The sequence below is a fragment of the Oncorhynchus nerka genome, linkage group LG14 (assembly GCF_034236695.1).
Source record: "Oncorhynchus nerka isolate Pitt River linkage group LG14, Oner_Uvic_2.0, whole genome shotgun sequence".
NCBI lineage: Eukaryota > Metazoa > Chordata > Actinopteri > Salmoniformes > Salmonidae > Oncorhynchus > Oncorhynchus nerka.
The window spans coordinates 12,912,452-13,019,264 of NC_088409.1; the positions used below are offsets into that span (position 1 = coordinate 12,912,452).

The window sequence follows — 106,813 nt, forward strand, 5'->3', positions numbered from 1 at the left end:
CCACTATGTCTACCCCCAGGCCTTTATGCAGCCAAGCACCATGGTCATCCCTCACAGCATGCAGTCGTCCGCCGCCACGGCCTCCGCCGCCTCCTCCCCGTACCTCGACTACACCGGAGCGGCCTACGCCCAGTACTCGGCCGCAGCCGCCAGCGCCGCGGCCGCCGCTGCCTACGAGCATTACCCGTACGCAGCCTCCCCGGCCCCTGCGGGCTACATGGCTGCAGCAGGGTATGGTTACGCGGTCCAGCAGCCCCTAGCAGCCGCAGCCACCCCGGGAGCAGCCGCAGCAGCTGCAGCCTTCGCTCAGTACCAGCCTCAGCAGCTTCAGGCAGACCGCATGCAGTAACTGACCACAACTACTACTATTACTGAGCCTGGATAACAGAAGAGGGGGAGGAGGTCATACTCACCCCCAGGACACTACAAGGGGAGAGTGTGAGGAGGGGGGAGGGATGAAGAGTGGAGTGGAGTGGTGGTCGTCAATCCTTGTCTTTAGAACATGCAGCGCTGCTACCAAAAGAGCCTGAAGAGAATCATCTCATAACTGAATAGAATCGTCTCATAACTGAATAGAATCGTCTCATAACTGAAGAGAGTCGTCTCATAACTGAAGAGAATCATCTCATAACTGAATAGAATCGTCTCATAACTGAAGAGAATCATCTCATAACTGAAGAGAATCATCTCATAACTGAAGAGAGTCGTCTCATAACTGACGAGAATCATCCCATAACTGAATAGAATCATCCCATAACTGTATAGAATCATTTCATAACTGAATAGAATCATCCCATAACTGAATAGAATCATCTCATAACTGAAGAGAGTCGTCTCATAACTGAAGAGAATCATCTCATAACTGAAGAGAGTCGTCTCATAACTGAAGAGAGTCGTCTCATAACTGAAGAGAGTCGTCTCATAACTGAAGAGAATAGTTACTTCATTATTCAAATATCATCAGTGTTGTCATCACTAAATTATTGTTTTTTGTTGTTGTCATTATATCAGAAATATTTAATATTTATTCATCAGGACAAATATCTAGAATTATTATTTAAGATATGACCTCATAACCAACCTTTAAGTTTAAGTTAATAATTTTAAGCATATTTAATGTGTAGTAAATTAAATGTGTGATTTTGTACAACTTTCACAAGTGCACTGAAGTCTAATCAGGTATTTTTCCCTCAAATTTCTTAAACAATGTAGATGGTCAAACCAAAAACACTTTTGGTCACTTTTCACCTTTTAATATTTTTAAACCTACATTTTGAACTATGCAATTTGAACTTGTAAAATATATTTGGTGAAATATGTCTTCTACAAATATATATATATATATATATATATATACAGTTGAAGTCAGAAGTTTACATACACTTAGGTTGGAGTCATTAAAACTCGTTTTTCAACCACTCCACAAATTTCTTGTTAACAAACTATAGTTTTGGAAGTCGGTTAGGACATCTACTTTCTGCATGACACAAGTAATTGTTCCAACAATTGTTTACAGACAGATTATTTCACTTATAATTCACTGTATCACCATTCCAGTGGGTCAGAAGTTTACATACACTAAGTTGACTGTGCCTGGAAAATTCCAGAAAATGATGTCATGGCTTTAGAAGCTTCTGATAGGCTAATTGACATCATTTGAGTCAATTGAAGGAGTACCTGTGGATGTATTTCAAGGCCTACCTTAAAACTCAGTGCCTATTTGCTTGACATCATGGGAAAATCAAAAGAAATCAGCCAAGCCCTCAGAAAAAAAATTGTAGACCTCCACAAGTCTGGTTCATCCTTGGGAGCAATTTCCAAACACCTGAAGGTACCACGTTCGTCTGTACAAACAATAGTTCGCAAGTATAAACACCATGGGACCACGTAGCATCATACCGCTCAGGAAGGAGACTCGTTCTGTCTCCTAGAGATGAACGTACTTTGGTGCGAAAAGTGAAAATCAATCCCAGAACAACAGCAAAGGACCTTGTGAAGATACTGGAGGAAACAGGTACAAAAGTATCTATATTCACACTAAAACGAGTCCAATATCGACATAACATGAAAGGCCACTCAGCAAGGAAGAAGCCACTGCTCCAAAACTGTCATAAAAAAAGTCAGACTATGTTTGCAACTAAACATGGGGACAAGATTGTACTTTTTGGAGAAATGTCCTCTGGTCTGATGAAAAAAAAATAGAACTGTTTGGCCATAATGACCATCGTTATGTTTGGAGGAAAAAGGGGGAGGATTGCAAGCCGAAGAACACCATCCCAACCGTGGGGGTGCTTTGCTGCAAGAGGGACTGGTGCACTTCACAAAATAGATGGCATCATGAGGTAGGAAAATAATGTGGATATATTGAAGCAACATTTCAAGGCATCAGTCAGGAAATTAAAGCGTGGTCGCAAATGGGTCTTCCAAATGGACAATGACCCCAAGCATACTTCCAAAGTTGTGGCAAAAGGACTTAATGACAACAAAGTCAAGGTATTGGAGTGGCCATCACAAAGCCTTGACCTCAATCCCATAGAAAATTTGTTGGCAGAACTGAAAAAGCGTGTGCGAGCAAGGAGGCCTACAAACCTGATTCAGTTACACCAGCTCTGTCAGGAGGAACGGGCCAAAATTCACCCAACTTAGTGTGGGAAGCTTGTGGAAGGCTACCCAAAACCTTTGACCTAAGTTAAACAATGTTAAAGGCAATGCTACCAAATACTAATTGAGTGTATGTAAACTTCTGACCCACTGGGAATGTGATGAAAGAAATTAAAAGCTGAAATAAATAATTCTCTCTGCTATTTTTCTGACATTTCACATTCTTAAAATAAAGTGGTGATCCTAACTGACCTAAGACAGGGAAATTTTATTTGGATTAAATGTCAGGAATTGTGATAAACTGAGTTTAAATGTATTTGGCTAAGGTGTATGTAAACTTCCGACTTCAACTGTATATAATAATGTTACTATAATGATGTTTGTACCTATGCAAAACAGTGCCGTAGAGGAGTGATGTTAGCTGTCTGTCCTGTGTTCCTATGGGGGTCAGATCAGATCCAGTGAGGGCAGGACAGAAGAGAACAGCTTCCTATGGGGTCAGATCAGATCCAGAGAGGGCAGGACAGAAGAGAACAGCTTCCTATGGGGGTCAGATCAGATCCAGAGAGGGCAGGACAGAAGAGAACAGCTTCCTGTGGGGGTCAGATCAGATCCAGAGAGGGCAGGACAGAAGAGAACAGCTTCCTATGAGGTCAGATCAGATCCAGTGAGGGCAGGACAGAAGAGAACAGCTTCCTGTGGGGGTCAGATCAGATCCAGAGAGGGCAGGACAGAAGAGAACAGCTTCCTTTGGGGGTCAGATCAGATCCAGTGAGGGCAGGACAGAAGAGAACAGCTACTGGCCCAAAGCTGAAGCTTTTCCTGTCTATAGAAGCTGCTCCTCTCTCTATGTTCATTGTTGGAGCACCAGCTACCACACACACACACACACACACACAGCGGAATGTGGAGCTTTTATATTCTAGAATGTTTTTCCTAATGTGCCTTAAAATATTGGTATTTGGAAAGTATTTACGTAGCTTTTAATGAGAAAAGACAGATTTTCCCCCTTTAGTTAGTCAGGGAGTAGGACTGTATTGAACCAATAATGTGTTCATGTTATATTAAAGGTATGTTCTCCTGAGCTGTTCACATTGTTATTGTCAGGAATGTACTACAGCTACAATGATAATTAGGACTTTTATAAAAACTAGACATAACCACATGAAGATAAACCTTTTCTTTATCTATACAACCTATTTTCTTCTTCTTTTGTAGATATATTTCTCTTTCTAATTTGTTCGTACTACGAAAGAGAAATGTTTCAGCGTAAACTATTAGATATACATTATAATACTTTCTATCCTAAAAAAAACGTAGTTTTTACAATTTTATTTCCATAGCTGTGATTTATTATTAACTTTGTGAGATTGACTGTTTTACAATGTTGGGAACTTTTTATACTTGAACTGTTTCATACCAAGGAATATGTTAACACACTTGTTATATATAATATATGCAATATGTTAACACATGTTATATATAATATATGCAATATGTTAACACATGTTATATATAATATATGCAATATGTTAACATATGTTATATATAATATATGCAATATGTTAACACATGTTATATATAATATATGCAATATGTTAACATATGTTATATATAATATATGCAATATGTTAACACATGTTATATATAATATATGCAATATGTTAACACACTCTATATCTTTTTAAGAAGAATACTTTGAATGTCACTGCACATAAAATATCAAGTCTCTCAGAGATTCCAGTACAATATTCTATTTATCTTGCCTTTTCAAATGTGTTGTTCTGCAAATACAATCATTCATTTAATTAGATTAAATAAACAGCCTTTTAGCTGCTTCTATTCGTATTGTAGTTTTTACATAAATACACAACTGTCAGAAAGCAGTTGACTGTAGATCCACCAAGTCTCACCTGCTGGGGCACATCTGTCTGTCAAACACAATCACCTGCTGGGGCACATCTGTCTGTCAAACACAATCACCTGCTGGGGCACATCTGTCTGTCAAACACAATCACCTGCACATCTGTCTGTCAAACACAATCACCTGCTGGGGCACATCTGTCTGTCAAACACAATCACAATCACAAACACAATCACCTGCTGGGGCACATCTGTCTGTCAAACACAATCACCTGCTGGGGCACATCTGTCTGTCAAACACAATCACCTGCTGGGGCACATCTGTCTGTCAAACACAATCACCTGCTGGGGCACATCTGTCTGTCAAACACAATCACCTGCTGGGGCACATCTTTCTGTCAAACACAATCACCTGCTGGGGCACATCTGTCTGTCAAACACAATCACCTGCTGGGGCACATCTTTCTGTCAAACACAATCAACACCTCATCAGTCTGATCTCTTATTTAGAAGAAACCTTGCCTTATCATCGGGAACGTATTGGAGGTACAGGGTAGGCTAGAAGAAACCTTGCCTTATCATGGGGAACGTATTGGAGGTACAGGGTAGGCTAGAAGAAACCTTGCCTTATCATGGGGAACGTATTGGAGGTACAAGGTAGGCTAGAAGAAACCTTGCCTTATCATGGGGAACGTATTGGAGGTACAGGGTAGGCTAGAAGAAACCTTGCCTTATCATAGGGAACGTATTGGAGGTACAGGGTAGGCTTGAAGAAACCTTGCCTTATCATAGGGAACGTATTGGAGGTACAAGGTAGGCTAGAAGAAACCTTGCCTTATCATAGGGAACGTATTGGAGGTACAGGGTAGGCTAGAAGAAACCTTGCCTTATCATAGGGAACGTATTGGAGGTACAGGGTAGGCTAGAAGAAACCTTGCCTTATCATAGGGAACGTATTGGAGGTACAGGGTAGGCTAGAAGAAACCTTGCCTTATCATAGGGAACGTATTGGAATTACAGGGTAGGCTAGAAGAAACCTTGCCTTATCATGGGGAACGTATTGGAGGTTCAGGGTAGGCTAGAAGAAACCTTGCCTTATCATGGGGAAAGTATTGGAGGTTCAGGGTAGGCTAGAAGAAACCTTGCCTTATCATAGGGAACGTATTGGAGGTACAGGGTAGGCTAGAAGAAACCTTGCCTTATCATAGGGAACGTATTGGAGGTACAGGGTAGGCTAGAAGAAACCTTGCCTTATCATAGGGAACGTATTGGAGGTACAGGGTAGGCTAGAAGAAACCTTGCCTTATCATAGGGAACGTATTGGAATTACAGGGTAGGCTAGAAGAAACCTTGCCTTATCATGGGGAACGTATTGGAGGTTCAGGGTAGGCTAGAAGAAACCTTGCCTTATCATGGGGAAAGTATTGGAGGTTCAGGGTAGGCTAGAAGAAACCTTGCCTTATCATGGGGAACGTATTGGAGGTACAGGGTAGGCTAGAAGAAACCTTGCCTTATCATGGGGAATGTATTGGAGGTACAGGGTAGGCTAGAAGAAACCTTGCCTTATCATAGGGAATGTATTGGAGGTACAGGGTAGGCTAGAAGAAACCTTGCCTTATCATGGGGAACGTATTGGAGGTACAGGGTAGGCTAGAAGAAACCTTGCCTTATCATAGGGAATGTATTGGAGGTACAGGGTAGGCTAGAAGAAACCTTGCCTTATCATGGGGAACGTATTGGAGGTTCAGGGTAGGCTAGAAGAAACCTTGCCTTATCATAGGGAACGCATTGGAGGAACAGGGTAGGCTAGAAGAAACCTTGCCTTATCATGGGGAACATATTGGAGGTACAGGGTAGGCTAGAAGAAACCTTGTCTTATCATGGGGAACGTATTGGAGGTACAGGGTAGGCTAGAAGAAACCTTGCCTTATCATGGGGAACGTATTGGAGGTACAGGGTAGGCTAGAAGAAACCTTGCCTTATCATGGGGAACGTATTGGAGGTACAGGCTAGGCTAGAAGAAACCTTGCCTTATCATGGGGAACGTATTGGAGGTACAGGGTAGGTAGGCCATACAATGTACATAGATGGGGTCCAGTGACACGTGAAGGACACAGTCAGGGTGAGAGACTCTTTAGAGGGAAACAGCCGTGCACTGATCCAGTCAGAGCCTTCGTCCTAAATGGCACCCTATTCCCTATATAGGGTACTACTTTAGACCAGAACCCTATGAGCCCTGGTTCAAAGTAGTGCACTGTATAGGGAATAGGGTGCCATTTAGGAAGCAGACAATGTTATAGAGTTTGGACAGCTGAAGATGGGGACAGGTGGGAAAATACATTCACTTCCAAAGAATGTTCCGACTGTAAGAGACACTACTCCACTCCACTCTTAACCGCCAGACCATCTCAGGCTACGTGTGTCAGGTCTGAACAACAGTGGACTGAAGTCTCCTCCAAAATGTTTCTCTTCAAAGATTACTCTAAGACTCAATTCTAAATTTAACTCAAATTAATTCAGGTGATTCCGTGTCTAGTTCATTTCTATGTGGAATTTGAAAGTCTTAGTTTGCCAGTTTGGTTGCTGTCCATGGTGCTACATTCTCATGCTGTTCATGACACTGCTGTTTAGGTGATATATGATTGGCCTGACAAATCAAAACAAACTAAAAAACCAGGAAGAGGAAGCTGAACTAGACAACTTGTATTATTACTTCACTTGATAATCTGAAGAATAAAACATCTTGGTTGGTGTCCTCTAGTCTAAACATTAACTCTCAAACTGGAGAGATTCTGAGGCTTGTTGATTACATTATCCCCCTCTCTTGAGAGATTCTGAATCTTGCTGATTACATTTTCCCCCTCTCTTGAGAGATTGTGAATCTTGCTGATTACATTATCCCCTCTCTTGTTAATAATGTAGATCACCTCTGAAACATGAACCTGCTATGTTCCTAGAATGGTAAGTAGGTGAACTCTATCTCCTGATGTATGCATCCCAAATGGCACCCTACAGTAATCCCTATATTGGTACCTGGTTAAAACTAGTGCACTACATAGGGAATAGGGTGCCACTTGCGATGTAATCTGATCTCTCAACCCTTCCTAGAAGGGTCCTTGGTCTGCCAACTTGCTGCCACAAGTCTCTCTGACAGCTACAACTCTCTACTGAGTATTTCATCAAAACATATCAGTTGACCAATGTAAAATATATACCATATCATCTTTACCAGATCCTGATGATAAACATCCACGCTTCTATTAACACTCATCTGCATAATGAAGTTCACTCTACTGGATACAGAAACCCTTTCTAATGGGGCTTTGACTTCATTCATGGTTTTGAATCCTATGAGATGGTTGAATGGTTCCTACATGGCATTCCCTGCTGTGGTCAGTCAGGAAGAGCAGGTAAAGGTTAGGTGTGTGTGTGTGTGTGTGTGTGTGTGTGTGTGTGTGTGTGGAGAGCAACCAGGCAGGAACAAATGAAGCTGCAAAACCTGCGACTTGACCAATCAGACAGACAGAGAGGATCCTGGGAACTCCTCTTTCCACCTGTTTAGAATCCTTTTGAATTCCGGGCAAATAGGAACTTCAATGTGGGAATAAAGTTAAGGCCACTGATGGCCATGTCAGCTTTACCATTAGTCTGACAGTTTCAGTGGAATAGAGGACATGCTATATAATGTTCTATCTGCATTTAACAGTTACAATACATACATTATTGTTCATTTTCATGGTGTTACATTTTGTGAGGCCGTGAGTTGGTCACGCTTGTCCCCATTTTTACGACAGCTGAACCCTATTAGGCAGCTGCAGAATGTCACCTGTCAGGCCTCAGTGTCTGAGTGTGTGCAGGCACAGGGGGGGACAGGTGGTGGCCTACAGGCCCTCCTCAGTGGAAGGAGTGTGTGCAGGCACAGGGGGACAGGTGGTGGCCTACAGGCCCTCCTCAGTGTCTGAGTGTGTGCAGGCACAGGGGGGACAGGTGGTGGCCTACAGGCCCTCCTCAGTGGAAGGAGCATAAAGATAGATAGAGGTGTCCTCTTTATATCTGTGCCATAGTAGTGTCTTTGACAGCATGGGCAGCGCCATTTAGGCTACAACCCATTAGAATACCCACCTAGTTGACTACTTTACTACTTTAAAATGGTGGAAGCATGCTGGAAGCCCTCAATGGTGCTGCCCATGCTAAAACTGTTTTTTGTCCACTAGAGGCCTCTACCATACTCAATGGGAAGGATGAACAACAAAAGCCCTTAAAAATGTCTTAATTTCTCCATTCTGATCCATGTGAGAAAGAGTTAGACTTGGTCAGTGTCCTTCAATTCAACTAAATGCTGAGCTTGTGGTCAGTTCATTTAATTAGTTGTGTTAATACTGGGCTAAAGCAATTAAGCCTGCACCCTGATGCCAAGACTGGACAGAGTTGTAGATGACTGAAGAACAGAGTTGTAGGGGAGAGAGCTGAGGTCTGTGTGTGTGTGTGTGTGTGTGTGTGTGTTCAGATGTGACATGCTGACATCTAGTGGACTTTTGGCCTAGGCTGACTTTTACTTTAAAATAATAATAATAATAATTAACTGGGCACTAATTTATTCATCCTCATAAATAAACAAAAAAGCTATTATTGAAAGTACTTTTTGTTAAAGGCCCAGTGCAGTCAAAAACATGATTTCCCTGTATTTTATTTCCAGGTTGGAATAATACTGTGAAAATGATGATAATGCTCTTTTAGTGCAAGAGCTGTTTGAAAAGACCGCCTGAAATTTCAGCCTGTTGTTGTGGGATGGAGTTTTGGTCTGGCTGTTGACATCACCACTTGGTACAATTGTTGACGTGATATATTTGTTGACCAATAAGAAAGAGAGTTCCAAACCTCTCTGCCAATAACAGATCGTTTTCAGTTTTCAGTTTTCTCCTACCCACTCAGACCACTCCCAGACAGTCCAAGCTAAAATTGTTGTTTGAGGAATTTCTCTTCACTAAGAAGCAATCTTTGTTTCTTTTTGACAATTTCAATAGAAAACAATCACAGTAAGGTACTTAATTGTTGGGGATAGATGATTTAATATAGAAAAACGGCTGTATTGGACCTTTAACGATCAAATTATAATATTTACTCATCATTGGCCCTATGTTGACATGTGGTCGAGCCCCGCTGCCGCCAGATGTCGCTATTATTCCTCACGTCTTTTGTAATTGCCACGTAAGGAATAATCGCGCCATCTGATGGCAGCAGAGCTGAAACAGCGTGACACAGTTCATTCGAGAAATGACGTGCCTCAAGGGGCGCGCATGACCTATTGGACTGAAATATGTAACGCAGGACTTAGCGGAACAAATATCGCCTACCGAAAAAGAAAGTAAGTTTCTTCTAGCTGTTCAGGTGACTATCTTTCAAACTGGGAGCTACTTGGAAAACGCTTACGGAAAACTTTCAAACTTCATCGACGGAGAATACCGGTAATATGATACTGAGTTGTTTGTTGCAGTGGGATTTTATATATAAATATATATATATTTTCTACAGCCTGTTATAGTTTTCCACTTCCATAAAACAACGTTTGTGTATGGCGCAGTAATAGTTATCCACAGCCGTAGTTTAGTCGACTAAACTGATCCTAGATCTGAGCTCATGAATCTTGTAACAATGAAATCTTGCCAGTGAAAGTTATTATTGGTAGAAGGGTGCAATTGCGGGCCCCAATTAGGGGCGTTCCTGCATTTGCACCTCTCTCTTAATATAATATACAAAAGTATGTGGACACCTCATCAAATTAGTGGATTCGGTTTTTTTCAGTCACAAACATTGCTGACGGGTGTATGCAATCAAGCACACAGCCATGCAATCTTCATAGACAAACATTAGCAGTATATTTTTTAAATGTAACTAGGCAAGTCAGTTAAGAACAAATTCTAATTTACTATGACGGCCTCCCGGGGAACAGTGGGTTAACTGTCTTGTTCAGGAGAAGAACTACAGATTTGTACATTGTCAGCAAACTTTCGATTACTGGCCCACCTCTCTAACCACTAGGCTACCTGCCGCCCCCATAGAAAGGCCTTCCTGAACAGTTCAGTGACTTTCAACATGGCACTGTCATAGGATGCCACCTTTCCAACAAGTTAGTTCATCACATTTCTGCCCTGGTCAACTGTAAATGCTATTATTGTGAAGTGGAAACATCTAGGAGCAACAACGGCTCAGCCGTGAAGTGGTAGGACATAAAGGCCACAGAATGGGGCGCTCCAGTACAGTAGTTAACGGTAACGCACCATAACGTTGGATGCCAAACGTTGATAAACCCCACAAAAGAGGCGGGTAGCTAGGACAACGGTAGACAGTGTCAGTGTCCTTCACCCCCGCCTGACCGGGACTGTTTTCCCGCAGTGCTGTTAACAACGGCGAGGGCAGGCGTTAGCGAAGCCGAAGGACACTGGGTTCTAGCTAGCTACCTAGGACTCCGGTACACATCAGGCAGGATAGGTAGCTTAGCTAACGATAGCTAGGACTCCGGTACACATCAGGCGGGGGCGACACCGGTAGCTAGTGATGATACCGGAGCTCCGAGCCATGCGTTGAAATCGCTAAGCAGCTAACTTCCGAGCAGTGTGCGGAAGCATGTGTCACCATCATCAATGAGGTCAGAAGCTTAGTTTGATCATGTGCTTTTTCACACCATGTGTTGCAAAACGAGAGATTCCACTGATTTTGGCCGTTGTCGCTGCTTTCAAACACTGACCTGGACACAGCACTTACAAATATAGTTAGGATTTTGGACAAAAAGTTTCACCTGACTGGTAGTTTAGCAGGTAGAGTATGGAACATTCAGGGATCTGAAGTCGAAACCAGTTATAGGAACACAATTTAGAAGGGGGAAAAAAGTGAAACCACACTTTCTGCTCAGTTCAAATCAATTGTTTTATTTAGGATAATATCATCTTCTGTATTCAGCAGCATCCTAAATAATGCCACAGATTCTGTTTGTTTTTTAAAATGTATTTTTAACATCTGATGTTACTAATGTGCATTGTGAACAGACAATGAAGCTCCCAGTAATTTACCCTTTTTCGGCACACTTTGGTGAAAACGGCGAAGCCTTCAGAAAGCCTCGATTGCCCAGCTAACTAGGATAACGTTACCTGCACAGTTGGAACCAGGGTTGCCAGATCTAGCTCAAATGTATAGACCAATGACCCATGAAAACCTGCACAGATGGAACCAGGGTTGCCAGATCTATGAAAACCTGCACAGTTGGAACCAGGGTTGCCAGATCTAGCTCAAATGTATCAAAAACCTGCACAGTTGGAACCAGGGTTGCCAGATCTAGCTCAAATGTATAGACCAATGACCCATGAAAACCTGCACAGTTGGAACCAGGGTTGCCAGATCTAGCTCAAATGTATAGACCAATGACCCATGAAAACCTGCACAGATGGAACCAGGGTTGCCAGATCTAGCTCAAATGTATCGACCAATGACCCATGAAAACCTGCACAGATGGAACCAGGGTTGCCAGATCTAGCTCAAATGTATCGACCAATGACCCATGAAAACCTGCACAGATGGAACCAGGGTTGCCAGATCTAGCTCAAATGTATCGACCAATGACCCATGAAAACCTGCACAAAAGGCCTGAACTAGACCCCAATAAATGTTGCAGCAAGAGAGAAGTTGCCACATTTATCCAATAAATATTTTTCCTATAAAGTTATTAAGCAAATTAAGGAATATCATTTTAACTGACAGGCTAAGAAGCAAACTATGGTTTTCCATCAAAATAATAATTATTGCGAGTTTAAGAATATGTCACGAGAGAAGATAAATTGCCCTTATTAAACTCTCCAGATCATTTTCATCAGTGGATGTCAATTGAACTTGTTTAGAGTGCTATGCTTAAGCAATAAGGCACGATGAGGTGTGGTATATGGACTGTACTTAGGACACAGCCTTTAGCCGTGGTATATTGGCCATATACCACAAACCCCCTGAGGTGCCTTATTGCTATTATAAACTGGTTACCAACATAATTAGAACAGTAAAACGTTTTTGTCATTCCCGTGGTACACGTCTGATATACCATGGCTTTCAACCACCCAGTTAATAATTGTAAATATAACCTGGGTGGTTTGAGCCCTGAATACTGATTGACTGACAGCCGTGGTATATCAGACTGTATACCATGGGTATGACAAAACATGTATTTTTACTGCTCTAATTATGTTGGTAACTAGTTTATAATAGTTTATAATAACCCGTTTATAATAGCCTCTGGGTTTTGTGATATATGGCCAATATACCACAGCTACGGGCTGTATCCAGGCACTCTGCGTTGCGTCATGCATAAGAACAGCCCTTAGCCGTGGTATATTGGCTATATACCACACCCCCTTGTGCCTTATTTCTTAAATATATCCTGTTTGCACATGTGGATAACTATATAGATACATCCAACAGGAGAGTTTGAGTGATGAGTATTGGATCTCAATCTCTGTGCTAGAAACACTTGGATTATCTTCTACAAATGAATGTTAGGCAATTTTCTGGCAATTGTGCTGTTATTATGTGCCAGATGTGAAGACTACAAACTGTTATTATAAATGGCCTATTTTTGAGATTGACTTGTTATTTCAAGAACTGAGCAAGAGTAGAAACCCTTCGCTTGATATGGTTATCCATAAGAAAGGTGACATTAGAATGCAGTTTATTTTAAACCACTTCTGAGCAAATGTATCTAAAAGAGCTCTCGTGCGCCTAAAGTCGTTTTCCAATGCTTTGTCGCCGTTATATCAGTTCTAGAGTGTTTAATGATTTATGGGAAAAGGGTGCCTCCATAATGACCAGTCTAAATAGACTTGGTAAAGTTGTCACGACGTGCTTGTGTGCTGCTCTGTCTCCGTGTCTCTGCTGTCGGACTCTCTCAACCAGCGCTCTCCACGTACACACACCCCTCCGGTCCTCTCACTCACTCACTCACTCACTCACTCACTCACTCACTCACTCACTCACTCACTCACTCACTCACAGCCTTCTCACTGCCTAATAGTCTGCGGCAGCAGGTCACAGTGAAATGTATTTGTTTAAGAGATATGCCATGGCGGCCGCAATGCGATTTAGAAGTATCCCAAAAACCCTCCACCCGCGACCAATACATTTTCACCCCTGACATCGTTTTCAAAGTAGCCCAATTTGCAGGAAAATGTCAAACATGGCAACCATGGATGGAACAATAAATCAGATAGTTGACAGGATGTATAGATATGAAGCATCCGGTTGGTGTTTACATTCACTGAGAGGAAACCCAGTGGCTGGAAGTGGCTCTTGGCTCTGCACACCTCCTTGCTTGTTCTGCCCACTATGGTTCATTTGGAAACGACAGGCTCTGATCTGTCTTGGGTTAGTTATCACAATATTTGATACCGGCAGACAGTGCCCTTGGCCCCTGAAAAACTCTGATCATACTTTTATCTCCCTTTTGACCCACATTGGAATCGCATTGACAATCAGGGGAAATCCAGAATATCAAGTGTCACACAAGAATTAAGATGGCTTGCTCAAGGGGGCGTTTATGCAACCAATGGAATGCTCGAGGGGGGCGTTTATGCAGGAACCAATGGAATGCTCGAGGGGGGCGTTTATGCAGGAACCAATGGAATGCTCGGAGGGGGGGGTTTATGCAGGAACCAATGGAATGCTCGAGTGGGGGGCGTTCCTGCAGTTGCAGGAATGCCCCGAATTGCAGGCCGCAATCACACACTGTTGGACAATTCTTGTGAACAGTCTAGATAAGAGCGGGACGGGGAGGGACACCTTAAAGTTGTACCACTGCCCCACTCCCTTCCCGTAACCATGGTTCATGTTTAGTTACTGATCAACAGTCACAGGTTATTTTTGGTTAGATTATTTTGAGCTCTTACATTGTAATGAATAGAATACTGCTGTTTGCTTATCATTGTTCTAATCTAGATAGTTTGCTGAATCATGCCTCCCTCCCTCCCTCCCTCCCTCCCTCCCTCCCTCGTGATACACAGTTATTACAGGGTGGATAGACTGTTCCCTGCTCCAGTATCTGTGCATTAGAGATGCCTCTAAACTGATTCAAACTCCCATTAGACAGCTCTACAAGCGAGTTGACCAAATAGGGAGTTTCACTCAGCAGCTGTGTTCATTTCCTCCCATTACGGCCTGTATGTACTTCCAGAAAAGGTCTAAATTGAAATACAAGCAACCAAAAAAAGGTCATTTTCAGCACCTCCAATGTATTGAGTTGTTGTGTACTTTCTGTTTGTGGCGGTGTGACTGCCCAATATGCATTTATTTTCCTTTGCTTGTACATTTTTATTTCTACCTTTTTTGAAGTACGTACCGGCCATAACGGGAGTAACTTATGATATTTGGTGAGTAAGGAACATATCTTGACATAATGCCTGCAGAGCTGTCTAATGGGAGTTTGAATATGAGCTTCCTGGGCGTCAGAGAGGAGACCCATCATACTCATTGTCGACATCTCTAATGCACAGATACTGGGGCAGGTATCCCCCAGGGATACCAGGATGGACTCTCCTTTTAAAACCCCTTTTTAGATTAGATCATGTACTCTTAAAACCTTTACCATCCTAACCTACTGCGATACCTACTAGGATCCTAACCACCTACCTGACTAGGTGAAAAATCGATGTGCCCTTGAGCAAGGCACTTAACCCTAATTGCTCCTGTAAATTGCTCTGGATAAGAGCTTCTGCTAAATGACTAAAATGTCAAAAGTAACCTTTGTCATTCGTCATCGTGTGTCTCTGTCTCTAGTGCCCTGTTTCTACAGTCCAGACAAGATCAACACTTCTTGAACCCCTGTCCTAGTGAGAGGAACAGACCTAGTGATGTCCCAACCTGACAGGAATATATATTCTTCATTGGAGGGGGGCAACCAGCCCCCAAATGTAGGCTTTGGGCAGCCAAGCCCACCAGGATATGGGATGACCTTACCCAACACACAGGGAATGTCGAACCCATTTGGGGGGCCAGGGCCTGCTCCAGGGGGGATGCCCTTCCCCACGCCTGGGGCGTTTGGTCAGCCCATGTACTCCCAGGGTCAGGAGAACCCAGGATATGGGATGACCTTACCCAACACACAGGGAATGTCGAACCCATTTGGGGGGCCAGGGCCTGCTCCAGGGGGGATGCCCTTGTCCACGCCTGGGGCGTTTGGTCAGCCCATGTACTCCCAGGGTCAGGGGAACCCAGGATATGGCACTGCACCTTACGCTCCCATGCCTGGGGCCTACGGTCAGGGCTTTGACAACCCAAATCATGGTGAGTACTTCAAGTGTTAAAGGGATAGTTCACTCAAACTATCTTTTAGTATTTTGTTCATTAGTCCACAAAACGATGCATGACAGCAGTGAAGTTTTCAAGATGGAGCACTTTTAGTACGGAGCAAAAACGATTCATTGATAGATAGAAAGGGACATTGGTAGTGTTGGTGGTCTGATGTGTGTTATCATTCATTGATAGATGTGTGTTATCATGCATTGATAGATAGAAAGGGACATTGGAAGTGTTGGTGGTATGATGTGTGTTATCATTCATTGATAGATAGAAAGGGGCATTGGAAGTGTTGGTGGTCTGATGTGTGTTATCATTCATTGATAGATAGAAAGGGGCATTGGAAGTGTTGGTGGTCTGATGTGTGTTATCATTCATTGATAGATAGAAAGGGACATTGGAAGTGTTTGTGGTCTGATGTGTGTTATCATTCATTGATAGATAGAAAGGGGCATTGGAAGTGTTTGTGGTCTGATGTGCATTGCATTGAGTCTGTCTTTTCTCCCAGACCCAAACACTGGTTACCACAGCGATGATCAACCCCCAGCCTTTAGTGACAATAGTTCCTTCTCTCTTGGCTCTGGACTGGACGACAAGACCATAAGACGAGCCTTCATCCGGAAAGTAAGGGACAACCTGGACGACGAGAGGCTCCAAATCAGGACCTCAAGCAAACTTGAACTAAAGATAAAATATTAACTTAAGATAAAATGGTTGTACATGCATCTGTATAGCCATCATAATAATCAAGCAAAATGTCTTCAAACCGTTTTTTAAAGAGCAATCCCCAGAGTCTACATAGTTGGAATTCTAGTAGTGTGTGTATCCTGTATATAATAGTCTCTGTCTCCTTGTCCACCTACAGGTCTTCATGGTGTTGACCGTCCAGCTGATGGTAACATTCACCTTTGTGGCTGTCTTCACCTTTGTGGAGGAAATCAAAGTGTTCGTCAGGGCCAACACATGGACCTACTGGGTGTCCTATGGCATCTTCTTCGTCTCTCTCATCACCATCAGCTGCTGTGGGGAGTTTCGCCGCAAACATCCATGGAACCTGATTGCACTCGTAAGTTAATAAGACCTGTCTCATTTCAATGGCCATTATTACCATTATATAATGATGTACTGTATGGGCCTGTTTTCTAAACTCAGATTGAGCCTTTACGTGGACTAAAAAGCATGCTTAATGAAGAATAGTATGCGTCGCTATACTTTATGGGCCTGTTTTCTAAACTCAGATTGAGCCTTTACGTGGACTAAAAAGCATGCTTAATGAAGAATAGTATGCGTCGCTATACTTTATGGGCCTGTTTTCTAAACTCAGATTAAGCCTTTACGTGGACTAAAAAGCATGCTTAATGAAGAATAGTAGTATACTTTATGGGCTTTTCGATTAAGCTAACTTTATGGGCCTGTTTTTCTAAATTAAGCCTTTACTCAGATTAAGCCTTTACGTGGACTAAAAAGCATGCTTAATGAAGAATAGTATGCGTCGCTATACTTTATGGGCCTGTTTTCTAAACTCAGATTAAGCCTTTACGTGGACTAAAAAGCATGCTTAATGAAGAATAGTATGCGTCGCTATACTTTATGGGCCGGTTCTGTACATGTATCTAATTGAAGAAGAAAAATGATGTCTTATTCACTATACGTGTGCGTTGATATGTGCACTTCTACATAGAAAGTTGCATAAGTATTGTTGAAGTTGTAAAAGAGGTTGTATGACTCTCCTTCCCTCTGGTGTTTCCAGTCCATCCTGACCCTGGCTATGTCCTACATGGTGGGGATGATAGCTAGTTTCTACGACACTGACTCAGTCATCATGGCCGTGGGCATCACTGCTGTTGTCTGCTTCACCGTGGTTATCTTCTCTCTCCAGGTCTGTATCCATCTCTCTCTCTGTCTCTCAATTCAATTCAATTCAAGGGCTTTATTGGCATGGGAAACATGTGTTAACATTGCCAAAGCAAGTGAGGTAGACAACATACAAAGTGAATATATAAAGTGAAAAACAACAAAAATTAAATGTAAACATTACACATACAGAAGTTTCAGAACAGAAAAGACATTACAAATGTCATATTATATATATATACAGTGTTTTAACAATGTACAAATGGTTAAAGGACACAAGATAAAATAAATAAGCATAAATATGGGTTGTATTTACAATGGTGTTTGTTCTTTACTGGTTGCCCTTTTCTCGTGGCAACAGGTCACAAATTGGCCAATTCGTTGATATATATGTTGAAGAGGGTGGGGCTTAAGCTGCATCCCTGTCTAACCCCACGACCCTGTGTGAAGAAATGTGTGTGTTTTTTGCCAATTTTAACCGCACACTTGTTGTTTGTGTACATGGATTTTATAATGTCGTATGTTTTACCCCCAACACCACTTTCCATCAGTTTGTATAGCAGACCCTCATGCCAGATTGAGTCGAAGGCTTTTTTGAAATCAACAAAGCATGAGAAGACTTTGCCTTTGTTTTGGTTTGTTTGGTTGTCAATTAGGGTGTGCAGGGTGAATACATGGTCTGTTGTACGGTAATTTGGTAAAAAGCCAATTTGACATTTGCTCAGTACATTGTTTTCATTGAGGAAATGTACGAGTCTGCTGTTAATAATCTCTCTCCCTCTATCTCAATTCAATTCAATTCAAGGGCTTTATTGGCATGGGAAACATGTGTTAACATTGCCAAAGCAAGTGAGGTAGATAATATATGAAGTGAATATATAAAGTGAAATAAACAATAAAAATGAACAGTAAACATTGCACATAGAGAAGTTTCAAAACAATAAAGACATTACAAATGTCATATTATATATATATATATATACAATGTACAAATAGTTAAAGGACACAAGATAAAATAAATAAGCATAAATATGGGTTGTATTTACAATGGTGTTTGTTCTTCACTGGTTGCCCTTTTCTCGTGGCAACAGGTCACAAATCTTGCTGCTGTGATGGCACACTGGAATTTCACCCAAAAGATATGGGAGTTTTTCAAAATTGGATTTGTTTTCGAATTCTTTGTGGATCTGTGTAATCTGGGGAAATATGTCTCTCTAATATGGTCATACATTGGGCAGGAGGTTAGGAAGTGCAGCTCAGTTTCCACCTCATTTTGTGGGCAGTGAGCACATAGCCTGTCTTCTCTTGAGAGCCGTGTCTGCCTACGGCGGCCTTTCTCAATAGCAAGGCTATGCTCACTGAGTCTGTACATAGTCAAAGCTTTCCTTCATTTTGGGTCAGTCACAGTGGTCAGGTATTCTGCCGCTGTGTACTCTCTGTGTAGGGCCAAATAGCATTCTAGTTTGCTCTGTTTTTTTGTTCATTCTTTCCAATCTGTCAAGTAATTATGTTTTTGTTTTCTCTTGATTTGGTTGGGTCTAATTGTGCTGTTGTCCTGGGGCTCTGTAGGATGTGTTTGTGTTTGTGAACAGAGCCCCAGGACCAGCTTGCTTAGGGGACTCTTCTCCAGGTTCTCTCTCCCTCGATCTCTCTCTCTGTCTATCTCTATTGCTCTCTCTCTCCCTCTATCTCTCTCTATCTCACTCTCACTCTCTCTCTCTTCTCTCAGTTCAACGTCTCATAGGGTTATCAGGGTTGGGGGTATATTCCAGTCAGTGGCAGAATTAAAGGTAGACTCAGGAAAATGACATTGCCATGAGCGAGATGCAAGACTTCGCTCCCACAGTCACACACAGTATCTGTGCATGGGTATGGGTTCACCTCACACTGTTAGAGCGTGGTAGGTACGGGACCAAAACAGAGGGGGAGTTGAGCCTCACTCTTCAACGCTCTTAGTTGGGGAAATGTATGAATTATACTGTTTACTTTGTGCACCTACCTCATATCGCTGAGTGTACCTTTAAACAACATTTCTATGGAATCAAATGTAACAGGAATTGAACTGGAATTGACCCTGACCCTGCCATCATAGATTCTGGCCCTGTTCGGTGAGGCTAGGGATGGTACTGACCCTACCCTGTTCAGTGAGGCTCGTGATGGTACTGACCCTGTTCAGTGAGGCTAGTGATGGTACTGACCCTGCCCTGTTCAGTGAGGCTAGTGATGGTAGTGACTCTACCCTGTTCAGTGATGGTACTGACCCTGCCCTGTTCAGTGAGGCTAGTGATGGTACTGACCCTAACCTGTTCAGTGAGGCTAGTGATGGTACTGACCCTACCCTGTTCAGTGATGGTACTGACCCTGCCTTGTTCAGTGATGGTACTGACCCTGCCTTGTTCAGTGAGGCTAGTGATGGTATTGATCCTGCCCTGTTCAGTGAGGCTAGTGATGTTACTGTCCCTGTTTGGTGAGGCTAGTGATGGTACTGTCCCTGTTTAGTGAGTCTAGTGATGGTACTGTCCCTGTTCAGTGAGGCTAGTGATGGTACTGTCCCTCCCTGTTCAGTGAGGCTAGTGATGGTACTGTCCCTCCCTGTTCAGTGAGGCTAGTGATGGTACTGTCCCTCCCTGTTCAGTGAGGCTAGTGATGGTACTGTCCCTGTTTAGTGAGTCTAGTGATGGTACTGTCCCTGTTCAGTGAGGCTAGTGATGGTACTGTCCCTCCCTGTTCAGTGATGGTACTGTCCCTGTTCAGTGAGGCTAGTGATGGTACTGTCCCTCCTGTCCCTGTTCAGTGAGTACTAGTGATGGTACTGTCCCTCCCTGTTCAGTGAGGCTAGTGATGGTACTGTCCCTGTTTAGTGAGGCCCTGTCCCTGTTCAGTGAGGCTAGTGATGGTACTGTCCCTGTTCAGTGAGGCTAGTGATGGTATGTTGTGATGGTACCCCTGTTTAGTGAGGCTAGTGATGGTACTGTCCCTGTTTAGTGAGTCTAGTGATGGTACTGTCCCTCTAGTGATGGTACTGTCCCTTTCAGTGAGGCTAGTGATGGTACTGTCCCTCCCTAGTGATGGTACTGTCCCTGTTCAGTGAGGCTAGTGATGGTACTGTCCCTCCCTGTTCTAGTGAGGCTAGTGATGGTACTGTCCCTGTTTAGTGAGGCTGTTCTGTCCCTGTTCAGTCCTGTTCAGTGAGGCTAGTGATGGTACTGTCCCTCCCTGTTCAGTGAGGCTAGTGATGGTACTGTCCCTGTTCAGTGAGGCTAGTGATGGTACTGTCCCTCCCTGTTCAGTGAGGCTAGTGATGGTACTGTCCCTGTTCCTGTTGGTACAGTGAGGCTAGTGATGGTACTGTCCCTGTTTAGTGAGGCTAGTGATGGTACTGTTCAGTGAGGCTAGTGATGGTACTGTCCCTGTTTAGTGAGGCTCCCTGTTCAGTGAGGCTAGTGATGGTACTGTCCCTAGTGATGGTACTGTCCCTGTTTAGTGAGTTGATGGTACTGTCCCTGTTTAGTGAGGCTAGTGATGGTACTGTCCCTGTCCCTGTTTAGTGAGGCTAGTGATGGTACTGTCCCTGTTCAGTGAGGCTAGTGATGGTACTGTCCCTCCCTGTTCAGTGAGGCTAGTGATGGTACTGTCCCTGAGGCTAGTGATGGTACCCCTTTCAGTGAGGCTAGTGATGGTACTGTCCCTCCCTGTTCAGTGAGGCTAGTGATGGTACTGTCCCCCTGTTTAGTGAGGCTAGTGATGGTACTGTCCCTGTTTAGTGAGTCTAGTGATGGTACTGTCCCTGTTTAGTGAGGCTAGTGATGGTACTGTCCCTGTTTAGTGAGTCTAGTGATGGTACTGTCCCTGTTTAGTGAGTCTAGTGATGGTACTGTCCCTGTTTAGTGAGTCTAGTGATGGTACTGTCCCTCCCTGTTCAGTGAGGCTAGTGATGGTACTGTCCCTGTTTAGTGAGTCTAGTGATGGTACTGTCCCTGTTCAGTGAGGCTAGTGATGGTACTGTCCCTCCCTGTTCAGTGAGGCTAGTGATGGTACTGTCCCTCTAGTGATGGTACTGTCCCTCCCTGTTCAGTGAGGCTAGTGATGGTACTGTCCCTCCCTGTTCAGTGAGGCTAGTGAGGCTAGTGAGGGTACTGTCCCTCCTGTCCCTCAGTGAGGCTAGTGATGGTACTGTCCCTGTTTAGTGAGTCTAGTGATGGTACTGTCCCTGTTTAGTGAGTCTAGTGATGGTACTGTCCCTCCCTGTTCAGTGAGGCTAGTGATGGTACTGTCCCTGTTTCAGTGAGGCTAGTGATGGTACTGTCCCTGTTCAGTGAGGCTAGTGATGGTACTGTCCCTGTTTAGTGAGGCTAGTGATGGTACTGTCCCTGTTCAGTGATGGTACTGTCCCTGTTTAGTGAGGCTAGTGATGGTACTGTCCCTCCCTGTTCAGTGAGGCTAGTGATGGTACTGTCCCTCCCTGTTCAGTGAGGCTAGTGATGGTACTGTCCCTCCCTGTTCAGTGAGGCTAGTGATGGTACTGTCCCTCCCTGTTCAGTGAGGCTAGTGATGGTACTGTCCCTCCCTGTTCAGTGAGGCTAGTGATGGTACTGTCCCTCCCTTTAGTGAGGCTAGTGATGGTACTGTCCCTGTGTTCAGTGAGGCTAGTGATGGTACTGTCCCTGTTTAGTGAGGCTAGTGATGGTACTGTCCCTGTTTAGTGAGTCTAGTGATGGTACTGTCCCTGTTTAGTGAGGCTAGTGATGGTACTGTCCCTGTTCAGTGAGGCTAGTGATGGTACTGTCCCTGTTCAGTGAGGCTAGTGATGGTACTGTCCCTCCCTGTTCAGTTAGTGATGGGCTAGTGTTCAGTGAGGCTAGTGATGGTACTGTCCCTGTTCAGTGAGGCTAGTGATGGTACTGTCCCTGTTTAGTGAGGCTAGTGATGGTACTGTCCCTGTTTAGTGAGGCTAGTGATGGTACTGTCCCTGTTTAGTGAGGCTAGTGATGGTACTGTCCCTGTTCAGTGAGGCTAGTGATGGTACTGTCCCTGTTCAGTGAGGCTAGTGATGGTACTGTCCCTGTTTAGTGAGGCTAGTGATGGTACTGTCCCTGAGGCTAGTGATGGTACTGTTCAGTGAGGCTAGTGATGGTACTGTCCCCCTGTTCAGTGAGGCTAGTGATGGTACTGTCCCTCCCTGTTCAGTGAGTCTCCCTGTTCAGTGAGGCTAGTGATGGTACTGTCCCCTCCCTGTTTAGTGAGGCTAGTGATGGTACTGTCCCTGTTCAGTGAGGCTAGTGATGGTAGTGATGGTCCTGTCCCTGTTCAGTGAGGCTAGTGATGGTACTGTCCCTGTTCAGTGAGGCTAGTGATGGTACTGTCCCTGTTCAGTGAGGCTAGTGATGGTACTGTCCCTGTTCAGTGAGGCTAGTGATGGTACTGTCCCTGTTTAGTGAGGCTAGTGATGGTACTGTCCCTGTTTAGTGAGGCTAGTGATGGTACTGTCCCTGTTTAGTGAGTCTAGTGATGGTACTGTCCCTGTTTAGTGAGGCTAGTGATGGTACTGTCCCTGTTTAGTGAGTCTAGTGATGGTACTGTCCCTGTTTAGTGAGTCTAGTGATGGTACTGTCCCTGTTTAGTGAGTCTAGTGATGGTACTGTCCCTGTTTAGTGAGTCTAGTGATGGTACTGTCCCTCCCTGTTCAGTGAGGCTAGTGGTGGTACTGTCCCTCCCTGTTCAGTGAGGCTAGTGATGGTACTGTCCCTGTTCAGTGAGGCTAGTGATGGTACTGTCCCTGTTCAGTGAGGCTAGTGATGGTACTGTCCCTCCCTGTTTAGTGAGGCTAGTGATGGTACTGTCCCTGTTTAGTGAGGCTAGTGATGGTACTGTCCCTCCCTGTTTAGTGAGGCTAGTGATGGTACTGTCCCCTGTTCAGTGAGGCTAGTGATGGTACTGTCCCTGTTTAGTGAGGCTAGTGATGGTACTGTCCCTGTTCAGTGAGGCTAGTGATGGTACTGTCCCTGTTTAGTGAGGCTAGTGATGGTACTGTCCCTGTTAGTGATGGTACTGTCCCTGTTTAGTGAGGCTAGTGATGGTACTGTCCCTGTTTAGTGAGGCTAGTGATGGTACTGTCCCTGTTTAGTGAGGCTAGTGATGGTACTGTCCCTGTTTAGTGAGGCTAGTGATGGTACTGTCCCTCCCTGTTCAGTGAGGCTAGTGATGGTACTGTCCCTCCCTGTTCAGTGAGGCTAGTGATGGTACTGTCCCTCCCTGTTCAGTGAGGCTAGTGATGGTACTGTCCCTGTTTAGTGAGGCTAGTGATGGTACTGTCCCTGTTTAGTGAGTCTAGTGATGGTACTGTCCCTGTTTAGTGAGGCTGTGATGTGAGTGAGTGTGATGGTACTGTCCCTGTTTAGTGAGTCTAGTGATGGTACTGTCCCTCCCTGTTCAGTGAGGCTAGTATGGTACTGTCCCTGTTTAGTGAGGCTAGTGATGGTACTGTCCCTGTTCAGTGAGGCTAGTGATGGTACTGTCCCTGTTCAGTGAGGCTAGTGATGGTACTGTCCCTGTTTAGTGAGTCTAGTGATGGTACTGTCCCTGTTTAGTGAGTCTAGTGATGGTACTGTCCCTGTTTAGTGAGTCTAGTGATGGTACTGTCCCTGTTTAGTGAGTCTAGTGATGGTACTGTCCCTGTTTGAGTGATGGTACTGTCCCTGTTTAGTGAGTGTGATGGTACTGTCCCTCCTGTCCCTGTTCAGTGAGGCTAGTGATGGTACTGTCCCTGTTCAGTTCAGTGAGGCTGTCCCTCCTGTTCAGTGAGGCTAGTGATGGTACTGTCCCTCCCTGTTCAGTGAGGCTAGTGATGGTACTGTCCCTCCCTGTTCAGTGAGGCTAGTGATGGTACTGTCCCTCCCTGTTCAGTGAGGCTAGTGATGGTACTGTCCCTCCCTGTTCAGTGAGGCTAGTGATGGTACTGTCCCTGTTTAGTGAGGCTAGTGATGGTACTGTCCCTGTTTAGTGAGGCTAGTGATGGTACTGTCCCTGTTTAGTGAGGCTAGTGATGGTACTGTCCCTGTTCAGTGAGGCTAGTGATGGTACTGTCCCTGTTTAGTGAGGCTAGTGATGGTACTGTCCCTGTTTAGTGAGGCTAGTGATGGTACTGTCCCTGTTTAGTGAGGCTAGTGATGGTACTGTCCCTGTTTAGTGAGGCTAGTGATGGTACTGTCCCTGTTTAGTGAGGCTAGTGATGGTACTGTCCCTGTTTAGTGAGGCTAGTGATGGTACTGTCCCTGTTTAGTGAGGCTAGTGATGGTACTGTCCCTGTTTAGTGAGGCTAGTGATGGTACTGTCCCTGTTTAGTGAGGCTAGTGATGGTACTGTCCCTGTTTAGTGAGGCTAGTGATGGTACTGTCCCTGTTTAGTGAGGCTAGTGATGGTACTGTCCCTGTTTAGTGAGGCTAGTGATGGTACTGTCCCTGTTTAGTGAGGCTAGTGATGGTACTGTCCCTGTTTAGTGAGGCTAGTGATGGTACTGTCCCTGTTTAGTGAGTCTAGTGATGGTACTGTCCCTGTTTAGTGAGGCTAGTGATGGTACTGTCCCTGTTTAGTGAGGCTAGTGATGGTACTGTCCCTGTTTAGTGAGGCTAGTGATGTTATTATTGTTTGACAGTACATGAGATTCACCTCATTGGCTAATCACTAATATGTCCCCATACAGACCAAGTATGACTTCACTTCCTGTCATGGTGTGCTGTTGGTCTGTCTGATTGTCCTGTTCCTCTTCGGCTTCCTCTGCATCTTCATCCGCAACAAGATCCTGGAACTGGTCTATGCCTCGCTGGGCGCTCTACTCTTCACATGCGTAAGTTCTTGTCACAAATGCCACCCTATTTTCTTTATAGTGCACTACTTTTGACCATCGTAGTGCACTATTTAGGGAAGGGTGCTATTAGGGATGCATACTAAAATCTCTTTCTTTGGTAATGATCTTGATTATCATAGCTGGTGTCTCTTCCTGTAGAAACTATACTGGCGGTGGTAGTAGGGCAACGATTTAAGTATTGATGCAAGTGCTTTGATTGATGGGCCCTGGCCAAAATAATGCAATGTATAGGGAACAGGGTGCCATTTTGTACACAGACTTAGTCATTATTTTGCATGTGTTGTCAGACCAAATCAATACCTTATCTCACTGCACATGTCTTGCTAAATAGAATGAGTAGAATGCTAATTGTAATTGTGATAATAGAATGATCATTGTTTTGAATGTGATTGATTCCAGTTCTTGGCTGTGGACACTCAGCTGCTGCTTGGCAACAAGGAGAATGCCCTGAGTCCAGAGGACTATGTTTTTGCTGCTCTCTCCCTGTACACTGACATCATCAACATCTTCCTCTACATCCTGGCTATCGTTGGAAGAGCACGGAACTGAGAGCTTCCTCTAAAGGAACCATTGAAGGATGAAGGAGTGTTTTTACAGGAGCGACCTGTTCCCATATCTAGTACAACACCTGCTACACATTGTGTTATGTGCCTATGTCTCAGATAAACACTGCTGTCGCCTGTCGTTCTAAACGTGGTTCCCTCTGTGCTTTTAGAGCAGTGGTTCCCTCTGTGCTTTTAGAGCAGTGGTTCCCAAACTATGGGGCGCCCCCCCCCCACACCCCTAGCGAACTCAGTCCGGTGTTGAACTTACTCTTGAAAGTTGTAAAAGTAGAATGCACAAGGTGACATTTCTAAATTGGGTGGTGCATCATCAGTTCCTCTTGTCAGTCATTACGTACCATGTTTGGGTAACCCTGATCTAGCAGATGCTCTTATCCAATGTATTTTTCTATTGTGTTACTATTTTTCTTTGCTCATTTTTCGTACTATTGAACTCTGCATTGTTGGGAAAAGACTGGTAAATCAGCATTTCACAGTGAAGTCTACACCTGTTGTATTCAGTTACAAAACATTTGATTTTACTTAGTCCGTTCATTCAACTTGGGTAACTAAACAACCACATATCACAGTCATAGCAAGTAACTCTGCTTGATAGTACTCCCTCATGTTCATTGTGCTCATTTTTACCACAATCCAGACTGGTTTAAATTGTGTAGTGTGAATAATTAATCATATTTGAATTCAATTTGTTTTGTGATATTTCTGATGTTTGTGAGTCTTTGCAGCTGTATTTGTTGATATTTATTCAATTAAAACTGAATTGTGATCTCTTCTTCTTTTTTATCAGTGCTGATGGTTACTGGATGCTGCTAAATGGTTTCTATTAGTGTATGAATCATGATTATGCACTTTGTGATATGATTATTTTTTTTTAAGCCAAAAGCATGAATGTCAGTTTGTTAATTATATTTTTTCCAGACATTTGTGCCTAGTTTTCAGCTTTTCAGTCTGGAGAGAAATGGTGTGAGAAATGATTTCCCCTGATGCAATACAAATGTTGAGCGTCAAGAATGACGTATAGCCAATCTGTTTAGGCATCATAAAGGAGATTCTATAATTATGTTCGATGTGTAATTATGACATCGGTGTCAAGTTAAATCGAACGTTCTGACACCCTATTATGATGCTATTTATAACCTTTTTCATTTGAGGATTTGATTTATAAGACAGACGGAAAGGGTCGAAAAACTTGCGGGTTGTGTCTCAATTGTCTGAACGCCTGAAGTAGGCGCTTGGAGTCGGAGAAGTGTATCTGGGTGGATATGGATACAGAGGGGAACGGTGCGTCATTGCGCTTGGAGAATGAGAAACTGCGGTACGAGAATGACCACCTGAAAATAATGCTTGACCTAATGAAGGAAAACTTTCATCTGAAGTCCAAACTGCAAACCTCCGCTCTAACCAGCGATACTCTCAGGGAATCGACAGGTAACTGTTCAAGTATGGTTTACGCATTGCAATCTCCATCTATGTGGGTGATGGTGGTGCGTGTGCCGCTCTTTGTCACTAGAGGACGTCCAAGACGATGTGACACGTCCGGGCCGTTAGAATTAATAAGCAGGGTTGGAAAACAAAAAAATTCAATTTACACTATACGGCGTGAAATGAAATGAATCCCAACCCTGCATATCAGTACTGCCATGCAGGTCCTAGCAAAGCACCAGCTACAATATTGGACATATAATCTTAAGGGTGGCAGATAGCCTAGTGGTTAAGAGCTTTGGGCCACTAACCGAAAGGATGCTGGTTCGAATCCCTGAGCAGACTAGATGAAACATCTGTCTGTGCCCCTGAGAAAGGCACTTAACCCTGTAAGGCGCTCTGGATAAGAACATCTACTAAATGACTAACATTTATATATTAAATGTATATCTCTATTCATTACATAAATAAATCTCATAGTGATGTAAAGCAACAACAAACAACAACAAAAACTATTTAAAAACAACATTAAGTTCATGAGTTGATCTAAGGACAAGAGATTGAAGGTTGAGAACGTTCATGGTGCCATTGTTTAGGCGTTGCCAGATCTTAAAGCGCCTGGATGGATATTTTACCTATCGACTAACCAAATCATATGTTATAGCAATCTGCCAGTCGATGACGTCGCACGCAGCCATTGGTTGATGCATGCGAGGTCTCAGCAACCCGTGGTTTGAGTGAGATCAGCAGAGGGAGGATGTAGTCAAAGAGGAGAGCATCTACATATATTTGCTGATTATTTTTGCCTGGTTTCTTTTTGTCTCAAATTGTCACCCTTTTTGCATTTAGAATTGATTCTGATGAGAATTTCCTACCAACAGGCAGGAACACAACTATTCAGTGGCAAGACATCGTGGATGAGGACAGATTCAAACATGAGCTGCATCAAGCGCCCAGACATCCTCACAGAACGTCTTCCCCGGTTAACCTGGAGTCCTACACCAAGAGCTGCATGTGTACAGACCCACGAGAACATGAAGAGACTGCAAGCTGTTCTTACGTCATGTCTCAGAAGGTGAAAGGTGTGTGAAATGGTCGTTTGCTCATTACAATGTTGTGACATGATCCTTAAGAGAAAAATGTTAGTCAGAAATTGAATCACCATTTTGTATCAACTGAGCTGATTATGACAATATTGCAATAGCAGAAGAGAATAGAAAAATATGTATTCAAAACTATTGTATATTGTATAGGTCCCAAATTGCACCCTATTTCCTATATAGTGCATAACTTTTGAGTAGGGCCTATAGGGCTCTGGTCAATAATAGTGCGCAATATAGGAAACAGGATGCCTTCTGGGATGTTGTTTAGAATAGGAACATTTTGTTAAACTAGCTGTGGATGAATGTTGATGTTGGTGTAATGAGGTCTATTGAAGTAATCCATGCAGATTCAGAGATTGGTGCTGTAATGGTGTTTATTGATTCAGATCCAGAGCGGTTGTTGGGGGAGATAGCCTTCCAGCTGGATCGAAGGATCCTGTCCTATGTGTTCCAGGGCCAGAACAGACTCTATGGGTTCACTGTGCTCAATATACGAGACAAGATCATTCAGGTGTGTGTGTGTGTGTGTGTGTGTGTGTGTGTGTGTGTGTGTGTGTGTGTGTGTGTGTGTTGTCCTTTGTACAAAAGGCAGACATTCCAGTTTTTGAATAATAAGAAAGTTGAACAACATTATTCCTTCCTTCTGTCAGCTAAGGGATAATGGACTAGTTGAACAACATTATTCCTTCTGTCAGCTAAGGGATAATAGACTAGTTGAACAACATTATTCCTTCTGTCAGCTAAGGGATAATGGACTAGTTGAACAACATTATTCCTTCTGTCAGCTAAGGGATAATAGACTAGTTGAACAACATTATTCCTTCTGTCAGCTAAGGGATAATGGACTAGTTGAACAACATTATTCCTTCCTTCTGTCAGCAACATTATTCCTTCTGTCAGCTAAGGGATAATGGACTAGTTGAACAACATTATTCCTTCCTTCTGTCAGCTAAGGGATAATGGACTAGTTGAACAACATTATTCCTTCCTTCTGTCAGCTAAGGGATAATGGACTAGTTGAACAACATTATTCCTTCCTTCTGTCAGCTAAGGGATAATGGACTAGTTGAACAACATTATTCCTTCTGTCAGCTAAGGGATAATAGACTAGTTGAACAACATTATTCCTTCCTTCTGTCAGCTAAGGGATAATGGACTAGTTGAACAACATTATTCCTTCTGTCAGCTAAGGGATAATGGACTAGTTGAACAACATTATTCCTTCTGTCAGCTAAGGGATAATAGACTAGTTGAACAACATTATTCCTTCTTATTCCTTCCTTCTGTCAGCTAAGGGATAATGGACTAGTTGAACAACATTATTCCTTCTGTCAGCTAAGGGATAATGGACTAGTTGAACAACATTATTCCTTCTGTCAGCTAAGGGATAATGGACTAGTTGAACAACATTATTCCTTCTGTCAGCTAAGGGATAATGGACTAGTTGAACAACAGGGTGTGGCTGTGTGCCGTGTAGATATTTCAATCCTTCACACACAGATGGAAATCAAAGCCACCCGAACCGGTTTATTCCCAGGTCAAAATGGTTTTCCATTTCCTAAGAAGTTCATTCCAAATCTGTTCTAAACAAATGTGTAAGAGAGAGTTGGATAATGACATGTACAGTATAACTGGATTAGAAACTCTACAGGCTAATCCCCCACTCCCATGAGACTGTCTGCGTCCCAAATGGAACCCTCTAAACTATATAGTGCACTACTTTTGACTGCGAGTTTGCCCCAAATGGCACCCTATTCCAAATGGAGCCCTATATGGGCTCTGGTCTAAAGTAGTGCAGTCTATTTGAAATAGGGTGCCATATGAGACTCACAATCTGTGTTTCCCTCAAACTAAAGGCTTGACCCTCCCCCTTTTCCTCAGGTGTCCACACACCCTCTGACGGGGAAGGTGGACGAGGGCTACAGGCTCCAGCTGTCCCAGCGCTACACTGAGCTGATGGCCAAGCTGAAGCAGCTGGGCTATAGTATGACTCTCCACCCCCCCTTCACAGAGTTCATCATCAACACCTACGGCATCCTGAAGCAGAGGGCTGACTCATACAGCGCCCGGGAGCTGGGATACAACAGGTGATGATGTAGTCCCTTCAGGGTACCAGCTCGGCTGTGATGTCAGCTCAGCTTCCCTGTCATCAGGTTGGAGGTGTCAGACAATTACTGTAAAGGATGCACTGTATGCTTCAGGAGGAGGTTCATCCCTCCCGGGGGGGGGGGCTTCAGGAGCAGGAGTTTCATCCCTCCCGGGGGGCACTTCAGAAGGATTTTCATCCCTGCGGGGGGGGGGTTTATCACCATGAATCTTTAACAATCATATGAAGCTTCCTTCTATATGTGCAGGTGTGTGTGGGGGGGGGGGGACTGTTTACTGTTGTTTACTTGCTGCCATGTTACAATGTGGTTTATGTAATGTGTGGTTTGTGTATGTAATGTGTGGTTTGTGTATGTAATGTGTGGTTTGTGTATGTAATGTGTGGTTTGTGTATGTAATGTGTGGTTTGTGTATGTAATGTGTGGTTTGTGTATGTAATGTGTGGTTTGTGTATGTAATGTGTGGTTTGTGTATGTAATGTGTGAGCTGTAGTAGGATTTTCCTCTTGTAGGACAATAAACAACAATCTAATCTCAACAGCCCGGACTTCCTCAGGAGAGTAGTTATCAACGCAGCCCCCTCCAAACTGCTGAAGGATCTCCTGCTGCTGTTCAGTTGCCTCTCTTTCATGGCCAGGCAGGACGGCAAGCCCCTCTTCCTCTGGTAGACGGGCTGGGAACAGCTCTGGTCCAGGGTGTTACGTGCAGCTTGCTGATTCTGAGTCTTTTATAAACGCTTAGGACCAGAGCTAGACTGGTACGGCCACTGATACCACCTCCCTCCACAGCAGAGCAGTCGTCTGTGGAGAGTCAAGGTTTTACACTATAAACAAATGACTCAAACCCAACTCTTAACGTGTCTAAGCTTTTATTGCTTTGGAGACAAGCGCTCTCTCATACAAACTTCACACACCCTCCACAGACAGGACAGCTCTGCATCTCTTCACACACCCTCCACAGACAGGACAGCTCTGCATCTCTTCACACACCCTCCACAGACAGGACAGCTCTGCATCTCTTCACACACCCTCCACAGACAGGACAGCTCTGCATCTCTTCACACACCCTCCACAGACAGGACAGCTCTGCATCTCCTGCATTGGACCATTTCCTAGTTTAGCCTTTTTTTTCATTCATATTTTCCGTTCACTTGGTTTGTTGGTTGGTTGCACTGAGGCTTGGCTTTGTGAGTTACCTGACATTATATTTCCATATTTAAATGACAGACATGGTAAAACCTGGACAGAATAAATACTTCCAGGGCTCTTTGGGCCATTTAAAATGCATTTCAACAAAGAAAAAGCAGTCTGTTTAAGTAATGTATACACGACTAATTTTCATTTACACTGAACAAAGTTTTAACAACATGTAAAATATTTGTCCCATGGTTCATGAGCTGAAATAAAAAATCCCAGACATTTTTCATACACACAAAAAGCTTATTTCTCTCAAATTTTGTGCACAAATTTAGTTTACATCCCTGTTAGTGAGCATTTATCCTTTGCCAAGATAATCCAGCCATATCAAGAAGCTGATTAAACCGCATGATCATTACACATGTCCACCTTGTGCTGGGGACAATAAAAGGCCACTTTAAAATGAGCAGTTTTATCACACAACACAATGCCATAGATGTCTCCAGTTTTGAGACATGGTGACCTGCAGGAATGTCCACCAGAGCTGTTGCCAGAGACATTAATGTTAATTTCTCTGCCATAAGCTGCCTCCAATGTCATTTTAGAGAATTTGCCAGTACATCCAACCGGCCTCACAACCACAGACTATGTGTAACCACGCCGGCCCATCCACATCCAGCTGCTTCACCTGCAGGATCGTCTGGGTGGTGGGTGCTGAGGAGTATTTCTGTCTGTCGTAAAGCCATTTTGTGGGGAAAAACTCATTCTGATTGGGGAGCAAAGCCCAGCCAGTGGGTGGGCCTGGCTGCCAAGGGGGTGGGCCTATACCCTCCATGGCCCACCCATAGCTGCACCCTGCTCAGTCATGTGAAATCCATACATTAGGGCCTCATTTATTTATTTCAATTGACTGATTTTCTAATATGAAGAAGTAACTCAGTAAAGTCTTTGAAATAGTTGTCTTTCAATATCGTAACGACCCTGGGTTTATGAGCGCGAATCCGCGCTTAATAACCCCAAATACCTAAAAACCCTTATACTGCTCGTATAAGGAAATATGTTCAGCTCATTTGCCATTTCAGACGAGCACGCACACGGTGGGGAAATAAGCGACATGCACGCGCAAACTGTCTAGACTGGAGTTGGCTGCTCCCCGCGCGGGACAAGTCTTACCCTGGTCGCTGGAATCCTTGTCTTCTGTTTTATACAGGAATATTGAATGACAAATATCCACAGCATGATAAGGCCAACTTAGCAGTAGGCATGCTTACATGTATTTAGACGGATAAATTCACATTTTATGAAGGAAGTGGACTCTTCTATACAGACAGGTAAGAATAAAGGTGCATAGCTCATGTTAAACGTTTGCTAACCAGATAACCTATTTTTAGCTAGCTAGTAGCTAACATTAGTCCACGAACGTGTGGCTATGTAAATGTGTAAGACAAAATTGTCTTGTTCATGAATGATACATTGTGCATGTGAGCACCTGCTACCTAGCCCAAATTAGTGAACATTTTCAAACTGGTTGAATTAGCCAGGTAACGTTAGTACTCCAAGTTAACGTTAGCTGGCTAGCTAGCTAACCACGCCACGTCAGAGAACAGCATTTGGGGCGAGTCGATCATTTCAAAGTAACAAGCACAACGAAAACTTGAGAAACAATCGATATCACATTCATTCATGACCGATGTTGGTTGGCATGACAGTGTCAGCAGAAATGCGGCACTCAGGACGGGCGTCGTTGTCGGAAAGTGTGGGTCTTTTTGGAGCCTTTGTGTTTACTATTTTGAACGTTGCATCGACCACTAGTTTTACACACCACACATCTGTCGCTATAGCGATTAGTGAATTCGTGCAGATGGTGACGTCTGGATTAACAGTAGTTTGGGTAAAATACCCGTATATTCTTCTCCTCTTGCCCTCCTTTCCAACAATGTCTGTCTATCCACCAACCCAGCCCTTCATGTGCGCGCAGCCCAGTAAGCCAATGTAATCTGCCTTTCTACTCCAATTGATCCCGTGTACTATGACGCACCAGCTGTCACCCAGCCCCATTGGGTTGATTCTGGTTTCCCTGACAACCATGCAACTTCAAGCACTATTGATTTACCTCACTAGTCGAACCAGGAAAGGTCTGAAGACACCCTCTACATGTCCTGTCTGTGTGTTGTCTTCTACGTTTACTTCCAGTAGATTGCAGAGTCTCAGTCAGATGGTGAATAACCAGAGTGAGGTGAGCAGCTGGGAGCCCTGATGCCTGATCTCCCTATTTGTGTCCAGAAGTGACTGAAGGAGGGAGGCATGTCTCTGCGGGAGTCCCCATTCCCCAACAGCTTTGTGGAGGGCCTGCATGCAGTGAGCTGGGGTCTTATCCTGCCCTGCTTCTGGTTCCTGGACCGCCTCATTGCCGTCTGCATGTCCACCAGCCTGGAACGCACCCAGCGGCACGAGCAGGAGTGTTACCTCCACCCTCTCAAGGTGTTCTTCGGCTTCATCCTCTTCCTCGCCCTCTTCCTGGTCACGGCTCCCCTGGCCTTCCTGGGGTTCCTGCTTTGGGCTCCCCTCCAGGCCGCCCGAAGGCCCTTCTCCTACCACCACGAGCCCCCGTCGAGGCCAGCACCAGCTGAGGAGGGGGAGAGGAACCTGGGCTTTGAGGCAGGGGCCAACAAGGCCACTTTTGGTTTTGCTACTGCCAACCTGTGCCTATTGCCGGACGGAATTGCGCGCTTCAACAACCTGGGGCACACGCAGCGCCGTGCCATCGCCATCGGCCGGAGCATCGTGCAGGGCGTGAACCGGCCACACATCCGCATCTTCGTGGACTCTCCCAGTAGCTGTGGCACCCTCAGCCCCTCCAGTAGCCTGCTCCCCGGCCCCTCCACCACCAGCCCTGCCTCATACGGCGCTACAGACCCAGCCTGCCAGCCACCACCCCAGGCCCATTCAGACGAGGACCAAGCTGACGGAGCGGTCCCAACAACGACGCCCCCCAAACCCAGTGACTCAAACTATGTGGTGTATGTGCCCTGTGACGACACTGAGGAGTCTTCCCACTCTCCCGCCCCCGTCATCAACACCAACCACAACTCCAACCAGCAGGACCGGAAGGGCCACAGGAACCCTCCGCGGGCCCTACGCACTCAGGGGGTCGCCCAGCGCGGTCAGGCTGGACCAGACGACGTGCCCTGGGAGGTGTCTTCTCTCTTCCCGGCCAACGTGGACATCCTGTGTCTGGAGGAGGTGTTTGATAAGAGGGCAGCTGTGAAGCTGACCAACACCCTGGGGCCCCTGTTCAACCACATACTGTATGATGTAGGGGTGTACGCCTGCCAGCCTCCCGGCAGCTGCTCCTCCTTTAAGTTCTTCAACAGCGGCCTGTTCCTGGCCAGCCGTTACCCAGTGCTGGAGGCCCAGTACCACTGCTTCCCTAACGCCCGGGGGGAGGACGCCCTGGCTGCTAAAGGCCTGCTCTCTGCCAAGGTACCAGTCACCACAGAGATCCTATTACACTACTAGAGAGGATGAAGTCAATAGGCTGATATTGGCAGCCATTTTGATTAGATTAAGGAGAAATACAGTTCTAATTATGCCACTCACTGTCATTATAGCTCTTGTCTTTCTCACCTCTCGCCTGCACTTTGGGTTTTTTCTGCTCAAAATAACTGATATGTGGTTGTTTTTTCTTAACTTTAGTTGAAAGCACTGACTGTAAGTCTCTCTGGAGAAGAGTGTCTGGTCAATGACTAAAATGTAAATGTGGTGTCATCTGGTTGCCATTAACGCTCCTACTGTAGTTACTGTTGTCAGTTATTGTAATGATAACGGCCGCTCCATTTTACCATGGGTTAAACAATAACATCATCAACAAGAACGCAGTTCATACCCAGTAGGTGAAGTAATGGTTTGTGGGTGTTCCCAGGTGCTAGTTGGCCAGAATCAGAAAGAGAAGAAGCTGGTTGGATATTTTAACTGCACACACCTCCATGCACCTGAAGGCAAGTCCTCTTCATTCATTTTTTAACTTAATCCAAAATGGCCTCCTCTTCTCTATTTACAGCACAACTTCTCACATAGCTCATTGTAATTTAGCTACTACTATACATTGCATTGTAGTTACACTGTTTATGCACCCTGAGGAAGGCACAGTGATGCCGAAATACCCATTAAATTGCTGGGAGATTATACATGGAGTGTGTGACTTTCTTTATTTTGATAGTTTATAATTTATTAGTCGTCTTATTCTGGGTGTGCGCCAGCTCATGTTGTTTTATCTGTTTATGTACACCACACATTTATGTACTGGAATCCTGACATAGCTCACTGTAATATACCGTGTCTACTGCTGTACATATCTCTCTTAGTGTATATTTTTGGTGTGGATATATGTACAGATTGCATTTGTTTTATGATAGTGTTGTGTTTAGGTTCTGAACAGACAGAGTAAAAACTCAAACGGACGACTAGAGAAAAGCTCAAGCCACGTTTATTCAACCCACTGGGTGCCTCAGCTGCAAGCACAACATACAAGTACATATCTATACCTTTTGACTAGGAGTCACCTCCTTTTATGACTAAGATAAAAAAACAATCCGTCTCTGTTGCTAGGCAGGAACTAAATCTGTTCCTCTTACTGGTGTTGTCATGGCCCTGCATGAGTCTAGAACCTTCTTTAGAGCGTGGAAGTGTGTGAGAGAGGACTGTAGTTAGCTCGTCTCCAGAGATGTATTTTCTCTTCAACTGTTCACCCTTATTGAGTTGAGTTCCACATCCCTCCTGGTCCTAGTTCCACAGCAACTTCCTTAGAAATATTACTATTCAGCAATAACATGTTTAAACAGACAAACTTTCTGTATTTCCCGTTGTCTCGCTCGGTAACTTTCCATAAACAAAGTTCCTATTCTTCCTTCATTGACCCCTAACATACAGGTCTTTTATACATGTCAAGTAATCAATAAGGTCTAATATGGTGACAGGAAGAAGTATATTTCAAGCCAGAATCTGACAGTTAATAGTTTTTTTTCTTACATTTGTTTTGTTATTTGTGTACTTGTTTGACATTTGACTGCCCTGTTAAAAGCTAGTAGCACAAGCATTTCACTGCACCTGCCGTAACATCTGCTTAACCCTGTACGTGACCAATACACTTTGATTTGGAACGCAGTAATTATCTGTCCAGCACCAGTCTGTCTCTGCTGGTATTGTAGTGGTTGAGAACTGATCCCTGTGATTGGCTGAGCAGGTGAAGGGGAGATTCGCTGTGAGCAGCTCAACATGCTCACCAAGTGGATCCAGGAGTTCCAGGTGACCAATAGCAAGCCTGATGAGGTGGTCGTGTTTGACGTGCTTTCTGGGGATTTCAACTTCGACAACTGCTCACCTGGTACGTCTGCGTCCCAAATTGAATCCTATTCTCTATAAAGTGCACTACTTTTGATGAGAGCCCTATGGGCCTTGGTCAAATGTAGTACACTATATAGGGAATCGAGTGTCATTTTTGGATACCTTTCTGTCTACATACAGAGTACACTGGCTCTGCATGCAGTTTGTCTTCTATAGATGGGTATCTGTGTGGGCTTGATGTCGTGCAACAGGTTTCCACATTGTTCCATGTTTCTGTGTGTTTGTCCTTGGTCAGATGACAGTCTAGAACAGAAGCACAGTCTGTTTGAGGAGTACAGAGACCCCTGCAGGGCCGGGCCGGGCCAGGAGAAGCCCTGGGTCATTGGTGAGTTGGACTGTTGCACTATCTTTATACTGCGTCCCAAATGGCATCCTATTCCCTATACAGTGGTACATTTGTCCAGGGCCCGTAGGTAAGTAGTGTACTATTTTAGAATTAGGGTGCCATTTGGGAAACATAGCCGACATACAGGCCTACAAGTCATTAGGAACAATCAAACATTCCTTGATGTCCTTTTGTGCACATTGATGTGACATGAATCATGTTTTGAACCTCTGGTATAGTCAGTCTCCTGTACAGGCCCCAGCCCATGTTTAACTATATTGTGACATGAATAATGTTTTTAATCTCTGGTATAGTCAGTCTCCTGTACAGGCCCCAGCCCATGTTTAACTATATTGTGACATGAATAATGTTTTGAACCTCTTGTATAATCAGTCTCCTGTACAGGCCCCAGCCCATGTTTAACTATATTGTCAGTTTTATGTCTTGTAAGGAGTTTATTTTATATATTTTTTTAACAAGGCACATCTGTGGAAATTGAGAACTTTTTCTTATGTTATATCGTTCAGGCACTTTGCTGGAACAGCCTACTCTGTATCATGAGGATGTAAGGACCCCAGAGAATCTTCAAAGGTATGCTATCGCTCAGACTGCATTCACTGGATGTAGTCAATGGGCCCTGGTCAAAACAACGTAGTGCACTACAACACATTGAAACCACTGGCCACTTTAATCATTGAAACCACTAGTCACTTTAATAATGTTTTCATATTTTTTATATACTGTATTCTATTCTACTGTATCTTAGTCTGTCGCTCTGACGTTGTATTCTATTCTACTGTATCTTAGTCTGTCGCTCTGACGTTGTATTCTATTCTACTGTATCTTAGTCTGTCGCTCTGACGTTGTATTCTATTCTACTGTATCTTAGTCTGTCGCTCTGACGTTGTATTCTATTCTACTGTATCTTAGTCTGTCGCTCTGACGTTTTATTCTATTCTACTGTATCTTAGTCTGTCGCTCTGACGTTGTATTCTATTCTACTGTATCTTAGTCTGTCGCTCTGACGTTGTATTCTATTCTACTGTATCTTAGTCTGTCGCTCTGACGTTGTATTCTATTCTACTGTATCTTAGTCTGTCGCTCTGACGTTGTATTCTATTCTACTGTATCTTAGTCTGTCGCTCTGACGTTGTATTCTATTCTACTGTATCTTAGTCTGTCGCTCTGACGTTGTATTCTATTCTACTGTATCTTAGTCTGTCGCTCTGACGTTGCTCGCCCAACTATTTATATTTTTAATTCCTTTACTTTGTGTATGTTAGATATTACTGCACTGTTGGAGCTAGAAACACAAGCATTTCACTACACCCGTAATAACATCTGCTAAACGCGTATGCGACCAATAAAATCTGATTTGATATGGAATAAGGTGTCGTTTGGGACATGTCCTACGTTCCCCTGATCCCTTCCCTGTCTCTAGGACCCTGGAGAGAGAGGAGCTGAGGAAGCAGTACATCTCCTCTCCTGTGGCCCTGGAAGGCTGTCCCATGGTCTACCCTGAGTTGGGTCAGCCTTGGGTGGGGCGCCGCATCGACTACATCCTCTACAGAGAGAGCTCCATCTCCAAGCACTGCCGAACTGTAAGTGTTTCCATACTTTTCCCCTCTCTGGTTCGCTAGCTAGGTTAGCTAACATGAGCTAGCTATCAGATACCTGCCATCTCATTCAGCTGTATAGAAGAGTCCACTTCCTTCATGTTCTCCTCTCCACACTCCTGACCTCCACCTGTGTTATTGAAATGATTGCTTGGAACACCACGAGGATGTGTTCTAGGAAAGACAACCGCGTGTGTCTGGCTGGCTGGCTGCAGGCGTCACAACAGCGTGTGTCTGGCTGGCTGGCTGCAGGCGTCCCAACAGCGTGTGTCTGGCTGGCTGGCTGGCTGCAGGCGTCCCAACAGCGTGTGTCTGGCTGGCTGGCTGGCTGCAGGCGTCCCAACAGCGTGTGTCTGGCTGGCTGGCTGGCTGCAGGCGTCCCAACAGCGTGTGTCTGGCTGGCTGGCTGGCTGCAGGCGTCACAACAGCGTGTGTCTGGCTGGCTGGCTGGCTGCAGGCGTCCCAACAGCGTGTGTCTGGCTGGCTGGTTGGCTGCAGGCGTCACAACAGCGTCTGGCTGGCTGGCTTGCTGCAGGCGTCACAACAGCGTGTGTCTGGCTGGCTGGCTGCAGGCGTCACAACAGCGTGTGTCTGGCTGGCTGGCTGGCTGCAGGCGTCACAACAGCGTGTGTCTGGCTGGCTGGCTGCAGGTGTCACAACAGCGTGTGTCTGGCTGGCTGGCTGGCTGCAGGTGTCACAGCAGCGTGTGTCTTGCTGGCTGGCTGGCTGCAGGTGTCACAACAGCGTGTGTCTGGCTGGCTGGCTGCAGGCGTCACAGCAGCGTGTGTCTGGCTGGCTGGCTGCAGGCGTCACAACAGCGTGTGTCTGGCTGGCTGGCTGGCTGCAGGCGTCACAACAGCGTGTGTCTGGCTGGCTGGCTGCAGGCGTCACAGCAGCGTGTGTCTGGCTGGCTGGCTGCAGGCGTCACAACAGCGTGTGTCTGGCTGGCTGGCTGCAGGCGTCACAACAGCGTGTGTGTGTCTGGCTGGCTGGCTGCAGGCGTCAGCAGTGTGTGGCTGGCTGGCTGCAGGCGTCACAACAGCGTGTGTCTGGCTGGGCTGGCTGCAGGCGTCACAACAGCGCTGGCTGGTCTGGCTGGCTGCAGGCTTCACAACAGCGTGTGGCTGGCTGGCTGCAGGCGTCACAGCAGCGTGTGTCTGGCTGGCTGGCTGCAGGCGTCACAACAGCGTGTGTGTGGCTGGCTGCAGGCGTCACAACAGCGTGTGTGTGTCTGGCTGGCTGGCTGCAGGCGTCACAGCAGCGTGTGGCTGGCTGGCTGCAGGCGTCACAACAGCGTGTGTCTGGCTGCAGGCGTCACAGCAGCGTGTGTCTGGCTGGCTGCAGGCGTCACAACAGCGTGTGTCTGGCTGGCTGGCTGCAGGCGTCAGAGTAGCGTGTGTCTGGCTGCAGGCGTCACAACAGCGTGTGTCTGGCTGGCTGCAGGCGTCACAACAGCGTGTGGCTGGCTGGCTGCAGGCATCACAGCAGCGTGTGTCTGGCTGGCTGGCTGCAGGCGTCACAGCAGCGTGTGTCTGGCTGGCTGGCTGCAGGCGTCACAGCAGCGTGTGTCTGGCTGGCTGGCTGCAGGCGTCACAACAGCGTGTGTCTGGCTGGCTGCAGGCGTCACAACAGCGTGTGTCTGGCTGGCTGGCTGGCTGTGTCTGGCTGCAGGCGTCACAACAGCGTGTGTCTGGCTGGCTGCAGGCGTGCGTGTGTCTGGCTGGCTGCTGCAGGCGTCACAGCAGCGGCTGGCTGGCTGTGTCTGGCTGGCTGCAGGCGTGCGTGTGTCTGGCTGGCTGGCTGCAGGCGTCACAGCAGCGTGTGTCTGGCTGGCTGGCTGCAGGCGTCACAACAGCGTGTGTCTGGCTGGCTGGCAGGCTGGCGTGTGTCTGGCTGGCTGCAGGCTCAACAGCGTGTGTCTGGCTGGCTGGGCTTCTGGCTGGCTGGCTGCAGGCGTCACAACAGCGTGTGTCTGGCTGGCTGCAGGCTGCAGGCGTGTGTCTGGCTGGCTGCAGGCGTCAACAGCGTGTGTCTGGCTGGCTGGCTGCAGGCTCACAACAGCGTGTGTCTGGCTGGCTGGCTGCAGGCGTCACAGCAGCGTGTGTCTGGCTGGCTGGCTGCTGGCGTCACAGCAGCGTGTGTCTGGCTGGCTGCAGGCGTCAGAGTAGCGTGTGTCTGGCTGCAGGCGTCACAACAGCGTGTGTCTGGCTGGCTGCAGGCGTCACAACAGCGTGTGTCTGGCTGGCTGGCTGCAGGCGTGGCGTGTGGCTGGCTGCAGGCGTCACAGCAGCGTGTGTGGCTGGCTGGCTGGCTGCAGGCGTCACAGCAGCGTGTGTCTGGCTGGCTGGCTGCAGGCGTCACAGCAGCGTGTGTCTGGCTGGCTGGCTGCAGGCGTCACAACAGCGTGTGTCTGGCTGGCTGGCTGCAGGCGTCACAACAGCGTGTGTCTGGCTGGCTGGCTGCAGGCGTCACAACAGCGTGTGTCTGGCTGGCTGGCTGGCTGCAGGCGTCACAACAGCGTGTGTCTGGCTGGCTGGCTGCGTGTGGCTGGCTGTCGTCACAACAGCGTGTGTCTGGCTGGCTGGCTGGCTGGCTGCAGGCGTCAACAGCGTGTGTCTGGCTGGCTGGCTGGCTGGCTGCAGGCGTCTGGCTGCAGGCAACAGCGTGTGTCTGGCTGGCTGGCTGGCTGGCAGGCGCGTCACAGCAGCGTGTGTCTGGCTGGCTGGCTGGCTGGCTGCAGGCGTCACAACAGCGTGTGTCTGGCTGGCTGGCTGCAGGCTGCAGGCGTCACAACAGCGTGTGTCTGGCTGGCTGGCTGGCAGGCGTCACAACAGCGTGTGTCTGGCTCTGGCTGGCTGGCTGCAGGTGTCACAACAGCGTGTGTCTGGCTGGCTGCAGGTGCCACAACAGCGTGTGTCTGGCTGGCTGGCTGGCTGGCTGCAGGCGTCACAACAGCATGTGTCTGGCTGGCTGGCTGCAGGCGTCACAACAGCGTGTGTCTGGCTGGCTGGCTGGCTGCAGGCGTCACAACAGCGTGTGTCTGGCTGGCTGGCTGGCTGCAGGCGTCACAACAGCGTGTGTCTGGCTGGCTGGCTGCAGGCGTCACAACAGCGTGTGTCTGGCTGGCTGGCTGGCTGCAGGCGTCACAACAGCGTGTGTCTGGCTGGCTGGCTGGCTGCAGGCGTCACAACAGCGTGTGTCTGGCTGGCTGGCTGCAGGCGTCACAACAGCGTGTGTCTGGCTGGCTGGCTGGCTGGCTGCAGGTGCCACAACAGCGTGTGTCTGGCTGGCTGGCTGGCTGCAGGCGTCACAACAGCGTGTGTCTGGCTGGCTGGCTGGCTGCAGGCGTCACAACAGCGTGTGTCTGGCTGGCTGGCTGGCTGGCTGGCTGCAGGCGTCACAGCAGCGTGTGTCTGGCTGGCTGGCTGCAGGCGTCACAACAGCGTGTGTCTGGCTGGCTGGCTGCAGGCGTCACAGCAGCGTGTGTCTGGCTGGCTGGCTGCAGGCGTCACAGCAGCGTGTGTCTGGCTGGCTGGCTGCAGGCGTCACAGCAGCGTGTGTCTGGCTGGCTGGCTGCAGGCGTCACAGCAGCGTGTGTCTGGCTGGCTGGCTGCAGGCGTCACAGCAGCGTGTGTCTGGCTGGCTGCAGGTGTCACAACAGCGTGTGTCTGGCTGGCTGGCTGGCTGGCTGCAGGTGCCACAACAGCGTGTGTCTGGCTGGCTGGCTGGCTGGCTGGCTGCAGCAGCGTGTGTCTGGCTGGCTGGCTGCAGGCGTCACAGCAGCGTGTGTGTGTCTGGCTGGCTGGCTGGCTGCAGGCGTCACAGCAGCGTGTGTGTGTCTGGCTGGCTGGCTGCAGGCGTCACAACAGCGTGTGTGTGTCTGGCTGGCTGGCTGCAGGCGTCACAGCAGCGTGTGTCTGGCTGGCTGGCTGCAGGCGTCACAGCAGCGTGTGTCTGGCTGGCTGGCTGCAGGCGTCACAGCAGCGTGTGTCTGGCTGGCTGGCTGCAGGCGTCACAGCAGCGTGTGTCTGGCTGGCTGGCTGCAGGCGTCACAGCAGCGTGTGTCTGGCTGGCTGGCTGCAGGCGTCACAGCAGCGTGTGTCTGGCTGGCTGGCTGCAGGCGTCACAGCAGCGTGTGTCTGGCTGGCTGGCTGCAGGCGTCACAGCAGCGTGTGTCTGGCTGGCTGGCTGCAGGCGTCACAGCAGCGTGTGTCTGGCTGGCTGGCTGCAGGCGTCACAGCAGCGTGTGTCTGGCTGGCTGGCTGCTGTGTGGCTGGCTGGCTGCAGGCGTCACAGCAGCGTGTGTCTGGCTGGCTGGCTGCAGGCGTCACAGCAGCGTGTGTCTGGCTGGCTGGCTGCAGGCGTCACAGCAGCGTGTGTCTGGCTGGCTGGCTGCAGGCGTCACAGCAGCGTGTGTCTGGCTGGCTGGCTGCAGGCGTCACAGCAGCGTGTGTCTGGCTGGCTGGCTGCAGGCGTCACAGCAGCGTGTGTGGCTGGCTGGCTGGCTGCAGGCGTCACAGCAGCGTGTGTCTGGCTGGCTGGCTGCAGGCGTCACAGCAGCGTGTGTCTGGCTGGCTGGCTGCAGGCGTCACAGCAGCGTGTGTCTGGCTGGCTGGCTGCAGGCGTCACAGCAGCGTGTGTCTGGCTGGCTGGCTGCAGGCGTCACAGCAGCGTGTGTCTGGCTGGCTGGCTGCAGGCGTCACAGCAGCGTGTGTCTGGCTGGCTGGCTGCAGGCGTCACAGCAGCGTGTGTCTGGCTGGCTGGCTGCAGGCGTCACAGCAGCGTGTCTGGCTGGCTGGCTGCTGGCTGGCTGGCTGGCTGGCTGCAGGCGTCACAGCAGCGTGTGTCTGGCTGGCTGGCTGCAGGCGTCACAGCAGCGTGTGTCTGGCTGGCTGGCTGCAGGCGTCACAGCAGCGTGTGTCTGGCTGGCTGGCTGCAGGCGTCACAGCAGCGTGTGTCTGGCTGGCTGGCTGCAGGCGTCACAGCAGCGTGTGTCTGGCTGGCTGGCTGCAGGCGTCACAGCAGCGTGTGTCTGGCTGGCTGGCTGCAGGCGTCACAGCAGCGTGTGTCTGGCTGGCTGGCTGCAGGCGTCACAGCAGCGTGTGTCTGGCTGGCTGGCTGCAGGCGTCACAGCAGCGTGTGTCTGGCTGGCTGGCTGCAGGCGTCACAGCAGCGTGTGTCTGGCTGGCTGGCTGCAGGCGTCACAGCAGCGTGTGTCTGGCTGGCTGGCTGCAGGCGTCACAACAGCGTGTGGCTGGCTGGCTGCAGGCGTCACAACAGCGTGTGTCTGGCTGGCTGCAGGCGTCACAGCAGCGTGTGTCTGGCTGGCTGGCTGCAGGCGTCACAACAGCGTGTGTCTGGCTGGCTGGCTGCAGGCGTCACAGCAGCGTGTGTCTGGCTGGCTGGCTGCAGGCGTCACAGCAGCGTGTGTCTGGCTGGCTGGCTGCAGGCGTCACAACAGCGTGTGTCTGGCTGGCTGGCTGGCTGGCTGGCTGGCTGCAGGCGTCACAGCGTGCGTGTGTCTGGCTGGCTGGCTGCAGGCGTCACAGCAGCGTGTGTCTGGCTGGCTGGCTGCAGGCGTCACAGCAGCGTGTGTCTGGCTGGCTGGCTGCAGGCGTCACAGCAGCGTGTGTCTGGCTGGCTGGCTGCAGGCGTCACAGCAGCGTGTGTCTGGCTGGCTGGCTGCAGGCGTGGCTGGCTGCACAGCAGCGTGTGTCTGGCTGGCTGGCTGCAGGCGTCACAGCAGCGTGTGTCTGGCTGGCTGGCTGGCTGCAGCGTGTGTCTGGCTGGCTGGCTGCAGGCGTCAACAGCGTGTGTCTGGCTGGCTGGCTGCAGGCGTCACAGCAGCGTGTGTCTGGCTGGCTGGCTGCAGGCGTCACAGCAGCGTGTGTCTGGCTGGCTGGCTGCAGGCGTCAGCGTGTCAGCAGCGTGTGTCTGGCTGGCTGGCTGCAGGCGTCACAACAGCGTGTGTGTGTCTGGCTGGCTGGCTGCAGGCGTCTGCAACAGCGTGTGTCTGGCTGGCTGGCTGCAGGCGTCACAGCAGCGTGTGTCTGGCTGGCTGGCAGGCGTCACAACAGCGTGTGTGTGTCTGGCTGGCTGGCTGCAGGCGTCACAACAGCGTGTGTCTGGCTGGCTGGCTGCAGGCTGGCTGGTCTGGCTGGCTGGCTGGCAGGCTGCAGGTGTCACAGCAGCGTGTGTCTGGCTGGCTGGCTGCAGGCGTCACAGCAGCGTGTGTCTGGCTGGCTGGCTGCAGGCGTCACAGCAGCGTGTGTCTGGCTGGCTGGCTGCAGGCGTCACAGCAGCGTGTGTCTGGCTGGCTGGCTGCAGGCGTCACAACAGCGTGTGTGGCTGGCTGGCTGGGCTGGCTGGCTGCAGGCGTCACAACAGCGTGTGTCTGGCTGGCTGGCTGCAGGCGGCTGGCTGGCTGCAGGCAACAGCGTGTGTCTGGCTGGCTGGCTGCAGGCGTCACAGCAGCGTGTGTCTGGCTGGCTGGCTGCAGGCGTCACAGCAGCGTGTGTCTGGCTGGCTGGCTGCAGGCGTCACAGCAGCGTGTGTCTGGCTGGCTGGCTGCAGGCGTCACAGCAGCGTGTGTCTGGCTGGCTGGCTGCAGGCGTCACAGCAGCGTGTGTCTGGCTGGCTGGCTGCAGGCGTCACAGCAGCGTGTGTCTGGCTGGCTGGCTGCAGGCGTCACAGCAGCGTGTGTCTGGCTGGCTGGCTGCAGGCGTCACAGCAGCGTGTGTCTGGCTGGCTGGCTGCAGGCGTCACAGCAGCGTGTGTCTGGCTGGCTGGCTGCAGGCGTCACAGCAGCGTGTGTCTGGCTGGCTGGCTGCAGGCGTCACAGCAGCGTGTGTCTGGCTGGCTGGCTGCAGGCGTCACAGCAGCGTGTGTCTGGCTGGCTGGCTGCAGGCGTCACAGCAGCGTGTGTCTGGCTGGCTGGCTGCAGGCGTCACAGCAGCGTGTGTCTGGCTGGCTGGCTGCAGGCGTCACAACAGCGTGTCTGGCTGGCTGGCTGCAGGCGTCACAGCAGCGTGTGGCTGTGGCTGGCTGGCTGCAGGCGTCACAGCAGCGTGTGTCTGGCTGGCTGGCTGCAGGCGTCACAGCAGCGTGTGTCTGGCTGGCTGGCTGCAGGCGTCACAGCAGCGTGTGTCTGGCTGGCTGGCTGCAGGCGTCACAGCAGCGTGTGTCTGGCTGGCTGGCTGCAGGCGTCACAGCAGCGTGTGTCTGGCTGGCTGGCTGCAGGCGTCACAACAGCGTGTGTCTGGCTGGCTGGCTGGCTGGCTGGCTGCAGGCGTCACAGCAGCGTGTGTGTGTCTGGCTGGCTGGCTGCAGGCGTCACAGGCGTGTGCTGGCTGCAGGCGTCACAGCAGCGTGGCTGGCTGTCACAGCAGCGTGTGTCTGGCTGGCTGGCTGCAGGCGTCACAGCAGCGTGTGTCTGGCTGGCTGGCTGCAGGCGTCACAGCGTGCGTGTGTCTGGCTGGCTGGCTGCAGGCGTCACAACAGCGTGTGTCTGGCTGGCTGGCTGCAGGCGTCACAGCAGCGTGTGTCTGGCTGGCTGGCTGCAGGCGTCACAGCAGCGTGTGTCTGGCTGGCTGGCTGCAGGCGTCACAGCAGCGTGTGTCTGGCTGGCTGGCTGGCTGCAGGCGTCACAACAGCGTGTGTCTGGCTGGCTGGCTGCAGGCGTCACAACAGCGTGTGTCTGGCTGGCTGGCTGCAGCGTGTCTGGCTGGCTGGCTGCAGGCGTCAGCAGCGTGTCTGGCTGGCTGGCTGCAGGCGTCACAGCAGCGTGTGTCTGGCTGGCTGGCTGCAGGCGTCACAGGCGTGTGTCTGGCTGGCTGGCTGCAGGCGTCACAGCAGCGTGTGTCTGGCTGGCTGGCTGCAGGCGTCACAGCAGCGTGTCTGGCTGGCTGGCTGCAGGCGTCACAGCAGCGTGTGTCTGGCTGGCTGGCTGCAGGCGTCACAGCAGCGTGTGTCTGGCTGGCTGGCTGCAGGCGTCACAGCAGCGTGTGTCTGGCTGGCTGGCTGCAGGCGTCACAGCAGCGTGTGTCTGGCTGGCTGGCTGCAGGCGTCAGCAGCGTGTGTCTGGCTGGCTGGCTGCAGGCGTCACAGCAGCGTGTGTCTGGCTGGCTGGCTGCAGCGTGTGTGGCTGGCTGGCTGCAGGCGTGTGTCTGGCTGGCAGGTGTGTGTGTCTGGCTGGCTGGCTGGCTGGCTGTGTCTGGCTGGCTGGCTGCAGGCGTCACAACAGCGTGTGTCTGGCTGGCTGGCTGCAGGCGTCACAGCAGCGTGTGTCTGGCTGGCTGGCTGCAGGCGTCACAGCAGCGTGTGTCTGGCTGGCTGGCTGCAGGCGTCACAGCAGCGTGTGTCTGGCTGGCTGGCTGCAGGCGTCACAGCAGCGTGTGTCTGGCTGGCTGGCTGCAGGCGTCACAGCAGCGTGTGTCTGGCTGGCTGGCTGCAGGCGTCACAGCAGCGTGTGTGGCTGGCTGGCTGGCTGCAGGCGTCACAGCAGCGTGTGTCTGGCTGGCTGGCTGCAGGCGTCAGGCTGGCTGGCTGGCAGCGTGTGTCTGGCTGGCTGGCTGCAGGCGTCACAGCAGCGTGTGTCTGGCTGGCTGGCTGCAGGTGTCACAGCAGCGTGTGTCTGGCTGGCTGGCTGCAGGCGTCACAACAGCGTGTGTCTGGCTGGCTGGCTGCAGGCGTCACAACAGCGTGTGTCTGGCTGGCTGGCTGCAGGCGTGGCGTGGTCTGGCTGGCTGGCTGCAGGCGTGTGTCGTGTGTCTGGCTGGCTGGCTGCAGGCGTCACAGCAGCGTGTGTCTGGCTGGCTGGCTGCAGGCGTCACAGCAGCGTGTGTCTGGCTGGCTGGCTGCAGGCGTCACAGCAGCGTGTGTCTGGCTGGCTGGCTGCAGGCGTCACAGCAGCGTGTGTCTGGCTGGCTGGCTGCAGGCGTCACAGCAGCGTGTGTCTGGCTGGCTGGCTGCAGGCGTGCAGCAGCGTGTGTCTGGCTGGCTGGCTGCAGGCGTCACAGCAGCGTGTGTGCTGGCTGGCTGCAGGCGTCACAGCAGCGTGTGTCTGGCTGGCTGGCTGCAGGCTGGCTCACAGCAGCGTGTGGCTGGCTGGCTGGTCTGGCTGGCTGGCTGCAGGCGTCCACAACAGCGTGTGTCTGGCTGGCTGGCTGCAGGCGTCACAGCAGCGTGTGTCTGGCTGGCTGGCTGCAGGCGTCACAGCAGCGTGTGTCTGGCTGGCTGGCTGCAGGCGTCACAGCAGCGTGTGTCTGGCTGGCTGGCTGCAGGCGTCACAGCAGCGTGTGTGTCTGGCTGGCTGGCTGCAGGCGTCACAACAGCGTGTGTCTGGCTGGCTGGCTGCAGGCGTCACAGCAGCGTGTGTCTGGCTGGCTGGCTGCAGGCGTCACAACAGCGTGTGTCTGGCTGGCTGGCTGCAGGCGTCACAGCAGCGTGTGTCTGGCTGGCTGGCTGCAGGCGTGTGTCAGGCTGGCAGCGTGTGTCTGGCTGGCTGGCTGCAGGCGTCACAGCAGCGTGTGTCTGGCTGGCTGGCTGGCAGGCAGGCGTCACAGCAGCGTGTGTCTGGCTGGCTGGCTGCAGCTCACAGCAGGCTGGCTGGCTGGCTGCAGCGTGTGTCTGGCTGGCTGGCTGCAGGCGTCACAGCAGCGTGTGTCTGGCTGGCTGGCTGCAGGCGTCACAGCAGCGTGTCTGGCTGGCTGGCTGCAGGCGTCACAGCAGCGTGTGTCTGGCTGGCTGGCTGCAGGCGTCACAGCAGCGTGTGTCTGGCTGGCTGGCTGCAGGCGTCACAGCAGCGTGTGTCTGGCTGGCTGGCTGCAGGCGTCACAGCAGCGTGTGTCTGGCTGGCTGGCTGCAGGCGTCACAGCAGCGTGTCTGGCTGGCTGGCTGCAGGCGTCTGGCTGGCTGGCTGCAGGCGTCACAGCAGCGTGTGTCTGGCTGGCTGGCTGCAGGCGTCACAGCAGCGTGTGTCTGGCTGGCTGGCTGCAGGCGTCACAGCAGCGTGTGTCTGGCTGGCTGGCTGCAGGCGTCACAGCAGCGTGTGTCTGGCTGGCTGGCTGCAGGCGTCACAGCAGCGTGTGTCTGGCTGGCTGGCTGCAGGCGTGTGCGTGTGTCTGGCTGGCTGGCTGCAGGCGTCACAGCAGCGTGTGTCTGGCTGGCTGGCTGCAGGCGTCACAGCAGCGTGTGTCTGGCTGGCTGGCTGCTGGCGTCACAGCAGCGTGTGTCTGGCTGGCTGGCTGGCTGCAGGCGTCACAGCAGCGTGTGTCTGGCTGGCTGGCTGCAGGCGTCACAGCAGCGTGTGTCTGGCTGGCTGGCTGCAGGCGTCACAGCAGCGTGTGTCTGGCTGGCTGGCTGCAGGCGTCACAGCAGCGTGTGTCTGGCTGGCTGGCTGCAGGCGTCACAGCAGCGTGTGTCTGGCTGGCTGGCTGCAGGCGTCACAGCAGCGTGTGTCTGGCTGGCTGGCTGCAGGCGTCACAGCAGCGTGTGTCTGGCTGGCTGGCTGCAGGCGTCACAGCAGCGTGTGTCTGGCTGGCTGGCTGCAGGCGTCACAGCAGCGTGTGTCTGGCTGGCTGGCTGCAGGCGTCACAGCAGCGTGTGTCTGGCTGGCTGGCTGCAGGCGTCACAGCGCGTGTGTCTGGCTGGCTGGCTGCAGGCGGCTGGCTGGCTGCAGGCAGCGTGCGTGTGTCTGGCTGGCTGGCTGCAGGCGTCACAGCAGCGTGTGGGCTGGCTGGCTGCAGGCGTCACAACAGCGTGGGCTGGCTGGCTGCAGGCGTCACAACAGCGTGTGTCTGGCTGGCTGGCTGCTGGCTGGCTGCAGGCGTGTGTGTGTCTGGCTGGCTGGCTGCAGGCGTCACAGCAGCGTGTGTGGCTGGCTGGCTGGCTGCAGGCGTCACAGCAGCGTGTGTCTGGCTGGCTGGCTGCAGGCGTCACAGCAGCGTGTGTCTGGCTGGCTGGCTGCAGGCGTCACAACAGCGTGTGTCTGGCTGGCTGGCTGCAGGCGTCACAGCAGCGTGTGTCTGGCTGGCTGGCTGCAGGCGTCACAGCAGCGTGTGTCTGGCTGGCTGGCTGGCTGCAGGCGTCACAGCAGCGTGTGTCTGGCTGGCTGGCTGCAGGCGTCACAGCAGCGTGTGTCTGGCTGGCTGGCTGCAGGCGTCACAGCAGCGTGTGTCTGGCTGGCTGGCTGCAGGCGTCACAACAGCGTGTGTCTGGCTGGCTGGCTGCAGGCGTCAACAGCGTGTGTGTCTGGCTGGCTGGCTGCAGGCGTCACAGCAGCGTGTGTCTGGCTGGCTGGCTGCAGGCGTCACAGCAGCGTGTGTCTGGCTGGCTGGCTGCAGGCGTCACAGCAGCGTGTGTCTGGCTGGCTGGCTGCAGGCGTCACAGCAGCGTGTGTCTGGCTGGCTGGCTGCAGGCGTCACAACAGCGTGTGTGGCTGGCTGGCTCACAGGCGTGGTCTGGCTGGCTGGCTGCAGGCGTCACAGCAGCGTGTGTCTGGCTGGCTGGCTGCAGGCGTCACAGCAGCGTGTGTCTGGCTGGCTGGCTGCAGGCGTCACAACAGCGTGTGTCTGGCTGGCTGGCTGCAGGCGTCACAGCAGCGTGTGTCTGGCTGGCTGGCTGCAGGCGTCACAGCAGCGTGTGTGTCTGGCTGGCTGGCTGCAGGCGTCACAGCAGCGTGTGTCTGGCTGGCTGGCTGCAGGCGTCACAGCAGCGTGTGTCTGGCTGGCTGGCTGCAGGCGTCACAGCAGCGTGTGTCTGGCTGGCTGGCTGCAGGCGTCACAGCAGCGTGTGTCTGGCTGGCTGGCTGCAGGCGTCACAGCAGCGTGTGTCTGGCTGGCTGGCTGCAGGCGTCACAGCAGCGTGTGTCTGGCTGGCTGGCTGCAGGCGTCACAGCAGCGTGTGTCTGGCTGGCTGGCTGCAGGCGTCACAGCAGCGTGTGTCTGGCTGGCTGGCTGCAGGCGTCACAGCAGCGTGTGTCTGGCTGGCTGGCTGCAGGCGTCACAACAGCGTGTGTCTGGCTGGCTGGCTGCAGGCGTCACAGCAGCGTGTGTCTGGCTGGCTGGCTGCAGGCGTCACAGCAGCGTGTGTCTGGCTGGCTGGCTGCAGGCGTCACAGCAGCGTGTGTCTGGCTGGCTGGCTGCAGGCTGCAGGTGTGTCTGGCTGGCTGGCTGCAGGCGTCACAGCAGCGTGTGTCTGGCTGGCTGGCTGCAGGCGTCACAGCAGCGTGTGTCTGGCTGGCTGGCTGCAGGCGTCACAGCAGCGTGTGTCTGGCTGGCTGGCTGCAGGCGTCACAGCAGCGTGTGTCTGGCTGGCTGGCTGCAGGCGTCACAGCAGCGTGTGTCTGGCTGGCTGGCTGCAGGCGTCACAGCAGCGTGTGTCTGGCTGGCTGGCTGCAGGCGTCACAGCAGCGTGTGTCTGGCTGGCTGGCTGCAGGCGTCACAGCAGCGTGTGTCTGGCTGGCTGGCTGCAGGCGTCACAGCAGCGTGTGTGGCTGGCTGGCTGGCTGCAGGCGTCACAGCAGCGTGTGTCTGGCTGGCTGGCTGCAGGCGTCACAGCAGCGTGTGTGTCTGGCTGGCTGGCTGCAGGCGTCACAGCAGCGTGTGTCTGGCTGGCTGGCTGCAGGCGTCACAGCAGCGTGTGTCTGGCTGGCTGGCTGCAGGCGTCACAGCAGCGTGTGTCTGGCTGGCTGGCTGCAGGCGTCACAGCAGCGTGTGTCTGGCTGGCTGGCTGCAGGCGTCACAGCAGCGTGTGTCTGGCTGGCTGGCTGCAGGCGTCACAGCAGCGTGTGTCTGGCTGGCTGGCTGCAGGCGTCACAACAGCGTGTGTCTGGCTGGCTGGCTGGCTGCAGGCGTCACAGCAGCGTGTGGCTGGCTGGCTGCAGGTGTCACAGCAGCGTGTGTCTGGCTGGCTGCAGGCGTCACAACAGCGTGTGTCTGGCTGGCTGGCTGCAGGCGTCACAACAGCGTGTGTCTGGCTGGCTGGCTGCAGGCGTCACAGCAGCGTGTGTCTGGCTGGCTGGCTGCAGGCGTCACAACAGCGTGTGTCTGGCTGGCTGCTGGCTGCAGGCGTCACAGCAGCGTGTGTCTGGCTGGCTGGCTGCAGGCGTCACAGCAGCGTGTGTCTGGCTGGCTGGCTGCAGGCGTCACAGCAGCGTGTGTCTGGCTGGCTGGCTGCAGGCGTCACAGCAGCGTGTGTCTGGCTGGCTGGCTGCAGGCGTCACAGCAGCGTGTGTCTGGCTGGCTGGCTGCAGGCGTCACAGCAGCGTGTGTCTGGCTGGCTGGCTGCAGGCGTCACAGCAGCGTGTGTCTGGCTGGCTGGCTGCAGGCGTCACAGCAGCGTGTGTCTGGCTGGCTGGCTGCAGGCGTCACAGCAGCGTGTGTCTGGCTGGCTGGCTGCAGGCGTCACAGCAGCGTGTGTCTGGCTGGCTGGCTGCAGGCGTCACAGCAGCGTGTGTCTGGCTGGCTGGCTGCAGGCGTCACAGCAGCGTGTGTCTGGCTGGCTGGCTGCAGGCGTCACAACAGCGTGTGTGTGTCTGGCTGGCTGGCTGCAGGCGTCACAGCAGCGTGTGTCTGGCTGGCTGGCTGCAGGCGTCACAGCAGCGTGTGTCTGGCTGGCTGGCTGCAGGCGTCACAGCAGCGTGTGTCTGGCTGGCTGGCTGCAGGCGTCACAGCAGCGTGTGTCTGGCTGGCTGGCTGCAGGCGTCACAGCAGCGTGTGTCTGGCTGGCTGGCTGCAGGCGTCACAGCAGCGTGTGTCTGGCTGGCTGGCTGCAGGCGTCACAGCAGCGTGTGTCTGGCTGGCTGGCTGCAGGCGTCACAACAGCGTGTGTCTGGCTGGCTGGCTGCAGGCGTCACAGCAGCGTGTGTCTGGCTGGCTGGCTGCAGGCGTCACAGCAGCGTGTGTCTGGCTGGCTGGCTGCAGGCGTCACAGCAGCGTGTGTCTGGCTGGCTGGCTGCAGGCGTCACAGCAGCGTGTGTCTGGCTGGCTGGCTGCAGGCGTCACAACAGCGTGTGTCTGGCTGGCTGGCTGCAGGCGTCACAGCAGCGTGTGTCTGGCTGGCTGGCTGCAGGCGTCACAGCAGCGTGTGTCTGGCTGGCTGGCTGCAGGCGTCACAGCAGCGTGTGTCTGGCTGGCTGGCTGCAGGCGTCACAGCAGCGTGTGTCTGGCTGGCTGGCTGGCTGCTGGCTGGCTGCAGGCGTCACAGCAGCGTGTGTCTGGCTGGCTGGCTGCAGGCGTCACAACAGCGTGTGTCTGGCTGGCTGTCTGGCTGGGCTGGCTGCAGGCGTCACAGCAGCGTGTGTCTGGCTGGCTGGCTGCAGGCGTCTGGCGTGGCTGGCTGGCTGCAGGCGTCACAACAGCGTGTGTCTGGCTGGCTGGCTGCTGGGCGTCACAGCAGCGTGTGTCTGGCTGGCTGGCTGCAGGCGTCACAGCAGCGTGTGTCTGGCTGGCTGGCTGCAGGCGTCACAGCAGCGTGTGTCTGGCTGGCTGGCTGCAGGCAGCGTGTGTCTGGCTGGCTGGCTGCAGGCGTGTGTCTGGCTGGCTGGCTGGCTGCAGGCGTCACAGCAGCGTGTGGCTGGCTGGCTGCAGCGTGTGTCTGGCTGGCTGGCTGCAGGCGTCACAGCAGCGTGTGTCTGGCTGGCTGGCTGCAGGCGTCACAGCAGCGTGTGTCTGGCTGGCTGGCTGCAGGCGTCACAGCAGCGTGTGTCTGGCTGGCTGGCTGCAGGCGTCACAGCAGCGTGTGTCTGGCTGGCTGGCTGCAGGCGTCACAGCAGCGTGTGTCTGGCTGGCTGGCTGGGCTGCAGGCGTGTGTCTGGCTGGCTGGCTGCAGGCGTCACAGCAGCGTGTGTCTGGCTGGCTGGCTGCAGGCGTCACAGCAGCGTGTGTCTGGCTGGCTGGCTGCAGGCGTCACAGCAGCGTGTGTGTGTCTGGCTGGCTGGCTGCAGGCGTCACAGCAGCGTGTGTGTGTCTGGCTGGCTGGCTGCAGGCGTCACAGCAGCGTGTGTCTGGCTGGCTGGCTGGCTGGCTGCAGGCGTCACAGCAGCGTGTGTCTGGCTGGCTGGCTGCAGGCGTCACAGCAGCGTGTGTGTCTGTGTCTGGCTGGCTGGCTGCAGGCGTCACAGCAGCGTGTGTCTGGCTGGCTGGCTGCAGGCGTCACAGCAGCGTGTGTCTGGCTGGCTGGCTGCAGGCGTCACAGCAGCGTGTGTCTGGCTGGCTGGCTGCAGGCGTCACAGCAGCGTGTGTCTGGCTGGCTGGCTGCAGGCGTCACAGCAGCGTGTGTCTGGCTGGCTGGCTGCAGGCGTCACAGCAGCGTGTGTCTGGCTGGCTGGCTGCAGGCGTCACAACAGCGTGTGTCTGGCTGGCTGGCTGCAGGCGTCACAGCAGCGTGTGTCTGGCTGGCTGGCTGCAGGCGTCACAGCAGCGTGTGTCTGGCTGGCTGGCTGCAGGCGTCACAGCAGCGTGTGTCTGGCTGGCTGGCTGCAGGCGTCACAGCAGCGTGTGTCTGGCTGGCTGGCTGCAGGCGTCACAGCAGCGTGTGTCTGGCTGGCTGGCTGCAGGCGTCACAGCAGCGTGTGTCTGGCTGGCTGGCTGCAGGCGTCACAGCAGCGTGTGTCTGGCTGGCTGGCTGCAGGCGTCACAGCAGCGTGTGTCTGGCTGGCTGGCTGCAGGCGTCACAGCAGCGTGTGTCTGGCTGGCTGGCTGCAGGCGTCACAGCAGCGTGTGTCTGGCTGGCTGGCTGGCTGGCTGGCTGGCTGGCTGCAGGCGTCACAGCAGCGTGTGTCTGGCTGGCTGGCTGCAGGCGTCACAGCAGCGTGTGTCTGGCTGGCTGGCTGCAGGCGTCACAGCAGCGTGTGTCTGGCTGGCTGGCTGCAGGCGTCACAGCAGCGTGTGTCTGGCTGGCTGGCTGCAGGCGTCACAGCAGCGTGTGTCTGGCTGGCTGGCTGCAGGCGTCACAGCAGCGTGTGTCTGGCTGGCTGGCTGCAGGCGTCACAGCAGCGTGTGTCTGGCTGGCTGGCTGCAGGCGTCACAGCAGCGTGTGTCTGGCTGGCTGGCTGCAGGCGTCACAGCAGCGTGTGTCTGGCTGGCTGGCTGCAGGCGTCACAGCAGCGTGTGTCTGGCTGGCTGGCTGCAGGCGTCACAACAGCGTGTGTCTGGCTGGCTGGCTGCAGGCGTCACAGCAGCGTGTGTCTGGCTGGCTGGCTGCAGGCGTCACAGCAGCGTGTGTCTGGCTGGCTGGCTGCAGGCGTCACAGCAGCGTGTGTCTGGCTGGCTGGCTGCAGGCGTCACAGCAGCGTGTGTCTGGCTGGCTGGCTGCAGGCGTCTGGCAGCAGTGTGTGTCTGGCTGGCTGGCTGCAGGCGTCACAGCAGCGTGTGTCTGGCTGGCTGGCTGCAGGCGTCACAGCAGCGTGTGTCTGGCTGGCTGGCTGCAGGCGTCACAGCAGCGTGTGTCTGGCTGGCTGGCTGCAGGCGTCACAACAGCGTGTGTCTGGCTGGCTGGCTGCAGGCGTCACAACAGCGTGTGTCTGGCTGGCTGGCTGCAGGCGTCACAGCAGCGTGTGTGTCTGGCTGGCTGGCTGCAGGCGTCACAGCAGCGTGTGTCTGGCTGGCTGGCTGCAGGCGTCACAGCAGCGTGTGTCTGGCTGGCTGGCTGCAGGCGTCACAGCAGCGTGTGTCTGGCTGGCTGGCTGCAGGCGTCACAGCAGCGTGTGTCTGGCTGGCTGGCTGCAGGCGTCACAGCAGCGTGTGTCTGGCTGGCTGGCTGCAGGCGTCACAGCAGCGTGTGTCTGGCTGGCTGGCTGGCTGGCTGGCTGGCTGCAGGCGTCACAGCAGCGTGTGTCTGGCTGGCTGGCTGCAGGTGTCACAGCAGCGTGTGTCTGGCTGGCTGCAGGTGTCACAACAGCGTGTGTCTGGCTGGCTGGCTGGCTGGCTGCAGGTGCCACAACAGCGTGTGTCTGGCTGGCTGGCTGGCTGCAGGCGTCACAACAGCGTGTGTCTGGCTGGCTGGCTGCAGGCGTCACAACAGCGTGTGTCTGGCTGGCTGGCTGCAGGCGTCACAGCAGCGTGTGTCTGGCTGGCTGGCTGCAGGCGTCACAGCAGCGTGTGTCTGGCTGGCTGGCTGCAGGCGTCACAGCAGCGTGTGTCTGGCTGGCTGGCTGCAGGCGTCACAGCAGCGTGTGTCTGGCTGGCTGGCTGCAGGCGTCACAGCAGCGTGTGTCTGGCTGGCTGGCTGCAGGCGTCACAACAGCGTGTGTCTGGCTGGCTGGCTGCAGGCGTCACAGCAGCGTGTGTGTCTGGCTGGCTGGCTGCAGGCGTCACAGCAGCGTGTGTCTGGCTGGCTGGCTGCAGGCGTCACAGCAGCGTGTGTCTGGCTGGCTGGCTGCAGGCGTCACAGCAGCGTGTGTCTGGCTGGCTGGCTGCAGCTGGCTGGCTGGCTGGCTGCAGGCGTCACAGCAGCGTGTGTCTGGCTGGCTGGCTGCAGGCGTCACAACAGCGTGTGTCTGGCTGGCTGGCTGCAGGCGTCACAGCAGCGTGTGTCTGGCTGGCTGGCTGCAGGCGTCACAGCAGCGTGTGCAGGCGTCAGGCGTCACAGCAGCGTGTGTCTGGCTGGCTGGCTGCAGGCGTCACAGCAGCGTGTGTGTGTCTGGCTGGCTGGCTGCAGGCGTCACAGCAGCGTGTGTCTGGCTGGCTGGCTGCAGGCGTCACAACAGCGTGTGTGTGGCTGGCTGGCTGCAGTGTCTGGCTGGCTGGCTGCAGGCGTCACAGCAGCGTGTGTCTGGCTGGCTGGCTGCAGGCGTCACAACAGCGTGTGTCTGGCTGGCTGGCTGCAGGCTGCGTGTGTGTGGCTGGCTGGCTGGCTGCAGGCGTCACAACAGCGTGTGGCTGGCTGCTGGCTGGCTGGCTGGCTGCAGGCGTCACAACAGCGTGTGTCTGGCTGGCTGGCTGCAGGCGTCAGAGTAGCGTGTGTCTGGCTGCAGGCGTCACAACAGCGTGTGTCTGGCTGGCTGCAGGTGTCACAGCAGCGTGTGTCTGGCTGGCTGGCTGCAGGCGTCACAACAGCGTGTGTCTGGCTGGCTGGCTGCAGGCGTCACAACAGCGTGTGTGTGTCTGGCTGGCTGGCTGCAGGCGTCACAGCAGCGTGTGGCTGGCTGGCTGCAGGCGTCACAGCAGCGTGTGTCTGGCTGGCTGGCTGCAGGCGTCACAACAGCGTGTGTCTGGCTGGCTGGCTGCAGGCGTCACAACAGCGTGTGTCTGGCTGGCTGGCTGGCTGCAGGCGTCACAGCAGCGTGTGTCTGGCTGGCTGGCTGCAGGCGTCACAGCAGCGTGTGTCTGGCTGGCTGGCTGCAGGCGTCACAGCAGCGTGTGTCTGGCTGGCTGGCTGCAGGCGTCACAGCAGCGTGTGTCTGGCTGGCTGGCTGCAGGCGTCACAGCAGCGTGTGTCTGGCTGGCTGGCTGGGCGTCACAGCAGCGTGTGTCTGGCTGGCTGGCTGCAGGCGTCACAGCAGCGTGTGTCTGGCTGGCTGGCTGCAGGCGTCACAGCAGCGTGTGTCTGGCTGGCTGGCTGCAGGCGTCACAGCAGCGTGTGTCTGGCTGGCTGGCTGCAGGCGTCACAGCAGCGTGTGTCTGGCTGGCTGGCTGCAGGCGTCACAGCAGCGTGTGTCTGGCTGGCTGGCTGCAGGCGTCACAGCAGCGTGTGTGTGTCTGGCTGGCTGGCTGCAGGCGTCACAGCAGCGTGTGGCTGGCTGGCTGCAGGTGTCACAGCAGCGTGTGTCTGGCTGGCTGCAGGTGTCACAACAGCGTGTGTCTGGCTGGCTGGCTGGCTGGCTGCAGGCGTCACAGCAGCGTGTGTCTGGCTGGCTGGGTGTGCAGCGTGTGTCTGGCTGGCTGGCTGCAGGCGTCACAACAGCGTGTGTCTGGCTGGCTGGCTGCAGGCGTCACAACAGCGTGTGTCTGGCTGGCTGGCTGCAGGCGTCACAGCAGCGTGTGTCTGGCTGGCTGGCTGCAGGCGTCACAGCAGCGTGTGTCTGGCTGGCTGGCTGCAGGCGTCACAACAGCGTGTGTCTGGCTGGCTGGCTGCAGGCGTCACAGCAGCGTGTGTCTGGCTGGCTGGCTGGCTGCAGGCGTCACAGCAGCGTGTGTCTGGCTGGCTGGCTGCAGGCGTCACAACAGCGTGTGTCTGGCTGGCTGGCTGCAGGCGTCACAGCAGCGTGTGTCTGGCTGGCTGGCTGCAGGCGTCACAGCAGCGTGTGTCTGGCTGGCTGGCTGCAGGCGTCACAGCAGCGTGTGTCTGGCTGGCTGGCTGCAGGCGTCACAGCAGCGTGTGTCTGGCTGGCTGGCTGCAGGCGTCACAGCAGCGTGTGTCTGGCTGGCTGGCTGCAGGCGTCACAGCAGCGTGTGTCTGGCTGGCTGGCTGCAGGCGTCACAGCAGCGTGTGTCTGGCTGGCTGGCTGCAGGCGTCACAGCAGCGTGTGTGTGTCTGGCTGGCTGGCTGCAGGCGTCACAACAGCGTGTGTGTGTCTGGCTGGCTGGCTGCAGGCGTCACAACAGCGTGTGTGTGTCTGGCTGGCTGGCTGCAGGCGTCACAGCAGCGTGTGTCTGGCTGGCTGGCTGCAGGCGTCACAGCAGCGTGTGTCTGGCTGGCTGGCTGCAGGCGTCACAGCAGCGTGTGTCTGGCTGGCTGGCTGCAGGCGTGCAGGCGTGTGTCTGGCTGGCTGGCTGCAGGCGTCACAGCAGCGTGTCTGGCTGGCTGGCTGCAGGCGTCACAGCAGCGTGTGTCTGGCTGGCTGGCTGCAGGCGTCACAGCAGCGTGTGTCTGGCTGGCTGGCTGCAGGCGTCACAGCAGCGTGTGTCTGGCTGGCTGGCTGCAGGCGTCACAGCAGCGTGTGTGTCTGGCTGGCTGGCTGCAGGCGTCACAGCAGCGTGTGTCTGGCTGGCTGGCTGCAGGCGTCACAGCAGCGTGTGTCTGGCTGGCTGGCTGCAGGCGTCACAGCAGCGTGTGTCTGGCTGGCTGGCTGCAGGTGTCACAACAGCGTGTGTCTGGCTGGCTGGCTGCAGGCGTCAGCGTGTGTCTGGCTGGCAGCAGCAGCGTGTGTCTGGCTGGCTGGCTGCAGGCGTCACAGCAGCGTGTGTCTGGCTGGCTGGCTGCAGGCGTCACAGCAGCGTGTGTCTGGCTGGCTGGCTGCAGGCGTCACAGGCGTGTGCTGGCTGGCTGGCTGCAGGCGTCACAGCAGCGTGTGTCTGGCTGGCTGGCTGCAGGCGTCACAGCAGCGTGTGTCTGGCTGGCTGGCTGCAGGCGTCACAGCAGCGTGTGTCTGGCTGGCTGGCTGCAGGCGTCACAGCAGCGTGTGTCTGGCTGGCTGGCTGCAGGCGTCACAGCAGCGTGTGTCTGGCTGGCTGGCTGCAGGCGTCACAGCAGCGTGTGTCTGGCTGGCTGGCTGCAGGCGTCACAGCGTGTGTGTGTGTGGCTGGCTGGCTGGCTGCAGGCGTCACAGCAGCGTGTGTGGCTGGCTGGCTGGCTGGCTGCAGGCGTCTGGCTGGCTGGCTGCAGGCGTCACAGCAGCGTGTGTCTGGCTGGCTGGCTGCAGGCGTCACAGCAGCGTGTGTCTGGCTGGCTGGCTGCAGGCGTCACAGCAGCGTGTGTCTGGCTGGCTGGCTGCAGGCGTCACAGCAGCGTGTGTCTGGCTGGCTGGCTGCAGGCGTCACAACAGCGTGTGTCTGGCTGGCTGGCTGCAGGCGTCACAACAGCGTGTGTCTGGCTGGCTGGCTGCAGGCGTCACAGCAGCGTGTGTCTGGCTGGCTGGCTGCAGGCGTCACAGCAGCGTGTGTCTGGCTGGCTGGCTGCAGGCGTCACAGCAGCGTGTGTCTGGCTGGCTGGCTGCAGGCGTCACAGCAGCGTGTGTCTGGCTGGCTGGCTGCAGGCGTCACAGCAGCGTGTGTCTGGCTGGCTGGCTGGCTGGCTGGCTGCAGGCGTCACAGCAGCGTGTGTCTGGCTGGCTGGCTGCAGGCGTCACAGCAGCGTGTGTCTGGCTGGCTGGCTGCAGGCGTCACAGCAGCGTGTGTCTGGCTGGCTGGCTGCAGGCGTCACAGCAGCGTGTGTCTGGCTGGCTGGCTGCAGGCGTCACAGCAGCGTGTGTCTGGCTGGCTGGCTGCAGGCGTCACAGCAGCGTGTGTCTGGCTGGCTGGCTGGCTGCAGGCGTCACAGCAGCGTGTGTCTGGCTGGCTGGCTGCAGGCGTCACAGCAGCGTGTGTCTGGCTGGCTGGCTGCAGGCGTCACAGCAGCGTGTGTGTCTGGCTGGCTGGCTGCAGGCGTCACAGTGTGTCTGGCTGGCTGGCTGCAGGCGTCACAGCAGCGTGTGTCTGGCTGGCTGGCTGCAGGCAGGCTGGCTGGCTGCAGGCGTCACAGCAGCGTGTGTCTGGCTGGCTGGCTGCAGGCGTCACAGCAGCGTGTGTCTGGCTGGCTGGCTGCAGGCGTCACAACAGCGTGTGTCTGGCTGGCTGGCTGCAGGCGTCACAGCAGCGTGTGTCTGGCTGGCTGGCTGCAGGCGTCACAGCAGCGTGTGTCTGGCTGGCTGGCTGCAGGCGTCACAGCAGCGTGTGTCTGGCTGGCTGGCTGCAGGCGTCACAGCAGCGTGTGTCTGGCTGGCTGGCTGCAGGCGTCACAACAGCGTGTGTCTGGCTGGCTGGCTGCAGGCGTCACTGCAGCGTGTGTCTGGCTGGCTGGCTGCAGGCGTCACAGCAGCGTGTGTCTGGCTGGCTGGCTGCAGGCGTCACAGCAGCGTGTGTCTGGCTGGCTGGCTGCAGGCGTCACAGCAGCGTGTGTCTGGCTGGCTGGCTGCAGGCGTCACAGCAGCGTGTGTCTGGCTGGCTGGCAGGCGTCACAGCAGCGTGTGTCTGGCTGGCTGGCGTGGTCTGGCTGGCTGGCTGCAGGCGTCACAGCAGCGTGTGTCTGGCTGGCTGGCTGTGTCTGGCTGGCTGCAGGCGTCACACAGCGTGTGTCTGGCTGGCTGGCTGCAGGCGTCACAGCAGCGTGTGTCTGGCTGGCTGGCTGCAGGCGGCTCACAACAGCAGCGTGTGTGTGCTGGCTGGCTGGCTGCAGGCGTCACAGCAGCGTGTGTCTGGCTGGCTGGCTGCAGGCGTCACAACAGCGTGTGTGTGGCTGGCTGGCTGGCTGCAGGCGTCACAGCAGCGTGTGGCTGGCTGGCTCTCACAGCAGCTGGCTGGCTGGCTGGCTGCAGGCGTCACAGCAGCGTGTGTCTGGCTGGCTGGCTGGCTGCAGGCGTCACAACAGCGTGTGTCTGGCTGGCTGGCTGGCTGGCTGGCTGTCACAGCAGCGTGTGTCTGGCTGGCTGGCTGCAGGCGTCACACAGCAGCGTGTGTCTGGCTGGCTGGCTGCAGGCGTCACAGCAGCGTGTGTGGCTGGCTGGCTGGCTGGGCTGTGTCTGGCTGGCTGGCTGCAGGCGTGGCACAACAGCGTGTGTCTGGCTGGCTGGCTGCAGGCGTGCACAACAGCGTGTGTCTGGCTGGCTGGCTGGCTGCAGGCGTCACAACAGCATGTGTCTGGCTGGCTGGCTGCAGGCGTCACAACAGCGTGTGTCTGGCTGGCTGGCTGCAGGCGTCACAGCAGCGTGTGTCTGGCTGGCTGGCTGCAGGCGTCACAGCAGCGTGTGTCTGGCTGGCTGGCTGGCTGCAGTCTGGCGGCTGGCTGCAGGTGTCAGCAGCGTGTGTCTGGCTGGCTGGCTGCAGGCGTCACAGCAGCGTGTGTCTGGCTGGCTGGCTGCAGGCGTCACAGCAGCGTGTGTCTGGCTGGCTGGCTGCAGGCGTCACAGCAGCGTGTGTCTGGCTGGCTGGCTGCAGGCGTCACAGCAGCGTGTGTCTGGCTGGCTGGCTGCAGGCGTCACAGCAGCGTGTGTCTGGCTGGCTGGCTGCAGGCGTCACAGCAGCGTGTGTCTGGCTGGCTGGCTGCAGGCGTCACAGCAGCGTGTGTGTCTGGCTGGCTGGCTGCTCACAGCAGCGTGTGTCTGGCTGGCTGGCTGCAGGCGTCACAGCAGCGTGTGTCTGGCTGGCTGGCTGCAGGCGTCACAGCAGCGTGTGTCTGGCTGGCTGGCTGCAGGCGTCACAGCAGCGTGTGTCTGGCTGGCTGGCTGCAGGCGTCACAGCAGCGTGTGTCTGGCTGGCTGGCTGCAGGCGTCACAGCAGCGTGTGTCTGGCTGGCTGGCTGCAGGCGTCACAGCAGCGTGTGTCTGGCTGGCTGGCTGCAGGCGTCACAGCAGCGTGTGTCTGGCTGGCTGGCTGCAGGCGTCACAGCAGCGTGTGTCTGGCTGGCTGGCTGCAGGCGTCACAGCGTGCTGGCTGGCTGGCTGCAGGCGTCACAGCAGCGTGTGGCTGGCTGGCTGCAGGCGTCTGTCGTGTGTCTGGCTGGCTGGCAGGCGTCACAACAGCGTGTGTCTGGCTGGCTGGCTGGCTGCAGGCGTCACAGCAGCGTGTGTGTGTCTGGCTGGCTGGCTGGCTGCAGGCTGCGTCACAGCAGCGTGTGTCTGGCTGGCTGGCTGCAGGCGTCACAGCAGCGTGTGTCTGGCTGGCTGGCTGCAGGCGTCACAGCAGCGTGTGTCTGGCTGGCTGGCTGCAGGCGTCACAGCAGCGTGTGTCTGGCTGGCTGGCTGCAGGCGTCACAGCAGCGTGTGTCTGGCTGGCTGGCTGCAGGCGTCACAGCAGCGTGTGTCTGGCTGGCTGGCTGCAGGCGTCACAGCAGCGTGTGTCTGGCTGGCTGGCTGCAGGCGTGGTGTGTCTGGCTGGCTGGCTGCAGGCGTCACAACAGCGTGTGTCTGGCTGGCTGGCTGCAGGCGTCACAGCAGCGTGGCTGGCTGCGAGCGTCCACAACAGTGTCTGGCTGGCTGGCTGCAGGCGTCACAGCAGCGTGTGTCTGGCTGGCTGGCTGCAGGCGTCACAGCAGCGTGTGTCTGGCTGGCTGGCTGCAGGCGTCACAGCAGCGTGTGTGTGTCTGGCTGGCTGGCTGCAGGCGTCACAGCAGCGTGTGTCTGGCTGGCTGGCTGCAGGCGTCACAGCAGCGTGTGTGGCTGGCTGCTGGCTGGCTGGCTGCAGGCGTCACAACAGCGTGTGTCTGGCTGGCTGGCTGCAGGCGTCAACAGCGCGTGTGTCTGGCTGGCTGGCTGCAGGCGTCACAACAGCGTGTGTCTGGCTGGCTGGCTGCAGGCGTCACAACAGCGTGCGTGGCTGGCTGCAGGCGTCTGGCTGGCTGGCTGGCTGCAGGCGTCACAGCAGCGTGTGTCTGGCTGGCTGCAGGTGTCACAGCAGCGTGTGTCTGGCTGGCTGCAGGTGTCACAACAGCGTGTGTCTGGCTGGCTGCAGGTGGCTGGCTGCTGCAGGCGTGTCACAACAGCGTGTGTCTGGCTGGCTGGCTGCTGGCGTGTCTGGCTGGCTGGCTGGCTGGGCGTCACAACAGCGTGTGTCTGGCTGGCTGGCTGCAGGCGTCACAGCAGCGTGTGTCTGGCTGGCTGGCTGCAGGCGTCACAACAGCGTGCGTGTGTCTGGCTGGGCTGGCTGCTGGGCGTCACAGCAGCGTGTGTCTGGCTGGCTGGCTGCAGGCGTCACAACAGCGTGTGTCTGGCTGGCTGGCTGCAGGCGTCACAACAGCGTGTGTCTGGCTGGCTGGCTGGCTGGCTGTGTCTGGCAGGCTGGCTGCAGGCAGCAGCGTGTGTCTGGCTGGCTGGCTGCAGGCGTCACAGCAGCGTGTCTGGCTGGCTGGCTGCAGGCGTCACAGCAGCGTGTGTCTGGCTGGCTGGCTGCAGGCGTCACAACAGCGTGTGTCTGGCTGGCTGGCTGCAGGCGTCACAACAGCGTGTGTCTGGCTGGCTGGCTGCAGGCGTCAGGCGTCAGCGTGTGTGTGTCTGGCTGGCTGGCTGCAGGCGTCACAGCAGCGTGTGTGTGTCTGGCTGGCTGGCTGCAGGCGTCACAACAGCGTGTGTCTGGCTGGCTGGCTGCAGGCGTCACAGCAGCGTGTGTCTGGCTGGCTGGCTGCAGGCGTCACAGCAGCGTGTGTCTGGCTGGCTGGCTGCAGGCGTCACAGCAGCGTGTGTCTGGCTGGCTGGCTGCAGGCGTCACAGTCTGGCTGGCTGGCTGCAGCGTGTGTCTGGCTGGCTGGCTGCAGGCGTCACAGCAGCGTGTGTCTGGCTGGCTGGCTGCAGGCGTCACAGCAGCGTGTGTCTGGCTGGCTGGCTGCAGGCGTCACAGCAGCGTGTGTCTGGCTGGCTGGCTGCAGGCGTCACAACAGCGTGTGTGTGTCTGGCTGGCTGGCTGCAGGCGTCTGCACAGCAGCGTGTGTCTGGCTGGCTGGCTGCAGGCGTCACAGCAGCGTGTGTCTGGCTGGCTGGCTGCAGGCGTCACAGCAGCGTGTGTCTGGCTGGCTGGCTGCAGGCGTCACAACAGCGTGTCTGGCTGGCTGGCTGGCTGCAGGCGTCACAACAGCGTGTGTCTGGCTGGCTGGCTGCAGGCGTCACAACAGCGTGTGTCTGGCTGGCTGCAGGCTTCACAACAGCGTGTGGCTGGCTGGCTGCAGGCGTCACAACAGCGTGTGGCTGGCTGCAGGCGTCACAGCAGCGTGTGTCTGGCTGGCTGCAGGCGTCACAACAGCGTGTGTCTGGCTGGCTGGCTGGCTGGCTGGCTGGCTGCAGGTGTCACAGCAGCGTGTGTCTGGCTGGCTGGCTGCAGGCGTGCAGCGTGTGTCTGGCTGGCTGGCTGCAGGCTGCAGGTGTCTGGCTGGCTGGCTGCAGGCAGCAGCGTGTGTCTGGCTGGCTGGCTGCAGGCGTCACAACAGCGTGTGTGTGGCTGGCTGGCTGGCTGCAGGCGTCACAGCAGCGTGTCTGGCTGGCTGGCTGGCTGGCTGTCTGGCTGGCTGGCTGCAGGCGTCACAACAGCGTGTGTCTGGCTGGCTGGCTGCAGGCGTCTGGCTGCACAGCAGCGTGTGTCTGGCTGGCTGGCTGCAGGCGTCACAGCAGCGTGTGTCTGGCTGGCTGGCTGCAGGCGTCACAGCAGCGTGTGTCTGGCTGGCTGGCTGCAGGCGTCACAGCAGCGTGTGTCTGGCTGGCTGTGTCACTGTGTCTGGCTGGCTGCAGGCGTCACAGCAGCGTGTGTCTGGCTGGCTGGCTGCAGCAGCGTGGCACAACAGCGTGTGTCTGGCTGGCTGGCTGCAGGCGTCACAGCAGCGTGTGTCTGGCTGGCTGGCTGCAGGCGTCACAGCAGCGTGTGTCTGGCTGGCTGGCTGCAGGCGTCACAGCAGCGTGTGTCTGGCTGGCTGGCTGCAGGCGTCTGGCGTGGCTGGCTGGCTGCAGGTGTCACAACAGCGTGTGTCTGGCTGGCTGGCTGCAGGCGTCACAACAGCGTGTGTGTGTCTGGCTGGCTGGCTGCAGGCGTCACAGCAGCGTGTGTCTGGCTGGCTGGCTGCAGGCGTCACAGCAGCGTGTGTCTGGCTGGCTGGCTGCAGGCGTCACAACAGCGTGTGTCTGGCTGGCTGGCTGCAGGCGTCACAGCAGCGTGTGTCTGGCTGGCTGGCTGCAGGCGTCACAACAGCGTGTGTCTGGCTGGCTGCAGGCGTGTGTCACAACAGCGTGTGTCTGGCTGGCTGGCTGCAGGCGTCACAGCAGCGTGTGTCTGGCTGGCTGGCTGCAGGCGTCACAGCAGCGTGTGTCTGGCTGGCTGGCTGGCTGGCTGGCTGCAGGCAGCAGCGTGCGTGTGTCTGGCTGGCTGGCTGCAGGCGTCACAGCAGCGTGTGTCTGGCTGGCTGGCTGCAGGCGTCACAGCAGCGTGTGTCTGGCTGGCTGGCTGCAGGCGTCACAGCAGCGTGTGTCTGGCTGGCTGGCTGCAGGCGTCACAGCAGCGTGTGTGGCTGGCTGCTGGCTGGCTGGCTGCAGGCGTCACAGCAGCGTGTGTGTGTGCTGGCTGGCTGGCTGGCAGGCGTCACAGCAGCGTGTGTCTGGCTGGCTGGCTGCAGGCGTCACAGCAGCGTGTGTCTGGCTGGCTGGCTGCAGGCGTCACAGCAGCGTGTGTGGCTGGCTGGCTGGCTGCAGCTGCAGGTGTGTCGGCTGGCTGGCTGCAGGCGTCACAGCAGCGTGTGTCTGGCTGGCTGGCTGCTGGCTGGCTGCAGGCGTCACAGCAGCGTGTGTCTGGCTGGCTGGCTGCAGGCTGTCACAGCAGCGTGTGTCTGGCTGGCTGGCTGCAGGTGTCACAGCAGCGTGTGGCTGGCTGGCTGGCTGCAGGCGTCACAACAGCGTGTGTCTGGCTGGCTGGCTGCAGGCGTCACAACAGCGTGTGTGTGTCTGGCTGGCTGGCTGCTGCAGGCGGCTGGCTGGCTGGCTGCAGGCGTCACAGCAGCGTGTGTCTGGCTGGCTGGCTGCAGGCGTCACAGCAGCGTGTGTCTGGCTGGCTGGCTGCAGGCGTCACAACAGCGTGTGTCTGGCTGGCTGGCTGCAGGCGTCACAGCAGCGTGTGTCTGGCTGGCTGGCTGCAGGCGTCACAGCAGCGTGTGTCTGGCTGGGCTGGCTGGCTGGCTGGCTGCAGGCGTCACAGCAGCGTGTGTCTGGCTGGCTGGCTGCAGGCGTCACAGCAGCGTGTGTCTGGCTGGCTGGCTGCAGGCGTCACAACAGCGTGTGTCTGGCTGGCTGGCTGCAGGCGTCACAGCAGCGTGTGTCTGGCTGGCTGCAGCGTCACAGGTGGCTGGCTGGCTGGCTGGCTGCAGGCGTCACAGCAGCGTGTGTGTGTCTGGCTGGCTGGCTGCAGGCGTCACAACAGCGTGTGTCTGGCTGGCTGGCTGTGTCTGGCTGGCTGGCTGCAGGCGTCACAGCAGCGTGTGTCTGGCTGGCTGGCTGGCTGCTGCAGGCGTCACAACAGCGTGTGTCTGGCTGGCTGGCTGCAGGCGTCACAGCAGCGTGTGTCTGGCTGGCTGGCTGCAGGCGTCACAACTGGCTGGCTGGCTGGCTGCAGGCACAGCAGCGTGTGTGGCTGGCTGCAGGCGTCACAGCAGCGTGTGTCTGGCTGGCTGCAGGCGTCACAACAGCGTGTGTCTGGCTGGCTGGCTGCGTGGCTGGCTGGCTGGCTGCACAACAGCGTGTGTCTGGCTGGCTGGCTGCAGGCGTCACAGCAGCGTGTGTCTGGCTGGCTGGCTGCAGGCGTCACAGCAGCGTGTGTGTGTCTGGCTGGCTGGCTGCAGGCGTCACAACAGCGTGTGTCTGGCTGGCTGGCTGCAGGCGTCACAGCAGCGTGTGTCTGGCTGGCTGGCTGCAGGCGTCACAACAGCGTGTGTCTGGCTGGCTGGCTGCAGGCGTCACAACAGCGTGTGTCTGGCTGGCTGGCTGCAGGCGTCACAGCAGCGTGTGTCTGGCTGGCTGGCTGCAGGCGTCACAGCAGCGTGTGTCTGGCTGGCTGGCTGCAGGCGTCACAGCAGCGTGTGTCTGGCTGGCTGGCTGCAGGCGTCACAGCAGCGTGTGTCTGGCTGGCTGGCTGCAGCGTCACAGCGTGTGTCTGGCTGTGTCACAACAGCGTGTGTGGCTGTGTCTGGCTGGCTGGCTGCAGGCGTCACACAGCGTGTGTCTGGCTGGCTGGCTGCAGGCGTCACAGCAGCGTGTGTCTGGCTGGCTGGCTGCAGGCGTCACAGCAGCGTGTGTCTGGCTGGCTGGCTGCAGGCTCACAGCAGCGTGTGTCTGGCTGGCTGGCTGCAGGCGTCACAGCAGCGTGTGTCTGGCTGGCTGGCTGCAGGCGTCACAACAGCGTGTGTCTGGCTGGCTGCAGGCGTCACAGGCGTGTGTCTGGCTGGCTGGCTGGCTGCTGGCTGTGCAGCAGCGTGTGGCTGGCTGGCTGGCTGGCTGTGGCTGGCTGGCTGCAGGCGTCTGTCTGGCTGGCTGCAGGCGTGCAGGCAACAGCGTGTGTCTGGCTGCAGGCGTCACAACAGCTGGCTGGCTGGGCGTCACAACAGCGTGTGTCTGGCTGGCTGGCTGCAGGCGTCACAGCAGCGTGTGTCTGGCTGGCTGGCTGCAGGCGTCACAGCAGCGTGTGTGGCTGGCTGGCTGCTGGTGTGTCTGGCTGGCTGCTGCAGGCGTCACAACAGCGTGTGTCTGGCTGGCTGGCTGCAGGCGTCACAGCAGCGTGTGTCTGGCTGGCTGGCTGCAGGCGTCACAGCAGCGTGTGTCTGGCTGGCTGGCTGGCTGCAGGTGTGTCACAGCTGGCTGCAGCGTGTGTCTGGCTGGCTGGCTGCAGGCGTCACAGCAGCGTGTGTCTGGCTGGCTGGCTGCAGGCGTCACAACAGCGTGTGTCTGGCTGGCTGGCTGCAGGCGTCACAGCAGCGTGTGGCTGGCTGGCTGCAGGCGTCACAGCAGCGTGTGTCTGGCTGGCTGGCTGCAGGCGTCACAACAGCGTGTGTCTGGCTGGCTGGCTGCGTGCTGCAGGCTGCAGGCGTCACAGCAGCGTGTGTCTGGCTGGCTGGCTGCAGGCGTCACAGCAGCGTGTGTCTGGCTGGCTGGCTGCAGGCGTCACAGCAGCGTGTGTCTGGCTGGCTGGCTGCAGGCGTCACAGCAGCGTGTGTGGCTGGCTGGCTGGTGTCACAGCTGTGTCTGGCTGGCTGGCTGCAGGCGTCACAGCAGCGTGTGTGGCTGGCTGGCTGGCTGGCTGCAGGCTGGCTGCAGGCGTCACAGCAGCGTGTGTGTCTGGCTGGCTGGCTGCAGGCGTCACAGCAGCGTGTGTCTGGCTGGCTGGCTGCAGGCTGTCACAGGCGCGCAGTGTCTGGCTGGCTGGCTGCAGGTGTCACAACAGCGTGTGTCTGGCTGGCTGGCTGCAGGCGTCACAGCAGCGTGTGTCTGGCTGGCTGGCTGCAGGCGTCTGCAGCAGCGTGTCTGGCTGGCTGGCTGGCAGCGTGTCTGGCTGGCTGGCTGCAGGCGTCACAGCAGCGTGTGTCTGGCTGGCTGGCTGCAGGCGTCACAGCAGCGTGTGTCTGGCTGGCTGGCTGCAGGCGTCACAGCAGCGTGTGTCTGGCTGGCTGGCTGCAGCTGCAGCGTGTGTGGCTGGCTGGCTGCAGCTGGCTGGCTGCAGGCACAGCAGCGTGTGTCTGGCTGGCTGGCTGCAGGCGTCACAGCGTGTCTGGCTGGCTGGCTGCAGGCGTCAGCGTGTGTCTGGCTGGCTGGCTGCAGGCGTCACAACAGCGTGTGGCTGGCTGGCTGCAGGCGTCACTGGCTGCAGCGTGTGTGGCTGGCTGGCTGGCTGCAGGCGTCACAACAGCGTGTGTGTGGCTGTCTGGCTGGCTGGCTGCAGGCGTCACAACAGCGTGTGTCTGGCTGGCTGGCTGCAGGCGTCACAGCAGCGTGTGTGTCTGGCTGGCTGCAGGCGTCACAGCAGCGTGTGTCTGGCTGGCTGGCTGCAGGCGGCGTCAGCAGCGTGTGTCTGGCTGTGGCTGGCTGCAGGCGTCACAGCAGCGTGTGTCTGGCTGGCTGGCTGCAGGCGTCACAACAGCGTGTGTCTGGCTGGCTGGCTGCAGGCGTCACAGCAGCGTGTGTCTGGCTGGCTGGCTGCAGGCGTCACAGCAGCGTGTGTCTGGCTGGCTGGCTGCAGGCGTCTGCAGGTGTCACAACAGCGTGTGTCTGGCTGGCTGGCTGCAGGCGTGCAGCGTGTGTCTGGCTGGCTGGCTGCAGGCGTCACAACAGCGTGTGTCTGGCTGGCTGGCTGCAGGCGTCACAGCAGCGTGTGTCTGGCTGGCTGCAGGTGGCTGGCTGCTGCAGGCGTCACAGCAGCGTGTGTCTGGCTGGCTGGCTGCAGGCGTCACAGCAGCGTGTGTCTGGCTGGCTGGCTGCAGGCGTCACAACAGCGTGTGTCTGGCTGGCTGCAGGCGTCACAGCAGCGTGTGTCTGGCTGGCTGCAGGCGTCACAACAGCGTGTGTCTGGCTGGCTGGCTGGCTGCAGGCTGGCTGTCTGGCTGCAGGCAGCGTGTGTCTGGCTGGCTGGCTGCAGGCGTCACAGCAGCGTGTGTCTGGCTGGCTGGCTGCAGGCGTCACAGCAGCGTGTGTCTGGCTGGCTGGCTGCAGGCGTCACAGCAGCGTGTGTCTGGCTGGCTGGCTGCAGGCGTCACAGCAGCGTGTGGCTGGCTGGCTGCAGGCGTCACAGCAGCGTGTGTCTGGCTGGCTGCAGGCGTCACAACAGCGTGTGTCTGGCTGGCTGGCTGCAGGTGTCGCGTGTCTGGCTGGCTGGCTGCAGGCGTCACAGGCTGGCTGGCAGCGTGTGTCTGGCTGGCTGGCTGCAGGCGTCACAGCAGCGTGTGGGCTGGCTGGCTGCAGGCGTCACAACAGCGTGTGTCTGGCTGGCTGGCTGCAGGTGTGTCTGGCTGGCTGGCTGCAGGCGTCACAGCAGCGTGTGTCTGGCTGGCTGGCTGCAGGCTGCAGCGCTGGCTGCAGCACAGCAGCGTGTGTCTGGCTGGCTGCAGGCGTCTGGCTGGCTGGCTGCAGGCGTCACAGCAGCGTGTGTCTGTGGCTGGCTGGCTGGCTGCAGGCGCCACAACAGCGTGTGTCTGGCTGGCTGGCTGGCTGCAGGCGTCACAGGCAGCGTGTGTCTGGGCTGGCTGGCTGCAGGCGTCACAACAGCGTGTGTCTGGCTGGCTGGCTGCAGGCGTCACAGCAGCGTGTGTCTGGCTGGCTGGCTGCAGGCGTGCAGGCGTCTGGCTGCAGGCAACAGCGTGTGTCTGGCTGGCTGGCTGCAGGCGTCACAACAGCGTGTGTCTGGCTGGCTGGCTGGCTGCAGGCGTCACAGCAGCGTGTGTCTGGCTGGCTGGCTGGCTGCAGGCGTCTGGCAGCAGCGTGGCTGTCTCACAGCAGCGTGGCTGGCTGGCTGGCTGCAGGCGTCACAGCAGCGTGTGTCAGGCGTCCCAGCAGCGTGTGTCTGGCTGGCTGGCTGGCTGCAGGCGTCACAACAGCGTGTGTGGCTGGCTGGCTGGCTGCAGGCGTCTGGCGTGTGTCTGGCTGGCTGGCTGCAGGCGTCACAACAGCGTGTGGCTGGCTGGCTGGCTGGCTGCAGGCGTCACAACAGCGTGTGTCTGGCTGGCTGGCTGCAGGCGTCACAGCAGCGTGTGTCTGGCTGGCTGGCTGCAGGCGTCACAACAGCGTGTGTCTGGCTGGCTGGCTGGCAGGCGTCACAACAGCGTGTGTCTGGCTGGCTGGCTGGCTGCAGGCTGGCTCACAGCGTGCGTGTGTCTGGCTGGCTGGCTGCAGGCGTCACAACAGCGTGTGTCTGGCTGGCTGCTGGCTGCAGGCGTCACAACAGCGTGTGTCTGGCTGGCTGGCTGCAGGCGTCACAGCAGCGTGTGTCTGGCTGGCTGGCTGCAGGCGTCACAACAGCGTGTGTCTGGCTGGCTGGCTGCAGGCGTCACAGCAGCGTGTGTCTGGCTGGCTGGCTGCAGGCGTCACAGCAGCGTGTGTCTGGCTGGCTGGCTGCAGGCGTGGCTGCAGGCAGCAGCGTGTGTCTGGCTGGCTGGCTGGCTGCGTCAGGCGTCACAACAGCGTGTGTCTGGCTGGCTGCTGGCTGCAGGCGTGTCTGGCTGGCTGGCTGCAGGCGTCACAGCAGCGTGTGTCTGGCTGGCTGGCTGGCTGCAGGCGGCTGCAGGCGTCACAACAGCGTGTGTCTGGCTGGCTGGCTGCTGGCTGGCTGGCTGGCTGGCGTCACAACAGCGTGTGGCTGGCTGGCTGCAGGCGTCTGGCAGCGTGTGTCTGGCTGGCTGGCTGCAGCGTGTCACTGGCGTGTGTCTGGCTGGCTGCAGGCGTCACAACAGCGTGTGTGGGCTGGCTGGCTGCAGGCGTCACAGCAGCGTGTGTCTGGCTGGCTGGCTGGCTGCAGGCGTCACAACAGCGTGTGTCTGGCTGGCTGGCTGCAGGCGTCAGCGTGTGCTGGCTGGCTGCAGGCGTCACAACAGCGTGTGTCTGGCTGGCTGCAGGCGTCACAACAGCGTGTGGCTGGCTGGCTGGCTGCAGGCGTCACAGCAGCGTGTGTCTGGCTGGCTGGCTGCAGGCGTCACAGCAGCGTGTGGCTGGCTGGCTGGCTGCAGGCGTCACAGCAGCGTGTGTCTGGCTGGCTGGCTGCAGGCGTCACAACAGCGTGTGTCTGGCTGGCTGCAGGCGTCACAACAGCGTGTGTCTGGCTGGCTGGCTGCAGGCGTCACAACAGCGTGTGTCTGGCTGCAGGCGTCACAACAGCGTGTGTCTGGCTGGCTGGCTGCAGGCGTCACAACAGCGTGTGTCTGGCTGGCTGCAGGCGTCACAACAGCGTGTGTCTGGCTGGCTGCAGGCGTCACAACAGCGTGTGTCTGGCTGGCTGCAGGCGTCACAACAGCGTGTGTCTGGCTGGCTGCAGGCGTCACAACAGCGTGTGTCTGGCTGGCTGCAGGCGTCACAACAGCGTGTGTCTGGCTGGCTGCAGGCGTCACAACAGCGTGTGTCTGGCTGGCTGCAGGCTTCACAACAGCGTGTGTCTGGCTGGCTGCAGGCGTCACAACAGCGTGTGTCTGGCTGGCTGCAGGCGTCACAACAGCGTGTGTCTGGCTGGCTGCAGGCGTCACAACAGCGTGTGTCTGGCTGGCTGCAGGCGTCACAGCAGCGTGTGTCTGGCTGGCTGGCTGCAGGCGTCACAACAGCGTGTGTCTGGCTGGCTGGCTGCAGGCGTCACAGCAGCGTGTGTGGCTGGCTGGCTGCAGCGTGTGTCTGGCTGGCTGCAGGCGTCAGCAGCGTGTGTCTGGCTGGCTGGCTGCAGGCGTCACAAGTGCGTGTGTCTGGCTGCTGCAGGCGTCACAACAGCGTGTGTCTGGCTGGCTGCAGGCGTCACAACAGCGTGTGTCTGGCTGGCTGCAGGCGTCACAACAGCGTGTGGCTGGCTGCAGGCGTCACAGCAGCGTGTGGCTGGCTGGCTGGCTGGCTGCAGGCGTCACAGCAGCGTGTGTCTGGCTGGCTGGCTGCAGGCGTCACAACAGCGTGTGTCTGGCTGGCTGGCTGGCTGCAGGCGTCACAACAGCGTGTGTCTGGCTGGCTGGCTGCAGGCGTCACAACAGCGTGTGTCTGGCTGGCTGGCTGGCTGCAGGCGTCACAACAGCGTGTGTCTGGCTGGCTGGCTGGCTGCAGGCGTCACAACAGCGTGTGTCTGGCTGGCTGGCTGGCTGGCTGCAGGCGTCACAACAGCGTGTGTCAGGCGTGCACAACAGCGTGTGGCTGGCTGGCTGGCTCACAACAGCGTGTGTCTGGCTGGCTGGCTGGCTGGCTGCAGGCGTCACAACAGCGTGTGTCTGGCTGGCTGGCTGGCTGGCTGCAGGCGTCACAACAGCGTGTGTCTGGCTGGCTGGCTGGCTGGCTGCAGGCGTCACAACAGCGTGTGTCTGGCTGGCTGGCTGGCTGGCTGGCTGCAGGCGTCACAACAGCGTGTGTCTGGCTGGCTGGCGCTGGCTGGCTGCACAAACAGCGTGTGTCTGGCTGGCTGCAGGCTGGCGTGTGTCTGGCTGGCTGGCTGGCTGCAGGCGTCAACAGCGTGTGTCTGGCTGGCTGGCTGGCTGGCGTGTGTCTGGCTGGCTGGCTGGCTGCAGGCGTCACAACAGCGTGTGTCTGGCTGGCTGGCTGGCTGCAGGCGTCACAACAGCGTGTGTCTGGCTGGCTGGCTGGCTGCAGGCGTCACAACAGCGTGTGTCTGGCTGGCTGGCTGGCTGCAGGCGTCACAACAGCGTGTGTCTGGCTGGCTGGCTGGCTGCAGGCGTCACAACAGCGTGTGGGTCTGGCTGCAGGTGTCACAACAGTGTGTGGGTCTGGCTGGCTGGCTGGCTGCAGGCGTCACAACAGCGTGTGTCTGGCTGGCTGGCTGGCTGCAGGCGTCACAACAGCGTGTGTCTGGCTGGCTGGCTGGCTGCAGGCGTCACAACAGCGTGTGTCTGGCTGGCTGGCTGGCTGCAGGCGTCACAACAGTGTGTGGGTCTGGCTGGCTGGTGTGCAGGCGTCAACAGCGTGTGGCTGTCTGGCTGGCTGGCTGGCTGCAGGCGTCACAACAGCGTGTGTCTGGCTGGCTGGCTGGCTGCAGGCGTCACAACAGCGTGTGGGTCTGGCTGCAGGTGTCACAACAGTGTGTGGGTCTGGCTGGCTGCAGGCGTCACAACAGCGTGTGGGTCTGGCTGGCTGCAGGCGTCACAACAGCGTGTGGGTCTGGCTGGCTGCAGGCGTCACAACAGCACGTGGGTCTGTTATTAATTCTGGTGTTATTGCATCCTTTTCTTTCTCTACTATAGGAAATTGAGGAGTTCACCTTTGTGACCCAGCTTGCTGGCCTTACCGACCACATTCCAGTGGGCCTGAGGCTCAATGTGTTCCTGGACTCAGACACTGCCCAGTCCGAATGAGTGACAACCCAAGCCTGAATCCATTTGGGGAGAAGGGAAAGATATGTACTTCATTCCAAATGGCACACTATTCCCTATATAGTGCACTACTTTTGACCAAAGTCCTATGGGTGCCATTTGGGATGCAGACATCTACTATGCACCACACACACCACACGGGTACAACAATTACAAAGTAAACAGACCAATGAAAAATGCCAAGGGGTTATGTCGGGGGTGAGCTGGCCTGTATCCTCAGTCAGAGAGATGGAATGGGCATTCCAAATGGCACCCTATTCCCTATCTAGGGATGGTAAGGCATCCCAAATGACTCCCTATATAGTGCACTACATTTGTCAGAGCCCTATGAGGAATAAGGTACAGTTTTGGACAATACCATTGTCTGGTGGCTGCTGGATTAAAACCGATATTGATTTTCTGGTGCTGCATACAGAGACCAAATCTAAGGTGAATAATGACATGACTCACTGAGTTATATATATATATATATATATGTGGGCCTTTTCAGGTCAGGGGCATTGGTAACTCACTTTTATACAGTCTATCTTACTTTTGGTAAATTGTTGGTACTGAAAATATTTTATATTTTTTCACTCTGATTTCACGATAATGCCTGTGGAAAATAAATGATCTCACTGAAATGCACTAAATGTTTGACTCTCTTACTGATTACAAGGGTGGTAAAAACATATTTGAAGAATATTTGCTGTGTGGCGGGGGTGGTGAAACGGATTAAACCAAAAACAGTAACAGTTTGATAAATATGGATGCATTCTGAAACCTTTATAAGAAGTTGATTGTATGGCTTTAGAGAGCGATTAAATATTTAAATATGTTTTATAGCGGAAACGAGCGCAATATTATTTGGTGTGCTTCTTCACAAAGTCCCACTTCTGTACATTAGGCGGCGGTAAAGCGCATCCAGGAGGAGTACTGTACGGAAGGAGGCGTAAAAAGCGAAGAAACCACCTCAACTAATCAGAGTCCTGGAATCAGAAACACTTCCTGTTTCTAGACAGTCCTTTGAAAAACAAACCAAAATTCCATGCCTTTTAATGGCAATGACACGATAGCTAAATCATGTATGTACTACATTGTTCTAGGCAATTTGTCTCTCAGATACTTTCACACAATGTTCTTCGAGGGTATACTGGTGTCGTTAGAGGTGCGTGTTTAATTTCAAAAGCGCGACGCAGCACAACATTTTTGTATCGACGTTATACATGTCTTGCCTCTCAACAATTGCATCCACATCTCTCTGCATTTTACAACGGTATTAGACGATATTACGCCGATTTACATAATGAAGAGAATGTTTTGAAGTCGGACAGCCCTGGCAAGCTTCTGGCACAACAAGATGAATATGAGATGCAGAGTGACTCAAGCCGAAGTAAGTAGAACTAAAATCGACTCAGACAACTAGCTAGCTAACGTTAGTAGTGTGAGTAACGTTACATGGTTACAAGGCACCCAATTCAATCTGATCTAGCTAAGCGCCATACCTGCCTCCTAAGTGTTAAAATTCTTTACGTATTTCTTCGAAATTACAGGCTTGTGCATGACACTTTTCTGTAGACCAATTATAAAGCTTCATATAGGGATAACTCGGAGTTTACTCACCTCAAACACCACCTCCAAAACGTTCTACTATAAATACCGGCAAAAAAAAAAATCATATTTCACAGAAATCAGTTATAGTCAATATTTAGCTTGAAACATGTTTCACAGGATAGATTCTGTGTAACATTTTAAACGAAACGTTGTTGCTGATACAATACACCCAGGCTAGTGTATTAGGAATGAACATACTGAAGGACTGTTTAGTGTGATGATCCTCCCTCTCCCCTTGCTGTAGGAAACCCGCAGGAGGACTTTAACATCGCCGTGTTGGTGTCCCTGCTCCGCCAGGAGAATGCAGCAGACATCTGTGTCATCAAGGTGCCTGAGGACATCAAGTACACAGACTACTTCATCGTTGTCAGCGGATCCTCCTCAAGACACCTCCGTGCCATGGCCCTCTACGCCATTAAAGTGGTAATTACTTTATTGGATCAATTGTAGGTTTGCAAAATTCAGGTAACTTTCCCCAAATTACCAGGTTTTCCAGAAATCCTGGTAGGAAGAATCACAGAATCCGAAGGGATAAGCAGGAAACCTGGGAATTTCCTGACGAGTTACTGAAATTTTGCAACTGTATTTGGAACATGTGAATAATGGTGCTGCTGGTCAAAGCTGTGCAGAAAACGCCATGTACATTTGGCACCACTGTGTTGTAATACATGTTATATTTTGGCAGTACAAATATATGAAGAAAGATGGGGATCCACATGCCAAGATTGAGGGAAAGGATGCAGAAGACTGGATGTGCATTGACTTTGGTATGTAGGATGATCTGCTCCTGGCTGTGGATTATAGCACATGACGATTAGAATAATTTACCGAAACAACACACTGATGGTCTCTAGAAATATTACACTGATATATTTTCTCAGGATATGTGTGTAACTTATGTGAAATGGCTAGCTAGTTAGCGGTGGTGCGCGCTAATAGCGTTTCAATCGGTGACGTCACTCGCTCTGAGGCCTTGAAGTAGTTGTTCCCCTTGCTCTGCAAGGGCCGTGGCTTTTGTGGCGCAATAGGTAACGATGCTTCGTGGGTGACTGTTGTTGTCTGTGAGCAGAGGGTCCCTGGTTGGAGCCTGGGAAGGGGTGAGGAGAGGGACGGAAGCTATACATGTGGGTAATAAGTTAAGGTTATGTGAAAATGTCAATTTCTTACTTGCTAATCCCATTGCTGTCATCTGTCTCCTGTCTCTGTCTCCCTTCTCTCTCTCTCCCCTCTCTCTCTCTCCCTTGTCTCCCTCTCTCTCTCTCTCTCGCTCTCTACCTCCCTTCTCTCTCTCTCTCCTTTCCTCCCTGTAGGAAAGATGGTGGTCCACTTCATGCTACCAGAGACCAGAGAGGTGTATGAACTGGAGAAGCTGTGGACACTACGTTCTCTTGATGAACAGTTGAGCTCCATCCCTGTTGAGACGCTCCCAGAGGACTTCATATATGGAGCCGATGTCAATGTCACCAAGTGACTCAACAATTAAAGAACTGTTGAAACTGGAGTGTTATTTATTGAAAAGAAGAGACACTGAGTCTGCTTCCTAAATGGCACCCTATTCCCTTTATAGTGCACTACTTTTGACCGGAGTCCTATGGGTCCTGGTCAAAAGTAGTGCACTATGTAGAGAAAAGCAGTGTACCATTTGGGGCTGATTCCAAATGTTGAAAACTGCCGTTACTGGTTGAATTCAGCCTGTAAATTGAAGTTGTCCTCTAAGCTTTGATCTTTGTTACCATTATAAACCAGTCTGTTATGCAGACTAGATGACACAAGAAGTGTCTTACAATCATGGTTGTTAGTGTTTGCACTGGAATGTAGCTGGGGGGGTTTGAGATGTATTGATGCGATGGTGGAGGGGGGTTCAGTGGCAATGGTTGTTTGGGCATCAGAAGACTGAATTTTATTAAATAATTCATTTCATAAAATCCTTTTCATAAGATATTGTATTGTTCATGATGACTCCTGGCTAGCCACACATTACAGATGGTAACAGTGACATCTGGTGCAGAGTTAGTATATAAACAACAGAACAGTTGTTTGTTGGCTATAGTCAGTGTATTAAGATAAACAAAATATGGTCTTGTGCAGCTCCTTGTAACTTAAGAACGATCAGTGGTGGAAAAAGTACCCAATTTTCAAACTTGAGTAAGAGTAAAGATACCTTAAGAAAAAATGACTCAAATAAAAGTTAGTCACCCAGTAAAATACTACTTGAGTAAAAATATAAATAATTACATTTCTTATATAAAGCATTTTCTTGTTTTAATTTACGGAAAGCCAGGGGCTTGGTCCAACACTCAGACATTATTTACAAACCAAGCATGTGTTTAGTTAGTCTGCCAGATCAGAGGCAGTAGGGATGACCAGGGATGTTCTCTTGATAAGTGTGAGAATTAGACCATTTTCCTGTCCTGCTAAGCATTCAAAACGTAATGAGTACTTTTGGGTGTCATGGAAAATGTATGGAGTAAAAAGTACATTTTCTTTAGGAATGTAGGGAGGTAAAAGTTGTCAAAATGATCATTAGTAAAGTAAAGATATCCCCCTAAAAAACAACTTAAGTAGTACCTTCAAGTATTTTTACTTAAGTACTTTACACCACAAAAAAAACTATCATGTTGAATAACAAACGTACCTTTATTTACACAGTATGATGTATTCAACTATTATAAACTGGGTTGTTTGAGGCCTGAATCCAGATTGGCTGACAACCGTGGTATATCAGACCTTATATCATGGGTATGACAAAACATGTATTTTTACTGCTCTAATTAAGTTGGTAACCAGTTTATAATAGCAATAAGTTGTATATGGCTACTATACCACGGCTACGGGCTGTATCCAGGCACTCCGCGTTGCGTCAGGTTTAAGAACAGCCCTTGGCCGTGGTATATTGGCAATATACCACACCCCCTCGTGCCTTATCGCTTTAATATGTACTACACATTATTTACACCTGCTAAGAGACCCACTGTAGAGTATCACAGAAAAAATGTGTCTTCGAGGGGCAGGTTTTTCCATGAACCGCTTGACCTCAGCATGAGGTCAAGTGTATACATTTCTTTCGTTTACAGAAGACCCATATCAAGATCCAAACAGGTGAGATTATTAGGTTGACCTACTGTAATTAACAATATATGTTTGTCTGTTTCCACGGTAACTTCATGGACAACATCTGTTTTTTAGAACAAATTATTTCTCCAAAAACTTGAATTTATAAATGGATAGATTTCACGTTGGCCTCGCCAGGGAGCCGTGGCCATGCATTCTAGCTCATTATCATGTTGTGTTTTTTACATCACAGCCAATCAACCTATAAACATAGACCAATGAATGATGGACGGTGAGAATAGTGAGTATTCTTTTTGTCGTCTAAATATTTCTATAACTATCCACTTAATTATGAAAAATATCCTTCGCGTATTAATTCTGGTTTCATTTAATTTTAGTGGAGCTTGTTGGTGTTACACACGTTTTGGACGCCGTCACGTTTTGGGCGCAGGTAGCTAACCACGTAGCACATACCACTATTGGATTAATTAACGTTTGAACTTTGGTTGAACATTTCACCTGTTGATTGATCCGTTTGATTTACACAAGAACACCAAAGAAATGTAACCCAAACATGTACACAGTAAACTCCCATCTGTTTGTTTGTTATGTGTTGTAGAATGTCAAGGACGATCAAGCCATTGACAACATAAGAAAAGCCTTGGCAGACAAATGCCCAACAGCCCCAAGGGTACTTGGAACTCCCAATCCTCAGAAGGTAAAGAAAGGGAGAACCTAGACTTGGAGTGATGGAGAAGAGGGAAACCATTATCATTGGATTCATACATTGCCTTTATCTTGTGTTTGCATCTAGATTTATGGGGCAGTCTTCTCTGGGGACAGCTGTTGGTACAGGTGCAAGGTTCTGCAGCAGACTGATAATGTGAGTCAATGAGTGTCTGGATACTACCCACATGGCACCCTATTCCCTATAGTGCACTACTTATCCCAATAGGCCCTGGTCAAAAGTAGTGCATTATATAGGGAATAGGATGTCATTTGGGATGCAAACTGACATTCCAATCTCTATCTTGTGTCCAGTTTCACGTGTCCTACATTGACTATGGGAACACAGAGTTTGTCAGTCGGTCAGCTCTGGTGGAGTTGCCAGGGGATCTACAGGCACCTTGTCTGGTCAAGAAGTACAAGTTCCAGTGCTTCAGTGTGTCCACTGACCAAGACTCAGCACATTTCCTGCAGGTACTCTGTTCCTCTCCATGTGCTGTCATTAATGTCTATGTGGAAATATGGCAGGTCCCCCACGCAAAATAGGATTGTTATCTTAAGGGTTAGTGTTTAGTATTTGGTGTCATATATGTGTGAATGGGTTGATTACATTTACATTTAAGTCATTTATTTTCAGTAGAGTCCTTTTGCTCACAAAATGTGCATTGTCTTGTTTTGCTCTTTAGGGAAAGGCCTTCCTTCAGAATCTGATCTATGGGAAGAAGGTCCGCATCCAGAAGAAGTCTGTCTGCTTGGACGGGACCGTCCTGGTCCAGGCCTTTCAGGGAAACCTGGACATCGGTGAAGAGGTCCTCAAACAAACCTCTGTCTGTTATGTCCTGTAAGGACTTTTTATGACTCAAGGCACATCTTGAAAACTGACACTAAAATGCTCTCTTAGGTTTTGAAGATGAAGTTTGCCAAGTTCACCCTCCCGGGGAGTAACCGTGAGGGCCCCATGTCTTTGCGGGCCCTGCAGGAGTCCCATTGCCCGTGGCCTCAGCGGGTGTTGGATTGGCCTGGCCCGCAGGGGGATGGGGACATGCCTGGCTCTACAGTCTGCATGCCCAAACTACGGCCTGCTTTCCCCGACCAGAGTCCCCTTTCAATGAAGTAAGATACCTGTCTGTCTGTTCCTCTGGGATAATGAAGTAAGACACCTGTCTGTCTGTTCCTCTGGGATAATGAAGTAAGACACCTGTCTGTCTGTTCCTCTGGGATAATGAAGTAAGACACCTGTCTGTCTGTTCCTCTGGGATAATGAAGTAAGACACCTGTCTGTCTAGGACTGTGTTTTCTGTCAGCCTGTGTGTTTTAACTCCTGCTCAGGGAGAAGAGCAAGGCCACAGCCCAGCATGCTGCCAACCTAATGAAGAAGAAGATGGACCAGGAGCTGGTGGAGGAGAACCAGAGGCTGAAGGCAGAACGAGAGACCCAGCGCAGGGAGGACCAGCTGAGAGACAGCCTCTCAGAGCTCCAGGTTGAACAAACAGAGTGGAGAGACACACTGACACACTCACACGGAAAGCTTTCCAGGACATTAGGTATGTATGAGTATCGTCTTGTGTTGTAATTTCAGAAGTTGAAAGAGGAGACTGCTAATTATGCTAAAGAGGCAGAGAGATGGAAGGTGGAGAGGAACACACTCCAGAACCAATCAGAGCAGCTGGAGACTGACCTGCAAGTTGCCAAACAGGAAGTGCAGGTGAGACTGGTGTCGTATGGAGCAGATTTCTACTAGTCAATTGTCCCTGAGCACCTGCTCATGAACACATAGCATTAAGAAGTCAACATACAATTCTCACCACAGCACATTAACAAGTCAACATTCAATTCTCACCACAGCACATTAACGAGTCTACATTCAACCCTCACCACAGCACATTAACGAGTCTACATTCAACCCTCACCACAGCACATTAACGAGTCTACATTCAACCCTCACCACAGCACATTAACGAGTCTACATTCAACCCTCACCACAGCACATTAACGAGTCTACATTCAACCCTCACCACAGCACATTAACAAGTCTACATTCAACCCTCACCACAGCACATTAACGAGTCTACATTCAACCCTCACCACAGCACATTAACAAGTCTACAGTCAACCCTCACCACAGCACATTAACGAGTCTACATTCAACTCTCACCACAGCACATTAACGAGTCTACATTCAACCCTCACCACAGCACATTCAACTCTCACCACAGCACATTAACGAGTCTACATTCAACCCTCACCACAGCACATTAACGAGTCTACAGTCAACCCTCACCACAGCACATTAACGAGTCTACATTCAACCCTCACCACAGCACATTCAACCCTCACCACAGCACATTCAACCCTCACCACAGCACATTACCGAGTCTACGTTCAACCCTCACCACAGCACATTAACACATTAACGAGTCAGTCAACCCTCACATTCAACCCTCACCACAGCACATTAACGAGTCTACATTCAACCCTCACCACAGCACACAGCACATTCAACCCTCAGCACATTAACAGTCTACATTCAACCCTCACCACAGCACATTAACCCTCACCACAGCAGTCTACATTCAACCCTCACCACAGCACATTAACGAGTCTACATTTCAACCACATTAATGAGTCTCACCACAGCACATTAACGAGTCTACATTCAACCCTCACCACAGCACATTCAACCCTCACCACAGCACATTCAACCCTCACCACAGCACATTACCCAGCACATTAACGAGTCTACGTTCAACCCTCACCACAGCACATTAACGAGTCTACGTTCAACCCTCACCACAGCACATTAACGAGTCTACGTTCAACCCTCACCACAGTACATTCAACCCTCACCACAGCACATTAACGAGTCTACATTCAACCCTCACCACAGTACATTCAACCCTCACCACAGCACATTAACAAGTCTACGTTCAACCCTCCCCACAGCACATTAACGAGTCTACATTCAACCCTCACCACAGCACATTCAACCCTCACCACAGCACATTAACGAGTCTACACTCAACCCTCACCACAGCACATTCATCTCTCACCACAGCACATTCAACCCTCACCACAGCACATTAACGAGTCTACATTCAACCCTCACCACAGTACATTCAAACCTCACCACACATAATCTATGGATTTCACATGACTGGAAATACAGATATGTATCTGTTGGTAACAGAAAAGGTTTAAAAAAAAAAAGTAGGGGCGTGATGGATCAGAGAACCAGTCAGTATCTGGAGTGACCACCATCTCCTTCGCATAGAGTTGATCAAGCTGTTGATTGGCCTGTGGAATGTTGTCCCACTCATTAATGGCTGTGTGGAGTTGCTGGATATTGGAGGGAACTGGAACACGCTGTCGTACACGTCGATCCAGAGCATCCCACACATGCTCAATGGGTGACATGTCTGGCAAGTATGAGGCAATGGAAGTACTGGGACATTCATTCGTGAAGAGCACACTTCTCCAGCATGCCAGTTGCCATCGAAGGTGAGTATTTATCCACTGAAGTCGGTTACGACACCAAACTGGTCAGGTCAAATCTCTGGTGAGGACGACGAGCACGCAGATGAGCTTCCCTGAGAAATTCTTTGGTTGTGCAAACCCACAGTTTCATCAAATTAAGAAGTTGGATGTGGAGGTCCTGGGCTGGCGTGGCTACACAAGGTTTGTGGTTTTGAGGCCGGTTGGACGTACTGCAAAATTCTCAAAAACTATGTTGCAGGCGGCTTATGGTAGAGGAATTAACATTAAATTATCTGGCAACAGCTCTGGTGGACATTCCTGCAGTCAGCATGCCAATTGCATGCTCCCTCAACTTGAGACATCGGTGGCATTGTGTTGTGTGACAAAACTGCACATTTTAGAGTGGCTTTTTATTGTCCCCAGCACAAGGTGCACCTGTATAATGATCATGCTGTTTAATACACTAATTGATACACCACACCTGTCAGGTGGATGGATTATTTTGGTAGAAATGCTCACTAACAGGGATGTAAACACATTTGTGCACAAAATCTGAGAAAAATAAGCTTTTTGTGCAGAAATTGTATATTTTATTTCAACTCATGAAACATGGGACCAACACTTTACATTCTACTGTCAATCTACAGCCGTTGTTTCCAAAGCATGTGACATCCGATTTGATTTGTGCTACTGTGTCTCTGTCTTTGGTGTTTTGAATGGTTCTCCCTGTGTTTAGGCTATGAGGGGACAGTTAAAGAAGAAGGAGAAGCAAGTGGATAAGCTCCTGGACTCCGCGGTGGCTGAACGGTTCTGTCGACTGGCTGAGAGAGTCGATTCTCTGAGAGGATTAAGGTACTGTGATGGTCTGGGTGGCAAATAGCGCCCTATATAGTGCACTCTGGTCGAAAGTAGTGCACTATATGGTAATGAGGTACCATGATCTGACCCCCCCCCTCACACACACACATCTCTTGAATTGGAATTATTTTATTATAGAATAACGAATATTAAGTAACAATGTTTTATTAAATGTATTTATTTATTTTTACAATTCAACATTTCACATTGAGTTACTCTTTCTATTGATTTGCATTATCGTGGTTTTATTTCTACTGGACAGAGAGAGAAACCCAGGTAACACAGATAGCGACAGCCTTACGGAGTCTATCAACATCATAAACAACAGCATCTCTGCCCCGGTTGCCATGGAGAAGCTGGAGTCGGCATGGAGAGATTACAGTCTGGCTCAGGAGAAACTCAAGGCCTGTCAGACGGTCAGTCTGCATCCTACTGTTAATGTGTGCATTCAAAATGGCACCCAATTCCCTATTTAGTGCACTACTTTAGATCAGGGCCCATAGTGGTCTGGTTGAAAGTAGTGCACTAAATCGGGAATAGGTTGCCATTTGGGACATAGCGTCTCATCAGATCAGAATACAGTTTCTCATCAGTGAAATGACCATGTTTTGGCGTCCATTTTGCAGAAGGAGCAGCTTGGGGATCTGATAGACAACCGGAATAAGGTGCGAGGTGTTCTGACTGCCACTGTAGAGTCCTTCCTTCAGGAGGCTGAGTGTTTGCCAGTCAGACAACGCATGGACAAACTGGAGGTACTGAAAATGAAAACTAGGATTCTGTCATCTGAATATATATTTTTTTCATTCAACATTCCAAATATGTGAAGTGGGTTTGTTATTTCTAGATGACCTCACAGGATTGGGGTTATATCAAGGCTATCAGCTGCTCTGATGCATCAACATATAAGGATGTGGCACAAATAGCACCCTATTCCCTACATAGTGCACTATATAGGGTATTATTTGGGACGCGTGTTATGATCAAGCTGTTGTTCCCTTGTGTCCGTGTTACAGGAGGTGAGCTCCTCCCTGACTGCAGTGTTTGGTCCCTCCTCTATGGAGGGGGATGTTGGAGAGCAGGCCTTTGAGCAGTACAGCCAGTGGAGGACTCAGAGGAGTCAGCTCACCAGCTCTGTCAGAGACGGGACGGACAAGGCCCTCCAGGCCCTGTGTACCTGGTCGGAGAACGTTGGCAAGGTACAGTGACCCGGTACAGCTTTGGTTTGGGTGAACTGAGGATGAAGAAACTTAAAAAAGAGAGTCTGGGTTTATTTCTCCCAAGCTTTTGTGTACTGTGAAGGGTGGGAAGGGGAACAACTGTTCTCTTTACTAAAGTGATTGAAGATATGCCCACGGAAAATGATTTGACATGTAATTCTTCTCCAGCGGTCTTCCTGGGAATGGAACTATACAGTTTGGGCCTGTTTCCCAGACACAGATTAAGCCTAGTGGTGGACTAAGAAACATGTTCATGTTCAAAAGTTTTTTTTAGTTAAGCATTGGGCTTGTCTGGGAAATCCTAATCCTCCAATGTCCCTTCAGTTTTTCTGCCTGTCAGCTAACACAGTGGTGGGAGTGAATGACATCGTGGACGGAGTGAATGAGCTGCTGAAGCAGGCAGAGAACAACGTGGCCAAGGAGCTGGACTGTCCCCTGTCAGTCGGGGTGAGTTTGGCTGCGTCCCAAATGGCACCCTATTCCCTTTTTATATAATTCACTACTTTTGACCAGGGCCCATATTTAACCTGTCCAGCTACATGTCAGTGAGCCTTATGGTGCTTTGAAGACAACTGGGAAACATCAGTGATCTTCAGGTCGGAAAGTTGGAGCTTCAGAAAGATGGCAGAGTTTCCTGACTTGGAATTCTGAGTTGGATGACCGTTCAAAACTACTAGCCCCCCCCACACCGAGTTCCCAGTGGTCTTAAACACACTGAAGTCTGAGATTTCTCTGTTATTTTGAACACGGCGTTACCTCATTGTCGTGTTTTTTTACTCTGTTTGTTGTTGACTTGTTTGTTTACTCAACAGGAGCAGAACAACCATGAGACCAAGGCAGTGTCCAATGCTTTCCACAAAGTCATGCAGCACATTCAGAGTGAGCAGAGTCTGCTGAGGGACATTATGGAGAAATATCTGCTCAACACCAAGGTGGGAGAATTGTTTTAGATGTTTAAAGTGTTTACTTACCAGATTTTCCAGAAATCAAGGTTGGAAGATTCCCATAATTGTGAGCGAATATGCAGGAAATCCAGAATCATCCAACCAAGATTTCTAGAAAACCTCAAAGTTTCCCTTAATGCTGCGACCCTAATCTGAGTAGATCTTGCTCTTTGTCTTTAACCATATAGCTTCTCTTTCTGCTGTGTCAGAACACTAGCAGTCTGGAGATGTGCTCTTATCTCTCAAACTGATGTTTTCTCCTTTATCAAGGATGTTCTATTCAGTTTGTGTTCTATTCAGTTTGTGTTCTATTCAGTTTGTGTTCTATTCTGTTTGTGTTCTATTCTGTTTGTGTTATATTCCGTTTGTGTTTTATTCAGTTTGTGTTCTATTCAGTTTGTGTTCTATTCCGTTTGTGTTGCATTCCGTTTGTGTTGCATTCCGTTTGTGTTGCATTCCGTTTGTGTTGCATTCCGTTTGTGTTGCATTCCGTTTGTGTTGCATTCCGTTTGTGTTGCATTCCGTTTGTGTTTTATTCCGTTTGTGTTTTATTCCGTTTGTGTTTTATTCCGTTTGTGTTGTATTCCGTTTGTGTTGTATTCCGTTTGTGTTGTATTCCGTTTGTGTTCTATTCCGTTTGTGTTCTATTCCGTTTGTGTTCTATTCCGTTTGTGTTCTATTCTGTTTGTGTTCTATTCTGTTTGTGTTCTATTCTGTTTGTGTTCTATTCCGTTTGTGTTCTATTCCGTTTGTGTTCTATTCCGTTTGTGTTCTATTCCGTTTGTGTTTTATTCCGTTTGTGTTTTGTTTGTGTTCTATTCAGTTTGTGTTGCATTCCGTTTGTGTTCTATTCAGTTTAAGGGTGAGATGCTACAGTGGCAGAATACTTTCAGACTCTCTGTTCTCTGTGAAGAAATTCCGTCAGCTGAGGTGGAGACAGGTGGAGGAGGCCAGTCTGGAGGAGGTGAGAGACGAGGAAGTCTATTTAGTGTCCTACTTTTGACCGTTCATAAATCAAGCTGCAGTGGCAGTTGTACAGATCATTCATACAAAGGGCTTTGACTTGTCAAACAGGGCAGAAAGCCAACACAATATGTTTCCTTATTAATGCAATATGTTTCCCATTTCCTTATTCATTCAGCCATTAGATAACTAGCAAGTTCAATTTAAGGGTCACCCTAATGCAGAATTCTATGCTTTTCACACAGGGAAAGAAATATAAATCTCATAAGAAATATCTTGCTGCATCTTGTAAATGCAGATATAAAAGGCTTCTTATTGTAATTTCTGTTCGAAATTATTTTGATGCCGTTCTTCAGTTGCTCTTCTCCACTTGGATGAGAATTCAGGAACGGGCATTCTATCAGCAGACATCACTCTGACCGATGTGTAGCTACTGTTCTCCATCATTCTATCAGCAGACATCACTCTGACCGATGTGGAGCTACTGTTCTCCATCATTCTATCAGCAGACAGCACTCTGACTGATGTGGAGCTACTGTTCTCCATCATTCTATCAGCAGACAGCACTCTGACTGATGTGGAGCTACTGTTCTCCATCATTCTATCAGCAGACAGCACTCTGACTGATGTGTAGCTACTGTTCTCCATCATTCTATCAGCAGACAGCACTCTGACTGATGTGGAGCTACTGTTCTCCATCATTCTATCAGCAGACAGCACTCTGACTGATGTGGAGCTACTGTTCTCCATCATTCTATCAGCAGACAGCACTCTGACTGATGTGGAGCTACTGTTCTCCATCATTCTATCAGCAGACAGCACTCTGACTGATGTGGAGCTACTGTTCTCCATCATTCTATCAGCAGACAGCACTCTGACTGATGTGGAGCTACTGTTCTCCATCATTCTATCAGCAGACAGCACTCTGACTGATGTGGAGCTACTGTTCTCCATCATTCTATCAGCAGACAGCACTCTGACTGATGTGTAGCTACTGTTCTCCATCATTCTATCAGCAGACATCACTCTGACTGATGTTCTACTGTTCTCCATCATTCTATCAGCAGACAGCACTCTGACTGATGTGGAGCTACTGTTCTCCATTCTATCAGCAGACAGCACTCTGACTGATGTGGAGCTACTGTTCTCCATCATTCTATCAGCAGACAGCACTCTGACTGATGTGGGAGCTACTGTTCTCCATCATTCTATCAGCAGACAGTTCACTTGATTCTACTTCTCCATCATTCTATCAGCAGACAGCACTCTGACTGATGTGTAGCTACTGTTCTCCATCATTCTATCAGCAGACAGCACTCTGACTGATGTGTGAGCTTGTTCTCCAATTCTATCAGCAGACAGCACTCTGACTGATGTGGAGCTACTGTTCTCCATCATTCTATCAGCAGACAGCACTTGACTGATGTGGAGCTACTGTTCTCCATCATTCTATCAGCAGACAGCACTCTGACTGATGTGGAGCTAACTGTTCTCCATCATTCTATCAGCAGACAGCACTCTGACTGATGTGTAGCTACTGTTCTCCATCATTCTATCAGCAGACAGCTCTCTGACTGATGTGGAGCTACTGTTCTCCATCATTCTATCAGCAGACAGCACTCTGACTGATGTGAGCTAAATTCTATCAGCAGACAGCACTCTGACTGATGTAACTGTTCTGTCATTCTATCAGCAGAAGCACTCTGACTGATGTGAGCTACTGTTCTCCATCATTCTATCAGCAGACAGCACTCTGACTGATGTGTAGCTGTTCTCCATCATTCTATCAGCAGACAGCACTTCCGATGGTAGCTACTGTTCTCCATCATTCTATCAGCAGACAGCACTCTGACTGATGTGGAGCTACTGTTCTCCATCATTCTATCAGCAGACAGCACTCTGACTGATGTGTAGCTACTGTTCTCTGTTCATTCTATCAGCAGACAGCACTCTGACTGATGTGGAGCTACTGTTCTCCATCATTCTATCAGCAGACAGCACTCTGACTGATGTGGAGCTACTGTTCTCCATCATTCTATCAGCAGACAGCACTCTGTGCAGACAGCAGACTGATGTGGAGCTACTGTTCTCCATCATTCTATCAGCAGACAGCACTCTGACTGATGTGGAGCTACTGTTCTCCATCATTCTATCAGCAGACAGCACTCTGACTGATGTGGAGCTACTGTTCTCCATCATTCTATCAGCAGACAGCACTCTGACTGATGTGGAGCTACTGTTCTCCATCATTCTATCAGCAGACAGCACTCTGACTGATGTGTTCTCCATCATTCTATCAGCAGACAGCACTCTGACTGATGTCTCCTCCATCATTCTATCAGCAGACAGCACTCTGACTGATGTGGAGCTACTGTTCTCCATCATTCTATCAGCAGACAGCACTCTGACTGATGTGGAGCTACTGTTCTCCATCATTCTATCAGCAGACAGCACTCTGACTGATGTGGAGCTACTGTTCTCCATCATTCTATCAGCAGACAGCACTCTGACTGATGTGTAGCTGTTCTCCATCATTCTATCAGCAGAGCACTCTGACTGTTCTCCTCCATCATTCTATCAGCAGACAGCACTCTGACTGATGTGGAGCTACTGTTCTCCATCATTCTAAGCAGACAGCACTCTGACTGATGTGTAGCTACTGTTCTCCATCATTCTATCAGCAGACAGCACTCTGACTGATGTGGAGCTACTGTTCTCCATCATTCTATCAGCAGACAGCACTCTGACTGATGTGTAGCTAGATCAGCACAGCACTCTGACTGATGTGGAGCTACTGTTCTCCATCATTCTATCAGCAGACACTGCACTCTGACATGCTGATGTGTAGCTACTGTTCTCCACTATCAGCAGACATTCTGTCGAGCACTCTGACTGATGTGTAGCTACTGTTCTCCATCATTCTATCAGCAGACAGCACTCTGACTGATGTGGTAGCTACTGTTCTCCATCATTCTATCAGCAGACAGCACTCTGACTGATGTGGAGCTCATCATTCTATCAGCAGACAGCACTCTGACTGATGTGACTGTTCTCCATCATTCTATCAGCAGGCAGCACTCTGACTGATGTGGTGAGCTTCATAATGTGACAACTGTTCTGGGGAACTGTGACTGTCTCAACTGTTCTGGGGAACTACGGTGAGCTTCATAATGTACAATAATGTGACTGTCTCAACTGTTCTGGGGAACTACGGTGAGCTTCATAATGTGACTGTCTAATGTGACTGTCAACTCTGGGGAACTACGGTGAGCTTCATAATGTGACTGGATCAACTGTTGTAGTATAACTCTGACGGTGAATAATGTGACTGTCTCAACTGTTCTGGGGAACTACGGTGAGCTAATGTACAATAATGTGACTGTCTCAACTGTTCTGGGAACTACGGTGAGCTTCATAATGTACAATAATGTGACTGTCTCAACTGTTCTGGGGAACTACGGTGAGCTTCATAATGTACAATAATGTGACTGTCTCAACTGTTCTGGGGAACTACGGTGAGCTTCATAATGTACAATAATGTGACTGTCTCAGCTGTTCTGGGGAACTACGGTGAGCTTCATAATGTGACTGTCTCAAATGTTCTGGGAACTACGGTGAGCTTCATAATGTGTGACTGTCTCAACTGTTCTGGGAACTACGGGAGCTTCATAATGTACAATAATGTGACTGTCTCAACTGTTCTGGGGAACTACGTGACATAATGTGACTGTCTCAACTGTTCTGGGAACTACGGTGAGCTTCATAATGTCTGTCTCAACTGTTCTGGGGAACTACGGTGAGCTTCATAATGTACAATAATGTGACTGTCTCAACTGTTCTGGGGAACTACGGTGAGCTTCATAATGTGACTGTCTCATGTTCTGGGGAACGACATTCATAATGTGACTGTCTCAACTGTTCTGGGGAAGTACGGTGAGCTTCTGTACAATAATGTGACTGTCTCAACTGTTCTGGGGAACTACGGTGAGCTTCATAATGTATAAAGACTGTCTCAACTGTTCTGGGGAACTACTGAGCTTCATAATGTGACTGTCTCAACTGTTCTGGGGAACTGTGACTTCTAATAACACTGTTCTGGGGAACTACGGTGAGCTTCATAAATAATGTGACTGTCAACTGTTCTGGGGAACTACGGTGAGCTTCATAATGTACAATAATGTGACTGTCTCAACTGTTCTGGGAACTACGGTGAGCTTCGTAATGTAATGTGACTGTCTCAGCTGTTCTGGGGAACTACATGAGCTTCATAATGTGACTGTCTCAACTGTTCTGGGGAACTACGGTGAGCTTCATAATTCAATAATGTGACTGTCTCAACTGTTCTGGGAACTGGTGAGCTGATGTGACTGTCAACTGTTCTGGGGAACTACGGTGAGCTGTCATAATGTACACTAATGTGACTGTCTCAACTGTTCTGGGAACTACGGTGAGCTTCATAATGTACAATAATGTGACTGTCTCAACTGTTCTGGGAACTGCTCTGTACAATAATGTGACTGTCTCAACTGTTCTGGGGAACTAAGCTTCATATGTAATGTGACTGTCTCAACTGTTCTGGGGAACTACGGTGAGCTTCAGTCTCAACTGTTCTGGGGAACTACGGTGAGCACATAATGTGACTGTCTCAACTGTTCTGGGGAACTACGGTGAGCTTCATGCACAATAATGTGACTGTCTCAACTGTTCTGCTACGGTGAGCTTCATGTGACTGTCTCAGCTGTTCTGGGGACGAAGCACAGACTGTCTCAGGCTGTTCTGCTCTGAGCTTCATAATGTACAAATATGGCTGTCTCAACTGTTCTGGGGATGCTGAGCTTCAGATGTGACTGTCTCAACTGTTCTGGGGAACTGGTGAGCTTCATAATGTGCCTGTCTCAACTGTTCTGGGGACTAAGCTTCATACTAATGTGACTGTCTCAACTGTTCTGGGGAACTACGGTGAGCTTCATAATGTACAATAATGTGACTGTCTCAACTGTTCTGGGGAACCGGTGCTCTGCACAATAATGTGACTGTCTCAACTGTTCTGGGGAACTACGGTGAGCTTCATAATGTGACTGTCTCAACGTTCTGGGGAACTACGGTGAGCTTCATAATGTACAATACTGTCTCAACTGTTCTGTCTCATAATGTACAATGTTCTGGGGAACTACGGTGAGCTTCATAATGTACAATAATGTGACTGTCTCAACTGTTCTGGGGAACTACGGTGAGCTTCATAATGTACAATAATGTGACTGTCTCAGCTGTTCTGGGAACTACGGTGAGCTTCATAATGTACAATGTGACTGTCTCAGCTGTTCTGGGGAACAGCTTCATAATGTACTAATGTGACTGTCTCAACTGTTCTGTACGGTGAGCTTCATAATGTACAATAATGTGACTGTCTCACTGTTCTGGGGAACTACCTGCATAATGTGACTGTCTCTGTTCACTAATACTATGGCTGAACATGTTCTGGGGAACGACGGTGAGCTTCATAATGTGACTGTCTCAACTGTTCTGGGGAACTACGGTGAGCTTCATAATGTACAATAATGTGACTGTCTCAACTGTTCTGGGGAACTACGGTGAGCTTCATAATGTGACAGGTGAAATGATCAACGCCATCTGCTTTATCTCCTAACGTATTGCACAAGTTGACTGCAGGTATTTGCTTAAGTAGCTACAAATATAAAGATGTATTGAAACACTTCAACTTCCAGTAATAACACCATCATATCACTAAAATATGTACAAAAGCACAGACTGACCGGCCTGCTCTGCACTAATACTATGGCTGAACATGCTGTAGGTGACGAAAGCACAGCCTGACCGGCCTGCTCTGCACTAATACTATGGCTGAACATGCTGTAGATGCTGTAGATGAAAGCACAGACTGACCGGCCTGCTCTGCACTAATACTATGGCTGAACATGCTGTAGATGACGAAAGCACAGACTGACCGGCCTGCTCTGCACTAATACTATGGCTGAACATGCTGTAGGTGACGAAAGCACAGACTGACCGGCCTGCTCTGCACTAATACTATGGCTGAACATGCTGTAGATGACGAAAGTGGAGACATGGAGAATAGTTCTGTATTGAAAAACTTACCTTCAAAATAGTTTTATAAACGGTATTGAAAAACCAATCTTTGGCCATTTCCAAATACCCTGGTATACTGTATACCGGCCAATTCTATAGGATGCAGTTTGGAACACAGTCCCAGAACAGCTGGCTTGTCTGCGGAGGATACCCAGCTCATGCGCTCAATTTGTATAGTTATAATGGCAGAATGATTTCCTGTGAATGCAGTAGTGATTAGAGTGGTAATATAGGAAAGGGAGGTTTATTAATGGTTTCTCCTGTCAGGCTGAAGACTTTGACCTAACGGAGATTCTGAAGAAGAAGGAAGAGATTGCTGAGACCAGAAACACTCTTTTCCATGAAATCGGTCAAGAAAGAAAAGAATATGTACGTTACATGTTCCAACATCATTCTGTCATTTATATGTTCTGTCATTTATATGTTATGTCATTCTAATTCTGTCATATGTTCTGTCATTCTGATTCTGTCATTTATATGTTCTGTCATTCTAATTCTGTCATTTATATGTTCTGTCATTCTAATTCTGTCATTTATATGTTCTGTCATTCTAATTCTGTCATTTATATGTTCTGTCATTCTAATTCTGTCATTTATATGTTCTGTCATTGTAATTCTGTGTTCCAACTAAGTCCAGGAACACTTCCACAATGTGTAAGTTCCACTCATCACACCCCTCCCTAATAACTGTGTCATGTTTGTGTTGTAGATGAAGCTCAGTGCTCTGGCTGAAGGCTGCTGTCCTGAGCTCCCCCTGCTCTACCCTGAGGCAGACATCCACAGCCACATGGTGAGACACAACCTGAGTCCTGACTGATCCAACTATACCTCTGTACAAGACCATATGGAAACCAGGACATGGTCACCTTGTGCTGCAGTACTGTCCCCTAGTGGAAATCTGTGAATGTGTCCAGTATTATTTCACTGTGTTCCTAATTACCATGTTCTCATCATGTCTGTATTATTAGCAGCACCTACGTATTTCACAGATGTGAGTATGATGACCACAACCGTGTGTGTGTGTGTGTGTGTGTGTGTGTGTGTGTGCAGAGCTCTGGAGGTCTGGTGGTGAAGAGTCTGGACAGGGACATGTTTGACGCTGAGCCCATGAAGGAGCTGAGTGGACGCAGGCCTCTGGTCTGTACTGAGTTCCAGGGACAGAGGGTCATACTCAAGGTAACCCCTTTTTCACACACCTTTTTAGGGCTACGTCCCAAATAGCACCCTATTCTCTATATAGTGCACTACTTTTGACTAGGGGCTCATAGCGCTCTGGTTAAAAATAGTGCACTATATATGGAATAGGGTGCCATATGGGAGTTAGAGTTCCACATTTACACAATGTTTTTAACCTGTAAGGCTGTCAGGCCCAAATGTGAGCAAACATTTTGAAACAGAATGATTGTTCTTTTTGAACATGTTCAGGTATTACTGTTCCTGTTTAAAGACGTTTTGATCACGTTTAGTGCCAACTGAAAGACCCTGGTCTTTTGACAGAGGTTTAGCTGTTATCCTTATTGGTGGTTTGTGTCTGGTTCCCCTGTCAGGGTTACACTGTGAATGAGGAGGCAGAGGCCAGAGTGTTGGAGAGAACCACCCAGTTTCACAGAACCAGGACTCAGCGGGAGAGTCAGACTGACACTGGAATACTCCCTCTTCTGGCACTGTTCTTTGGCAAGGTACTGCTCACTCAGCTTCCCTGTCTCGACCCAGTCACTAAGCTTCATATGTCTTCCTGTCTTACAAGCCACATGTTTCATGATCTGAGGAACTTGACTTAGACTTAAAGACAATTTATGCATGATCTGAAAATGCGGTCGGAGGCTTCGTATGGAGGGTGTGATGTAATTGCGGCGCCTCCTGAGGCGTGCAGAGGCCATGTCGAGCTCTGTACCGCATCGCCGTGAGCCTCCCAAATTTTGTAACAATGCAGAGGGCTCTGTTTAGCTCTGCGTTGACATGATTGGTTGACAGTAGGTGGGGGCGTTACGTCCTGTGTAAACACACACACTTCCTTCACAACAGCTCTGCTCCCCTAAGCGGGGGAAGTATGAAAGTCCTGAAGTCTGTGGAGGCTACATCGTAGGGAATGTTGTACAACCACTGATTGACCAGGCAGAACATTTTAGAGAGGTCGTGTTCTCCATTTGTGATGTCACTATGAACCATTCTCTTCCAGTCAGACCCTCTTGCCTATGTGATGGTGCCATATTTCCCCAATGGAAGTCTCTGGGCTGTTCAGGCTGCCACACCCCTAACTGCCTCAGTGAGTTCTCTCTACTACCTTCCTCATATTTCACGTTTAGAGTTACAAAACTCTCCCAAAATTCCCAGGTTTCCAGAAATCTCAGTTGGAGGATTCCCCTTCTTCCAACAGAGTTTTCTGGGAAATCGGGCAGTTTTGGAACCTTATTCACATGCCCTTGTTTTGTAGTAGTATAACACATTGACCTACTGTCCTGTCTCTCCCATCAGACTGGTAGTATAACACATTGACCTACTGTCCTGTCTCTCCCATCAGACTGGTAGTATAACACATTGACCTACTGTCCTGTCTCTCCCATCAGACTGGTAGTATAACACATTGACCTACTGTCCTGTCTCTCCCATCAGACTGGTAGTATAACACATTGACCTACTGTCCTGTCTCTCCCATCAGGAGACTGGTAGTATAACACATTGACCTACTGTCCTGTCTCTCCCATCAGACTGGTAGTATAACTGGTAGTAGAACACATTGACCTACTGTCCTGTCTCTCCCATCAGACTGGTAGTATAACACATTGACCTACTGTCCTGTCTCTCCCATCAGGAGACTGGTAGTGTAACACATTGACCTACTGTCCTGTCTCTCCCATCAGGAGACTGGTAGTATAACACATTGACCTACTGTCCTGTCTCTCCCATCAGGAGACTGGTAGTATAACACATTGACCTACTGTCCTGTCTCTCCCATCAGACTGGTAGTATAACACATTGACCTACTGTCCTGTCTCTCCCATCAGACTGGTAGTATAACACATTGACCTACTGTCCTGTCTCTCCCATCAGACTGGTAGTATAACACATTGACCTACTGTCCTGTCTCTCCCATCAGGAGACTGGTAGTATAACACATTGACCTACTGTCCTGTCTCTCCCATCAGACTGGTAGTATAACACATTGACCTACTGTCCTGTCTCTCCCATCAGACTGGTAGTATAACACATTGACCTACTGTCCTGTCTCTCCCATCAGACTGGTAGTATAACACATTGACCTACTGTCCTGTCTCTCCCATCAGACTGGTAGTATAACACATTGACCTACTGTCCTGTCTCTCCCATCAGACTGGTAGTATAACACATTGACCTACTGTCCTGTCTCTCCCATCAGGAGACTGGTAGTATAACACATTGACCTACTGTCCTGTCTCTCCCATCAGACTGGTAGACTGGTAGTATAACAGACTTGACCTACTGTCCTGTCTCTCCCATCAGACTGGTAGTATAACACATTGACCTACTGTCCTGTCTCTCCCATCAGGAGACTGGTAGTATAACACATTGACCTACTGTCCTGTCTCTCCCATCAGACTGGTAGTATAACACATTGACCTACTGTCCTGTCTCTCCCATCATCAGACTGGTAGTATAACACATTGACCTACTGTCCTGTCTCTCCCATCATCAGACTGGTAGTATAACACATTGACCTACTGTCCTGTCTGTCCCATCAGGAGACTGGTAGTATAACACATTGACCTACTGTCCTGTCTCTCCCATCAGACTGGTAGTATAACACATTGACCTACTGTCCTGTCTCTCCCATCAGACTGGTAGTATAACACATTGACCTACTGTCCTGTCTCTCCCATCAGACTGGTAGTATAACACATTGACCTACTGTCCTGTCTCTCCCATCAGGAGACTGGTAGTATAACACATTGACCTACTGTCCTGTCTCTCCCATCAGGAGACTGGTAGTATAACACATTGACCTACTGTCCTGTCTCTCCCATCAGGAGACTGGTAGTATAACACATTGACCTACTGTCCTGTCTCTCCCATCAGACTGGTAGTATAACACATTGACCTACTGTCCTGTCTCTCCCATCAGGAGACTGGTAGTATAACACATTGACCTACTGTCCTGTCTCTCCCATCAGACTGGTATCAGTGGTATAACACATTGACCTACTGTCCTGTCTCTCCCATCAGGAGACTGGTAGTATAACACATTGACCTACTGTCCTGTCTCTCCCATCAGACTGGTAGTATAACACATTGACCTACTGTCCTGTCTCTCCCATCAGACTGGTAGTATAACACATTGACCTACTGTCCTGTCTCTCCCATCAGACTGGTAGTATAACACATTGACCTACTGTCCTGTCTCTCCCATCAGACTGGTAGTATAACACATTGACCTACTGTCCTGTCTCTCCCATCAGACTGGTAGTATAACACATTGACCTACTGTCCTGTCTCTCCCATCAGGAGACTGGTAGTATAACACATTGACCTACTGTCCTGTCTCTCCCATCAGGAGACTGGTAGTATAACACATTGACCTACTGTCCTGTCTCTCCCATCAGACTGGTAGTATAACACATTGACCTACTGTCCTGTCTCTCCCATCAGGAGACTGGTAGTATAACACATTGACCTACTGTCCTGTCTCTCCCATCAGACTGGTAGTATAACACATTGACCTACTGTCCTGTCTCTCCCATCATCAGACTGGTAGTATAACACATTGACCTACTGTCCTGTCTGTCCCATCAGGAGACTGGTAGTATAACACATTGACCTACTGTCCTGTCTGTCCCATCAGGAGACTGGTAGTATAACACATTGACCTACTGTCCTGTCTCTCCCATCAGACTGGTAGTATAACACATTGACCTACTGTCCTGTCTCTCCCATCAGACTGGTAGACTGGTAGTATAACACATTGACCTACTGTCCTGTCTCTCCCATCAGGAGACTGGTAGTATAACACATTGACCTACTGTCCTGTCTGTCCCATCAGGAGACTGGTAGTATAACACATTGACCTACTGTCCTGTCTGTCCCATCAGGAGACTGGTAGTATAACACATTGACCTACTGTCCTGTCTCTCCCATCAGGAGACTGGTAGTATAACACATTGACCTACTGTCCTGTCTCTCCCATCAGGAGACTGGTAGTATAACACATTGACCTACTGTCCTGTCTCTCCCATCAGGAGACTGGTAGTATAACACATTGACCTACTGTCCTGTCTCTCCCATCAGGAGACTGGTAGTATAACACATTGACCTACTGTCCTGTCTCTCCCATCAGACTGGTAGTATAACACATTGACCTACTGTCCTGTCTCTCCCATCAGGAGACTGGTAGTATAACACATTGACCTACTGTCCTGTCTCTCCCATCAGACTGGTAGTATAACACATTGACCTACTGTCCTGTCTCTCCCATCAGACTGGTAGTATAACACATTGACCTACTGTCCTGTCTCTCCCATCAGGAGACTGGTAGTATAACACATTGACCTACTGTCCTGTCTCTCCCATCAGGAGACTGGTAGTATAACACATTGACCTACTGTCCTGTCTCTCCCATCAGACTGGTAGTATAACACATTGACCTACTGTCCTGTCTCTCCCATCAGGAGACTGGTAGTGGTAGTAAACACATTGACCTACTGTCCTGTCTCTCCCATCAGACTGGTAGTATAACACATTGACCTACTGTCCTGTCTCTCCCATCAGGAGACTGGTAGTATAACACATTGACCTACTGTCCTGTCTGTCCCATCAGGAGACTGGTAGTATAACACATTGACCTACTATCAGAGACTGGTAGTATAACCTTGACCTACTGTCCTGTCTCTCCCATCAGGAGACTGGACCTAGTATAACTGGTAGTATAACACATTGACCTACTGTCCTGTCTCTCCCATCAGGAGACTGGTAGTATAACACATTGACCTACTGTCCTGTCTCTCCCATCAGGAGACTGGTAGTATAACACATTGACCTACTGTCCTGTCTCTCCCATCAGACTGGTAGTATAACACATTGACCTACTGTCCTGTCTCTCCCATCAGACTGGTAGTAGAACACATTGACATACTGTCCTGTCTCTCTCATCAGGGGACTGGTAGTATAACACATTGACCTGCTGTCCTGTCTCTCCCATCAGGGGACTGGTAGTATAACACATTGACCTACTGTCCTGTCTCTCCCATCAGGGGACTGGTAGTATAACACATTGACCTACTGTCCTGTCTCTCCCATCAGGGGACTGGTAGTATAACACATTGACCTACTGTCCTGTCTCTCCCATCAGGGTAGACTTGACCTACTGAAGGTGATGACCTACTGTCCTGTCTCTCCCATCAGGCTGTAGGACCTACTGGGGCCTATGAAGGTGATGAGAGCGTGGCTCTCCACGCTGCAGGCGTCACCCATGCCTCCCTCAACCCCAATGTCTTCTCCCCTCCACAATGTCTTCGTCCTCCTCCTGACAATCAAGGCATGGTGGAGACTGGCTAGTGGAGTAGAACACCTGACTTGTGGTAGCTGGCTAGCGGAAAACACTTTGCTGGCCTAACGTGGAGCCTAAAGAAACGCACACCTGTTTAGGAGAGGTGCTGGCTAGTGGAGTAGAACACCTGTTTAGGTGAGGTGCTGGCTAGTGGAGTAGAACACCTGTTTAGGAGAGGTGCTGGCTAGTGTTTAGGAGAGGTGCTGGCTAGAAACACCTGTTTAGGAGAGGTGCTGGCTGTTTAGAGAGGTGCTGGCTAGTGGAGTAGAACACCTGTTTAGGAGAGGTGCTGGCTAGTGGAGTAGAACACCTGTTTAGGAGAGGTGCTGGCTAGTGGAGTAGAACACCTGTTTAGGAGAGGTGCTGGCTAGTGGAGTAGAACACCTGTTTAGGAGAGGTGCTGGCACCTGTTTAGAGAGGTGCTGGCTAGTAGAAACACCTGTTTAGGAGAGGTGCTGGCTAGTGGAGTAGAACACCTGTTTAGGAGAGGTGCTGGCTAGCACCTGTTTAGGAGAGGTGCTGGCTAGTGGAGTAGAACACCTGTTTAGGAGAGGTGCTGGCTAGCGGAGGAGACCTGTTTAGGAGAGGTGCTGGCTACACACCTGTTTAGGAGAGGTGCTGGCTAGCGGAGGTGCTGGCTAGTAGAACACCTGTTTAGGAGGTGCTGGGTGCTGGCTGGCGGAGTAGAACACCTGTTTAGAGAGGTGCTGAACACCTGTTTAGGAGAGGTGCTGGCTAGTGAACACCTGTTTAGGAGAGGTGCTGGCTAGTGGAGTAGAACACCTGTTTAGGAGAGGTGCTGGCTAGTGGAGTAGAACACCTGTTTAGGAGAGGTGCTGGCTAGTGGAGTAGAACACCTGTTTAGGTGAGGTGCTGGCTAGTGGAGTAGAACACCTGTTTAGGAGAGGAACTGCCTATTACTTCAAATTAAAGGAGAACTGCACACTAGATGTAATAACCTAATAACCAACGTTTCAACAGACAAGCTGTCTTCATCAGGGTATAATGACAAACACTGTGGGGTGACTAGTTTCTATAGTGTCAAAGGACACACACAGGTGTCTGTAATCATGGCCGGGTGTGGCCTGATCATTGGTATAAAAAATAACATACAAAAAACATGAATGGACAGCACAACCCTAATTTACCACATCTCTCTCATCAAACAAAAACAACTGTTTTCCCCCTTCCATTTTAAATACACTATCTCATGTACCTTGGTTTCTTTTACACCTGTCTGAATGAGCGCTACATATGGTTGTTTCATGGTTGTACGTACCATGTTGGTTCCAGGTACAGAGGGCAGTGGACAGTGGGATGGTGGCCGGCTCTATCAGCCTGGTGGCCCCAGAGCTCCGTCAGACACAAGGCACACCTCCTACTCCAGCCTGTGACATGTACTCCTACGGCTGCCTGCTGTTCTGGGTAAAACACCTTCATGTTGCCCTCTCTGTAGATCAGCCCAGGTCTCTGTATAACACAAGATGGATGGCTCTATAGCTCGGGGTCAAGCAGCTTTGGGACAGAGTGGAATACAGCAGGAATTTATATGTATTTTAAGGGGTTTCAGGGGAACTCTGACATGTCATACAGGAGAAATCATTAGCAGAAGTTAATGATAACATTGAATATTCATCCGGAGAGACTCGAGGAGATGTGAACAATAGACTTGTTGAAAAGAAGCTCTCAGTAAGCAGTTGGGTCCATACCATTTATTTTTTGGCTTCAACAACTCTGTCTGCAGCTGAATGCCCCAGGGTTCAACGGGGATCTGGATAGTGGCAGCAGACTGGCCCTGGATATCAGCGGAGTGAAACTGGTCAGTAACCCTGATGGCCTTTTCATGCTTCAATTCATTTAGAATGCATTTTAGTTTTGCTCCCAAAGTGCAGGTCAGTTTTAATTAGGAGAATAAAACATGTCATTTTTAACTCGTTTTCCATTGAAAGACAGTCACAAAGTGCTTAAAGGATGTTGTGTGTCCTCTTGTCCAGGAGGACAAACTTCAAGCCCTGCTGTCTAAGCTGCTGGTGTGTGTTGGAAGACTGACTGCTGCTGAGACCCTGGCTGATGACTACTTCCTGTCTGACCAGTAACCAGGCAACCGATACATACTGGGATAGTTTGGTCGACAGTTTTACTTTAATACTAGCCTGGGAAACGTCTGTTTAGCTAACATTCCACTCCGTGACATACCAAATATAGTTTACTATGTCAAGAAGTGGAATAATGGCTAAACAGACCAGTATCCAGACTACTTCAATACTACAATGTTTTGTTGAAATCCCAATATAAAAGCACAATATATTTGTCAGTCTGCTGATTTAAAAGCCCAGTATCATGTTGTTTAACTGTATATTATTTTCCTTTTTTAAATGTTCTGTTCAGTAACTAGGTGATGTTGGAGTACCCTGTCTTGCAGTTGTCACTTTCTAGAGTAAATAAAATACACGTTCTGAGATGGACCTGGTCTCATTTAGAACTCAAAGGGAACCACCACCAGCACAATGCTTTCGGTTCTAAGAAGTTAGAGTAAATAAATACACGTTCTGAGATGAACCTGATCTCATTTAGAACTCAAAGGGAACCAGCACAATGCTTTCGGTTCTAAGAAGTTACTGTTTGCTGCTGTGTACTCTTTAACACTAGTTCTGTGCTCTGTTGCTGACTGTCTCCTGACTTGCCTGATCGGGATGTTGTCAGCATCAATCTACTGTAAAATCTCTGAAACTCCCTTGGAAAACGCTCCCCCGAGAAAATTGTTATCATTACATGTTTTCTCACCCTTCACTGGTTGAAAACTATGGTCAGATTTTTGTGCCCCCCTACGTGCCCCTATTTTACAGAACTGCGGGTTGCACTCTCTAAATGTCCTTTGATTTGGAGAGATTCATTAGAAGTGGAGCTTTTTTTGTTGTCTATTTTCCATCTGTCAAAACACAATGTTCATATTGTATTTTTGCCTCATTCTCATCATTTAATTTCATATCCTCATCATTTAATTTCATATCCTCATCATTTCATTTCATATCCTCATCATGTCATTTCATATCCTCATTTCATTTCATATTCTCATCATTTAATTTCATATCCAAACTGCTGGAGTAAAAATACTAAAGCTGTTTTGCTTCAATGCATCATTCCATATGGAGCCAGATGTGTATATGGGCTTGTCCTTATCTGGGGATGACGTCCTTAATCTTTGTTGTTCTGATGTGGAACATCAGGCTTCCATGAGAGAGGACTACTGCTGCTCATCTTCTGCCTGTCTGGGAATGGTTACTTCCTTAATCCTTGTTGTTCTGAACCATTCCCTCCTTAAGGCAATTAAACAAGCTAAGCGTCAGTATAGAGTCAAAGTAGAGTTGCAATTCAACGGCTCAGACACAAGAGGTATGTGGCAGGGTCTACAGTCAATCACAGACTACAAAAGAAAAACCAGCCCCGTCACGGACCACGATGCCTTGCTCCCAGACAGACTAAACAACTTCTTTGCTCGCTTTGAGGACAATACAGTGCCACTGACACGGCCCGCAACCAAAACCTGCAGGCTCTCCTTCACTGTAGCCAACGTGAGTAAAACATTTAAACGTGTTAACCCTTGCAGGCCCAGACGGCATCCCCAGCCGCGTCCTCAGAGCATGCGCAGACCAGCTGGCTGGTGTGTTTACAGACATATTCAATCAATCCTTATCCCAGTTTACTGTTCCCATATGCTTCAAGAGGGCCACCATTGTTCCTGTTCCCAAGAAAGCTAAGGTAACTGAGCTAAATGACTACCGCCCTGTAGCACTCACTTCCGTCATCATTTTTATTTTTTTTAACCTTTATTTAATTAGGCAAGATCAGTTAAGAACAAATTCTTATTTTCAATGACGGCCTAGGAACAGTGGGTTAACTGCCTGTTCAGGGGCAGAACGGCAGATTTGTACCTTGTCAGCTCGGGGGTTTGAACTTGCAACCTTCCGGTTACTAGTCCAACACTCTAACCACTAGGCTACCCTGCCGCATCATGAAGTGCTTTGAGAGACTAGTCAAGGACCATATCACCTCCACCCTACCTGACACCCTAGACCCACTCCAATTTGCTTACCGCCCCAATAGGTCCACAGACGACGCAATCGCCATCACACTGCCCTAACCCATCTGGACAAGAGGAATACCTATGTAAGAATGCTGTTTATCGATTACAGCTCAGCATTTAACACCATAGTACCCTGCAAACTCGTCATTAAGCTCGAGACCCTGGGTCTCGACCCCGCCCTGTGCAACTGGGTCCTGGACTTCCTGACGGGCCGCCCCCAGGTGGTGAGGGTAGGTAACAACATCTCCACCCTGCTGATCCTCAACACTGGGTCCCCACAAGGGTGTGTTCTCAGCCCCCCTATATTCCCTGTTCACCCACGACTGCGTGGCCATGCACGCCTCCAACTCAATCATCAAGTTTGCAGACGACACTACAGTGGTAGGCTTGATTACCAACAACGATGAGACGGCCTACAGGGAGGAGGTGAGGGCCCTTGGAGTGTGGTGTCAGGAAAATAACCTCACACTCAACGTCAACAAAACAAAGGAGATTATCGTGGACTTCAGGAAACAACAGAGGGACCAGCCCCCTATCCACATTGACGGGACAGTAGTGGAGAGGGTGGAAAGTTTTAAGTTCCTCGGCGTACACATCACGGACAAACTGAATTGGTCCACCCACACAGGCAGCGTGGTGAAGAAGGCGCAGCAGCGCCTCTTCAACCTCAGGAGGCTGAAGAAATTTGACTTGTCACCAAAAACACTCACAAACTTTTACAGATGCACAATCGAGAGCATCCTATAGGGCTGTATCACCACCTGGTACGGCAGCTGCTCCGCCCACAACCGTAAGGCTCTCCAGAGGGTAGTGAGGTCTGCACAACGCATCACCGGGGGCAAACTACCTGCCCTCCAGGACACCTACACCACCCGATGTCACAGGAAGGCCAAAAAGATCATCAAGGACAACAACCACCCGAGCCACTGCCTGTTCACCCCGCTATCATCCAGAAGGCGAGGTCAGTACAGGTGCATCAAAGCAGGGACCGAGAGACTGAAAAACAGTGTTTATCTCAAGGTCATCAGTGTTAAACAGCCATCACTAACATTGAGTGGCTGCTGCCAACATACTGACTCAACTCTAGCCACTTTAATAATGGAAAAATTGTGTGTGTATAAGGTAGTTGTTGTGGAATTGTTAGGTTATATTTCTTGTTAGATATTACTGCATGGTCGGAACTTGAAGCACAAGCAATTCACTACACTTGCATTAACATCTAACCTAGTGGTTAGAGCATTGGACTAGTAATCTGAAGGTTGCAAGTTCAAATCCCCGAGCTGACAAGGTACAAATCTGTCGTTCTGCCCCTGAACAGGCAGTTAACCCACTGTTCCTAGGTCGTCATTGAAAATAAGAATTTGTTCTTAATTGACTTGCCTAGTAAAATAAAGGTAAAATAAATAAAATAAAATAAAAAATAAAATCTGCTGACCATGTGTATGTGACAAATAAATTGGATGTGGAACATCAGGCTTCCATGAGAGGACTACTGCTGCCCATCTTCTGCCTGTCTGGGAATGGTTACTTCCTTAATCCTTGTTGTTCTGATGTGGAACATCAGGCTTCCATGAGAGAGGACTACTGCTGCCCATCTTCTGCCTATCTGGGAATGGTTACTTCCTTGTTGTTCTGATGTGGAACATCAGGCTTCCATGAAAGAGGACTACTGCTGCCCATCTTCTGCCTGTCTGGGAATGGTTACTTCCTTAATCCTTGTTGTTCTGATGTGGAACATCAGGCTTCCATGAGAGAGGACTACTGCTGCCCATCTTCTGCCTGTCTGGGAATGGTTACTTCCTTAATCCTTGTTGTTCTGATGTGGAACATCAGGCTTCCATGAGAGAGGACTACTGCTGCCCATCTTCTGCCTGTCTGGGAATGGTTACTTCCTTAATCCTTGTTGTTCTGATGTGGAACATCAGGCTTCCATGAGAGAGGACTACTGCTGCCCATCTTCTGCCTGTCTGGGAATGGTTACTTCCTTAATCCTTGTTGTTCTGATGTGGAACATCAGGCTTCCATGAGAGAGGACTACTGCTGCCCATCTTCTGCCTGTCTGGGAATGGTTACTTCCTTAATCCTTGTTGTTCTGATGTGGAACATCAGGCTTCCATGAGAGAGGACTACTGCTGCCCATCTTCTGCCTGTCTGGGAGGGTTTTCCATGACAGTTAATGGCTCATCAATTTGGGGAGGATCTGTAAGAGTGGTGTCACTGGTTGGAGAATGACCTGTCTGCATTAGGGCTTGTGAGAGATTTACCCAGAGGTCTTCTTTTCCTTCAGGACTGGTGGTGATCTATCCTTTGAGGAGACTTGCCTTGAAATTTATAAATTATTCCTGAGAAATAATGGCTGTCCATTGGGAGTGGTTCTTTACAAAACCTTACCTAACTATAATTTGATTCCCTTTTGCCTAATGGGTGGCTGTTTGAATCTTATGTGGTAGAAGTTGCTATTTTACATATGGTCAACTTTGAACTTGTCCCAAGTAATGGCTGTTACAGTTTAGCAGATGCTCTTATCCAGAGCAATTAGGATTAAGTTCCTTGCTCAAGGGTACATCGACAGATTCTTCACCTAGTCTGCTTAGAGATTCGAAATCCAGCGATCTTTCGGGTTACTGGCCCAATGCTCTTAACCGCTAGGCTACCTGCTGCCCTGTTGGTGTATGTAGGA

At 51.8% G+C, this 106,813-nt stretch overlaps 6 protein-coding genes across 8 annotated transcripts in view; all 6 read left to right on the forward strand.

The window, feature by feature from the left end:
- Positions 1-4,439, forward strand: part of rbm24b (RNA binding motif protein 24b) — a 16,644-nt gene extending 12,205 nt beyond the window's left edge. For both annotated transcript variants that reach the window (XM_065027434.1, XM_065027435.1), the window contains exon 4: positions 1-4,439. This exon is cut by the window's left edge and continues 9 nt beyond it. In XM_065027434.1, the coding sequence (XP_064883506.1) occupies positions 1-349 (349 nt within the window). In that variant the 3' untranslated portion in view covers positions 350-4,439.
- Positions 4,440-9,722: 5,283 nt separating this feature from the next.
- grinab (glutamate receptor, ionotropic, N-methyl D-aspartate-associated protein 1b (glutamate binding)) lies at positions 9,723-26,836 on the forward strand. 2 transcript variants are annotated; one of them, XM_065027433.1, is made up of 7 exons: positions 9,723-9,829; positions 15,271-15,777; positions 16,298-16,413; positions 16,655-16,855; positions 17,540-17,668; positions 25,343-25,486; positions 25,907-26,836. In XM_065027433.1, the coding sequence occupies exons 2-7, from the start codon at positions 15,345-15,347 to the stop codon at positions 26,054-26,056; spliced, it is 1,173 nt and encodes a 390-aa protein (XP_064883505.1). In that variant the 5' UTR covers positions 9,723-9,829; positions 15,271-15,344; the 3' UTR covers positions 26,057-26,836. The 2 variants fall into 2 exon arrangements, with proteins under 2 accessions (XP_064883505.1, XP_064883504.1); XM_065027432.1 differs by having other exon boundaries at positions 9,741-9,929.
- A 1,189-nt stretch (positions 26,837-28,025) lies between these two features.
- Positions 28,026-32,119, forward strand: LOC135575135 (speriolin-like protein). The gene is made up of 4 exons (XM_065027436.1): positions 28,026-28,574; positions 28,982-29,106; positions 30,477-30,682; positions 31,242-32,119. The coding sequence occupies exons 1-4, from the start codon at positions 28,505-28,507 to the stop codon at positions 31,366-31,368; spliced, it is 528 nt and encodes a 175-aa protein (XP_064883508.1). The 5' UTR covers positions 28,026-28,504; the 3' UTR covers positions 31,369-32,119.
- An 805-nt stretch (positions 32,120-32,924) lies between these two features.
- smpd5 (sphingomyelin phosphodiesterase 5) lies at positions 32,925-75,220 on the forward strand. The gene is made up of 8 exons (XM_065027431.1): positions 32,925-33,167; positions 34,033-35,319; positions 35,759-35,834; positions 37,079-37,219; positions 37,475-37,564; positions 38,092-38,155; positions 39,006-39,165; positions 74,470-75,220. Exons 2-8 carry the CDS (start codon positions 34,141-34,143, stop codon positions 74,578-74,580), a joined length of 1,821 nt encoding a protein of 606 aa, XP_064883503.1. The 5' UTR covers positions 32,925-33,167; positions 34,033-34,140; the 3' UTR covers positions 74,581-75,220.
- A 342-nt stretch (positions 75,221-75,562) lies between these two features.
- malsu1 (mitochondrial assembly of ribosomal large subunit 1) lies at positions 75,563-77,690 on the forward strand. Its single transcript, XM_029643889.2, has 4 exons — positions 75,563-75,970; positions 76,436-76,614; positions 76,877-76,958; positions 77,502-77,690. The coding sequence occupies exons 1-4, from the start codon at positions 75,661-75,663 to the stop codon at positions 77,660-77,662; spliced, it is 732 nt and encodes a 243-aa protein (XP_029499749.1). The 5' UTR covers positions 75,563-75,660; the 3' UTR covers positions 77,663-77,690.
- A 1,740-nt stretch (positions 77,691-79,430) lies between these two features.
- On the forward strand, positions 79,431-102,510 carry stk31 (serine/threonine kinase 31). Its single transcript, XM_065027162.1, is given in 26 exon segments — positions 79,431-79,543; positions 79,641-79,693; positions 79,862-79,960; positions 80,057-80,125; positions 80,284-80,442; positions 80,655-80,777; positions 80,870-81,081; positions 81,298-81,448; positions 81,548-81,673; positions 84,179-84,294; positions 84,563-84,716; positions 84,927-85,052; positions 85,314-85,496; positions 85,842-85,964; positions 86,330-86,449; positions 87,317-87,348; positions 87,350-87,425; positions 93,800-93,901; positions 94,242-94,322; positions 94,583-94,708; positions 95,080-95,211; positions 95,712-95,798; positions 99,905-99,991; positions 101,343-101,474; positions 101,794-101,868; positions 102,044-102,510. Coding segments are annotated over 26 exon segments (2,865 nt in total). The 5' UTR covers positions 79,431-79,524; the 3' UTR covers positions 102,146-102,510.
- Positions 102,511-106,813: the final 4,303 nt, after the last annotated feature.

Coding starts and splice junctions, on each gene's coding strand:
- grinab (XM_065027433.1), top strand. CDS start 15,345: ATGTCCCAACCTGACAGGAATATATATTCTTCATTGGAGGGGGGCAAC. Junction 15,778..16,297: donor CTTTGACAACCCAAATCATG/GTGAGTACTTCA, acceptor CTTTTCTCCCAG/ACCCAAACACTGGTTACCAC. Junction 17,669..25,342: donor TGGTTATCTTCTCTCTCCAG/GTCTGTATCCAT, acceptor GTCCCCATACAG/ACCAAGTATGACTTCACTTC.
- LOC135575135 (XM_065027436.1), top strand. CDS start 28,505: ATGTGTACAGACCCACGAGAACATGAAGAGACTGCAAGCTGTTCTTAC. Junction 29,107..30,476: donor TACGAGACAAGATCATTCAG/GTGTGTGTGTGT, acceptor CCTTTTCCTCAG/GTGTCCACACACCCTCTGAC. Junction 30,683..31,241: donor CGGGAGCTGGGATACAACAG/GTGATGATGTAG, acceptor TAATCTCAACAG/CCCGGACTTCCTCAGGAGAG.
- smpd5 (XM_065027431.1), top strand. CDS start 34,141: ATGTCTCTGCGGGAGTCCCCATTCCCCAACAGCTTTGTGGAGGGCCTG. Junction 35,835..37,078: donor ACACCTCCATGCACCTGAAG/GCAAGTCCTCTT, acceptor TTGGCTGAGCAG/GTGAAGGGGAGATTCGCTGT. Junction 38,156..39,005: donor ACCCCAGAGAATCTTCAAAG/GTATGCTATCGC, acceptor CCCTGTCTCTAG/GACCCTGGAGAGAGAGGAGC.
- malsu1 (XM_029643889.2), top strand. CDS start 75,661: ATGTATGTACTACATTGTTCTAGGCAATTTGTCTCTCAGATACTTTCA. Junction 76,615..76,876: donor CCCTCTACGCCATTAAAGTG/GTAATTACTTTA, acceptor ATATTTTGGCAG/TACAAATATATGAAGAAAGA. Junction 76,959..77,501: donor CTGGATGTGCATTGACTTTG/GTATGTAGGATG, acceptor TCCTCCCTGTAG/GAAAGATGGTGGTCCACTTC.